A 139,104-nucleotide genomic window follows, 5' to 3' on the forward strand; every position below is an offset into this window, starting at 1 on the left:
ATGAAGATCGATCTTTTACAATGAGCCCATGGAGATTACACTAGAGCAGTGGTTTTCAATGATGTCAACATTTTTCAAATATTTTCAAAAATGTAAAAAAAACAAACTACATAGCAGGTCTATAAGCACACATTATGTTACGTTGCAAGCTATCTTCGCAAATGTCGGCCACCAGCCTACTTGTATGCAATACCCATTGTCATAGCCCCCGTGTTAACCGTCTGTCTGTGTCCCTTTTGTGCCCATATATGGAGATCTCTGTATGTGTCTGTCTGTCTGTGTCTGAAGAGTGCAAACTGACTGGTTAAGTAATGAAATGGCAGGTGTGGGGTTGCCAAGGCAATCCATTGGCTAAGGCAGAGGCTGGGAATTGTACAGGTGAGGGGACTTAGGCTCATTAGGTCCACTGGCAGAGCCTGAGCTTTTTGGGGTGGTTCTGGACAACCGTGTATCCGACCCACTCAAGGCTGGGCACTGCACTCCCTAGTGATGTGTGTCAAATTTGAACGGTTCTCGAGTTACAGTACGTGGATTACAGACGTACACACGTACGTACACACACTTACAGAGACTGGTGCATTTATTGTAAAGATATATATTCTAAGCCATTCCGCAATAGGGTATGGGTATGCATAATGTGAGTGGCAAATCGAGTGGCGAAGTGAGTTTAATGTCGTCAGATAGGACTCAGATAGGACTTTTGGTATGATGATGATGATATCACACGTAGTGGGATCACGCCGGGGGGTGGGGGGGGGGGGTTTGGGGGGTGGGATGTAGTTGTGGGTCCTTGGCATGTCAACGTTTGGGAACCCCTGCTATTGCTAGTACTGACTGAGATTGGGCAGCCAGTGGGTGTGAAGGAAGGAGGTGTTTGTAGGGTGTTTGTAGAAAATGTGCTTGCAAGCCGCATCCGGTAGGCTATACATATGTGTATAGTGTTTGCGTGTGGTACACGTGCATGCATGGATGTCCCTATATGTACGCATGCATGCTTTATGTGTGCGCATGCGGGCCCATAATGACTCTCTGATCATTACAGAGCAATTCTTTCAGACAGAAATCCCTTAAACAGCCTTGGTTTTGGACTGCATGCTACCCCCCCTTCTGTCTCCTCTCTCCTCAACAGCCACCAACCACTGCTGCCGCCAAAAATAACACAGGAGCGCCACTCGAACCCGCGCCTCACCACAGCGCAGCCTGGCCGCAAGAGACGGATCAAAACACACACAAAAAAGGAAACACATCATATTGGGGGAGGGAGGGAAAAGAGCATTCATATAGCTCCATGCTTGAAGATATCTACTGATGATTTTGGCAACGAAGGAACCACACATACTCACACTGAGCCAAGATGGGGAGAAATGGAGGAAGGGAATGAGTGTGTGTGTGTGTGTGTGTGTGTGTGTGTGTGTGTGTGTGTGTGTGTGTGTGTGTGCGTGCGTGCGCGTGTGTGTGTGTGTGGCGCACACGCATGAATGAATCTTCTGCACACACGCATGTGTTCAACATGACTGCACATGCACATTTTGGTAGTAATTTAACACTAGCACAGGGGGGAAAAAAACACAAATGTACATGATCACATTAAAGGTCAATAAATTAGGGCCTTCAGTCTGCACATTACTCTGGCAGACAAAGCAAATTAGTACTGAAGGTTTGAATAATGAGTAGCAGGGGTATGCCCTTGTCACAAATAAATCATGCCCTGGTGATGGGAGGTTTGGGAGTTTGACTTGGGAAATGTAACTTTACTCATTGTCAAGGCCTTTTTACTTTGTGTCAGTGGAAGAAGTACTCTGATGTTATTTACTTACCGTATAAGTAAAAGTACCAATACTCGAGTAAAAGGCCTACATTCACAATTTCACCTCAGTAAAAGTTCTAAAGTACTATCAAAATACAGTAGGCCTACAGTATAAGAGTAAAAGTAATCATTATGCAGAATGTGCCAATGAAATGGCACATGTTTTTAGTCAAAATCTTTTAAAAATAGCAGATATAAACTCACAATACATTGCATTGTGAGCTGGTAGAAATCTTAATTTTTTTTTATTTAAGTTACTTGTAACTAAAATAAACAATATTTGCCTCTGATGTGTAGTTGAGCAGAAGTACAAAGTATTGAGAGATGGAACCCACACTTTTATGTAAGTACACAGTAGGCCTACTTGCGTAAATGTACTTTGCAGTTTCCACCACTGCTTTGTGTTACGTTTGGCCAAAGATGTTAATCCGCACTGACACAGTTTCCAGTGAATGCATGTGTGGCATTTGTTCTAGCTCCGTTTCAACAGTAGCGGTTCATGAACATGAGCAAACAGTCATGAGATTAATTTATCAACCACAGGAGCAAAACATAATAATTATGGAAAGGTTGAAATATAATTATTTTGTACAATTACTGCCACGTTGATTTAAATGAGTACCGGTACATTAAAAAGGGTATAGAGCAGGGGTTCTCAACCTTTTCAGGTCGTGACACCCCAGAATAATCATACTTGAACTGGGGGGCAGTAATGGTCTTTCATTTATTTTTATTCATTTATTTAGGTTATAATCATGATCGCCCATGTCTGTGTACTTGAACGTGAGACACAGTGTACTTGATATGTATTGTGTACTGCCTGAACTGTAGCATACTTTATAGTTATAGGCAAGGTCAGCCTTGCTGCAGTAGGCACGTTATTATGTCTGATATCTTGTTGTCACGTCATTATGATCCAGCACTATACTATAGTGCACTATAGTCTGTGTAATAAACTTTGTGAACCTTTAGCGTGATACTGTCTCGTGTCGCATTATTGTTCTCCCGGGCCCCGCCGCCACAGTCGCCGTACCGAAGGAATCCTTTAACCGGATTATCACACACCACCCAGCCTGCACACACTAGCCTATCTGTCTGTCAAACCAGACGAGGGTCCAGTGGGCCTACTACTAGAGTTTACAACAGGTAGGTTATTAAAAATGCCTTAAAAGTCCTTAAATTGTCACTTCGTCGGGGACACCCCCCAAATCATGTGGGCACAACCCTGGAGGGTCCTGACCCACAGGTTGAGAACCACTGGTCTAGATCAGACAATTATCTTGAGGCCGGAAAGAGTAGCTCCTTTAAAAATATAAGGAATATCATATTAAATAAAAGCCCTTTCAGACTGAATCCGTTTTTTGGAAAAACAGTGTGCCTTTCATTCATGTTTTTTGCATGGATTACGTTTTTTGGACCGGATTCTCAAGGGCTAGTTAGGGCTTAGTTGATTCCAAAGGTCACTAAATATCTTGGCAGAAATCAAAAATATACAAGCTCATAAGTCATAATGCATCGCAGGGAGCAGAGAGATCGGCTAACTCAGGACTCATAATAAGATCCACCTTCCTAAGGTTTTCACGGGGACGACGACGACACATAAACTCTATGAGGCACGACACAAACTCTCTATGAGGCAAAAGAGTCATAATTATATGTCCTTTATCTGTAGTACAATTTATAATTTTAACAGACATTCCTGCAGGGCCGTGCAGAGAGCACTGTGGGGGCATCGGGTGCCCAAACCCAAGAAAAGGGCACATGTGTTTGTGCACAGCTTGCCGATTTTTGGGCTGCTCTTTTTGTGGGGGTCCCTCGTGCCATTTGACATCAGAAATGTCTTCTGCTAATGGAGCAAGATATTCCACAAAACTTGGCCCATGTCATTGTCATGAAAAATAAGCAATACATTTTCATTAGCATATAAACATTAAAATATATAATATTGATCAAAAATGTTGAGCAGGCCATAATTTTTCTTTTTTTGCAATCTTGTCCTGAGCAACTTACAATGGCATGAACCATGTAGTCACCAAACATGGCAAATGGTACTGTAGAGTGCCAAGAAAACTATTAATTGCTACAAAGTAACAAGGATACCAGGTCAACAACAGACCCAGTATCTGTGTACTATGTATAATAATAAAATAGGCGACAAGATTTTGACAGGTGCTTTAGGGCTGAAATAGCATAACCTAATTAAATTAAGTAGCCTAGGCCTGTACATTTGATGTGTTTTCATCGCTTTCACTTTTATGAAAGTACTGATTTAGAGCCTATAATACAATACCTTGGTGACTGGTCATAATTTAATCTCTTCATAATGAATCTCAAATGATGCCCCACCAAAGCATAAAAACACAAGTCTGTCCAAATATTAACCTTTATAACTATAATGGGCAGCTAACAAAATGATTAAGACCATCCTGTTCCTGTAACCATTTCAGTTCCGGCGTAAATCACAAATACCAGGAACCCTTGAGGCCCAAGAGGAACTGAGGCCCCAAAAGAATAAAAGGCCCCTAGAGTAAGTCAATGACTGACTGTCGCCCTCTTGAGGGTCAAATCGATCATAGCATCTGAGCTATAGCATTTGGCTTAAAGGAATATAAAATCATCAAGTACCCAAATTTGTGTGTGAATAATAATAATAATAAAATCAAACATGAATACAAAAGAAAACAATAGGCCTATTATTATAGGGCTGGTAACAAGACAACTCACCCTTTTTCCACCTCCAAGTGAGTTGTCCGCACATCTCACCCCGAATGTCCGGACAACTCACCAGACATCTCACCCCGGTGAGATGTCTTCACTTTCTGGGGTGAGCTGTCTTCACTTTCGGGGTGAGTTGTCTCGGGGTGAGAGTTGAGTGTTTGGCTGTTTGCGCAAAGAGAATGTCTCTATCAGAATGTCTCTATATCAGAATGTCTCTATCATAACTCTCTATCAGAATGTCTCTATCAGAATGTCTCTATATCAGAATGTCTCTATCATAACTCTCTATCAGAATGTCTCTATCAGAATGTCTCTATATCAGAATGTCTCTATCATAACTCTCTATCAGAATGTCTCTATATCAGAATGTCTCTATCATAACTCTCTATCAGAATGTCTCTATCATAACTCTCTATCAGAATAAAGGGATTTACTGCAGCATTAACCACACCCCTACTCTGGAAACATTTGCAGAAATGGCTATCTAAAGCTCCCAATGCGTTGCGTGCTGTAAACTTGTAAATCTGCTATTCATGGCAAAGAGATTCAGTGTAGAAGTAAAAGGAGCAGATCTGGTACAGCTGAAACCCGGGTCGTTTCACTAAGAATATAGTTTAAAACCCATTTTGGGCCGGACCGGAACCCCTTATGTTATTCTTTAGCTATTTTTGAAAAATCGTAAAAAAATGTGGCGCAAATCTTTGAATATATAATCTTTGAATGTTTTTAACTCAGGTCTAAATGGATTAAGTGGTTAAAGCTGAGACCAGTCTAACAACCAGGTCACACTTCTATTGAACGGTCACCCTGTACGCAAAGCATGACAACATGTGCTATATTCCTCTGATCTCCATTTTGTCTGTTAATAGACCAAGGCCCTGTCATTGCAAAAGCCCTGGGCATTGATTGTACAAGCAAATTCTCTACAATGGACAGATGTAAGTAAACCTCTGATAATAAATAAATAAAATTAAAATATGTCAGACAAATTACACATTTTCTAATTCTTATTACACAGTTAAAGAGTTTGATCTGACGACTGCCGGCTGCTACATCTGGGTGTCTCCTGATAAGACCATGGCCAGGAATTCATACCCCATACTCCAACCAGGTGAACCACACCCAGACAGGTTAAGTAGTTTTCATGTGAGGGCTTCGCAATCCTTCACAGGAAGGCACTTCTGGACTCTGGAGGGTGCGTTTTCCCACCTACCCGGCTCATTTTGGGACGCAAAGTGACAACATGAGTTGGTGTGTTGAGATCATAGACTGTAAATAATAGGTTGAGATAGAGGATAAAAGTATTTTGGTAGGCCCTACGGTCTGCAAGAAGTAATTTTAAAACGAAATACCCTCTATACCATGTTTGGAATATATCTAGACTATGAGTCTGGAATCCTGTCTCTGTATGGTATATATTGAAATTCTGCAAACCTCCTGTAGGCCTACTCATTCACCACCAGTTTCAGTAAACTGGTTCTGTTCAGTGTTTAAAGTTAAAAACACACACAGGAGGTACTTAAGAAACTGAGTGCCCTCCAACCCCACAAGGCCACTGGCCATGACAATATTCCCTCCAAATTTCTCAGAGACTCAGCCATTTCCATAGCTCCAGTCATCACCCACATAGTTAACCTCTCCATCAAACAAGGACAGGTCCCCAGAGATTTTAAACTGGCCAAAGTAACCCCCCTGTACAAAAAAGGGAGTAAATTAGAACCCGGCAACTACCGCCCTATTTCTATTCTAAGCTCCATCTCGAAAGTGATGGAAAAAATAGTCTATGAACAGGTTGAAAAGTATCTTGCCACTAATAAATTGTTGTACGAGTTCCAATCTGGTTTCAGAACATCCCACTCCACTGACACATGCCTTCTCTATTTGAGCGACCACATCAAACACGAGGTGGATGCTGGAAAATACTGCGGCATGGTCATGCTGGACCTCCAAAAGGCTTTTGACACTGTGAACCACTCCATACTGGTTAACAAGCTTAAAGCTATTGGTTTTGATAGCACATCAGTGAGCTGGATGCAATCCTACCTGGAGGGGAGAGAACAGATGGTGGAAGTGAACGGAACACTGTCCCCCCCCCTCCCAGTGAGCTGTGGCGTCCCACAAGGAAGCATACTAGGGCCTTTACTGTTCCTAATATATGTAAACGACATGACTTCAGCTTGTGACTGCAACTTGTTCCTGTTCGCAGACGACTCAGCACTGCTGGTCTCGGACAGGAACAAACTGCAGGTTGAAAAGACCCTCAGCTCTGAACTCGGTAGAATCTGCACCTGGCTCGCTGATAACAAACTATCCTTACACCTGGGAAAAACTGAATCCATTCTCTTCGGATCAAATAGTAATCTCAAAAAGGCAGATGGCTTCTTGGTTAGAGTTGGTGATGATATTATCACACGGAAGGATCAAATTACCTACCTAGGTTCCATCCTGGAGGCCAATCTTTCCGGTGATAAGATGGCCACCAACGTAATCAAAAAAGTAAATCAAAGAACAAGATTCCTCTACAGGATCTCCTCACTGGTCGACAAAAACACCTTGAAGACCTTAACAGGAGCCCTCGTACAAGGTTTCTTTGACTATGCATCCACCTCCTGGTACCACAGCACCTCAAAGGCCCTTAAAACAAGGCTCCAGACCTCCCAAAACAAACTGGTCAGGCTCCTACTTGGCCTCACCCCCCGAACCCACCTCACCCCTGCCCACTTTGACAGGCTGGGATGGCTTAGGGTCGACGACAGAGTACAGCATCTTGCAATGGGTCTGGTCCACAAGATTAGATACACCACCAAGATACCCATGTACCTGTCTAAATACTTCCTTAATGTAAACAAAGTCCACACCCACAACACCAGAGGGAGTGCAACAAACCATGTACAACCCAGATTCGGCACAAACAAGGGGCTAAATTCTTTTCGCTCCTATGCGACCAAAATGTGGAACGCCCTACCAACAGTCATTAAGACATGTGAATCCCTTGGCTCCTTCAAAACTGCTCTCAAAGGGCACCTACGGATGGCTGCAATTCGAAACTGGCCTCTGTAAAAGCTGAATTTTTATCTGGATTGTACTATGTTTTTGTATGGACGTGGTGTTGGGTGCCTGCACATATGCACACATGGCATAAACGCATGGTGTTGTGTGCAGGCGCCCTACACTCTGTCTTTGTACTATGGATTGTACTATGTTTTTGTATGGACGTGGTGTTGGGTGCCTGCACATATGCACACATGGCATCAACGCATGGTGTTGTGTGCAGGCGCCCTACACTCTGTCTTTCGTTTTCTTTTATCCCCCTGTTCCCCTCACTGTATATATATTTTTTTCCCTTTTCGCTTCCTATATGATGAATTCCTGTTCTGTTCTTAACTACATAGAAGTGTCTATTTGTTTGTCTCTAAATGTTTTGATGAATTGAACAATGTGGACCCTGTTGTAAACAAGTGTAAGGCTTAATTGGGTCGTCCACTCACAGTTAACAGTCTTTGTATTGAGTTTGTGCTTGAAATGTACTGTAATTCTGCAAACTGTTAATAAAGATTTCAATCAATCAATCAAAAACATGTCCTATTGTCATAGAGGTATTTCAACTTGCTTCAGTCTGACGTTTTAGGTATGCAACATGCACAACTACTGTAAGTAAAACTTCAATTAGAGACCTGTCGCCACCTTTATCACAATATTAGTCTCTCTTCTTCTTTACCACTAGGGTGCACTGTCTCCTTTGTAAATGGCCAGCTATCTAGGCTACAGAAATATTTTTCAAGTCACATTTTGTTTGCAACGGAGTATCCTCTCATTATTTTGTGTTTTGTTGTTTTGCATACAACAGAGGCTTTGTTGATTGTGAGTATATTTTTGAGGGTCGCAGGTTTAATGTTTGTGTTTAGTTTGTTTTAAAAACACCATTGACAATGGACAGAAATTAATGTTAGTTTTTAGTTTAGTTTATGTCCTGCTGTGACAGTCACAGTCGCACAAACATTTATTCAATTGTATAACCACGTTGTACCAACCAAGACTCACATACTGTACCGATAAATTAGGCTACTTACCGGTTTCACTGACTTGTAAATGCTTTCTGTGTCGTCCACAGTAACAGTCTTTGTATTGAGTTGTGCATTCATGTGAAATGTTCCCATTATGCAAACTGTTCTTCAATCAAATCAAAAACACGCACGCACGCGCGCGCACACGCCCACACGGGACTCCCCGCGCTACAAAACTAAGTGACCCAAAGCCCCTGGCGGACCAATGAGCAGCCGAGTTGATAAAGGTTCCGCATTCGTCACATTTCTCCGGTGGGGACGGCGAGAGGAGGGTCTTCTTGTCGCTGTCTCATCATCTTCATCCGTCTTCTGAAAACAAACCTAATGAAAACAAGTGTCTGTTTCTTTTGTCTGGGGGGATTTGCCATCCGAAACAGACTGGCTCTATACCTGTGTGAAATAGGGAATGAACGACGAGACAGCACCGGACTGCAACACAAACTCTGGGTGCTCCAGGTACAGCTGGGATGATGCTGCACAGCACAGCACACACTGCTAGCATTAGCATGTTTGCTAACTCAGTAGTGAATCTCACACCGTTTTTCAATCATGCCCCGGGCCATAACTGTGTGTAAAATGGAACAAAACATGGACCCCATTGGTTCTATTTTGTACACAGAGGTGACCTCACCTGTAAGGGTCCACTTGGAAGTTACTTGGTTGGAAGTGGAACCCCCTCAAGGAATCCAGAGGGTCCCCTGCAGGACCCCACTTGTGAGATGAGAACCTCTGTGGTCTGTGCTAGATAAGTTAGCTAACATTTCAGGCAAATCGTCCATCAATGAATGTGCATTGAGTGACTTTTGTGGTCGTGGCGGGTGCTTATCCACTGGCTTTACTGCTGAGATGAGAACCACTTAAACTCACACACTTCTCTAAAGCCTTCCCAAAATCACATGATAGTAAGACGTCACCTCATACATGGTTAATTGATAGGATATGCGTTGTCCTGTCCTGTGGGGACTCTGGAGTCAGTCATGCAAAGCTTGGCCCTTTTCAATGATGTGTGTGTGTGTGTGTGTGTGTGTGTGTAATAGCACTTAAGTCATTCCAGCTAGGCTAGAGCAACTGTTGTTTTCTTGTCTCTTCGTCTAGTATTGAGCAAATGCTGGCTGTGAATCCCGGCAAGACGCCCATCAGTCTGTTGCAGGAGTATGGAACGCGGATAGGCAAAACCCCAGTGTACGACCTGCTGAAGGCCGAAGGACAGGCCCACCAGCCCAACTTCACGTTCCGTGTCTCCGTCGGAGAGATCAGCTGCACCGGACAAGGGCCCAGCAAGAAGGCCGCCAAGCACAAGGCAGCAGAGGCTGCTCTGAAGATGCTCAAGGGAGTCCTTGGGGGTCCTGTTGGAGTTTGCATTGGAGTAGAGGGTTTCATTGCGGTTGACGTTCCTGTTGATGGAGACGGGTCAGTAGAATGATTCGTGGTATTCTTTTTTTCTCTTTTTGTCCCAACATCTCGTTTAGGTCGCACAAAATGACAGGAACACATTTCCTTTTGACACAGGCCACTATACTTACATGTTTGCATTTCCTCTGTCCTGTCCTAACCTCGTGTAACCAGGCTTTCCACCTCGGAGGAAAGCCTGGTCTGTGTTCCAAAATCGCCGTGTGAACCGGTCTGGAGCGGATGGTAATTTACGTCATGTTGTAGTCTTGTTTTGTAGTCAACAGGTCAGGCAGGAAACCACAAGGCGGAATAAGAAGTACCCATTCATAATACTGATTCCGGCTTGTGCTTTCCTGCCACATGACTACAAATCATTGACTACAACATGACGAAAGTTACCATCCGCATTCCGCTGCCCAGGCTAGTCCTGTCCTGTTATGTTTGGTTGTATACACTAGTACACTATAGTGTCTTCGTATGGTTTGAACTTTAAGGTTCCATCCATATTTAGCAAATCAGCTAATATCTAATGAAGTAACTATGGAGCACTGGCATACATTGTTACAACCTGTTATAATTGGTATATTGCAGATTTTATTAACAACGAATGACCCCCCTAGCTTTCACAGAATAACATTTTCAACTCTTATGGTTACAACATGGGATAAGGCCTGCAGTCCCTGCACACACCAGCATCTCTTGTGATGCAACACGTTGGTTGATTCAGATTGACCAATGATTTTACCATAATAACAATACTAATTACAATTTACAGTCGCAAACACAAACATAGAGAAGACAAGAGTGATAACAATATTCTTCCTCATTACTATCGTCCAAAAATGGAGGCTGAATAAGAGAAAGTGTGCTCGAATGTTGTGCTACTAAATGACATATAGATGTGCACCTCTATTGATACTCTTTCTTCCACAAATTGTACATTAATGTGTTAAATACTAATCTATATTTATGTGGACAGTGGACACGCTCATTAAGAATTCCAGCTTGGGCCTTTAGGATTGCCACCCACTCTCACCGAAGCACTCTCACAAGTCACTACCCATCTGTTGTTTGCCAAATTAAAATTGCGATATTGCATTCTAGGATGTTGTACCCATCTCTACATGGAAATGTATGTTTTAACGCTGACTAGTAGTTACATATTTCTCTGTCTATACTGATCAGTTGACTGTGATGTATTATTTGATTATACAGCCCCCAACCAGAGATGAAGTCCACCACCTCTCAGCAGTCCGAATGTAACCCTGTGGGAGCATTGCAGGTGGGAGCGTAAAAGATGATTGACCATATCTTTTTCATTATTTTATTATGTCTGTAATCGGTGTAATGTGACTAATTGAAAGGGAAAGCCATTCCCTCGATGCCATTGTGTGTTTTTGCATATCCAATGTGTGTTTGCAGCCGTGCCTGTGTTTGTTCATTTGTGTGTGCACACATGCGTTTGTGTTGGGCACTTGCGTCAATGAATGTGTGTGCCTGTGTATTCCTTCAATCCAGGAGCTGGTGGTGCAGAAAGGCTGGCGTTTGCCAGAATACACGGTCACGCAGGAGTCTGGACCGGCACACCGCAAAGAGTTCACCATGACGTGCAGAGTGGAGAGATTTGTGGAAATTGGTAAAGGGCACACTCTTCTGTTTATGGAACTTTTTCTTCTGACATTGAACAAACGGAGATCTCCTTTATGTTGAGGTCTTGAATATTATTCATTTTTTATTCATCTTATTGTATGTCGACTATTGTCCTTATATATTGTCCTCTCCAGGAAGTGGTACGTCCAAGAAGCTTGCCAAGAGGAACGCAGCAGCTAAGATGTTATCCCGCATCCATGATGTCCCGGTAGACCTGAGGAATAACAATGAAGCCGAGGTGGAAGACGATACCTTCAACATGGTGAGAACAGAAGGAGCTTGAGAAAGTTCTTCTACTGGTCTTAATACAGTGCATCCGGAAAGTATTCACACCCCTTCACTTTTACCACATTTTGTTTTGTTACAGCCTCCTTTCAAAATGGATTAAATTCGTTTTTTTCCTCATCAATCTACACACAATACCCCATAATGATGAAGTGAAAAAGGTTTTTTCAAATATTTTGTTAATTTATAAAAAATAAGAAGCTGGAAAAACACATTATTCACACTCTTGATTTAGTACTAAGTTGAGGCTTTAACAAAATATTTGAAAAATGTTTTTTCACTTCATCATTATGGGGTATTGTGTGTCGATTGAAAAAAAAAAAACTAATTTAATCGATTTTGAAATGAGGCTGTAACAAAACAAAATGTGGTAAAAGTGAAGGGGTGTGAATACTTTCCGGATGCACTGTATCCGGATGTTATCAAAGGAGATTTGATAACATCATTGCTCAGTAGGGGAGAGAACTCTCCACGCACATTCAAACTATTCATAACCTTAAAGCAGTGGTTCTCACGTGTTTTAATTTCATGAAACCCCATATAGTGTCCAAATGGACTCGTAAAAGTCTTATTTGGTTTTATTTGTACTCTCAGCAGTTGGACCTGTAACGGTCCATTTGGTTCTTGACTATCAATCAACTTGGAACCCTATCAAGGACCCTTGAGGATCCCCAGACAGACAAATTGTACCGCTGCAATCCTAATTTCTCCAAATAATCTTAAAATCATGAATCATATATCCCCTACAATTATATGGAACATTGCATAATGCTTATATACTAGTGGTCACAAACGCAATCAATGAAATAGGAACACCAGACATTTGTTACAACATTTCATTCCTTCTCTGTGAATTATGAAAGGCATAAAAATTAATTCCAATCGTATGGGAGTTGAGATCCACATGGAAATGGCCACTCAGGCTTTATGTGGATCTCGGGTCATCTATGATGACGTATGTCCAATCAGTGCTCCTTTACTTTGACCATGAATTTGTATTTAAAATAATATATAAAACGCTTCTTAAAAAACAGAGACAATTTGATAAGGTTTCCCCTTTATTTGAGTAGAAGCACCTAATGGACAGGATACCACTGATATGGTTGACTGTCTATCACCATTGCTGATGTTGTTTTCCATGACACTATCTCTCATCATCTTACTACTTTATTCTATGCAATGTCACAGAGCAGTATGGGTGGGAGGGATTGAGGGTTTTCTTTTTTCAGTTTTTCTTTCCTTTTCATAAGAAAACCAAAAAGAATGTATACTGTACCAATTGTATAATAATGTATTACTACTTCTTACAAAATATTTAAAGAGGAAAAAAAAGAATATATATATATATTCTTTTTTTTCTTCTTTTCTTCCTCTTTAAATATTAAATATATCTTTAAATATATATATATATATATATATAACGTGAAAACAGAAAAGGCATGGTTAAGATCCTGCAAAAATAATCACATGTCACACCTGCCCTCCTTGTCACACAGAATATGGGAAACAGAACGGAGACAGGCAAGTGTAAAGGCTTCGGCTGTACATGGGACTCTTTGCGTAACTCTGCAGGGGAGAAGATTTTACAGCTCCGCAGCCACCCTCTGGGCATGCCTTCCGATTCCAACTTCTGCTCCCTGCTCTGTGACCTGTCTGAGGAGCAGCGCTTTGATGTCAGCTACCTGGATCTAGGTGGGTTCATGCACACTATCGCAGAAATGGAATGAAGTCCTCCTCCCATTCTCTGCTGGAGGTGAAGTGAATGACACGCCTTGTGTGTATGGTTAACAGAAGTAGTGAAACAATGAGACAGTGGTAGGACCAAGTGTAAACATTAGGCTTGTGGTTATTATAGCCATTTCACATTCTGTAAGCTATGCAACTGCTATGTTAAGAAGTATGATTTGAAGTGAATGGGGAGAGGAAAAAAGTATTTGAGAAACAAAATGATAGACGGACAGTATACTGCGGTTGTGATGGCGGTGGACGAGGGGAATCATTTCATTGACGGACCAAAGCAGAGCAGTGTTGCCTAGTGACGGGGGCGCTGCTAGACGGTGGATATCGGTTAAACCCCCAAAAAGACGTCAAAGAAGTCATCGACAGTGAGCGCCATTAGGAAAAAGGACGTCAATGGCATGACGGCAGGAAATAAGTTAATGTGGTTGCTCTGTTTCCATTCCAGATGAGCGTAGCCTGAGTGGTCTGTGCCAGTGTCTAGTGGAGCTGTCCACACAGCCAATCACCGTGTGCCATGGCTTTGCTCAGAGCACGGATGCCGCCCGTGCCAACGCAGCCCACAATGCCCTGCAGTACCTCAAAATCATGGCCGGGGGGAAGTGATCTACCCCCCCACCCCCTTGTCGTCACTCTGCCAGGCAGAAACCCACTGCCTTCACCATGCCACGGCAGATACTCCACTTCAGAGGATGGAAGCACTTCATATGGTCATCACCGAAATGGCTCTTCTTACACTTGTGATTTTCTTTTTTTTTGTACACTTGGAATAGCGCTGAATTATTCCAGGTGGGGATGTTAAGACTTCTTTGCATCACAAAATGAGCCCAAGGGTCCCTTTTTTAAGTAGCTCCCACTGATTTTCTTATTTTATTATTGTAGCTGACATGATTGTAGGTGCTCAAGTACGACCCTGCCCCCGTTTTTTGGTAAAGGTTCACTGAGTTGCATCGAGTCCCCCAATAAAAGCATTGTGAACAAATTTAGTAGCACAACAGAAAAGACAGAAGGTGTAGCAGGGTGATGCTATTGAGTGACTGTTGTATCCATGACCCTGGATTCTTCCCCCGAGCTTCGTTCACTTGGACGTCAACAAAGATCAGCATGTGCCATGCTGCCCAAAATGTGTGGAGAGACAAAAGACTCTGCAGAAGATAAATTTGAAAGACTTCCCCTTTTATAGTTGACCCTGGATGTGTTGGTCTAAAGAGGACGACCTCGATTGCGGCTCTAATGGTTGTCAACCCTAAAAACAGCCCATATTCCTTATTGTCATTTTCCTGATGTTGGCCACAAAAGAATGGATTTCGGACTCTTTTTGGCTTCTTAAATGTCTCTTTTAGGAGCTGAGCGCCTTTCATATTTCCCCTTAGGAAATTAAATGAACCTCTTCTATCGCTGTTCCTTTGTTTAATAGATATCATGTCATGATCGGATTGAATTTGTCCCTTGGCCCATAAATGTTCTAGTTCAGCGCAAGACATGTTGGCAAGAAGAACTGTAACTAAAGTTGACACTTTAGAATTCCAGGAATTCATAACTAGATCATGCAGACTGGTTTGAAAATACTTTAGGCATATAGCTGATTATATATATATATATTGGCAATGCATAAGCTTAAAAGACCAAAGAATAGTCTGCATTTTCAAAATTCAAAAACCCATTTTTGCTCACTTTTGAGCATATTCAGGTTGAACTGATGAACAAAAAGCCAATCGGAAAGTTAAGATTCCATCCAAGGGCTCAAAATGTAGATAATTTTACAGTATTTCTCAGCAATACATGGAACCATTCTTTATTCTTTCACCTTCATTTCACCTGTCTTTGATTGAGTGAAGAGCCCACTAATAATACAATATTGTAATATTTGAATAGAAGAGGATATTTGTGTATCTCTAATGGGATAGAAATCTGACTTCTAATGCACTTTTGTTTCTGATCAGTGCTTGATATCAAGTCAATATTAATCATAGTTTCATCTTCATAATCGGTTTGATTGCTGTTGTCATGCTTGGCACATTTTTCAATGAGGTTATTGAATTTCAAACATTTTCACTTGCAAGTCCCTGTTTAGAGGTTTTAGAACGAATGTGCGTATTAACACCACTTCTGCTATTGCACTTGTTGGTCAAATCAAAATCGAAGTGAATCGAGTCGTGAAAGTGTTGAAACCTAGAGTTTGCCCTACCTTAGATGTTGACTACCCTTTAGGCTACACAGTGCTGGCTGAACAAGTTTCTTTAGATCTACCTCTACTGGTATACACTTACAGTACATGTTTTGTGTAACCGTGACCTGTATTTCCGATGTGATCATCCCATATGAGATTGAACCGAACGTTCGTTAAGCATGCTGTTTTAGATTATTTTAAATCCGATGATAAGGAAATAACTAGTCTGTTGATGCTGTCCATTGTGTTTAGGGCCCTATTGTGGCTTTACTGCCTGGCAACAGTGGAATCAGGAGCTCGGATAACAAAGAACTGAGTTGGTCTTGTTCATGTGAAAATGTCACCTAATATTTTAAAAGGAAAAAAAATGAAATATGTGGACTACTCTACCTCTAATGTAAAATTAAATATTGACTTTTCCAATAAAAGTATTTTTTTGTTTTTGACATTTCAGTGGAAACTACTGTGTAATTGAATTGACATTGCGACAATTCCTTTTTGATTGATTTAAATATTTATTTAAATAAATAGGTTAACAATGTTTAATGTACGATATCACAGCATCAAGTATTTATATGCACAATGCAAAAGTTGAAAATTGACATTTTCATGGATCCTTATTATCCATATCTTAACCTTTCAGTCAAATCTTTGATCTGTTCTCTGTCAACTCCCAAGACTGTCTGGGGGACGACTGACTTCTTCGTCTGCATAGCCGCTGCTGTCCGACTGCACACTGTTGCCCCGTACCACCGTACCTACACAAGACAAATGCAGTGTTGATATTGTTAAAACTATGACGATAAATGTTTGTCGACTGCCTTTTTTCACTGAGGAAAACTAAGCAATGATGATTAAAACTAAATTATGACTAGTAAATATACTGAGAATTTAGTAAAATAACTAGACTACAAAGAGTAGAACTAAAGGACAAGTCAGTTTGTTTGGTTGCTCTCGGGTGTTGTGCTCTGAAAGTTGCAGATCTACAAGCTCAACAATTTCCAGCATGCAACCAACTGTAAAATCAGGCATTACGATGCTTTTACTAGTCGACTAAATCAACTGTAGATTTAGTAGACTAAAATCGTATGACTAAGTAAGTAAAACAATTTAGGTGACTAAAACATAACTTAAAAAATGTAAATGTGCCCTCAAAATCAACCTGTCTCAGGCTGTCTTGAGTGTAAAGTCTGAGTTCTAGTTAGTTGCGTGCAGATGTTGCGTATCGAAAATAGTCCATCAGCAAGCTCTGTGAGCTTGTAGATCTGCCATAATGTTCAGCGTAGGACACCTACATGGCAACGAAGTGTAGATACGGTATAAGCTAATGCAAGCTGACCTGAATGTTCACAATTCAACCAATTGCTACTGAGCAGCTGTTAAAGAAAAACAAAGGCGATGGGAACATATTCTCATAATATACGCTCTCTTCACCTTTGCATTCTCGTCTCATGGCCAACAGTAAGGCCTCTGATTGTCCCAAGTCGTCTTCTCCTGCACTGTACACCTATTGAGAAACGTGAATTTAGATTATTAGAGCACTCCTCCATGCAGTAAATATGGGGAACATGGGTGGGAATTGTGTTAGCATTATGGATATTGGAGGAATACATTCCATTATGCAGGGGGAAAAGAATACTCTTCCTCTGAAATCATACCTCGTACAGTATGTCAAATAATTAAACAAGAATAGCCAGTCTACAAGCTCACAATGACGTGCTGTGAGCTTGTAGATCTTCTATTCTTGCCGTACTGTACATTCACCTATTTTTGCATTATGTTTGCTTATTATGACATGCGCAGAATAGGGACACTCGGATTCATGTGATTCTTCCTTACCTCTTCCAGCTCAAAGGAATGTGCGTGTCTGAGGTTGCTGGAAATATGATCCAGGGTTTGATGTTTAAGTGGACTGAGGTACTGTCTTTTGCCCATGGCAGGTGACTGCTCACTGATCTGCTCATGTGGATTTGCTCTAGGGGTGGAGCAACTGTGAATGGAATCGAGTGTGTTTGAGGAACAGGAAGTGACATTATCACTCTCCCGGCCAGTCACCGTGATGTGACACAGGCATTGTCTGCTTTTGGGGTTCAGATGAGGAAGCGATGTGGCAGAGTCCAAATGTCCAGCTTCCCTTGCTAAACTTGAGCAAGAGTCCTCTTCCGCTTTAAATGTGCTAGTTAGGACTTCAGGGGTCTCGCTCCCTAACTGGTCCCCAGAATATGTTCCATCAACACTAATGTCTATTTGGGAGGAGATAGGAGGCTCAGCACTATGCATCTTCTCTTGACAGGAGTAGGCTCTCTGTTGTACACTCTCGGCAATCTGTGGGCTTAATATATCATAGGCAACCTTGGTGACAGCGACGGAGTCATCTGACCTTGTGCTTTCATCACAATCCAATGTCGACATCAGGCCGAGATCCAGCTCTGTCTGACTCAAAGCACACCACTGATCTGTTCTTGTCACTGTTTGCCCTGACAAAGATGATGATTGAGATGTCATTAGGCTGGCACTCCTACCACTTTCAAGGCATGTTGGTTCAGCCTCACTGATATCTGGTTGTTTTCGAAACGCTGTCCCCTTGTGACCCACTGCATCACTATTCTGGAATGTGCTCATGTTCGCTTCAGCCAGCTGCCTTTGCATCTCCTGCGCTGTGCTGCAGGTTTTTTCACTGTCCACCACTTTACCAATATCGACAGGTGCGTTAATCCCATTACTTTCTCCCAAATCCAGTTTCGTGGCGGTCCCTTGGCCTGTTGTCTTGGCAGTTTCCTGAACTATCCCCACAACATCTGCGAGGCTTGACTGCTTGCAGAGTGAGGGCTGTGGAGATGTTGAATCTGATCCCCGAGGAGAGCCCGTGTAGAGACACATCTTGGAGACTGTGTCCTTCAGCCTCTCCACGGGAGAACGCGGCTCACTGCGAACGCTGCTCCTAAAGTCCCCAATCTTCTCAGTGGGAGAGAAGCTGAACACTGGCGCGGACAGTTTCCGAAGAGGGGTCTTGGACACGTGCGAGTAGAGGGAGTAGAATGCATTGGCCATGGCAGTCAGCACTTCCACCTGTCTGAAACGACCTGTGAAGGACCAAAAGGTAGTACAGCTGAAAAGGTTCAGTTGGCACAGGGAAGGGGGTCAAGGGAGTATTTAATGGGGGGAGAGGTAATTACTTTTCTGTATTTGCCCAGTAGATGGCTACTCAGATGGCTCAAATAAGCGCAAATAGGGGAACAACTAGGGGGCCTTGCTCTGTGACACTTCAACATCTAGATTGGGGTCAGTCGAGGGTTGATTTGACAACCTTCCTATTGCCATCCCAGACGGCCTCTCAACCCACTCAGCTACGCTAAGAGTTAACAATTTGGTTCTCAAATTTTCATTTGTCATTTTTAATCACATTCCACATCTAACAATGTGAGTACTCAAAGAACAGTTCTTCACTTGACGAGAACCTCATTATCATAGACATACTTGTATCTCTTTTTTCTTTTTTATCCCACGATTTTGCAACCCATTTTTTCACCCAGTGTCAATTATCGCTACACTTCCTCTACCACACTGGAGGTGCCGTGGACTGACCTCATGCTTCCCTCTATGCATGAGGAATCCAAGCTGCTTCTTTTCACCTGACAGGGGGGAGTTTCCCTGGCCAGACGTAACGTGTGGAAGGAACACCGACCAGTTATTCCGACCAGTTCCTTTCCCCTCCACATATCACCCAGTGATCCAGCACAAAACCTTTTCAAATAGAGGGTCTGTGGTCTAATACATGTATGCATCAATTTGGGGGTTCTGGACCTTAAAATGTTGGATAACCACTTTCTTACTGGCAATACAGAGGTTTGGGTCCTCGTCCCGTATACGCTGTAGCTGGGACTCCAGGAAGAGGCGGAAGTTGATGCCCCGCAGCTGTGAGTCGCAGGTAAAGAAGCGGGTGGGGATACGAGAGGTGACCCGCGGCTCATCACAGCCGAAACCCAGCTGGTACAGTGTCTCCTCAGGATCCTCCGACCACATCTGCATGACCTCTTCCACACTGACGTGGGACAAAGGGAGACTGTTCAGTTGAAAGCAGTCGAGAGGATGTGATGGGAATATTTAGCCGTACCAATAAGTGTTCATAGCAGAGGAAGGGGCGGCCACATGTCATAGATCAATCTGTGTCTTTTATTAGGAACTAATAGTTAGGGGTCACACATCATCCTGCATGCCAGCCAAAGAATCCCCCTGGCTCAAGTCAACACACATCATCAATGAAGATCACGACACTGACCTCATCAAACCCTGGTTTGACATACTAGCTCTGAATATATGGAGCCGGCCAGCAACTCAGAAAGGGCGAGGTCGTTTCTCGCCCTCGGGGCAGCAACACAGAAACATTATCCTACACTTTCTTATGTCGAGGCCTTACTTTGTGGCTGAGGAGGCTGAGGAGAGGTAACTGGAAGCCATGCTGTGGCCCAGGTTCAGTGACAGCAGGCTGGGTTTCTGGTGAGGGGTCCTGCAAAAGACACCTAAAAGTTCTTATACCATGGTATAGAAAAATAGGGCAAATAACCATTCTGATAGGCTTAGAGTAGACATATCACGTGGGGTTGCATTAATTTTACAACACTGCTAACAGACGTGACACAAAAAATCATTATGTACAATGAAGTTCAATGAAGTAGGGGTGCATGATTATGAAATGATGACCGATCTCTGATTATTTGCAGGATCATATCTGCTGACCGATTCCGATATTTTCAGAGGACCACAATGGAAACAAGTCTGTAAGCCCTATAGGGCCTGTTATTCAAGTCAATCAATCAATAAATATACAATTTTTCCTGAATGAGATGAGTACACAAATTAAACGTAGAATGTAGCCAGTGATGGTCACATTGTTATTGCGTCATAACTCATAAATATCAGTGAAACTAATTGCATTGTTTTGAGACCGACCGATACCGATATGGTGGTATTATGGCCGATTCCACTACCGATTATATCAAGCCTTATTTATACAGCACAATTCATACATGTGCAATTCAATGTGCTTCACAGAAGACATTTTAAAGACATTTAAAACACACGACGAAGGGAAAATGATGCATACAAATTATACATGAAAATACTTTTGTTTATTATAGACGCACTAGCCATGGTCATGGATAATGTACTGTACGGTGAGCAATTCCGCACTTCTAGGGAGGTACAGTAAATAGCTTTGTTCTGTTCTGATAACTGACTTGCTCCTGGTGTATATTATCCCTGGCTTGTAAAGCATGTCACATTACCGGCAGGATGGGTGGGCCATGCTGTCCAGAGGAGCTGTGGCCCCAAACAAAACAATTGACTTATTAAATGCCACATTGTAGCTTCCTGAGCTGTGTCTGAGACCACTGGTTCTTAATGTGGGATGCAGGCACCCCCATGGCTCCTTGATGGGGTTCCAGGGGATCCCCAGTTAAATGACGGATACCAGTGGCGAACAAAGTATTTCAATGTACTTGCTTTTAAACACACTCCACTGTAAAATGCAACGTGTTGGGACAGGGTTCAGCAAACATCACTGGGATTTATAGTCAAAGAGACAGTGCCCTCATACCTGGCTGTCAAACTACTGACAGCCACAACACTAGAGGGAGCGACTATGATCTGGTAACACCCAAATTTAAACGAACATGGGAAAACTCTTTCTACTACTCTGCCACCAAAATGTTGAATGCCCCTCTGACACCATCCAAGGATGTTTAACACCGATTTCTTTCCAAAATTTACCTGGAAACACATCTCTCCCTTGTTTCAAGGGGAGGTACTGTAAATGTAGTTTTTCAATCTCTTTTGTATGTATTTGTGACGACAACTCAAGTCCCCATGACATTCTTGTGCTATCCTTTTAGCCTTAATGTCTTACTTACTGACTGTACCATGTGCTGTTTACATTTCTGACTAATGAAGTATTCAATCAATAAATCAAAAAGCTTGTAGATCAGCTATTTTTGCCATTTTTTAAATAGGGGGTTGATTCATTTCCAGAACCTGTGTGACCGTGTAGAGCGGAGATTTGTTTCTCAGTGGATATGTCATCAAATCAGGGGGTTTGTTTGTTTTTTGGCGGTTTCTCACTGACCTGGTCTGGAGCCCGCTGCAGCCATTTCGTAACTTGGCCGGAGGAGGCAGCAGCAGTGGGAGTCTTCATGGTCAAATGCCATAGGCAGAGGGAAGAAACAAAAACACATTGGATCTCAATAATGCATTTAGACCAGTGGTCCCCAAACATTCTTATGGGTCACGAGAACTTGTTTTTTTCCTGTGTTTAAACAATCACAATTTATTTTTAATAAAAAAGGTCAACCATTTTTTTTTAAAGAAAATAGCAGATCTGGTACATGTTGGAAGGTTGTAGATCTGCTAGTTTCACTAGTTTGGCTCATGGAGAGACATAGAAAAGAGTGTGGGAACTGTGGTAGATAGCCTTTAGTTGTATTTACACAATTCAGGAAGTCAGGTTTCTTCAGAGTCTAGAGCTAGAAACATGTCATTATGATGAAGTATGTTCTTTCATTAACATCACTGTGAGATGAGTTTTCTTTTCTGGGTGTTAGTAACCATGATGGTTACTATAACAGGGGTTAACAGGGGTCTCCCAGATACTCCTGTTTGTTTTTCCAGTACTCCAATTTTTACTTCCAATTTCAAAGAAATTAAATATTTATTTTATTTTATTCTGTATCCTGTATGAGTTCTGTCTCCTGATATACTCAAGTATATTAGTCAACATTCTAGCAATGATTACCATTACAATTTAATATTTATACATAATACGTATTTTGATTCCATTTCTATTATTGGTGACGTGTAGCAAAATGATCACAACTTACCTCTCCTCTGGCATAAACTCTTCCACATTGAGTACAGAAGCTGTAAAAACATACATCAGTGTGAGTCTGTTACTAGTTTTATGAATCCGTTTTTTCATCCTTTCATATTACGTACTGTGCGTGTGCGTGCATGTCGTCATTGTCGTGTGTATGTGCGCACGCACAGTCCTTAAGTTGCAGGTTCATGGGTGTTTTGCATGGCTGTGTGCACAGCACGTGCATGTTAATTTAGTGTGCCAAAAATAGCATATTGGGCACTGAGAATAGCCAATCGGATATTTTGGGCTGGAATTGCCCTTACTTTAACATTGACTTCCCTACTTCTTCAATAATAGTTGATCTAGAAGCTCACAAAGGGGATGGACTAGGTTTTTTTAAATACGGTAATCATTTAAAGAAACTGGAGCACATTTCTGAAAACCTTTGAGTGGTCAACAAGACTCAACATCTACGTGCGTGCGTGCGTGCGTGCGTATGTGCGTGTGTGCGTGCACACGCATGCACTTAGTAGTACATAGAGCAGGGATTCCAAAACCTGTCCATGCAAAGGACCCCAACTTAAATTTAATTTAAATTCAATTCAAATGAGCTTTGTCACAGAAGCTTGCCTCCTCTCGAGATACAGATGCCCCAGGCCGAATGATGTCTAAGTTCTTAATACTCACCATCAGCACCAAGACTCAGGTCATCTTCAAAGCTGTTGCTGGCTGAGCCTGTCAGCATAGAAGAAAACATCATATTCAAACTTAACATACTCTGGATATAGTACCACTGTGTTTTATTTATTACATATAGTACATACAGATTCAAACTCCATCCAATTTAGGCTATTTGTTAGTTCATGACCAGGCAAGCATGTTTCACCCATTCATTTTCAGAAATTGCTTGCCTTGTTGCAATGCTCTCTCGAATTTTTTAATTATTCCTTTCTTCAACTATTTTTTTTCCACTTCCAAATGAAAAGTTGTCCGTATTAGAAAGTTCACTTACTTCCCATTCTTAATTATTGATCCTAAGATGTATGTTAAATAATTTTCTGAAATTATTTTAGTTCAGGCTTACCAGCAGTCAGGTGACTATAGTTCTCTGAGCATCTCTCCAACCTATGAGAGATAGGTCAAAATATAAGCTATGTACTATAAGTATTCACACAGTTATTCAAAACAACAAACAACAACACAGTGCGATTCAACAGTAACAAAACGTTTTTGACAATCTCACTCTATAGTCTACTCTATTTCCTAATCAGCAACTTCCTCTTGTGGTGTACTGTATGAGAGCAACTGTCAGCTTTGTCACATATGATCTATTCTAGAGAACAATACTTGTACTACAAAATGTAGAGAAGGTTGTAAATGGTTATCCATAAATGTGCTTTTCTATTTTTTATCTATTTTTCGTTTGTACAGTCAGTGGCAGAAAAGAACATTGATGTTGCTGAAGAAAATTCCTTAAATACCATCTAGACCAGTGTTTCCAGTGAGAGCAGTTATTGGACATACGGGGGGGACTATGAATGGAAAAAGAAATTCAAGGAGCTAAGCCTGGACAGGTTTTGGTTGGCTATTGGCAAACAATATCCAGCCATCACAGACAGCGCAATGGCAGTGCTGCTCCCCTTTTCCACAACCTACCTGTGTGAGCTTAGTTTTTCAAGCCTGACTTGCATAAAAAACAAACGCAGAGAGAGACTGAGAGCAGTTGATGAGGAGCTCCGTGTCAGTTTGTCCAGCGTCTCAGCCAGGATAAAAACTCTTTGTTCATGAAAACAAGCTCAAGGTTCACACTAAGACAGAACTTGCCAAACATATTTTCTTTTCTTTATCAATTTTTTTACGATTTATTTTTTGTACAAAAGTGCTCAAGTTTAAGACCATTGTATTGTGGCAAATATTTTTTCTTAATATAGAGAGTAGAGACCTGGGGGACCCAGGTCAATTAAGTATATATGGTTTAAATGGTTAATAAGCTGTCTAAATTTAAATCTCTGAAACACACATTTGTTTCCTGTAAATTGCCTAAACTTGTTTGTTTTTCCTTCCTGGAGTACACCTGACTTCAGAGTTTCCGTTCTCTAGTCTAGAAGGGGTTGTTTGTCAGGCAACATTCCACCCACTGACACTGACCTTAACCCTGTAGTGTAGAATGTCACAGAGCACAGGACTGAAAATGTTTTTTTGCAAATCTGCACTGATGCCATTAAATGACCCCTATGAAATCCTCAGGACTGAAATCAGTCCCCAGGATTTAGAACTTTAAGCCCTGTTAACAGAGTAATATCTCGAAAATCGTCATCTTAACAAACCAAAAGTGTACACATAGACTCACCCGCAGTGCAAGAGCCAGTTCTCAATCTTTCCTGAACAGCATCCTGTGGAAACCGTATAAAACAGACAGTGAGAAACATGCACAAAATAAGCACACCCACACCCAAACGATATCTATAGAATATAAAGTACCGGTATCTAAATATATTGTAGTATATACGGTATATATAAAAATGTACCATTCTTAGTTTAACACTCGTAGTTAAATTAAATGTTGCAGTGCATCATCTCCGTTCAATCCACTGAATTTGTCTGTATCGACCCCGGCAACAAGTGAGATCGGGGTATGCTTAATCTATGGAAGACCGAAGAAGGGAACTTATTTTCTATATATTCATTATTCTATGGGCCATAAGTATTTAAATCATCCTTGATGAAGGCTTAACCGCCGAAACGTTGGATTCATGATGTCTTAAACGGCTGCGTCCTAAATAAAGTATTGGCACTCTGGCTAGTGGCATGTGCGGCCACTTTCTTGTCTTTTCAAGATTCCCTCTCCCATAAGTATTTAAACCCTGCAAGACTTTTCAAAGGAGGATCATTTGATAATTATTATTAGACACACAGCATTGTATGCAGACATTTAGCAGTAGACACGCTACAATGACTTCAATCACCAGTAGCCCAGGTGTTTAGGCATGTACGTTGTTCAAAATGGTCCAAATCGTGCAAACTTTGAAAAGCAATCTTAGCCAATCGGGATGAATCGGACAGATCCGTGTTGATCACATGACTATAGAGACTGCCTGATGGAGACAATGAACAATTCCCTGCACCTAGAGTACCAGGCATTAGACAGTTACTGATCCAAGATCTCTACAAAATCCTTTGTTTGAACTGACCATCTGCAAAAACATCATCATTAGCAATGAAGGCCTGGGAGGTAGAAGGGAGGTCAGATGGGTCCTCCAGGGTAAGCCGTTGTCTGCTGCTCTGTATCCAGGCTGTACGCCTCACTGTGGAAGAGGGGCTCTCCATCTGCTTGCCTCACAGATAGTTTGCCTACTGACAAGCCGAAGAGAATCGTTTAGTTGAACATAGTCTATAATAGGGCTCAGACTAGATGGATCAGGGTAGAAGACCGGGTTAAGCAAACATCACTGGGATTGGATTGGTATTTAAGGTCAAAGAGACAGTGCCCTCAATACCCTCATACCTGTCAAATTACTTCTCCAAAGTGAGTGACGTCACTCACTTTGGATAAGTAATTTGACAGGTATGAGGGTATTGAGGGCACTTTCTCTTTGACAGTCTCTTTGTACAAAGAGACTGTCGAAGAGAAAGTGCCCTCAATGCCCTCATACCTGTCAAACTACTTATCCAAAGTGAGGGACACACACCCACCACCCACAGCTAGAGGGAGTGACCATGATATCGTATATCACCGAAATTTAGAACAAATAATGAGAAAGTTCTCATTCTGCTGCTCTGCCACGGACATGTGGAATGCCCTGACATGCTGACACCATCCATGAAAGGATGACTTGTGTAACACTGGTTTCTTTCTAAATTGGCCTGAAAAACATCTATCAGGAGACGAAAAAAGGAGGTAAATGTGCACAAGGTAATTGCACATTTGCTAGTTGACACCTAACTGACACTCTTTCATGTCCCACGTGGTATTTGAACCTGACATTTTTACCACTGAGTCAGTTGACAGCCTGCCTGCCTGCTCAGGGGAGAAATTGAACAATGTACAAATTTAATTTAACAATGTACCCCAATTGTGTAAGCCTACTATATACAGACTGGACAAAATAAAAAGATCTTTGCTGAAAGGTGACATAGTGTAATCCCCCACAGAAAAACCCATATAGGTTATATGAATTCCACCACATGCAGTCATGCACCATTGCACCATCTGATGAGAATGTGATAGAAGTAAAACAAATAACAATAAAATAAAAAGGGGGGGTGAAAGTTGGTGTCAGCTTTGCACAGTCAGCCAGCAATATAAATATAATATAAAAATAAACAGATTGTACTACTCAACACTGCAGGCCAAGTGGCCAACCGTTTAATGAAAACTATATGAAAGATTTGAACAGTAGAGAGAAATGTCAGACGACCCTTACCGTAGCCTGCCTACAGGTTTCGATATGTGGTGTTCTTGTCGTTTCCTGTTCTCAGATATAGGCTCAGTAAGTTAAGCAACTCATGTTTGTTCCGAAAATAATGTTCACTGATGAATTAATAAACATAAAGAACACGCATCCATCCATTATCCATTCATTCCACAGTCCCATCGCACTGACCGCAGCCCGTTTGGCGTCTGGGATGAAATAGCGCGCAGACGAGTGATGCTGCTTCGGTTGGTAGAAAGGGTGCCTTGGTTTCCGTTGCGACACATCGTGTGAGTGAGATAACAGAAGCTGACAGGCCTGATGAACCACCTCCCACCTGTTGTGTTCACATTCACACTCACAGTTCATCCTCCGGCACAATGTGTGTGTGTGTGTGTGTGTGTGTGTGTGTGCGTGTGCGTGCGTGCGTGTGCGTGTGTGTGACACACTCTAGGCGGGCCCCCTATCTGGTGTACACGTAGACATATATACATACCACAGTATGTCATAATTTTGTTCCCGAAAATATTTCTGGGCGTTCATCTGTCACCATTGCTAAATGCAATGGAGATAGCCGCTATCTTATATACAAGTGAAAAGGTGTACCCATACTCATTCTTCATGCTCTATCTCCGACCGAACCACACTTTTACCACACATCTCTATATGCAAAATAAATTCGCCACCCTCCCCGAACTGACATAGCCTATTTTTTAGCCGTTCAAGTTTCTTATTTACTCTGCAAATATTACTTTTATGAAAATCACGATCGAGCCAGCAGATAAACGGGTGCCACAACACGCCGAGAAACAAGGAATTTAACCACGCCACTTGCATACACTGCAACTCGCTTACAATTCGCAAACCTGGCAACACTGCCTGCCTCTTACGTCACCAGCTCTGCTCCTCCTGGCCTCCGTAGTCCGTCGCGCTCACAATCTGTCGCAGCCATCTTGCTTTTCTTTTGGATGGGCGAGTGGACATTTAATGCTAATAAATTAATTATAGGTCCAGCAAGCAAATCATGATGGTCTGATTGTGCTCAATAGGTCACAATAACATTCCGAAATTAGGTGTTGTGTTTTGTATGGCATTTTCCCCAGTAGTAGTTGCATATCTATCTCAGCTTTTGCCTGATAGCACACATGCTAACGTCAGCAGCCATAGCAACATACAGTGTGCGCAGACATAACATGAGTTGTTTACAACACAAACACACGGCCTTTTCACCACGCAATACACACAACAGCTCGGGAGTTATTAAACCGAACGTGGACGCTGTTTCAGTGTTACATTTGCTGCGCATATCGGAATAATTGTAACGGCATGCATGATAAATGTAACAACGCTAAAAAACACCATTAAACATATCGTTTTCACCTTAAAGCTATTACATTTCATTGAAGCAACTCCTTAGCATTGTTTTCATACCATGGATGTGATAAGATAATGTATCAAACATAAGGGAAATATTAAATAGGATCGGGTGTACCAGTTTGGCCATTTCTTTTTTTTCAATGGGGCAATACATTGATTAAACAAACGTTTGATTGATTGAGTTGTACAACGTTATACAACCCTAAACTAATTTTAGAATACACTACACAATACAATACAATTTTAGAACATATTTTGCACGTTCCATTTTTTTACTCAGAGATCCCTTTAGCTACACATGTAATATTTCCAGGCAACGGACCTACACATGTCAGCTACCATAAACCACTTCAAGTTATTAGGACGAAATAACTGACAGGAGTGACGGTGCTGTGCTGTGAGTAAACTAATAGGGGAGAGCCGCCAAGGATGTAACATTTTGCACGTTTCATTCTTTTACTCAGAGATCCGTTTAGCTACACATGTAATATTTTCAGGCAACGGACCTACACATGTCAGCTACCATAAACCACTTCAAGTTATTTTTTTGATAAAACAGGTCGGGAGTTATTCAACCGAACGTGGACGCTGTTTCAGTGTTACATTTGCTGCGCATATCGGATCAATTGTAACGGCATGCATGATAAATGTAACAACGCTAAAAAACACCATTAAACATATCGTTCTCAGCTTAAAGCAATTACATTTCATTGAAGCAACTCCTTAGCATTGTTTTTATACCATGGATGTGATAAGAAAATGTATCAAACATAAGGGAAATATTAAATAGTATCGGGTGTACCAGTACCAGTTTGGCCATTTCTTTTTTTTCAATGGGGCAATACATTGATTAAACAAACGTTTGATTGATTGAGTTGTACAACGTTATACAACCCTAAACTAATTTCAGAATACACTACACGATACAATACCATTTCAGAACATATAATATTGGCCAATATGTCAAATATGTAAATATTACATATAATGGCATTGAATGGAAGCGGACCATTTGTAACACATGTTACAAATGACCCGCTTTTGCAAGTTTTCTTTGCAGTTGCTTACAGACCAGAATGAACGTGAATTCCGTCTAAACACGATGCAAACTAATGAAGAACATAAGCATGAACACATCCATGTGGATTTTTATTCACCAACACCAAAGACAAAAATTGTACCACACATATACTCCAGGTGTAAAATTAGACGCATTTTGAAGGTAAACACTTCAAACTTCAAACTCCTGGCCACGTAGAGTACGTTGCTGTACACATACTGACGCGATGGCGTCATGGTGGCGTTGACCAATCAAGATATAACGTCCATGTTACAACCGTGAAGCGTTACAACCTTGGCGGCTCTCCCCTACATTTGTTACTAACATTAGGTTGTGGCGAAGTAGACACGTGGCCAGCAGATACTGTGTTTTGGACAAACAGGCTAGGTATTGGTGTTGATTTGGGTCAACTGGACAAACAGCGTGGTGTTGTTTTGTGTCTGTGTTTGTGTTGGAGCGCCTCAGTGTGGCCGTACAGGTCATGTGCAACCTCTTCCACAGAGAGATGGAGACACTAAATCTCAGCTGGACAAACATGTTTGCATGCATGCATCGCTGCCTTGCATGCTGTGTGCTACTGTTGAGTCTGTCACTTACTTTGACTGATTTATGGCATTGTCTTTCTGTTAAAATCCAACTATGTTAATTTAAGAACTCTGGGCATATAGGTCATTGTTTATTCACTGTGCACACGTGTAGCCTATTGTATGTCAGACTGTATGTCTGTCCCACAGTCACAATCCTTTAGTACTTAGGCTGTGGAAATATTCAGGACAAAACAATGGTACATTTCCAATAACCCATTCGTTACTACATGTGGAGTCAACTCCCGCCATTTATTTCTTCCCATAGTGCGTGGCAAAGTCGCTCTGGGATGAGTGCGCGCGTAGCGCGCACGAAATTCTAGTAGTTTATAACCTAATTTAATATAGGCTTTTGACAGAGCATGAGAATAATTGTAGGCCTATATATTGTTTGTATTTGTGTCAATATGCAATATGTTTCAATTCAATTGAGCTTTATTGGCGTTAAATGTACATTGCCAAAGCAAAAGTGGAACAAAACAATCAAGATAAAACAATAAAATAAACATGTGACATTAACACTACTATCAATTATCTTGTGAAAATACAGATTGTGCATTTTCTGTCAGAGATACTTATGAGATGTTTTATATGCCTACTTTGTTGACAACAGTATTTAAATGTTTTTGCATTCATTTGGATATAAACATTTGCGTGATTTTCAAACTCTCCTCTCCAGTCTCTATGGTCTCCACCCTAGCCTGCGGTCTGCAGGGGTAGTTTACTACCAGTTGGGGTGACATTATAACCTCGCGTCACCAGGCGTAGTGTGACATCTTCTTGTTTACATGACACATGTGCGTTCCATTGACACCCCCTCCACATCTCCATGATAAAACAAAAAACCTCCCACCCACAAACAATCATCTCGTTACTCTCGGTCAGAAACCTAGTATCTCCACATTCCAACTTTTTAATGCTTTCATTTAATAAGTAAATAAATAGGCCTAAATAAACTAGTGGAAGTGAATAAGTCTGTTGTTTTATATAAATAAATATGAAACCAATGACCTTTCTTTTCTTGGCTGAAACAGTTTTGGAGATAAGAGGTTTTTCAACGAGACACTCATCTCCACCCTCATTCCTCCCCCCAGGGCGTTCCCCACTTCCCCCCAGCCCACAAAATGCCACAAGGGAGTGGCCATGCATGGAGTCGCCGCAAGTTTTGAGAATAAATGCCGCTTGCAAAAAAAAGAACAGATATAAGTTAACACGTATCGTCGCGTTGTTAGCTTGTTATATTTTATCTATGTAGGCCTATGTTATATTTTATTAAGGAATGTAAACTCCCAGACTTTTCTCCCACTGTCCACATCACACTAGGTTTAAATATATATATTTATACTTTATGGAACAGCGGACTGTTGATAATTATTATGAGACACACGTGAGTGGGAACAATCGAATGTATTACAAGTTTAATTTATACACACTTTCAAGGCGCTTTTCGGGAGAAAAAGTACAACTTGTCAACGTCATGTCAATCAGACTAAAGAGGGAGGACAACCTAGTTTGCATTCGCTCAATCCAAAGACCCGCCCCACGCTCAAACGACATTGGTTGTCCCGTGTGCTTTGACAACAATAACAATTCCCATTGGACCAACGTAACGTTCGTTTATTGATAGCGTGTCAAAGGGTGCGCGTGTTTTGTTCTCCGCAGTCATGTCACACGGAACTCGCCACAGATAAAGACGCTCACATCCCGGCTTCCGGCTAGCGCAAGTTTGAAGTGATATAATTCTAACGCAACTCGAAACTCACGAGTTTCAACTTGTTTGAGCCCGGAGTGGGTTCGTTTTGATTGGATTGGAATGTAATGTTTTTTATGTGGGACTTTGAACTTGAAGCTCATTTTGAGAATACTACTACTAATAATAAGTGAGGAAAAGGAGAAAAAAAGTGAGGAAAAACACTTTTTTATATACTAAAATAGCATAATGAAAATATATCATCACCATCCGCATTTGTCAGTAGCTGTAGCTGCCACACAGCCTTGTGGGTATTCGTTGCACTTCCACTATACAAATGAAACTAGCAGATCGAGCTTGTAGATCGGGTGTTCTTTTAGAACTAAGTACAAAGTAGAAGGCTACTGACTAACCCTTAACACTTTCTTCGTCCACAAACTAGGTCGTGTCACGAATTACAAAACGAGCGCTCCCGGTTTTGGCCTCCTTCATTAGCAAGTTTGTGTGACGCGCTGGTGGAAAAGTTGTCAAGCAGAAAAGGCTTCTGAGAGAAACTCCTCCCGTCTTGAAATGATGAGCAGTAAGTCAACTTTTTACAACTGTAGTTCTGTTCGCGCACTGAGTGAAGATAACACGTTTGAAAACATTGTTAAACTGAATACGAAGCATAACGTTTTGGGGATCTTATAGGATGTATTGAATATGAGGTTGTAAGTTTTTACGTTCAGTTTTTTCCCATCCATATTTAAAACTAACACCACTTCTTGGTAGCTAACATATCGCTAGCCAACTACGCTAACTGGAACGTAAACTTTTTTTGCTAGGTGGTGTATATTAGGTTTGTATTAATGGCATTTGCTCATAATGTTAATTTGATTGACCTGTGTCTGTGATGTTTTAGACAGTAAGCTACAGTTCGTGGTTCATGTTTGAGTCAGTTCTAATGTTAACAATGTAATCATGTTTACTTGTTGCACTTTAGTGTTAACGTTAGCTTAGCCAAACGGCTAGCTGGCCCGCAGGAGAAGACTTGCGGCTCGATTGCTGAAGTTTACTAGCCCACCAACTGCTCACATGCTGACTAGAACTGTACATTTGTGTCAGCTCGAATCTGCTGTGTATTTTTTATTCCGATAAAATGGGACGATCCTTTGCATTAGTGTTGAGATCAGTGGTATGAATAAAGTCCCCTTCCTTCCTGCAGACCAGCAGCAAGATGAAATGGCCGCTTTGGAGAGCGACGGAGACTACAACCAAAAGCGAAACGCAAACACACAACAAGTATGTTTGATCCGTGATCGATTTGTACTGGATTGTCAGTCAGTGATTTGATCCCCACTCGCGCAGCGAGACCCGTTTAATGCACAATAATCACGTGTTCATGAATCGCAGGGTCTGTGTGATGATGATAATCCGTGACTTTGAAAAGGAAGGCGTTAGTCTTGTGGATGTATGTTGTTGTATTTTTGTCAGGAGCACATGTCACCGGCGGCGGGGTGGGGGAATGGGCAGGTAAAATTCGCCCACATGGGGTGTTCCCATCAAGCCCCGCACTTCATGTGCATCTCGCTCAGCCCATTTGGCTGCCCTTGGAGGGGGTGGCCTCCACACACTGAGTCAGTTTATAGGGCAAAATAAAGTGTGGGAGGGAGATGGGTGGGTTGGGGGAGGGGAAGCCAAGCCCGCCGCTGCTCTCGAAAAAATGTGGTCCCACCCATTCTCCCACTATGTTCTGTCACCCCCCAGCCAGAACAGTCAGTGTAGTAATCCATAATCAAGAAGGTGCAGTAATATATTTTGTTTAAATTCAGAGATAATGTGTTTACTTTTTTATGCTGTTTGTTGTGACTTCTCTATTATGGTCTATCTATGTAAAAGCCACAGATTGACCCAACCTGGCTTCCCTATTTTGAGCATGTCAAAATAGTTATTGTAAAAAATGTTCTAAAATAATGCAAAAGTGGCAGATTTACAAGCTCACAATGTGTTCTGATCTGTGAGCTTGTAGATTGGGTATTTCAATTTTTCGCACAACAAAGTAAATGCTGGTTAATTTACAACTGTTAAAGGCCTTTTCAACATGGCAACATCATTTCTTTGACATCTAACCTGCTTCTGTATTGTCTCCAATTTCCTTCCCCCTTTTCTTTTTAAAATGTGTGTTTGTTTCGCCCCTGCCTTCCCCAGGACTCCCAACAACCATCTCCACTTGCTTTGTTGGCGGCCACCTGTAGTCGGATAGACACCCCGGGAGAGGGCGATTCACCTAACGACCACCATCAACCAAACCAGCATCAACAGTTGGAGCTGACCCAAGGCGTTTTGACTTCCACCGCCAACGGCTGGCAAGTCATCCCTGTCGGCATCCATACTTCCTCAGGCACCAGCACGGTCACTACTGACTCAGCGGTGATGGCAGGAGGCGACTCAGGCAAAAACAGACAGGTGCTGTCACCAACAACATCTATTTCAGTTCAGGGACAGCAGCAGCAGTTTGTGGTGACCCAAGCTCCAACCCTGCAAGGACAGCAGGTGCAAACCATCTTATCGAGCATGATGCCCAACATTCAGTATCAGGTGATTCCCCAGTTCCAAACGGTGGATGGACATCAGCTGCAGTTCGCCCAGGCTCAACAGGACCCCTCTGCTTCCGGTGCAGGGCAGCAATTCCAGATCGTGTCTTCTCCCAATGGCCAGCAGATCATAACAACCACTAACCGAGCAGGCGGTGCGGGAAACATCATAACTATGCCCAGTCTCTTACAGGGAGCCATCCCCATACAGAGTCTAGGCTTAGGTAACGGTGTGTTGCAAAACCAGCACCAGTTTCTGGCTAACATGCCCATGTCCCTGAACGGGAATATCACTTTGTTACCAGTGAGTGCTGGGCAGGGCGGTACAGTGGGAGATGGAAGTGGCGGAGGGGATGCAGGTGTTGGTCAGCTTATACAACATCAGCCAGTGTCTTCCAGCGGGACATGTTACCTCACTGGTGCGACAACAATCACCACTCAGACCCCTACTTCTTATGGAATGAGCCAGACGCAGAACAGCAATGGACTAGTAATGTCAGGGACATTCCAGCAGAACACAGCATCTAATGTGGGTGTTCCCATACAGCCAGACAACAGAGATGGTCAGCAGCAGCAACAGCCACAGCAGATCCTCATCCAGCCCCAGCAGTTACTCCACGGCGGGACCCACCTGCAAACCATCCAGGCCACAGCAGCTGGAGGTCAGGTATTTGCCACACCGACGCTCACCCAGGAAGGGCTCCAAAACCTCCAGATCATGCCAAACACGGGCCCCATCCTCCTCCGCACGGTGGGCCCCAATGGCCAGGTGAGCTGGCAGACCATCCAGCTTCAGAGCCCGGGTGGAGCTCAGATCACCTTGGCCCCTATGCAGTCTCTACCCCAGCTGGGCCAGGGTCAGGGGACAGTGCAGATCCCAGGCCTGCAGACCATCAACATCAACACACTTGCCAACTCAGGACTGCAGATGCACCAGCTGCAAGGGGTCCCCATCACCATCGCCAACACCACAGGTCAGTCAGTATCTCAGTGTTGGAAGAGTCCACAGTATAATTATATGCTACTTTTTGGCTCAGGGGTGTAAACAATTATTTTATTGCGTCAGTCTTAAAGTGGCAATTTAACTTTATTTTGGAATGTTTGAATTCCAGGCATTGTTTGGCCGTATAAAATTACTATTTTCCATGGTCAATTTGTCCCTTTTATTGAATCAAATTGTGGTGTAACAGATTTTTCATTATGTTAAATAATTTACCAAAGAATTGTAATCAAATGATTTAACATTTAGTAGGCTGCTACTACTAGATATTTACTTATTGAATACAATATCCATATTGTGCTGCATTTGTGTCAAGGACATATGTGGCATGGGTCATATTCTGCTTGCAAGGTGTGTACAATTGAATTGCAATGAATTCTGCATCCATTATTTGCTGTTAAATGCAAAGCACTTATCTATGCAACTGATCTCCTATCCACTTAGTGTCTCCACTACAGCTACACTATACTGGTTTAACCAGTTACGCCATTACAATAGCACCAAGTATACAAAAATCCTCCTGTCAAGTAGCGTTGTTGAAGTAGAGTTGTGTGTGACATAAAATGTATTCCTAATTGATTTTCATTAGTATTCGGGAGTTGGCTACAGTATTCCTGTCTTAAGGGGTGTAACCTGACCCTGCCCATCGTTTGACTTATCAAGCCTGAAGCCTTCACCAGTGTAATCACAGGCATGGTACCTGTCTAGTCTGTATAATAACCCAACAATGACCATAGATTAATCAGTAGTATTGTATTACTATTTGTGATTACATATTCGCATTCAAGTCATCTAAAAAACAAACAAAAAAAACATGGTTCAAAGCCAAAAGTTTTTACTTCCTTCAACTCTATTTGAATATCACTCACTCCTTCATCACTGTAGGTGATCAGGGGTTGCATACAGCTGGAGAAAGTTTGGACGACAGCACAGCCATTGATGACGAGAACATCAGCCCACAGCCTCAAGGACGACGCAACCGGAGAGAAGCCTGTACGTGTCCATTCTGCAAGGATGGAGAAGCACGGTACGTTATTTGAATGACTACAGTAGTGGCCATTTTTGTAAGGTCAGTCATATGCATCCGTCCGTCAGACGATGGGTTGTGCCTGGGTAAGGTATAATTGCCTAAAACTATGACCCTGTTCAAGTCGGATTTTAGGAACCCCCAGGCAGTCACACAAGGGCAGTCTGTATTACCTAGCCTCAGTCTAGTGCAAGACAACCAACAGCTAGAAGTGATTTTACTGACATTTAGGGCAGGGTCATACATAAGCTTCAGAAGCATCAGCCGCCCTGTTCACTTTCATTCTATGGAATCATGGGGGTGCAACATTTTGTGGCATTTTGACAGCGCTTCTGAAGCATGGAATTCAACATTGGTGAACTGTGACCAGGCGTCAATATAATAGGAAAGAAAGTGTAAATGGGGCAGTTATGTAGTGACTTTATCCAAAGCAAGTTTACAATGTGCATTGCATTCACCCTTTCACACGTCAATACCGACAGCAAAGGAAACCATGCTAGGCACCAATCTGCTCATTGGGGAAAGTTAAAGGAATATTTCACTTTCAAACATGTTTGCTGTCATTTTTACTCAGGCTTTTGTGAACACCCCAGATAGTTTTTAAGTTGCTTAATTCAGTATTTAGATATTTGATATGCATTTTAGTTGCGCAAACCCTTTCCTATACAAACCCATTAACTTCAAACTCCATTTGAATCATGATAGATTTATTGTAAACACCTGTCATTCTGGTGACTGATATTGTCCTAATGTGTGAGGGGTCTTTTTCCCATACATTTTATGGGGAAATTAAAATAATGTAAAAGCGGCTGCTAAAATGAATATCAAATATCTAAATACTGAAAGAATCACGCAACTTCAAAACTATCTGGGGTGTTCACAAAAGCCAGAGTAGGGGGCACGGTGGCACAGTTGGTAGTGCTGTCGCCTCACAGCTAGAACGTCCTGGGTTCGATTCCCGCTCGGGGTGCTGTGGGTGCTGGCGGCGTGTTTCCTCCTCTGCGTCATCAGTGCCCATACCCTAAGGCGGGGTTGGCGAAAGGGCCTTTCTGTGTGGAGTTTGCATGTTCTCCCCGTGTCCCCTAGGGTAGGTACCCTCACAAAAACATGCAGTAATCCTGGTCTCTAAACTGCCTCCCCCTGGCCAGCCGGGGCACCTGATGGAGGGGAAAGGAACTGGTTGGAATAACGTGTTCCTTCCACGCGCTACGTCCAACCAGGGAAACTCCCCCCTGTCAGGTGTAAAGGAGCAACTTGGACACTCAAGCATGAAGGAAGCATGAGTTAAGTCCGTTGCTCTCCACAGGTTGGCGGAGGGTGTGTAGAGCCCAGGATCACATTAGATGATTGACACAGGGGTGAAAAATGGGTTACAAAATCGTAAAAAAGCCAGAGTAGATGTTAAAATGACACAAACGTGTTTGAAAGTGAAATAGCTTTGTTGTATTTTTAATTTAACTGTATCCTATTATTCTATTGTGGAAAGGATATGAAAATTGGAAAAAATACAGAAGCTCTGTTTTTAGATCATTCTCTATGTAATGGAAAATCTTCGCCAGCCTATGTAAAGGTTTTGCGCAGAAAGCGATCTATTGAGACCTAGAATGCATTGTGAAGCACAATAGGATTTAGGTCACCCTGTAAGACTTAAAACTATGCTTACAAACCTCTAGTAGTAAAACGATGCTCACAAACATCTCTCTTTAGCAGTAAAACTATGCTCACAAACATCTCTCTTTAGCAGTAAAACGATGCTCACAAACATCTCTCTTTAGCAGTAAAACTATGCTCACAAACATCTCTCTTTAGCAGTAAAACTATGCTCACAAACATCTCTCCTTTGCAGTGATCCAAGTAAGAAGAAGCAGCACATTTGTCACATCCCTGGCTGTGGGAAGATCTACGGCAAGACGTCCCACCTCAGGGCCCACCTCCGTTGGCACACAGGAGAGAGACCCTTCGTCTGCGGTTGGTCGTTCTGCGGAAAACGCTTCACTCGCTCGGATGAACTGCAGCGTCATAAGAGGACACACACAGGTGATGTTTCCTTGCCGGGTTTTATGGGGCTTATTAAAGTCTTTAATACAATTAAAGCAATTGTGTGTAGTGGAGGACCATTTACCCACCTTATTTCAGTTATAACATGTACCTCTGCTGGAGCATTTAAGCATGGTGTAACCTCATTCCCTCTTGCACCATATGTTTTGGTAACTCTGGGGTTGTCCTCTTAGTTAAGGACAGGACCGTTTATGGACTGCATTGTGAATATCCTCCAACCCACCACCCACTTTTGATAGGCTTGGAGAAAACAAGTGTTCTCTCCTGTGTTGCTGCCTTCACAAGCCACTTCAAATGCGGTGCTAGTGTTGGCAATCTTAATCCATTTCACTTGTTAAAATAATCAGAAGAACAACAGTTTCAAACCAGCTTGCAAATTTAGCTAAGTCTAAATATATCACAGGAAAACAAGATCACTGTTAATCCTCTGGTAAAATGCACTTTAGTACAATAGTAATTAGGGATGCACCGAAAATTCGGCCACCGAAAATATTCGGCCGAAAATGGCAAAAAAAATATTTTCGGCCTATTCGGTTTCGGCTCAAATAAGCCGAAAAATATCACCGAATAGTAGTAGTGGTCCTAAAGTTGTGAATCGAACTAAACTGCGAGGAAAACACAGATGTACAAGCCCAACGCGCTGTGCATTGCGACGGGTAGATAGCTTGTAGATCTGCTACTTTCAGCGCAGGAAGGGCGCATGCTTATGACGCTCTTTAACTATGCATCATTCAGCAGGCAGCAGGCAGCAGCCAGCGACAGTCGAGCAGCAGTCACGGAAAGTGACGGAATGCACAGGCAGATCCGACACAACTGTATTGCACACATATCTGTGCTTTCATCCACGATTCCATAGCCTTCTAAATCTTATTTCCAATCCACGGGCACAAGCAACGTGATATTAGCAGCTTCCACCCGATCTGTGGTGGTGTTCTGTTGACGAGGGAAGCTAAGAGCTAGCATGGGAGCTAACGTTAGTTTTAACACTATGTACTTTGCATCCGTTCCCCAACCCCTCACACTCTCTGCTGCGTTTACACGGGCAGACACACAAAGACGAATGGGAATGTCATTTGGAGCTTTAACAATGAATGATGGACTGTATCATTGCCTCTGCCCGTGTTTAATGGTCAGGGTTTCACACTGTCCACAGCAGGCAGATCTGTCAAAACAATGCACTTCCCAAAACTCAGAGACATGCCACCCCCTATAAATTCAAACCCACCTCTGGAATATTGCTAAATCATTCCACTTTAATTTATTTATTCCATAGTCTTAGTTTTTCTCTAATAAAGTTGTTTTTATTTGTTTTCTCATGTTCTCCTTGAAAAGTGTCTTTAAGTACTCAGAGAAGCTTTATATAAATAATATTATCACTATTATTATTACTACTTGTTTTTATTGCCTATGCTTATGTAGAAAAAAAGCTCACTGCTCAGGTCAAATAGGCCTATTGATATGCGATTAAAATGTGATTAATTGAGATTAATTAATCAAAAGCCTCCAATTATTTAGATGTTTTTAATGGACCCATAAGTGTTTATTATTTAAGTTAGGTTTTGCCATAATCATGTCTTTTGCCATAATCAGGTAGCTTTACAACAAAGTATGTATTCGGCTATTCGGTATTCGGTTTTCGGCCAACTGTTTCCTATATTCGGTATTCGGTTTCGGCCAAGAATTTCCCTTTCGGTGCATCCCTAATAGTAATATAGAACGAACGAAAATACATCGCATGGATGCTGGGACGTATCCTCAGTGATGTATCCCAAGGTCATCGGGGTTTCGGGTCTCGCAAACATCACACCCCTCACTCGGGTGACCCAGCCGGGGTGATCAAGTCCCGATTTACGTCCCAGTAGCTACCCTCGATCAGACCCACTAGGGAAAGACCAGGGCCACACAAGCTAGTACAAATAGTAATACTGTATACTGTGTTGTTGACCATACTGTGAAAGAGTGGTTGATTATTAAAGTTCTAGAGGGCAGAGGAAGAGATGAGGAGAAAGGAGAGACTGATGGAGACGGTACACAAAGGGCAGCTTATTCAAGATCTACGGAAATGAGGATTAATGGATTCAGAAGCAGAATAGGAGTCGAGTGATGCAGATTGTGAGACAGCCAAGCCAAAAGAATGAAAAAAAGCAGCAAGGATGCAGACGGACAAGGAAAGGAAGGGTAGACAGTCCATTTAGATCACACCAAGATGGACACAAACTTGTGTGACACATGAGTAATATCCAGTAATGTTAAATGATAAACACTTTGGACTTGCTATGCATCAAAAATGTATGACCTGGTCAACAAACGTTTACATATATGCAGTATTTGTCTCCTCTAGCCAATACTTGACTGTTGGCAACCTTGCATTGGCATTGCTGTGAGCCTGTGACTGATGCGGACGGATTGCCAATGACATTTAACAAGGACTCGTTTTGATGTCAAATTAGTCTTAAATTTCCACTCAGTGATATTAAAGAGGTCTGCTGATACTTGCAGATACCCTGACTTCCTGGAGAAGTGTGCATGCATAATAGAATCCATTCTTTTCAAATCAGCGTTGAACTTTGCTAGAACATTTTGGCTGCAGTCTTCATCTCACTGACCCGTATTGGAGTTGCCTCTTTTCAAGCCTCACTCCACACTGGTATGGCTGTTGGAACAGTTTTGGCATTGTAGTTATAGTTCCTCATATGCATGGACATGGGTCCGACTCAGCATGTTTTAGCCAAGCATGTGTGTCATGGTCTAGTAAAGAAAGCCTGAATTATACTTGGTTGCACTGAAAATAGCAGATCTAAAATGGAACGTCTATTTTTGCTGTGCGACACGGCACACAACCTACTATAAAGCAGGCATAGCATTGTATTAAACTATGTTACTCCTTGCCACACCGTTCTAACATTGCTTTTCTTTAAACAAATTTATGTGCAGGTGAGAAGAAGTTCATCTGTCCGGAGTGTCCAAAGCGCTTCATGCGCAGCGACCACCTCTCCAAGCATATCAAGACCCACGTGAACAAAAAGGCAGTGGCTAGCGCCACAGTTTCAGTCGGTGCCACGTCTCCTCCTATGACAGAGGCTGGAACCGGGTTGAACAACGAGCAACCCACCCTTGTCACCATGGAAACCCTGACAGCAGACAGCATAGCACGGTTAGCCAACAGTGGCATCAACGTGATGCAGGTGGACCTTACCCAAATGAACGGCAGCAGCTACTGAAGGCCCACACATACTCCAGTTTTTAGTGATAAGGCGACCACCGGAACGGTGGTCACCTTATCTCAGTAAAAACGCCATCTCTGTAAAAACTGAGATGCGTTCGGTTGAACAGTGAGTCTCTTATCACGACGGTGTGGTGTCATGTATTTTTGGTGGTCACCTTATCACCTAAAACTGGAGTATGACTAGGCCTTGAGAGTTGCAGAGGACATTGGCAGACACTGCATATATGAACATTTAAGGGTTTAAGAAGGGCACGTCTGACTTCAGACTCACAACCCCAAGGGCTACAGACGTGCAGATGTGTTGACGAATTAAAACAGAGTAGGTTTAATTGCTTTCAAGAGCTGAGTCAGGGAGACGGATCTGTCCTGTATTTTTGCCAACTTTGGCATCACCGATCATGGAATCAAACATTCAAATCAACACGAATATCAATTAAAGCATGGCTATTATGAAGGGAAGTGGCACTACCTTGATAATTGTTAACAATACGATGGGACTGCAGGAAAACAGACAGTAAAGACCTGATACTACCTGCACACCCTGGCTCCTCTTGAGCATCCTTGAGTTTGAGAGCTTCCCTTCTGTTTTCCCTACATCTCAGGTGTTTTCTACCCTCTTAGACTGGTCTGTTATATCCGATGGGCCTTAACCAAATGAACCCTACCGTCCCTATTATGGACATGTCCTAATAGGCTAAATTTGCCTGAAAAAAACGGAGGGAGCCCAAGTATAGACTTGTGGGGAACTCAAAGTGTAGAGGGTTTAAGTACTTAAATCCCATATGGGTAACCGGAGTCCCTCAGGGCTCAATAGTCCATACCAGTGTCTCTTCAGTTTTCTGTTGTGGGGAAAGCTTTCGCTGAAAATAGCCGTTTGACAAGCTTACAATGTGAATCTATTTCCCTGCAATAACGATTCTGGGGTTTAAGTGGTTAAATGCCAAATTCCACACACAAAAATAATGTGCTTGATCTTGGGCAGCTGTCATAATTTGGTCTCCCCCACCCTGTTCCCATGTTCAACGGTAGATGAACTGTTGCAGGATTGATGAGTATTAAGTGAATTCAAGGGCGATTTTTCACTTTATAAAGGCCAGGTTGGAAAGGAAGAGGGTTGAATTATATTAGGTCATACCAGTCTGAATCATTCTGGGGAAGTAAATTATATAGGGACACGGAAATGCGAATGTTTCTTCATAGGTACATACATTCAGGCCATGCTGTGATAAGTATCATAGTAAAAACATTGATTAATTTCTTTTATATATGTATATATTTTCTAATGTGTAAAGGCTAAAACAAATCTTACTATAGGAAGGAGCAACTTGCATGGTGTCAAGAGATTGCAGTTGTGTGAGCCTTGCATACAATCAATCTTAAAACTATTGTTATTGCTGATATAAATGTAGGTTATGTTTATAAACTGAGTCTTCTGTTATAGATTTTGTATTCTATGCAGTCAAGTTCTTCCAAGTACTCTTGTTCCTCTTGTGGAATACAGATCAATACTTTGTCTAGCGGTCTTTTGAGTTGAAATTTTCTTCCTCCTGGTTACTTTACATTTTTAGTTCGGTCAAATTGAAAACTTGTTTAGTCTTTACGTCCAGACAGCAAAAAAATATGTAAGTGCAAACCAAAGGTTCAAATTCCATTTAATTTTGTCCGTATAAATAAGTGTTGGCTTTTGTAATGCTGGCATGTGTACTAACTGGAAAGCAAATTGACAAAGCTCAGATGTCCAAATGTAAGTTGCACATTTTTGCAACATTCAGGGGTTTTCTGAAATGTATTAATACATACCATTTATACTTCTGGCTATGTATGAATTTAATATAACTGCTTTAAGTTCATAATCTTTATTTGGGGAAGTGCGTATGTCATCATTGCATTGTTTAAATGTATCTTTCAACCCGTTATCCTTAGTTCATTGGACTACAAGTGCCCTTAAGCATTGTGGGGTTTTTATTTTAAATAAGGGAGTTTGTTTTTATATGTATACAATTACAACCACAAATGCCAACCGCTGGATTAAAGTTATACAATGACATGGTCTCATCTCATGTTCAGAAAAACAATGACAAATTTTATTCAGATATTAGGAACTTGCATAAAGATTCAGACATTAAAAATGGAACTGGCATAAAGAACTTAAAAGCAACATGGACAATTGCACCATCTAGTGGCTTGCATTCATGAATCCTCAACTTCCTCCATTCAGTTTGTTGCGGAGGCTAGACAAGGAAGCATTCATGAATCCTCAGCTTCCTCTCCATTCAGTTTGTTGCGGAGGCTAGACAAGGAGAAGAAAACGAATGAGTTTAGTTGTAAAATGAACAAGACAAACTCCTAAGTGCATTTTGAATCTACTCCAACCCAACCTGCATGTGAACTGATCAAAGATTTCATGGAAGAAACAGAAGAACCTATAGGTTACAACTTCGGTTGCAGTACGTACATATGACAGTGGACCAGTCAGTGTGAACTTACCTGGTGAGGTAGGAGTGGACATCAGAAAAACCGTGGTACTGTGCCAGAGGAAGCAGAATGCCAGTAGGACAGCGTCCCTCACGTGCCCGGCAGAAACTGCAGTTGCAAATACCACGACAAGGAGGGCACTGCCACTCCTGAAAGAGAAATAATGATCAAAGACAATACATTTGTTTTTACACTTCATATCACAGCTAGAAGCTATGGCTATTTGGGGGTGCTTGGTACGGAAAAGTTTGGGTACTCCTGTTTTTTTTGACAGATTGATTTTGAGACAGGCCAGGTTCAGCTGCTGAACAGAACACTGGAGTTAGTATTTACATCTTTCATTCTTACTACAGAATGTAGTCTTATAGCAGTGTTTCCCAAGCTCGAGACCCCAAAAATACATAATCACATTTACTTAAGAATTTAACAGTGAAAACACTGGTTTCTATATTATTTCCGAAGAAGTTGGATTTAAAATTAAAAAAAATGGGGACATGTAGGAAACAAAAATAAGGATTGAGTCATGACCCTTAAAAATGTGTCCTGGCCCAATGTTTGGGAAACAGTGGTGCCTCGTACCTCTGGGCATACAGACCGATAACGAGGCAATAATGGTGCAGAATGAGATAGTTGAGACAAAGATAAGCAACTGTATCAAGAAGAAATGCGGTCTTGGCATCCTCTACAGAGAATGCACAGCTGCAGTGACCATGAACGCAGTACATGATTAGAGTTTTTTTTCTTATTTTGACAAGTTTTCAATTTCCGTTTGAATTGGTTTTTAATGTGGGCTGGCTGGTTTAGTTTTGTAAGGCTTAGTTTTAGATCTACAAGCTCACAACCCGTCGCTGTGAGTACTTTGTTACGGTCCACCACAGAAGCTAACCAACCGGATCGAGAAGTGCGGTCTTGACATCCTCTCCGTATCTGTTCCTCAGGCACGGTCCACAGAACTGGCCTTGAATCCCACGACAATCCTCACTGCGGCAGCACGTCTTTGTGTCAATGGTCTTCTGTCTGCACTGGTGGCAAGTAGAGCCCTTTGAAGAAGAAAAAATGTATTGTTGGAAAATGTATAAAATAAGTCATCAGTGATTGAAATCAGGAAAAGCCATGTCATGATATGCACAATCCCAGATGTTTAGTTTCATATCAAGATATGCACATAATATCAATACACTGCCGACAGTGCCGAGCCAAGTGTGGGGTTGACTCGTTTCATTCTAATTAGGCAAGTTTTTCTCCAACCTTTAGTCTGAAATAAACAGGGATGAATTCCATGAAATGATTTGTTGTCCATAGGGTGTTCCGTCCTACACCTACTGTACGGTATATTCCTAAAATTGCTGGCTAGTGATAATGGCTTGATCTTATGTTACAAGATATTTATTTCCACATTTTCAAGATTTATCCCTGTTGTCATTTCTACATTTAGATTTCTAAATGTTTCGAAAATAGTCGATCGGCCATTTTCAAATATCCTAACTTTAAATAGGGTTGGGCGGGAACCCCTCAAATGCCCCACTTTTGAGAACTACTGGTCCAATGAACTTGTCTGTGAACCAAACTGGAGTTAGGAACGAACCGTGGCACTGCTGTAGACCTTCACAGTGGTCACGTCTGCCACCTGCTGCAGCTCATGCTCCGTTATATCGCTCACTGGACGGATGACGCGAGGTTTGCCCTGATTGGGCCGCGGAGCGCCACGACTCCGTGGGGCGCGGCGTACCTGGAACACAACTCTGGACTGTGAACATTCCATGTAATATTTAATAGATTCACAAGGATGCAACAGTTCTGTTTAAAGAACTATTGTTTAAAATCAGTTATTTAAAAAGAAAAGACTTGGATAATATTTTCAAAAATAGTGGAAATAGCACCTCTACCAGCAGAGAGCTATAAGCTCAGCTTGTAGATCTCTTATTTGTGCAAGTATAAAAAAGGGTGGTTAATCAGATTGAGTTGTTTATAACTCTTCAATTGATAAGAGTAGTAACTGATAGAATAATCAGTTTGAGTTTTCCCTTTTCCTGGAAATGCTCCCACATGGGCTAGCCGTCGGCCAGCTGTGGCCAAGCAGCTTATGAGAAATCAATAGAAAAACGGCTAACCTCACAGAGCTCGTCCTCCAAGCTGAGCTCCAGCTCTGTCTCCTGGGGAGTGTCGGAGTCACACGACCCCATGGAGCGCGTCTGACGCCGAGCCCCACGCTCAGGGTTCTTCCTGGACTCTGCTGCACCGCGCGGGGGACGCTGCAAGCAAGAGAAACCTCCATCTGACTGGCTTCATCAGCTTTACAACAAAAGTCATGTTTTCTTTTCTGTCATTTATTCAAGACACTGTGGGTGATTTGACCGTATACACTATACATTATTGAACCCTAGCTTCCCTATATTCTGCAAAAATGGCTGATCTACAAGCTCGTAGATCTGGGGGTACCGGCGGTAGATGATTATGGTGCGTAGTACCACATAGCATCGGCTCTGATGCTTCACACAGAGTCCCAGGTTTGATTCCCGAGCCCAGCGGCAGATGTTATGCATGTCACTCCCAGACTCCTATGCTGTACTATCAAATAATGGCAAAAACGCCCTAAAAAAAAGTGTGTGCATTGGCTTTTTTGCCCAAGAGATTTGGGCTCCATTTTCACCAGTGTCTTACCCCTCATCCCTGAACTTCTTTACCATTTTGAAAAACATTTTTAAATAGCCGGTCTACAAGCTCACGTGTTGGAAGTAGATCGGCTTTTGGAAGCATTTTTAAATGTTTTTCAAAATAAGCAAAGAAGTTTAGGGATAAGGAGTAAGGCATGGGTGAAAATAGCGCCCTGGGTCAACGCTAGAACCCCGGGAGACCATGGTCAACCAACTGAACCAAGTATTATAGTAGTGTGTGTTTGTTGCAGTGCACAAAACACTCACCACGCTTTTCTGTTTTGGCTGTTTGGCTGCCCGTTTCTTCAGTAACCCTGCACCCCCTGGCATCTTCTGCAGGTCTGCCATCAGCTGAGCCAACTGTTGCAGATGATTCAAAATTGTTAAAGAATCTCAGGCTTGATTTGTACTCAGTGCCATGACAATACTGTATGTTGGAGGCGGTGTAGATGGGCAACAACAGTACAGTATTTCTGCATTGCAAGTTCTCATACCACATTTTCCTAACTCCATCCTTGCTGAAGGCAATATTACAAAATGTACCGAAAACAGAATGAATGATGCCTTCACAAAAAGCTCCTGTTAAAAAGAATAGTCTTTTGTTTGGCCAGGCTTACCATTGCTTTATTTGACTTGATGTTCTGAGCCCTCTTGGCAAGAAAAGATTCATCTTCTGGGTTAGAGTCAGAGTCTTTGGATGGAGATGGACGGGCAGCTGCGCTCTCCTCTTCAAATTTAACATGCTTTCCCCTTTTAGCCTTCTTTGACTTTCTTAATTCATCTTGTAGATTAGATTTGGAGTCTTTGAATGGAGATGGTTGGGCCACTGCAGTCTCCTCCTCTTCAAATTTAACAGGTTTTCCCCTTTTTGACTTTCTTAATTCAGCTTGTAGATTAGATTTGGAGTCTTTGGATGGAGATGGTTGGGCCACTGCAGTCTCCTCCTCTTCAAATTTAACAGGTTTTCCCCTTTTTGCCTTCTTTGACTTTCTTGATTCATCATGTAGATTAGATCCAGAGTCTTTAAATGGAGATGGCTGGGCCACTGCCGCCGTCTCCTCAAATTGGACATGCTTCCTCTTCTTTGACTTTCTCTCATCCTCCACTTCCCTCTCGTCACCACTGTCCTCTTCAGTAGGGCTGAGGCTGTCATGATCATTTTGACATACAAAAATTAACATTTACATTTTTTATACATTGTCATACAAATAATTGTGATTAATTATTTAAGTGTATTGAATATTGTAGTATTTAAGTATAGTAGGCCTACTATTTTGATAAATATGTAATGTTTGTGACAGGCATACTCTTCAGTAGAAGTTTGTGAACGAAGTACGATCCTCAGCTTGAACGTTTGAGTATCTTGTCGTTTAGATGAAGGCCTTTTCTTTTGAAGGTTGGGCTCTGACTTGGTTTCAAATCCATTTTCAGAATCTGTATTCTGAAAGTCAAACACAGCAAACATACCCGAACATTTGGCAAAAATAGCGAACAAAATGCTCAACAACAAGAGAGCTTGTAGATTGGCTATTTTGGGAAACAATGGTTGGTGTACAGGGAATAAAGGACCTATCCCTGAATCATGCGAATTGTGAACTATGGCTAGAGCAGGCCAAGTAGATAGACAATATAGTGCAGTTTAAAAAGCGCCTCAGAATTTAATTCAGCCTTCCCATTGGTTTGTTAAATATAGTCAATGACAGTGGTTCTCAAAGTGGGTTCTGGGGGGGTCCTTGAAATGAAAACGTTTGAACTTGAGAACCACTGGCGAATAATTTTACAAATAAACTACAACTTGATGATGAGTCATAGGCCTATCATATGGCTCATCAGTCATCACCTCAGGATCCTAAATTTACAGTTAGCCTATGTCCCGATATAAGAGATCGAAAATGATTTTTTTCCCCGGTGATTTGATTTTGTCACACAAAACTGAGTGAGTGAATGACAGCCAAGTTTCACAATGGCTTCGAGGCGAACAGCGGCAGCCTACCGTTAGAATAGAATTCAAGCACTCAAAATGGAGCAAAAACAGCTATAATTTCAGTCGAACTTGAGTCAAAGACACATTTCTACACGTAAACAGCATACGCACGTTCAAGTCGACCTTTTCATGGTCAGAAAACCCGTAAAATGCTCCATCGGTTTCAGACTCCTCTGCAAAGACATCAGCCAGCTCTTTGGTGAGGTGCATTCCTAAAACACTCTCCTGAAGGGACATCATTTGAAACAATCAAAGATATTTCACTCAAACGTCTACAAAAAATACAACATAAATTTGAATTCATTCAAAAAGAAGAAGTAGGACAAGTTAGATTACCATATTGATGTTGGTAGCTTCACGAGCTCTTTCCCAAACTGCAGCAAGTTGAGCTGATGTCACGTGATGTATTTAGACCTAGACCCGCCTTCTACCTAGATCATTATTGGATAGGTATAATTATCTAATTTGAAAACTAATGCACCACTGAACTAAACTGCACCCATAGTGGAGTCATACGGAACTGTTGCCATTACCAGAACGTTTGTAAACAAACGTGTTGTAGGTAGGTATTTCTGGTTAGAATGTCCTAACTGCCAGTGCCCACAAAGCTATGTCTAGTAAGTAAACAATTTAATAAGTTTACAAGTTACCAAGATTTTGAAAACTTTTGAAAAGAGCAATACAAAAATGTGTAAATAGACAAAGTGACGTGACAAAGTTTGACATGAAAATGTTTTAGAACCAATTGGTTCTAAGATCTTCTAATCTTAAAATTGTAATGCCAACTTTATATTTGCTTTGAAAGTATGATGAAATAGGGTAGGCCTAGCTCTACAATGGGTGTTGTATAGGGCAAGGTCGCTTCTCGCCCTCAGGGCGTCTTACTGGTGTTTAGGATCTTTATCTGGTATTCCTAAACACCAGTAAGATGCCCTGAGGGCGAGAAGCGACCTTGCCCTATACGGCAGACTGCTGGGAGAGCGCTGGCACTTTGACATGGGGGGTCAGATCATATGGAATGAATTATGTACTGGCCATAATATGGAGTGTGTCTTGAGTGTACAGGGTTTGATGAGGTCAGATCAACATAATCAGAACATGTCAGCTCCATACATGGAGATCTAAGGGTGGTGGCGGGGGCAGTGTCTTGAGTATACAGGGTTTGATGAGGGCCTAGCAAATTTTCGGGCCTGTTGCCTGTTGAACTCTGAAAAAAAATAAAAAAATCACGCGGCTTGACTAATAACTTACTTTAGGGTGGGCCCGTCTAGAGTTTGAATGGACAGGTATCAGTCAAAAGGGAGACATCGAAGAGGAAGGACGGGTGGGGTAGGCTCAACATATGGAATGTCAGAACAGTCTCTATATATGCAATTCTAGGTGATGATCCAGTCTTCTCCATGTATGGTTAAGGTTTGATGAGGTCAGTGTTGTGATCTTCATGGAGATGGTCAGAGAGTGGAGAGGCGGACTGACGACCATATGGCTTGACGTGTCACGACTCAAGAGGCGTGACGGACTGATGGCCATGGTGGCGTGATGGAGTCACTGACAGGTTTTTCAGGTTTTCATAGTAATCTGTCACAATAACCTCAGTAAACGTATTCCTAATCTTATCCTCAGTAAAACATGCAGTGGGCGGAAAAAATGGGGGTGTTTTGGGGTGATTTCCGGTTACTGTGTTTATTGTGGAATAGAGAGTATGCACATGCATGATTTTCCCATCAGGACACGCCCCCCCTCATCTAGACTGAGTGGGAAAACATTGAGCAGCATGGAGTGTTGGAGTTTGGAAGCGCTCGTTGGAAATAATTACTCAACCGTCCTGCGTGCCACCACATTCTAAATGTCACATAATGCAGGAGGCAGCAAAATATTGTGTTATTGAAAACAAGCACTTCCAAACTCTGACACTTTCTTCTTCTTTCTTGACAGAAAGTAGCTCATAACGTTTCTATGGTGGATTTTTATGAAACAAAAACTTTGCAGATAGAAAGAGGATAATTCAAGCTTTTCGTAGAGCTGCAATGTTGGTGAGTTTAACATTGTTTAATGCAATCAGACAGGACTTTTATGTTTGAATGAATGGGCTGTCAAGGCCAGAAGGTAGTTTTTTGCCACTCCGTGGGCGTTCCCACATAACTTCCAGGTACGATGATGTCACGTCTATTCACGTGCATGCCCTCTATTCACATACTGATAACAATAGAGCCCAAAAGAGAAAAGTGAATAGCAATAACATTATATATGTGGAGTGAGAGTGACAGGCTTTAATAGGGGGATAAAAAGGAGGATAGAAGATTGACTGGTTGAAATAAATGATAGAATTGACTGCACAGAAGAATCTCTTCACGCCATTTGAAAGTACATTTCCATTTTCTTGGGATTAAAATGTAACCCCAAAGCAAACTTAAACATACACACATTGGCCCTCATTTATCAACCGTGCGTACGCCAAAATATGGGTGCACGCCGAAATTGCCGACATTTTTGACATTTACCATTTCCGCCAAAGCTTGAAATTGAACGTGACAACGTTGAAAATCCACGGTTGCTCCTCACCTGGCGTACGCATTTTTTTCTGTCTTCGAGCTGCGGAGCAGCATTGTCTGAACTGCTGACACGCTGTCACAGGCATCTAAACATATGTCTTCTCTCCTAAAATGTTAATATAAAACGGTAGCCTATGTGTATGTAAAAAAAAAAAAGGGAGAGATTTCCAACTTTACAAGTAATTAAAATCGCGCAATTAAAAACAATATAACATGTTTACAATGTATTAGTTTGTGCTTAATCAAACAGTGATTTACTGGCCTTGTTATGCAAGCAACTTTTTGGAGCGCATGCGGTGATGCGGCTTATGATTGTGTTAGCTTATTTTATTAAAAAAAGGCATAAATGGACTGCACGCCTTTATTTCCAAGTGACAATGACAAGCATACAGCTGCCTATTTGTAGTAAGTACTAGCAGGCTATAGGCGTAAGGGACTTAATCATTCACCATTTAAATAAGTGCTTAGACAGGTTTTGACAGTTTTGACAGTTCAGATAAAAGCGAGATCATTTTCGGGGCTCGGGAGGACGGGACCGCGCGGCGTGCGTCGCCAACACATACCAGCACACATGCAAGCGGCAAGCCTTCATCCATATGTTTATGATTCGTTCATCAATGATCAAATCAGAAATCACTACATAAACGTTGATTATGACTGCCTTGACGACATGATAGCCTCTCTCATGCTGCATGTATGTCCATGCGGCATACATGCGGATTTGGGCTGTCTGTGCTGGAATATTTCCATGACGTTGGAAAGTAGCCTATAGTGCAATGCAGCTGCGGAGAGTCCCAACATGCATGGGTAGCCTATATACTGTAATCTACAGCAGGCCAACAGCACTTGTCTTTCTGGAGTTACGGTATATGCAATCTCCTCCTCGTTTAATAAACCTGACGTGTCACTGGAATGTCAAATGTGCCGTGCCAGCCCAGCGCAAGTGCATGGGAACCGCATCGGCGATAGGTATAGGCTAACCCAGCCAGTCAGCCCACCACCACCAGTAGGCTACCATATATTTTGGCTGCACATTAATATAATTGACAGTTGACAGTCCTGCAGCCACTGCAGCGACTGCGAGGCAATCGAAATAGACTGTCGAACGTGCATGCAGTTGGTCACGGACGGACCACAGTGATAGAGAGAGACAGACAGACAGGACAGGAGGAGCACCTGCAAAACAGCAGCGTGTCACCGTTCGTGTGTGTGCCTATTTGTTATTTAATTATGGTTCAGGTTCAGGTTTTCGTTCACTAATATATCTTGTTGTATATTAAATTAAAAATACTTTAATAATTTAATATACAACTAACAACACACAGTGAAAGTTGCTTGCAAATTGCGATATGTGCGTGCGTGCGTGGCGTGCGGGGGTGAGGACCGTGAGGCGGGCAGCAATAAGGGAAGCGAGAGGAGAAACAGACAGGGTAGGCCTACAACTTTATTTAATTCATGCAGGTGTTCGTTTTTTATTTATTTAACAACACACCAGTTAGTTGGGCAGCTTGCAAGTTGCGTGTGCGTGCTGTGCGTCTGTGCGTGTGTATGAGAGAGTGAGGCGCAGCAAGGCACGGGAGAAACCTATTTTTTCATGTTGCCATGGTTTCAGTAAACGTATTGCCGTTTTCAGGTCGCAAAAACGAGGGCGAGGCTTGATTTCATAGGGCGTGCCAGATAGATTTCAGCCGTCACATTTATTAACGTGAGAACGAAATTAAGGAAGGATCAGCTGTTTGCGATCACTTTATAAATGCCGTGGCGACGTGGGTGTACTACGAAACCTGCACTCGAATCTGTGGCAGATTTTACACTCGATTGATAAATGAGGGCCATTGACTGTGTGTGCTGGTCCATAAGGCTAACATTGAGCCCGGCCTCATGCAGTCCGTTCAGGAGGTGAGAGTGAGACCCATGCACTTGACTTCTCAAAATGTGGTCTTGAGCAGTGGTTCTAATTAAAACATGTTTTATTTCAAGTACCCCAAGTTTGGTAACTTAACTGTTACATTTGTTCTGTAATGTGTTTGTGTATCATGAAAACACATGCCATGATTTTGCATGTGTAACTCTAATGCACCTATAATATTTTTGTTCTTGTATGCATATCCTTTGTGTGGAGTCATACATAAATGTGTGTGTGTGTGTGTGTGTGTGTGTGTGTGTGTGTGTGTGTGTGTGTGTGTGTGTGTGTGTGTGTGTGTGTGTGTGTGTGTGTGTGTGTGTGTGTGTGTGTGTGTGTGTGTGTGTGTGTGTGTGTGTGTGTGTGTGTGCGTGCGCGCGCGTACGTGTGTGTGTGCAAGTATGGGGGCAAGTGTGTCATAGTGGGAGTGACGTGAGAAAAGTTTAACTCCCCTCTTTCCCATGGCTGATATGGACACTCCCTGGCCAGTGTGCGTTCAGATTGACCATGAACCTGCATCGATGGACGCTGTTCGCAGCCGTCGGTAAGTACAGTAGACTATGTATTTCTCTGTGCCGTTAGACATGACCATAATTTCAATTTTCACATGCTGTGTGGTCTTATTGTTAGTTTTGTACTCAGAATCAGGATCAACTTTATTGTCCCATCACAGGTTTACTGGTGTAAAGAAGTGGGTGAAATAGTTTTTTTGTGCAAGCTCTATCATCTTTGTGGTTTTCAGAAAGAGAAATGAAAGGAAGAACAATCTAACTTTAAAGAAAAACATGTCAAGGAGGGGGGAAAGTCTAATATCTACATCTATACACATAGCAAACACCAGCAGGTACAGCTATTTACATGAGGTTATAGACATAAGGTGCAAAAGTGTATCAATGCATTGTCGGGTTCACATTGAATACTGTAGGCCTATATTATGACTGGAAAACACATGCTATTTAAATGGAAGCTGGGTTAGAGTGAATACTTTGGATTTGTGTGTTTTCTTACAGTAGTCTCCCATAATTATGTGTTTCTGGCCGTGTAATTCCATTTGACAATATGTTCTCCCATGAGATAACAATGGAGAGAGTTGATTATAATTTAGTAGTGAAATTATCAATAATTTTTGACTCCCCTGGAAACCCCTCAAGGACCCTTGGGTGCCCCCGGACCCCACTTTTAGAACTGTGTTTAGAACTGTGTTTCAATGGATCCAATGTAGTTATGATTTGTTCACAAGATCTTATTACTATTATGCTCTTGATACTTTTTCTTGGTTCAATAATTCTAAACACACACACACACACACACACACACACACACACACACACACACACACACAGCCGACATTTTCAATGTCGGCTATTTTCGCTATTTAAACTCTCTGGATGGAAATTTCCATCCATTTAACTCTCAGAGTTACAGTATACAGGAAAAGTAGCCTACACTATGGGCACCTCAGTGTTAAATTGGCTATTGTTTCCGTGAAAGAATTAGTTTTGAAAATGGTCTGAAGTAATGTGAAGATGGAGTTTTGTAGAATGCATGGTAGGCTACATCATTATCAGGCTGGCTAGCCAGTAGCCACAGGTTTTGTAGCAATTTGTAACTATTTTAGAAAATATTTGGCCTTGAATTTCAAACGGTCAAACCATTTTCCAAATTCTTTATATATATATATTTATTAGCACGCGTCATGCTAATAAATAAGTTGATAATGCAGTAAGTTGGTCTCTATTCCCTGTAGTGTGCAGTCCTTTGGAAGGTTTACTTCTCTTTTTGGAAAATAAATAAATAATTATATATATATAATTGTGTGTGTGTGTGTGTGTGTGTGTGTGTGTGTGTGTGTGTGTGTGTGTGTGTGTGTGTGTGTGTGTGTGTGTGTGTGTGTGTGTGTGTGTGTGTATATATATATATATATATACTGTATATGTTTCTTTTTTACTTTTTGTGGGGAAAATTGCCAATTTAACATTGAGGTGCCCACATATGTTTTAGCTGGCAGTTTTGTCTGGTTATGTTTGGCTACAGAGTTAAATAAATTTGACTGTGCAGGAGCATTTTTGTTGTATGGTTGTCTTATGGTCGACCCGGTTGACCCGACTCTCATAGTTAAATATCATCATATAATATAGTCTTATGATGGATCAAATCTCAGAGTTAGTTAATCTCTCTCAGAGTTAAGTTAACACTGAGTAATTTGATTGTGCAGGCTGCATCTTTTGGTGTATGGTAGAGCGTGCTCAGGGGAGACTCTGTGCATTTAAGGTGAACAGGACGACGCCGCACATGGCATCCATCCAGGCTGGCAATGTGAGCGGCGCAGAGCAGACCTGCACACACACAGACTGCTGTGCGGCCTACTACATTCTGGTTGATGACCAGCCTGTACTCGACCTGATGGGTAAGCTGTGGTGGACAAAGTATACTCAACCCTGGCACCAGTGTTGATTTTGACAGCAAAATTTGATTTAGTTTAAAGTTTAGTCATAGTCGTTTGAATACAATTTAATTTAGTTTTAGTCATTTTATTATGTTAGTAATAAAGAATATATATCAATATATCAATATATATATATATATATATATATATGACACGTTGCATGTTGAAATTACCAGATCTACAGATGCGTTGTGAGCTAGTAGATCTGCTATTTTTTAGAGCGCAACAACCGAGTGCAACCAAATATAAAAATGGACGTTACTGGAGCATTTTTGCACTCTCAAATTATATGGAAAAGTCCTTCTGCACACCTACAATGGACAGGTGCGTCGGATAACTGGAGCTGATAAGTAGAGAAAAAGAATCCCGCACACTGTCTTCACTTGAGTTTAGATTTTATTGAGCAACGTTTCGGTCGTCAGACCTTCATCAGGCACTACATTTCAGGTCCAACATTTTTACTTTTACTCCACTACAATTATTTGAAAACGTACCTTGTAGATTTTGATTATTACAAAACACACATTAACAACTTCAGCCCAATACACATTTTGGCCATTTGAAAATAGTCAATCTACAAGCTCACAATGCATCGCAGATCTGCTATTTTCAAAAGATTTTTATACATTTGAAAACTTGAAATGAGACCTTCTGCATGCATATAGTGAGTACGTTCTACTTTTGGTACTTTAAGTATATTTTGATACCAATACTTTTGCACTTTTACTCAAGTAAATTTTGAATTATGAACTTTTACTTGTAACAAAGTAGTTCTATATTGCAGTATTGATAGATACTTTTACTAAGTAAAACATTTGATTACTTTGTCCACCACTGATTATATGGGGCTTAATGAGTAGCTTTCCTTTGTCTGTTACAGCTTGTTCTATAGTTCAGAAGTCTTGTCCAACTGAAACCTGCCAGGGCTCCATTCGCCGTGGTATGGTTGCGTGTGAGTGCAACGCAGACCTCTGTAATGCACAGCTGACATGGAGCCGAGATGACGAAGAGCCTGACAAACAGCTTGATTCATATTCTAAAGGTATTATTAATGTATCCAATTACTCGTTCCAGTTTTTCATTTTTAAATACACGTAACACATAGATAGATCATTGTAATTGTGTATTATCATTCTGTCAAATGTTTTATTTTGGCCTATTAAGAATGTGAGCCACATATATTGTTTTTTTGTTGTTCTTTGATATTCTTGTATGCTGATTTATTTATGTCTCCTCCATATGAGACATTCAGTGTGTCTCTAGCCATTCAGATAAGCGTATGTCCTGCCAAACTAAAAGGGCAAACTAAAAGGGCAGTACCTATGTCGTGTAGGTACCTACACACTCTTGGAACAGCAGTCCGTTGACTCTGTTCCCATTAAGATTTATACTTCGTCATAGCATGTGTTCGACACTGAAAATAGAAGATCTGCAAGCTCAGTGTGATCAGGCTTTATTTGTTTATTTAGTGTTGTCTGTCTTTTTTTTCCTTCTTCTTTTTCTCCTCTCTTTTTCTTTGACAGTTGCTTTCATTGCTATTCCTGTTGGAACCTTTCTGGTCCTGTGCATCGTGGCTGTCATGTGGAGACATCATTGTAGTTTTAAGGGTAACGGTAGGATCCTTTATGGTTTAAACACATTCTGGTATATTATCTTTGCAGTAAATGTTTGTGTATGCCCTTCATAATAACAGTACATGTCTTGAAGCTGCCCAGCACCAACATTGCTACTGTTTTGGCCACAGACGCCCATTTCATATGATTTGTTCTTTTTACTGTTTTGGAGAGACATTGGTGAGCCCTGTTATAACACTATTTTAGCAATACTATCAGTACTATGAGAATATAGAAACGTATTTTAACCAAAAGAAAAGCGTACAATTGATTGGTTGATATCTTTAATGATCATGAAATAATGTCAAATGATGTGACATGATGTAATATACATCTGACCCACCATATTCAAAAGGATAAAGAAAAAAAGCTTAGCTTGTTTCCATTGCGGTTCCATTTGTACACTGAGCTGTAGACCCATAAATGTCCATTTGGTCAGTCCTTTAGCTGGAGACCTCCTGGCACTCCTAAAGGACCCCTGGGGGTCCCTGGACCACATGTTGAGAACCAGTGTCCAAGGCTACCAGTGTGAGATTGCAGCTGATGATTACAAGTGTGGGATGGACTTACACACAGAAGAGTCTGTTGTCTTGATTCTTCAGATTTTGATAGCAACCCACTATACTGTCACTCCCATTGTTTTCTCACCACTGATCTTCTACAGATCAGTGGTGTAAAGCAACTAAGTACATTTACTCAAGTGTTGTACTTAGGTACAATTTTGAGGTATTTTCTTTTACTTTAAGTGAGTATTTACAATTTCCAGTACTTTTACTTTACTCCACTACATCTCAGAGGCAAATATTGTACTTTATGAAAACTTTAGTTACATTGTAGACTTTTACAAAATGTTTTCCACCACTGCTACAGACAAAGCAATTAACGTACCGAATGACTATCTCAACGCAGAATGACTTGGACATACGTTCTTATCAGAAGGGCTGTATGAAATGAATTAGTGAGGAAAGGGGGGATGTTTGCTCAAACACCTTTAAGACATATTTTTTCCCCCCATCTTTAACCTTGGCACATCTTCAGTCGTTTCTCCTGTGAGCTGACCTTGGTACACAATACTCCCTTTATATCCACTTATTTGTTACTTTGAAGTATCACTCCAGTCCGGCAGCCGACAGGCTTCTTTTGTTTAAAGTGGGAAATTGGTATATAGTCTTTTTTATTGGCCTAAAATATTGTCTATATACATACATTCATGAATCCACTTGCTGACCGGCTGTCAGTATTGAGCCATTTTTATAGTGGTTTCTTGTGACCCTACCATTAACATCCTATGGCAGGCAAAATTGTCAAAAATGTCAAACTTTTAAAAGCATCCACCTCGGCTGCCGGACTACTCCAGCACTTTTCTAGTTTCCAACCAGGATTTGCTTAAAATGAATGAATGAATTACATCATCCATAGTTATATTTTCTCTAGCAATGAATTTGCTCACAATCACTTTTATGATCTCAGATCTTCAACATGATCCTATTATATCACTGGAATCGTCAAAGATTGACTGCGGCGACATAGAGCTGCAACAGGTAGGAAAAAGGCTGATTTGAATTCCACGTTCAATAGTCTTCAAGTATAATGTTATAGCAGGATTTTGATGATTCCATCTTTTACAGTAAGACAGTGCTTAGGTTGAACTTTTGCTCTGAAGTATCGGGTTATCTATAAACCTGTTCGGTTCTATTCATATCCTTTTTTAGATCGTGGGTCGTGGCTTCTTTGCAACAGTATGGCAGGGGAAGTATCAGGGAGCTTTGGTGGCAGTGAAGGTGTTCCCTGCAGCTAGAAAACGCGAGTTCACCTCGGAGAAGCTGGTTTATGAACTGCCACTGCTGAATCACACTGGGATTGTCCACTTCCTGGGTGCTGGGAGCGGACTGCAGGGTGGAGAGTGGATGATTGTTCTGGAACTGGCTGCCAAGGTTATTATAAATTCGTTTTGCATTTATTTATTCATTTGATTGTATTTGTATTTTGTTTAAACTTTTTAGTTTCCCATTTCGGTTTCAATTTCACTTTTTAAAGTGGGTTTGCCTTTTCTTTTTTTCTTTTTGAAGATGCTTAATTTTGGTTTAGTTTTTATTAGTTTTAGTGTTAGTTATAGTTAGTGTTAGTTTATTGAAATATGCAGCAGTCAGGGCCATGGGGCGAGATTCAAAAAGTGAAGATAGGCGATCTACAAGCTGAAAATTTGAAAATTGAACTTTTGTTGTAAACTTTTATATTGGCTATTTTCCCTAATTACTAAGAAGAATATCGGATAGGCCTACTGACAAAGACTAAAACCATTGCCATTTTCTCTATTATTCGAGTTTGTTTTAGTTATAGTTTTGTAAACACACAAATTACAATACAGTTTCAATCTATAACAATAGTTATAGATTGTTTTGTAATATAAAGACTAATTTAGACCAATTACAGTTTTAGTCATTCGTTTTATTTAGCTATACTGTAATTATCCTGCTGGCTGCATGTGTGGTGAGCGTTCACATTATCTGTTGGTGTCTTGTTCATGATAGGGTTCCCTCCATTCCTTTCTTTCTATGACGACAAGTGACTGGGTGTCATCACTGAAGTTGTCCCTGTCTCTGTCACAGGGACTGGCCTACCTTCATTCTGACCTTCACCGACAGGGTAATAGACCAGAGAACAACCGTGTTGTGCGTGTGGTGGTAGTAAAAACTCTTAATGACTTTACGGATAGAAAAAATAGCAGATCTAAGCTCACATTGGATTGCAGTGACACTTCATTAACTTGTAACATTTTGAGAATGTGGGAAAAAGATGTGCCAATAATGACGTGCCCAAAATAGGTACGATCATCAGTATATGCATGCATGTGTGTCTGTGTGTGGATATACAGTATATAATTGTATTGTTGTACTCACACGCACACGCACACACACACACACACGCACACACACACACACACACACACACACACACACACACACACACACACACACACACACACACACACACACACACACAACACACACACACCATACTCTGCAGGTGTGCACAAACCTGCAGTGGCCCACAGAGACCTCAGCAGTGTCAATGTGCTTGTGAGAGCAGATGGTTCCTGTGCACTGTGTGACTTTGGCTTTTCCACCGTCATTTGCCCATGCACCGAACATCACAGAGGCCAGTGCCACTTAGACACCACAGAGGTAAGCTCCACATCCACATGCAGCCATTGTTATGTTCTTTTCTGTACTGATGGTATGAGGCAACAATACATCATGGAATGATAAGGGGTTTACCCAGGGGAAATGGATTCTATTCAATTCTATTAAATCTAGTTTTTTTTTAACCTTTATTTAACCAGTAGAATATACATTGAGACTGAAGTGTGAACTGGCCAAGATAAATAATGTAACACAGCTATGCCAGTAACAATAAATACATGGGACAGACATATAAAAAAAATCATAAATACAGTACCCACATCCTAAGAAAAACAGGAAAGTCTAATATATAAAAACTAAGCAATGAGGTTTGCTAATACATAAAAACACTAGAGAAACACTGTTTGCTATACGTCAAAGCAGGAGCAATGACTGGTTAAAACTCACTAGGGGGATTACAAATGGCAGTTTAAGTTTGGTCTGTAGATCATTCTATGACTAGGGTCCAAAACACTCAAGGCTTTTTCCCCCCAGCCTATGCACGACATAGCATTTGATCTGATCATACCAAAATCGCAACAGTTTAAATTTGTAGTTTCATTGGATTGTTGACAATCCTTTAGTTGTTCACTTAATAGTTTCTTAGCTTGTACAGAGTACAGAGACTGTTGCTCCAACCAAGGACATGTATTTTTTAATAATAATAATGTAGACTTTATTTATTGTACATTGTATCTAATACAGAGCTACTATTGTCAATTCTCTATCGATCTCCAGCTTCATCGAGTTGGTACATTGCGTTACATGGCGCCGGAGATGCTGGAGGGCTCTGTGCACCTTGGCCGTGGATGTACACATAGGTACTGTTTCCTGGAGGCGGATATGTATGCTCTGGGTCTGCTGCTCTGGGAGATCTGGATGCGCTGCTCAGACATGTTTGATGGTAAAACATTTTGGCCATATAAACTCTGGTTATAGGCATTAAACTAATCTAATGCCATATTAACATATTTAGCCGGGGAAAGTCCCTGAAAGGACGACCCCACTTTGAGAACCACTGGTCTATACTAAAATACGTCACTGTAGATGAAGGTTTGCAGTTATACCATTATTGTCTCCACCAGGCCGAACGCATGGGGAAAGGGTATGTTGTGTGTGTGTGTGTGTGTGTGTGTGTGTGTGTGTGTGTGTGTGTGTGTGTGTGTGTGTGTGTGTGTGTGTGTGTGACTCATAGCGCCACCAGGAGGCCGACTTTTGAAAAACAAAATTCCAGATTCTGTCCAAAAATCCTGCAAAACGTTACACAATAACTCTATAGTCATGTGTTCAAGACGGATCTGTCCGATATTTCATATTGCTATAACATTGGCTTTCAATGTTTGCAGGATTGGCCCGTTTTGAACAAAAACGCCTCAAATCATGAACGCAGCGTGCAATTTACGTGAAGTCTTTCACAGACTTTCCTACTAGGCAGGAATATATCCCACCGTTTTCACATTGGCCTGTTATAGCGCCACCAACAGATGGATTTTTGCAAAACACATTTTTGGAACAGAATGCCTCAAATCATCCAATTGCCATCCAAGTAGTAAAAAGAAATTAATTACACCCTTTTTTCACATTGGCCTATTATAGCGCCACCAGGAGGCCACAATCTGATGCCCTGGTGGAGACCTGTGCCCAGAGGGGCACTTTATCTATCTAGTCTACACCTGATCTTGCTTGTGTAACTCAGATAGTAGCCTATCCCTTGCCTGCCCCAGGCAGCCATAACCACCCTCTCCAGTGATGGAGAAGTACTTGGGAAGAGCTTTGACTTAGAATTAACACTGATTGAAATAAGAGTATTCTGACTTTGATGCAATCAACAACTGTATATTACGTTTTTGTTTAATGTTTTGTTTTTTGTCTGTGTGGTCAATGCAGTTAACTGTCCATTCCTTTTTGATGAAATGTCTCCATCTGCAGGTAGCCCGGTGCCACAGCATTACATGCCTTATGAAGCTGAGCTTGGAGTTGGAGCCAGTGGAATGCAATTCATCCATTATGTGTCTGAGATGGGAAAGAGGCCCTCCATACCCCCACACTGGAAAGAGAGTCACCAGGTATAATTCCACTAATTTCAATATATATATATATATATATATATATATATATATATATATATAGGCCTATATATATTCATGTTAATTTAGCTCAGAGAGTGTAAAAGTGTACCAAACACTCTCAGAGTTAAATTTACATAACCTTGATAACATAAACAAAATATATATCCTATGTGTAAATGTAGTGGATGTTGAATAAATAAAACCATGTATAGACCTACGTGTGAACTAGAACTAATGTCCAACTGAATGTTATTTTCAGGGATTTGCACTGCAGGAAATAATGACAGACAGTTGGGATCACGAACCACAAGCCCGGCTGCAAGCTCAATGTGTGGTGAACAGATTACTCTCTCTTAATCCTCTGGAGTCGGAGATGTCAGTCCTGAAGAAAAAGGATGGTCATTTGGTATTTTAAAACAAAATACCAGACCCCAGAGATTTAATAAAAGAGTAATAAATTGCACATGGACAGACCTGTGACTCTCTGATTCTCAGATCCAGGCCTCTTTACCTATACCACCCCTTCAGTTCAATTATAGTTACTATTGTATGATATTGTTTTCAAATAGCCACTTTGTAATCTAGGCATGTACTGTAATCAACAAGGTTGAGTTATTCATTGAAGTAAGTTTTGGATAAGAGTTTGCCTTTATATTAAGCTTTCTCACGTACAAATGCTTGCATATATAAGCTATTCAGTAGGCCTATAGCCTAGTATTGGTTTCAAATGCTTAATTTTAAATATTGATCACTGAAAGACAATTGTGTTGCTGACTAGTTTTGTTACTTTGGTATACTTGAAATGACTTGGATCATTCCACTTTGTTAAATCTACAGTTCAGGTGAACACTTTTCAGGAATTAACTCATGAGTTGCAGCAGGATCCCAATTAGTAGGTTTCTATTGTGAGTTACTTTTTGGTTTTACAAGATACATTTGATCTATTAAAATATATATCTTATAATTAATTGTAGCCTATCTTAGTTTTAAATTTGTTATATTGTTGTGGCACAGTATTTTCTGAGGACTTCATATATACTTGCATTTTAATTTGCTACTTGTATAGTTACTTCAATTTGTTTTCATTGTTTGCATTTGTTTCTATTGTACAATAAAAAAAATCCAATCAATCACACACACTGAAATTTGTATTCAGTTTAGTAGAATAGGTAGGCTACATTTCAAGTGGAAGGTACAGGTCAATGCAAAACTATGTCCGTAATCTCCGTATGTGGCAAGACTTGTCCATGCATGATGTCCGTCGCAAATTTTGGATTTTGAGAAAGAAATTATGAAAAATACATGTAGCCTATTTCATTATATGTAGGCTATATAAAAATATTCTCAATCTAATATTTCCTGAATGTGTAGGCTATATGAATTAATAAGTATAGGGATGACACATTACATTCTAGTCATTAAATTACCCTCACCAACATCAAAGCACCTGTTTGTGTTTGTTTGCCCCATACCGTGTGTGTGAGTGTGTGCTGCTCACTGGAGGAAATTGAGAGAATGAAGTGACGTCTGTCTTAATCAACGGAGATATTTTACATTATTTTACATTTTAAATGCACGTTTTCTGCTATTAAATGTCAAGTGGATTTGAAACTAGATCAATTAGCTGATCCCAAGTTAATTATTGGGTAGGCCTACAAGCAAGCTACAGCTACAACTTGTAATGCAGTGACAAAGTCGCAATGACGCCCCTCCGCAGGACCTGCTGTACCTGCTGTACCTGCTGTACATAAATGTAGCCTAATAATAGTAATACCGTATACGCCTATTGACAATAGGCTTATTACTATTATTTGCAACGCGCCCCGTGCGTAATAGACATACGGTAGTCAGCGGCAGTATAGGCTAGGGCTAGGCTGACTATTACGCACGGGGCGCGTCGCAAATTGCGCACTGTGCAATCCCGGGGGGGCGCACTCTAATATAGATCATAAAATGAATATAGTATAGCCTATGAAAATAGATACCCTATTCATTAATATTGTATGCCCTCCCCGAGTCCCCTATATAACCGTCCATTCAGCATTCATTGTCATGGACATGGTGAACATGGTTTTTTCCCCACGGCTATCCGGCTCCTCAACGCTGCTGGTGTCTCCCCTGACCCCCCTTTATCCTCCCTCGAGTCCTTCCACCCCCACTCAGAGTGGAATGGACTGACTTGTGCTCTGAACTGATCACTTGAACTCTCTGCACTTATTTTATTCACTATTCTTTGCACTGTCTTGTCCTGTTTTGCACTAATGTTGTTGTAACTGCACTCTGCTGTCCCACCAAACCAAATTCCTAACATGTTTACATGTCATGGCAATAAAGTCTTCTGGTTCTGATTCTGACACGTCACATCCTAGTCCTACGATTCCAATTCCATTATTAACTTTGAAAATATAGCAAAGAAATTATTTATGGACGGGCGGGGCTTCGTCGTTACTCATTTCCATAACCTGCTTCCTACTCACGCACGCAGTCCTATCTCGTCGTACGAGGGTGTCACGCTGAATTTATCCGATCTACAAGCTCACAACGCGTCACATCGCGACACGTTGTGAGCTTGTAGAGCGATATTCAGCGCCGCGCGACACCATCGTACGTCGAAACACATCGAATCAGCGTCCAAAGCCGGAAGACAAACACACGGAGCAGGAGGGAGCAGCACCAGCACCACCACCACCCACATTCCTGACAAACACAAACTTGACAACAATCAAGAGGTCTCAAGGTAAGCTTGTGAATGACGATTCTTAAAGTCTGATCGCCATAATGGAATACATAATTGAGAATACATGCCTCGAAACACAGACTTTCTGAAATTATAATATAGCCATAATAAATGTAAGAAGAAAACTAGTATTGAGAAAGTACTAACTATCTGCAATGGGAGTTGTCTACTACTACTGTTATGTAATGACATTTGTGCCAATGGATCTCTCTAGGACTCTAGGTTGTCCTACATGAATTGATAAATAAAATATATATTTTTAATAAAATAAATTAAAACTCACAGTAAAGTTCTGTTTCTATCCAGTGATGAAGATGAAAGCCTGTAAATTGAAAGGCTGGGTTATAATATGTCAAGGTTCAATGGCCATATGAATAAATAATTCGTGTAGCCCATTGTCTTATTGCCATACTCATACAATGCTTTGAATAATATATACTGTGTGTGAGAGAGAGTCAGAGAGAGAGAGAGCACGCGCTAGCTAGCTGGTCCAGACCCATGGACCAGAGAGATATGTGCAAATCACTGCCTCCCTTGTTGCTGCTGGGAATGTGCTTATACTTCACTTCTCTCCAGGCCTTCTTCTGAGGACACCTGTCACAGAACACACACATTATCATGTGGCCTAACCAAGGTAAGAAAAACAGTAACGGGTGTGTAATTATCCACTTTCAACCTGGCATCCCTATTTTGAGCATTTTGGCGAAAATATAAAACAATATTTTTGTTGAAAATAAATTGTTTATTTTCACTATGACAAAGTATAAATACGCCTTAAGGTATGTAGGTGACTAGGTGTGTATGTATAATGGACTGTATGTTGTGTGTAATCACAGGTCATCCGGGTGGCCCACCGAACCCCGCCTACCCTCCCGGCTACAACCCTGCATACCCCGGTGCACCCCCGCCAGGATCATTCCCCGGTGCACCCCCGCCAGGATCATTCCCCGGTGCACCCCCTCCAGGATCATTCCCCGGTGCACCCCCTCCAGGATCATTCCCCGGTGCACCCCCTCCAGGATCATTCCCCGGTGCACCCCCTCCAGGATCATTCCCCCATCCTCCGAACCCAGGATTCCCAGCAGCAGGCCAGCAGTATCCATCATACCCTGGTGGGATGAACCCGGCCATGCCTCCGCACATGCCCCCGGGGGTGAACATGCCCTATGCACCTCCAGGTGGTTTACCGGCTGTCCCACCACCAGGCGGTTACCCTGGCCCGTACCCTGGCCCATACCCCCACTCTCCAAAAGGGGGTCACCATCATCATCCAGGGACGATGCCGGGGATGATGCCGGGAATGATGCCGGGAATGGCAGGGATGGGCATGGGCATGGGCGTGGGCGTGGTTGGACATAAGGCCAACAAAAAGATGAAGAAGAAGAAGATGAAGAAGGCACACAAGGGTGACAAGGCGCACAAGCATGGACACCATAAACATGGTGGCAAGGTGAGTTGGAATTTAAGACTACTGTTATTATTTTCTTAGCCGATTATTCTGTTGGTTACTTCTTAGATAGAATAATGGAGAAGTGTGTTTATACTATATATATTTGTGAACATCTTTGAGAGATCTTGAAATAACTATTGGTTTAGAAGTCATTTGTAGAATCAGCACAAGGGGAGAGGCTCTGGGGTCTGGGCATTTGGACTTTGAAAGCAGTAAAGACTCATTCTGCTTGTTCTTATTGGGGGAACACCCAGCCTTTCACCCATATCTGATATTGTCATTTTCTATTATGGAGTGTTTGTTTGTTTTTATTACAGCATGGCTCTGTAGGTGACAGAGCTGTTTAGAAGGGGCTCGGTGTGTGTTTTTTCATGTTTTTCGTGTTTATTTTATTTATTTCAATATTCTATTTGATTTATTTCAATATATTTTTAGATGGGATATAATTTTGGGGGTCGTTGACATACATTTTTCAGAAAACTGTTACGATTTAGAAGGCATGATTTGCAGAATCGGCCTCAGGTCTTAATGGGTTAAGATAACCATCATATATATATCTCTCTCTCTCTCTCTCTCTCTCTCTCTCTATCTCTCTCTCTCTCTCTCTCACTCACTCTCCACAGTCGTCCTCAAGTAGTAGTAGCAGCAGTAGCAGTGACTGAGGCTGCTGGTCGGTCCAATATACAACTCCCAAGTAATGAGAACTGCTGAATGAGCTACATATACCGCTATTAACATTGAACAGTTATCAGACAGTACTGATAACCTCCTAACAAGATGTATATGACAATACAGTATATTATAACACTGTAAGTACAGTATCTGTGCAATGCACTGTGTGTAAGTGAACATTTCCATGCCTTAAGATCCATTAATGCCATTCCTGTGTGTTTTCCTTTTGATTGTTTCCTGTTTGTATACAAACTTTATTTGATACCATTTGCAATAGTAAAAGTGTATGTCCTACTGTAAATGATAATAATTCACAATCACTATGCAAAAATGTATCTTACCTGCTCACTTTGCACTTTGCATTATTGACCAAATTCAAGTGGAAGTTTTAATGTGGGTAAAATATCTTATTAAAATCTATTTCAATATTTTGAGATTGTAATGGGTTATTCATTTGTGGAGATAGTTTGCTAATAATATAATATTAATATACATTTTTGACAAATTGGCCATAAAACAGTCAGTACAAGGTGTGCTAAGAGGATGTATAACCCAAGAAAGCACTATGGCTTAGTTGTTTCCATTGAGGCCCTTCATATTACATTTATTTGAACATTTAATGACATACTGTACAAATATACAGTACTAATGCAAAAACTACATATAAACGGTTAGAAATTATATGTAGGCCTACAGTAAAGGGGGCTTTAACTTTTTACTGTGGCCTGAGTAGGGATTCACATTCCTTCACGACTGTATTTTTGTGGCATAGGAGCTAAATTAATTTAACCCCTTGTTTGAGCCAAATCTGGGTTGAACGTGATTTGTCGAGATCCCTCTGGTGATGTGATAAGTGATTGTGGACGGCGTAGACATTTAAGTAGTTTGACAGGTACATGTTTTTTTTCGTGGTGTAACCGCGTATCTTGTAGACCAGGCCCAATTGCTGTACTCTGTCATCTACTAAGCCATCCTAATATATCAAAATGAGCAGGGGAAAGGTGAGTTGTAGGAGTAAGGCCAAGCAGTTGCCTGACCAGTTTGTTTTGGGATGTCTGGCGCCTTGTTTTTAGGGCCTTTGTGGTGCTATGGTACCATGACGTACAATGGTGCATGCATGCAGGAATGAAGGAAGGAAGGTGCATGCATAGTCGAAGAAACCTTGATAGATTGATTTAATTTTTTATTTCACAGTATGCAGAATGGGTCCATTTCAAAGGAGTCAATACAAAAACTGTTACTTTGGAAGACACGATTAATGATGACATGATTAAGCATTACACAACAGGGGCCACCATTTTCAATTCATAATATAAAGGAAGGGGGGACTCAGACTTTATTTACGGGGGCCAGTTTCAAATTACACTTACTGACCAATATGACCAGTGTACTTTGTGTACTTTACAAAACTCTTTCAAATACATTAGTTGCCATTTTATCACTGGAAAGATTTGCCTCTAAGATGGAACCCAGGTAGGTAATTTCATCTTTTCTTGTAATAGCACCAGTTGAAGCTTCTATAAGCAATAATATGTCAACATTTGAATGACCTTTTCTTTATTTATTTTTTTGTATTTAAGACAGCCAGCGATGGGTAAACTGGGTTGTTTTCGACCAATGACAAAGCTATAGGAAAATCTTTGAATGCAGATTGTGGCCCGATGTGTCACAGTCTCACAGAGACTCTTTTTTTGGGAGCGTTTTACTCATTGCTGGCTGTCTGAATACCAAAACATAATAATAAAAAAATGTAAATAAAATGTTGAGAAATATTGCTTATAGCAGCTTTAATGTTAACAGCGAGCCAGGTGCAGATTCTACCGAGTTCAGAGCTGACTCAGCTGAGGCCTTTTTCAACCTGTAATTTGTCCTTGTACAAGAACAAATTGCAGTCACAGGCTGATGTCATGTCATTTACATATATCTGCTGTCGGGAAGAAACCAAAAATGTTCCAATGAAATGGAAAATATACATGTTTAAGGAAATGAAGAAAACCTTATTTAGAAAAGAAAGCAATACTGCCTCATCAAAGTTGTGGTGTGACTTTATATATTGTCAATTACTTGCATGAGAGGTGATGGAGTTATAATTGCTTTAGCAGACAGTTTGAGGGTCCAATCCAATGGAATTAAGAGGTTTTGTCCAAAGGGTTTTTTACAGACGTAAAGGGTGTTCAATAGCACTGATTTATGCAAAAGATTTGTTAGGTTTCCTCCCGACAGCAATGAATATGTTAGGAACAGTACCTCATCTACACTGATGCGAGCGAACGATGAAATCTCAATAGAATCACATGTTTGTCACTACCCTTTTGGAGGTTCAACATGACCATGCCTCAGTATTTGCCTGCGTCGTGGTCGTTCAATTCAAATAGTTAGTGGAATGGGATGTTCTGGAGCCAGATTGGAATTTGTACATTTTTGTAGAAAGCTTGGATGTGCTTTACACACCAGTATCAACATGTCAAATCAAACATTATACATTTTTATTGTAATATGGCTTTCAACTTAAGGTTGAAATTCAACAAGGCCAGAACATTTCCGATCTACAAGTTCACAACAATCACAACACATCGAATTGTCACACGTGAGTGTGCAGTACTATTTTTGTAGATCTTACTAGTTTTGAAGATTTATTTTAAACAAAGATTGACATGAAAGACACTTTATGATTTTAATTTGTTTTAATTTTAGCTTGTATATAATATTGCACTGGATAGGAGGAGCAACTGAACAGGAGCACACGAGGGGGAGGGATGATGATGGTGATGGGTGAAAGGGGAAAGTTCAGGGGTTCTAATGTTGTTGTCTTTGTGTAAAGGAGTGGAGCTGATCTCTCACATCACTCTTCCCTCTTCCCCGAGTCCTTTCTAAACTCCCCCTGGGTTTCTACCCTCCCAAACCTTTCCCCTCTCTACCCAAACCCCACCCTCCCCCCGGACACATCTCCACGCACACATCAGGTAAGATCCACGCATACTTTTAGCTGATCTTTACTGATCAAAAAGTGAAGCCGAAGATATCGCGCCCAGCAGCTAAATGGTTAGCAACCGTAGCTAACAGGCTTCATGTGAGCTCCGCTAGGCCTTCATGACGATTGACGAGCATGCCAGCAGCAGGCGTGCGCCACAATGTTTTGGTTTATTTATTGTTTACTTTATTTTGACTTTACCGGAGTTTCCCCGACCATGTTGATATAAACATGTGTTGGAAGGCCCAGGCGAAAACTGAGAGAATTATCCCAGCCATGGGGGATTGTACTGGCTAGTCATTCATAGTTAGGCTAGCCTAGGTTGCTAACTAACTAGCAACTCACATGCTCGCCCATTCATTTTTGCGCAGCCAACAAGCCTCATGCTAACCCCGGCTAGCACTAGCACTTTAACAAACGTCCTCAAATCTCAAAATGCCTCTCTAAACCCATTTCATAGTTATTATTCCAACTTGCCTCAGTATGTTATGCTGACATAACTTCGCAGCAACTTTAACTCCTGTTTATATCTTAATGTTTATCTTAATTATCTAACTATAATAACATGAACATAATTTTTCATTTTAGGGGGGATACTAATTGTAAGTGGTACAGTGGTACAATAAAGAGGCACCATATATCCCCATTTCAATTATATCCCCATTTCAATTTATCATAAATTGCTTAATTAAATGTCACGCACGTTCATGTAGTTTGTTGAGTAGTGCATTTTAGTGGTTTGAATAATGTATAGCCATATTTATTGTTTTAAATCAGCAGGCATCCTGTGTCTACTCTGTCCCATTGTGTTTTACTCTCAAGTCACCTTTTAATTTTGTCATACCATCTCCACCCTTCCTTTTCTATATTCGCTCATCAACCTCCCTCCATAGATTCATCTCAGTGACCAAAGACCCCAGTTCTGCTCAGACATCTACGCCCCCATTCAGTGACAGAAATGGACTCCGGTGTGATTGAAGGAGGACTCAATGTCACTCTTACCATCAGGCTGCTCATGCATGGCAAGGTGAGGTTGCCCATAAATCATTGGTTCCCAACCAGTGGTCCTTGAGGGGGTTCCAGCAGGTGATCCCCACCTAAATGATTGGTAACCAAATGGACCCTTATTAGATTTTTAACTCTTGAGAGTGTAAATACATTTTCCAAAATTGGACACAATTTGGAGAATGCAGATTGTTATTTTGATCAATGTTTGCCTATTATCTCTCCTATGGTACCACATCAATACAGCATGCATTTGTGGACAAAATATCCTGTTTTATTCTGCTAGATCTCAGCATATGGTGGTCCGTGGCTCAAACGCTGAATAAATAATTGACCTTGATATGAAAAGGGTTGAAAACCAATGCCATAAATGATCTTCAACTTCATATTTAGGAAATGCAATCACTGAGTGAAAGCCACTTATCAAGGGTAGAGTTTTATATGACGAATGACCATCTTGAGTTGGTGATGGCAAAGATGAACGATCCTGCATGTGGCTGGGTTGATGAGATGGTTAGACAGTGGTGTGTGTGTGTGTGTGTGTGTGTTTTATAATAGGCCTCAGATGTGCCCACTTCCATGAGCCTGATTTATACATTGTCATGGCGGTGTCATGGACCATAAATAGCCGAATGCATCGCATCCGCACTGCGTTGAGCTTATAGATCGGCTATTTTTGGTCTGTGATGCCGTTGTAAGACAGAGCATTGTATAATATTCAGACTAATATATGGTTGTAATTTACATTAGTCACAATCATTTTATTGGGTCACATACCCATTTTTGGCGGGAACCCCTTTTGGTGTTTTAAACATGTTATAATTTAGCTATTGAAAAATAGCAGATCTACAAGCTCATAGTGGCGCGCTACGAGCTTGTAGGTCTGCTATTTTTTTAAACCGTGAAAATATCTATTTCAGAAAACAGGAGGGTTTAGAAGAATTTGTTTAAATTTTGATGTCAGGCCTAAATGGGTTGACTCACCTGGCACCAATTGCATCTTTTGGTGCATACTTTCATATGTTTTTCCACGCTGATGCCTTTTTTAATATGAATTGACCACGGTTCACAACCGTGAACCCCCATCCGCCCCCCCCCATCTGACTTTTAATGAACAATGTGGAGATTTTAGTCTGTTAGACGGGTTTTAATATTCACACTTTTCCATTACTTTATTTCAGGAAGTTGGAAGCATTATCGGCAAGGTGGGTTCTTCCAAATAAGCTAAATGTAATGTCTACAATTATATTCACTGTCAATAAAGCTGAAACTGACTTTATACTCTACTTATAGAAAGGAGAATCTGTGAAGAAGATGAGAGAAGAGGTGAGACTTTATTACTACACTAGTAATATTTGAAGGCAAAAGTGGTTACATTGCATTGTAATTAGTGGGATGTTAATTGTGCTACATGGGTTATCGTAACGTCTTCCGTATGAAAAGCTTGACTGATCATATCCTTCCGGACATGTTCACCACTTTTCAACCTATCTTCATATAATTGGTTCTGATGTTCATGATAAAATTCCTCACAGATAAGATTGTGTGCACATCTCAATGCCTATTATTTAGGCTGGGTGCTGGATGTCACGCATCAAAGCAAACCTCAAAGAAGAGAAAAAAAACATCCAAGCTCCACGAGACTTACTTTATAAATTATTTTATTGCTGGCTTGCAGTTTACATTCATGAAGTATTTATGAAGTTCCCAGTGCCACCATACGCCATCAAGCGAACTGGGCCAAAATGATGATGTTTTTTTTTTCTGCTTTCAGAGTGGCGCTCGTATCAACATCTCTGAGGGAAACTGTCCTGAGAGGATCATCACCCTGGCAGGACCAACCACCGCCATCTTCAAAGCATTCTCCATGATCATTGAAAAGTTGGAAGAGGTAGGGACTACTTACTTCGCCCCATTATGGATAGATTAACCATGGCTCTAGTCTGAAATAAAGAAGGTCTCTTTATGGTTGCTTTGTATCGGACAACAAAGGCAATAAAAAGTAAGGTCACTACTCGTTTGGGAGTGGTGAACAGGTGCACTTGAGCCCACAATTACTCAGTGCACTGCTTTCTCCCAGTTCCATGCAGTCACTAACAAAATCTTCAGTCAGTGCTGAGATTCCTCAGTACTGTGAGCCATGGGTGCGATGTTTGTAATGTGTGAGTGTCCGCAACAGCAATATTTCACTGACAGTGAGCAAGTTTGACTAGTAATGACAGCCAGCCAAAAACGTTGAGAACCCCTGGCATAGACTAGTGCGGAGCCAGGAAAAAAAAATCTTGTGGTGGTTCTTTCTTTTGGCCAACCCATGTTGGCATTAATTAAATCAGCTAAAATTACCCAAAAGTTTAATTCTTTTTGGTCAGATGGTATTACAAATTAGAAAAGGGAAGGGATGAGATCATATTACACAATCCAGCCAACCGTGTAAAGTATGTACTTATCTCTGTCACCATCTTTTCCCCCAGGATATTAGCAGCTCAATGACAAACAGCACAGCTACCAGTAAGCCACCAGTGACGCTGCGCATTGTGGTTCCTGCAAGTCAGTGTGGGTCCCTAATCGGGAAAGGTGGCTGCAAAATCAAGGAAATTCGAGAGGTATACTAAATGTCTAATTAAATTGATGTAGGATGATGCCATTAACCTTACAATATGTACCATGTAAGCCTTATTTTATACTTCATCATATGGTGTCGCAAGCTGAAAATAGCCGATCTACAAGCTCACAAACGATGATACGCTGTGAGCTTGTTGATCAGCTATTTGAAAAGTTATTTTTCCTATAATTATGTGTGCAAAATAGTGATCCCAGGTTGAAAGTAGTTAAAGTGCAGGACAACGTAGAGCATGTAAAAGTATTTGATCAGAGTTTATACTGTACTGGCTGCCTATGGAATTGGGGTGCATAATTACTAGGGTCTTGTAGTGCCCTCACTCACTCGTCTCTTTTTGTGTACTAAAGTCAACAGGTGCTCAGGTACAAGTAGCAGGTGACATGCTTCCTAATTCCACGGAGCGTGCCATCACCATTGCCGGGACTCCTCAGTCCATCATAGAATGCGTGAAGCAAATCTGTGTGGTTATGCTTGAGGTACGTGGACTCCTGACTACAATACTTTCAATGGACTTGCAGTGATGTAAATAGGGCTTTAGTGTAATGGGTCCCTGGGCCCATGGGTGGTCTTTTTAGATGGGTTCCAATCCAGGGACATTTTATGAGTCCCATTTCAACGACGTTACGAGTCATGTATTGCGTTTAACTCCCATTTCATATTGTATCCTATCTGAAAGAAATATACACAGTTCCAAATCTGACAACTTGAATATTTTCAAAGTATTATGCAAACAACAGTGCACATTATAAAATGTATATACTTTGCACTGTTATATATATTTTTAGGCAGCTGGTCATTCCCTGGGGTGTTTGTGTATTCCTCTGACGACAGACTCACAGACGACACACACACACACACACACACAGTCCCCCTTCCATATAGAGAGAAATATTATTTGTCCCGACCAGCTCGTGTGGTTTAACTGGTCTATCATACTTTCTGACCCTTGGGGGGGATTGCAAATTAGGCAACGATGCATGTGCTCTTTTGCATCAATGAGTAACACTGACTGTCTTTTTAACAAGGCATTTGGCTAGTTGGACTTTTAGATCCCCAGTGTGCTGTTAACCTTTTAGCAGTATACTTGACCACGAAATGCAGGAATTGTCCTTATTCTAGTCCTTTTATATACTTAAAATATAAAGTGCGTTTTAAAATGTATTTTTTATAATTGTACAGAAGCTAAAGTCTTATTCCTCGCACTGTGTGTGTGTGTGTGTGTGTGTGTGTGTGTGTGTGTGTGTGTGTGTGTGTGTTCAGTGAAAAGATGGGAGGTCTGCTACTTGCCCGCTTCACTCCTCTATGCTTCGCTCAGCTGTAGCTGTTATACTCAAACAAGTGACCCTAAAGAATTTGGTCAAAATGGCAGCGCCCATGTATTTTATCATTTCGAATTGATCGTGTTTCTAAGACTATTTCTACATGGATTTTATTGTTTTTAATGTAGGATGAAGTCTGATGCGGACATGCAAAATGATTGTGTCCATGGATTTCTTTTTCCGGCGATTGTTTTTAACATTCTGTTACAGTACAGTATTGCATCTAGGGATGCAATTCGCGTATTTGCAACACTGGACTTGGGCTGTTTGGGTGGTGCAGAGGTACATGTCCTGCCCTCCATAATGGAGACTAGGGGCCCTATCTTATGTGCCACCTTACCCCCTTATCTCTAAACTTAGTAGCCAAATTTTACCATTTTGAAATAGTTCAACTAGCCGATCTATATCGACACGTTGTGAGCTTGTATATCAGCTATTTGAAATGTTAAAAAAAATGGCAAAGAAGTTTATGGATAAGGGGTAAGGCGGCATGCAAGATCGGGCTCTAGGGGTTCGAATACTTTGCAGTGCCTCGGGCTTGGCCGGGCATCCATACGAACACATTTGGTCAACGGTGCCTGTCAGCAGGGTGTTGAGCTGTGAGGAATAGGATGTTCTACAATCTACATCACTAAAGTTTCTGAAAATATCGGGAATCAACATTTTACTAAATTGAGGAGATCAAAGGGGAAACGATGTTACTATGTCCTACTCACTAGTTATATCAAGTTATTTCCACTAAGCTTCAAGCATTGCATAACATTAGTTAAATAAATGCCATGTTGAATGCTTTTCCTCGAAGTAACATTTGTGAATGTGAATTTGATGCCTAAAAGGTAGAACCGTCACCTTACTAGTATCGCAGACGGCACTTTGAGGAGACATCTGTTCGTTGTAATGTGACCATGTGCCCATCTGTTCTCCTCTGCCGTGCAGTCGCCCCCTAAGGGGGTCACCATCCCCTACCGACCCAAACCTTCAGGATCTCCTGTCATCTTCGCAGGCGGACAGGTACTTAAACAGCAGTGTGGTGGGCCAAGAGACCTTTGAGAATACTCATGCGTCTGCACAGTAAAATCTTCAGTGTTGATTTATCCCTGAGTGTGTACAAATGACAATTCAGGGGACCCTTATGGGTCTGTTTATTTAACCCATTCTGACCTGAGATCAGATTCAAAAAATGTGTTTGATTTGATTTATTTTTTCAAAGATAGCAGACCTACAAGCTCGTAGCTATGAGCTTGTAGATCTGCTCTTTTTAAATAGCTAATGCATAGCATAACATAAACACCAAAAGGGGTTCCCGCCCAAAATGGGTTAACACTATCAACATGAAAGCATAATACATGTATGAGGGCTGTTTCAGCATGGACTGAACACTTGGATAAGAAACATGTCTGTATTGTCCTTGAATTTGACTGCAAAAGACCTTAATTGTCAGGTGTTGGCTGGGAGCATTCATTTTAGATGCTCCCAGTGCAACTTGTGTAAAAAGAGAACGGTAGATGTAATGGTTCTGTGCAGCAGAGCGCTGTTTTATCTTTGTGTGCATCTCCAGATTTTAGTTATATGTTTCAAGTATTAAGTTCAGAATCTAGGCGACCGACTTCCCAACGTCCATTATTCCCCCAAACTGACATTCCAAAGAGTTGTTTTCTAGTACTGTTTATGATAACACAACTCTGTTATCTTACTAAATCTCCTTTCATTCTACTGGTTTTCCTTGATTTAACGTTGACTTATTTTCTAATAATATGGAGACTTTGGACAAAACCATATTATTCAATGGGTGTTCTGCATTCTCTCACACAAGTTTGGATGGGACGTAAAGCAAAATGTTTCCCTGTAAAACGTCAAGTGACATGAGGTCTATGAACGTTTTTTTTCTTCCATTTGTTTCAGGCGTATGCCGTACAAGGACAGCACGCGATTCCACAGCCAGATGTAAGTGTGGTAGACTTCTCTACATGGGTCTTCCATTTTCAAATGCGTGTGCGAACATACGGTACTCGCGAATGTTTTCTGGCCTTTTCACGTACAGAATATAAACGGGTTTGCCATTCCTTATTGTGTCAAATGAATTAATTTAGGCACCGGTAGATTCCACTCAAGTTGAGGAAGTCTCTAAACAAAGTAGTAGGATGAACCAAAGCTCAATTGCGAGTGTCATGACAAATGGTTTGAATACTGATTTTCTTTTATCATGTGTAGCTTGATTAGGGGACAAAACTAACGAATATACAATGTGGAAAACCTGAGAGGGTCTGAAGACTTGGATGTATCCCTTGTAAATATTTGAACCCTTATGCATCTATAGTGGTACTTATTTTATATTTCCTATGTTCTGGCCAAAAATGTAATGGCTCAAAACTATTTAGTTCCTTGCTTGTTAGACGATTGGAGAATGCATTGGTATTTGATTGTCCAGACTCCACCCTTACACATAACAATCTGTTTCTGTTGCTTAGCCTTTCTCTCCTTTTTTTGTGGGGAGGGGTTCTGTTTGTGTGTCATTAAATATAGAGCGTCGCAGTCCCGCCCCCTTTAACGACGACAGGCCCGGAAAATAATTTCCCATGCATTTTTTCCCATAGACGTTTCAAAAAGTATTTATTTAAAGATCTGTAAGCCTTGGACAAAGTCAAACAAACCATGACAAACGCAATATTTTGGGCGGAACAAATGATTACAAAGAAGAAAAACAACTTCTTTCTAATTATTTGTTCGGCCCCAAAAATTGTGTTTGTCACGATCCGAGTTGGCTTTGTCTGAGGTTTACAGGTCTTTAAATAAATATTTAGTTTGTTGTTCTGAAAGGGGGTGGGACTGCGACACTCTATAGTGCATCTATAAACGCAGCTTTCTGCTTTGCTCTGGTAACTCTTCAGTATTATGATGTTCCCTGTTCTCACCTAATCCTTTTCTCTTTAAATGAGCATTAGAATTTCCTCCATCGGCATTGGAAGTGATAATAGGTGATTAATAGGTTTTTGCACTAGTTACCATTTTCTGTAATAGCATTATCTATAGTCAGTTCTGTGAAAGTAGTCCACTACAGAGGACCCCCCCCCCCTTTTTTGATTTGACAGATTGGCAGTCAAATCAGTCTGACTGCATAACATAAAGATGTTATTCAGTAGAGGATTATTCCATTTGGCCTGTGGGGGTGCTTAATGTCTGATTTAACATTAACTTTCTTGGTTTCTCCCAATAAATCATGATATTTTTTGAGCTTTCCGGGTTTGTCTAACCACAAACATTGGCTTCTAATTGGCTGATCACCCCATAGCAATGATTTGATTTGCTGAGCAAAGTACAGCAAAATTAAAAATAAGAAACATTGACTAATCAACCAAGAGATGGGTATAGTCAACTAAGACTCCCTCTGTCGAGTATTCGACTAATCGAGGTCAGGCCTAATATTGCGACCCAAAATGTTGCTCTATGGCCCATAAGCAGTGGGTGATTTGTTCATGTATCTAGAGGGGTGGTGTTTTCTCTTGTTTTGATGAAATACCCTCCCATCCCCTCCTCAAAACACCCCCTGCTTATGCTTTGTTGACTGCAATAGAGTGATGTTAAAGTGAGACTGACCATTTCAGTTATGTTGTGGACCTTGTATTGATGTTGGGTAGGAGGTCCTCTGCATACCAATCTACGTTGTGCTTTGTGGCTCCGGCCCGAGCCAGAAGACTTCAAGACGGCCTAACGAATGGAAGCAACCTGCACATTCGAGGAATACCTTTCTAGTGGTACCCAACATGGAGAACACGGCAATGTTGCACCTTTCAGATAGGATTGAGAGCACAGAACGTCAAAATCATTTGTGTGATCTGTTTGAAAATCCGTGTCGCGTCTTATACATGGATCTGTACTCACTACAGTTCTTGTTCCCATCTTTCCTCTTCCTTTGTTTTTTCCTCCATTTCTCCTCCTCCCCCGCCCCACCCCCCCTCTCGCTCTCACAGTCTTCCTCTGCTGCTATCTCTCCACAGCTTACCAAGCTCCACCAGCTGGCTATGCAGCAGAGCCCCTTCCCCATTGCAGCCAGCAACCAGGGATTCACTGGTACGCACCAGAGTGGCTGGGCTGCTTAAGCCTAATTGTACTTTGTCGTACACTGAAAGTAGCCAATCTACAAGCTCACACCACATCACATTTGGATTGCAACAGAAGCTTGTAGATCAGCATTATTGTGACATCAATCAAATCAATCATATCCCATACCAATGAATGGGATACTTTAAAATAGTCTCTCATCCTTGAAGACTGATTACATATTATTTAGCCATGTCCTTGCCACCCCTATTTATAGTTTTACAGAATTGAGTGATGCATAAGACTATAATACTGAATCGATAAGATGTCTTTGATGGGTCTGGGTTATTGAGGGCTCATATGTCCTTTTTTTAGTGTTTGTGAGACAAAAGTGAGGATACAAATTGTCATTGGCCAGAATTATATGATGTATGATAAGAGAGCCCCTCACTTCACACGGGTGTGATTATTTTTGAGGCTATGCCCAGCTTTACGGGTTTGTATAAACACAAACATTGAAGACAAAAGTGAGGACGCAAATTGTGATTGGCCAAAATGAGATGATGTATGATGATAAGAGCACACTTCACATTTTTATTTTAAAAGAAAATGGTGTACATTTCTTATCAGGTATGGAAGCCAATGCCCAAACCAGTTCCCATGAGATGACCATTCCAAATGATGTAAGTATTTGCAAAAGTATGGGGGGGAATGGTAGGGTGAAGTTTAATGGCAATACATATTTATATTGGTGGTCAAGCTGAACGTGGCACAAATACATTACAGATTTTGAACCTAAATCCCATTGTTCCCATTGAGGTGATCATATGTCTGTGTATTTACAGCAAAATACAGAAGTTTGTGAATGTGACGTCATAGGCCAAATCATATAGATCAGATCACAAATATCATAGATTGTACTGTACATATATCTGTTATAGGGTTCAGTTGAGCAAACGACTTCCAAGTTCGCAGATATATTCATGAGGTTAATTCATTATTAACATGATGGCTATGTAAATCAGTGCCTTACAATGCTCCTCCCTCCGCTCTAGCTGATTGGCTGCATCATCGGCCGTCAGGGGGCCAAGATCAATGAGATCAGGCAGATGTCGGGCGCCCAGATCAAGATCGCCAATCCGGTGGACGGATCTGCAGACCGCCAGGTCACCATCACTGGCTCTCCTGCCAGCATCAGCCTGGCCGAGTACCTCATCAATGCCAGGTGAGATGTTTGGGAGAGAATTGTCTTACTTACCCAAGGTGCTTTTTGTTCATTTTCAGACTTCACTAGCCCAAACCCACACTTTTCTTTTGGTATTTATTTATTCCCCAAATGTGGCCATTTTCATTTTGCTGGCCTGGGACATGTGTTGCTCTGCTTGGCTGTCACTTCTTCCCCCCTCATCTCTGCCAGACTCTCTACCTCAGCAGACATGCCTTCCTGAGTTTAGAGAAATACAATAAAACAGCTACCTAATTGGTTAACTTAAGACATTTTCATGTCAGGGACACCCAAACTAATATGTACTCATCTGCGGACCCCCATTTGAAAATACTTTGTGCCAAGGAGAGAGGGAGATATATATATATATATTATTATTTATTATTTATTTTTTTATTATTATTTTAAGACCAGATCGAGAAGCTCACAACGCTGTTAGCTATTTTCAAAAAGTTGAAATTATTAGGTTGGCTGAAATGATTTTGACGCCATTAAGTAATTTAGCCAGGGACCCCCTGGAACCACCTCAAGGACCCGGAGTCGGTCCCTGTGGGAGAGTACTGTGGGAGACGGCAGCACGCCTGGAGAATGGACACACATAGCGGCGAGAGTGGCTCTGGTCCACAGCCCTGATGCTAATTCTACCCTAGCATTAGGGCTATGGATCAGAGCTAATCGGCGAGTGGGACTGCTGCTGCAGTCTGCAGAACATGAAGCTTTAATATCAATACCGTGTCCCGACCTGCTGTCCCTTATCGTTAAGTTGGGTAGTGTACACTACTGTTTCTTTTGCATCGAGGAGCCAATAGCCATGTGTGTCTGACTCTGTACGTCGTCTCGGCTAAAAACAAAGGGAAAGCCTGTCTTATGTTTCGCCGTACGACCTGTTGCATCAGCGTGCTAAAAATAGCTGATCTGCAAGCTCACGATGTGTTGCCTCAGCAACACGCTGTGAGCTAGTAGATCGGCTATTTTCAGCACGCGTAAAAATGGAGGATGAGACGTTCAGAAACTTTTGCCTTGACAGTACAAGCAAGCATCAGCTGTCACAAGTTGAAAAGACAAATATGACAAATATGCCTTAAAACACTATACTTGCCCTCAATAACTAAAAATAAAAACACCTTCAATATTTGTATTTCTTTCATAAAATAAGGTTGGGTAGTGTACACTGTTTCTTTCACTCAATAGGAACTGCTCCTGTCGCAAGTTGAGGATGTCATATGACATAATGTCCAGTCCATGTGTGGTCCAGCCCCAGGGACTGCATGGCATGCACATGCTAATAAAAAGTATTTAAATATTGCTTTGATGCTCATATTATTCTTAGGAAATATTAAGTTGTTTTTATTAGCATATGCATTCCATAGGGCTGGACCACACATGGACATATATCAACCTGCGATGGGAGAAGTCCCTATTGATTGAAAGATTATCTATTTATGAGTCCCTATTGATTGAAAGATTATCTATTTATGAAAGAAATAAAATATTTATGTTTTTATTAAGTTTTATTCATAGAGGGCAAGTGTAATGTTTTAATGCATATGTGTCTTGTAGCCAGTGATCCTTAAGTTTTGGACTTTATTCCAATAGGAAAATTCACATTTGTTTGCATTTAAAAAATATATATATATATTTTGAGATAATGTATTTATTTTACTCAAAAATAATCTAAACCGAAATTGAGGTTTCAGAGAAAATAATCTGTTATTTTCTTTTGCAAAATCGTGCAGGCCTACACTGGTGTAAACGTTATGAACCTACGTTAAGTTTACCCATCAAAATGTCTCCTATAAAAATGGTCCATTTACTCCTGCCAATTGACTATGGCTGCCATTTTGGTTTTACTTCATACAGCTATGCTTAGTTATCCTTTCCATGTTATGTCAGACATATTACCTTTCTTTGTTGCTCATCATATTTATTGTTTAGGTAGGTGTCTTTGTTGCCCAGTGCCTGCATGCTGTTGTGGACAGCAACCTTTTGCATTCTGTGTTAACCACTTAAACCCTATATTAGGCAGGTATAGTTATACTTCCATTTGCAAAAATAGACTATCTGAGAATAAGGATAGACGCTAGGGTTCATGTGGCTAAAACACTGGAAGAATGTGGACCATTGGCCTATCAATGAGGTCTCAATATGGTCCGTTTGGACTGTACCATACCCCAAATCCTAACTCCTAATCCGACACCTACTCTAAACCCTTTGAACTGTGCCTAACCTTAATCTAGAACTGCATATTGAGTTGACATGGTCCCCTTTCCATCTGCAAATGGTCTGCCTTCCTTTGGCATCAACATGATACACAAAAGGATGCCTTGCCTTGTGTGTCAGCAATGCTCAGCATGTGAATGCTAAAGATACCTTCCCAATCGCAAGTGGCAAAATTTGATCCATAGAGATGAGAACAAGTCGCCTCTTGACACGTGTTCACACACACAAACACACACACACACACACACACACACACACGCGCTGATCCATCGCTATTGTTTGTTTATTTGGGGCCGTTTTAACTGCCTTGCTCCCAGTTGTAAGTCTTAACTCCTACTAGCCTCCTTATTTTGTGTTCTAATCACATCCTTGAGTGGTTGCGTATTCCTCCTCACCCTCCCCCCGTCTCCCTCCCCCACTCACCAGCCTACCCTGGCCTGTAACCCATCCCGACTGTGTGTCCCTCTCTCCTTGTCTCTCTCTCTCTTTCTACAGTGTAGAGTCCTCTAAACCTCCTCCCTCCTCCTCCTTGAACCCCGAACAGACCAGCCTGTGCCCTCTCTCCACCACCACTACTACCACTACTACTAGCACCACCTCCTCCTCCTCCGCCGCTACACCTTCCTCCTCTTCCTCCTCTTCCTCCTGTGTGGTGCCTCCCTCAGCCTCCATCCCTCTGTCCTTGTTGGCTCCAGGGCCGCCTCCTCCACCTCCTCCCTCCTCCTCCTCTAACTCTTCCTCCACTGACTCCCCGCTCCCCGGCTCCTCTCCCGCCTGTGTCTCCAGTCTGCTCAGTCTCAAGCCCCTCCCCCTCCTGGCCCTCCATGTTGTCGGCACCGGGGCCAGTAACCCTGCCCACTCCCTGGCCCCCGAGCCAAAAATAGTCCCCGAGTTGACGTCCAAGTCTAAAAGACGAAGGCTCTCCCCTTACTAATGTTGGGAAATGTAAAGTCATATACTAAAAGTACTGACAATAGCCCCTTGTTGTCTTGTACCTGCACTTGCTTTTGTATCTGGCTGTGCCATGCTTCATTTATTGCGCGTACACACACACACACACATGGTTGCATCACCACCAGAAATACATGGCTGCTGCCATATTTATTGGGGTAAATAACCTGTCGCTTGGTTTGTCCCGTCTCTTCCTAAAGGACTGCATTATGAGTTAATTGTGTTTTTAAGGGACTACTAATACTTCAATAAGCATGGACACAGGTATAATTTATTTGACTACATTGACTAGTAATTACTATAGCTCTCGTTCTTTGTGTACGTTCGGCTCAGGTAGCGCCTCTCACTTTAAGATGTCAAGCTGTATTCAGTTCATGGAATTGGGATTACACACCTCGCCTCGATAACCAATTTCCTTGTGAATATTGTCAGCTGTTAAAATAATCAGACCTCGGTCTGTTTACACACACGCACACACACACACGTACAGTATATACACAGAAGTTTTGCCCAAGAGAGGATGACTGCATCAGTATTCTGCCCAGTGCCCTCAGGTTTATACCAAATTACCCTTAGATGTTATACCTGCAAAAAGAAAATAAATATATAATTAAATATCGGGACCCCAAAAACAGACCTCTGTTATGCCTGGCTCTTATTTGCGCACGGTGTCCTGCCCCAAAAATAGCTGATCTACATGCTCATAGATCGTCTGTTTTTGGTGTGTGTCACCCGTACACAACTATGTTTAACTCAGGCTTTCATCGTCTCAATCACAAAGTACTCTAAACACCAGGCACTCTTTTAGTTGAGCTGGCACTGTTCCCCACCACCCCTACTAAACCCAAGGTATCAATTTGAGGGCTGCACAACTCTTTAAGTCGACTAAAAGGTTCTCATTGAAAGCAGGGAAACATGTTACTTTCTCTTTATCTGTGAAATGAAATTATTGCTTTCTCTTTATCTGTGAAATGAAATTATTCTAATGTAAAGTTAAAGGGGATAATATTGTCTGATTGCATGGCTTATTCTTTTCCCTGGTTTCTCGATGTGTCTCTCTCCAGGCTTTCCTCTGAGGCGACAGGACTGACGGCCAACTGATAAGACACTGCATCTGCACTAAAGCCTAGTTTATACTTTGTTGTGCGATAGTGTAGTTTGCTGAAAATAACAGATTTTTGGGGATACACTGTCTTACCACAAAGTAAAAATTAGCTCACTTTTTATACCATCGGCTCCCATAAACGGTCAATGCAACTATCCAACATAAGTTTATATAGAAGTGTATATATCTTTATATATATATATATATATATATAAATATATATACACACGACACCGCCTCTTCCTCAGTTGAAACCATGTCAACTGCCAATGATTTGATCTGCTGCATTTATTTATTTTTATTTGGGGTTTTTTTATTTCTAGTTTAAAAAAGAAAGACAACCATTTGGTTTTTAATTCCCTTGAGTCAAGTTGAAAGTTTTTAATCATTTGTTCTTTTCTTTTTGTCGTTGGATGGAACTCTCTTCACTCTGTCTTTCTTTGCTATTATGATGAATAGAGGTGGAAAACTTTAAATAGGCATAAATTATAGGTTCAGTTCTGTACAGTCAGCTTTTTTTTCTTTAAAAAGGAAAAGACAAAAAAATGTAAAATTAAAAAAGTATCAAAAATAAGAATTGACTGCTTTATTGTTATTTAGTCCCCCCATCCCTCTACGTCGTTGTCCCCCCCCCCCCCCCCTCTAATTTATCCCTTCAATAATGAGTCACGCAGACCTTTATTCCACAAACCCCTCCTGTCCAATCACCCCTTCATTTCAGTCAGGTGAGTATCTCACTGATCTTGACATAATTATGATAACGAATGGATCCAACACATATGGAATTCCTTATAAATAATTTAAATGGGGGTACTCCACAGTAAAACTATTAAATCCATAGTATTCATGTAACTAGTTGGAACCAAATGTATCTTTGTGTACAGATGGAACAAATTGTTGCAGTTGTACACACACTACAGTTAAATTAACCACTTGAACCATCTTCTGGGTAGAGCACTCACCAACATCTACAATGAGATTGGCTATTAACTAACAAACTAACAAGTATAGTGTAACTCAGGTCTGTTTTACTAAGTCTAGAGGGTTTAAGTGGTTAAAGGATTTATAACAAATTCCCACTCCATCACTTTGTCATTCCTTATTTTCCACCATCTATTTTTGCCCTGTGATCATTTGTTGACATTTGCAGGGATGGGGGGGATTTGGGGGTTGGTTTTGGCTGAGAAAGCAGAGAGTACTCTGCACCTTTTGTAAAGACTGATATATATACTACTTTAAAAAAAGAAGAAAAAAAAAACAAAATATTGTTTTAAATGGAGGAAATATTTTTTTTTACTACCAAAGGGGAACAACTCCTGAACATCGACTGGTCTGTATAAATGTGTTGATGCTGAGAACTGAATAATTAAGCTCTGAAAGCTAGACAAAGAGAGGGTCATGACTTAAACACTATAGTTTCCTGCTCTTTGCTTTGCTCAAGTCAAGATTTTATTTTTTATTATTTGCAGGAAAACAAAATGCACGTTTTTGAGACTGTAGACCTGGGTGCCACAACATTGTTAAAATCAAAAAATACAGAAATAAAGATGTGAAATACTAAACTACAATTCGTCTGAGAATTCTCTTTTAAGTTGCCAACGAATAAACTGAAAAGCACATTTCTGGATTTTGAAAGATTTTATTTGTTTCATTTTGTTTTAAATTTTCTTAAATATATATATTGTACACAGTTACAATACATAATGCCATATACTGTATATATAAAAAAAAGAATTGTTCAGTTTAAAGGAGGGGTCTCTTAAATCGGCTTAATGGGTAACATACAAGTACCTCCACAGTTTAGACACTAGAGGGCAGTAGTCTTGCTTTTTGGCAACATTTCATAATCTTTCAATTGGGGCTGTGACAAATGCAGACAGCAGGCCTGAATGCTGTTTGAAATTTAAAAATCATCTGAAAATGAACACCAAAGCATTATAAAATACAGAAGCTGCCATTTTTAGCTTATTAAGTTTGACCTGCTGAGTCATTCTATAGAACTCTATAGTTGAGCCTTCTGCGACAAGGAAACCTGTCAAGGGACGTGGACACAATGCAGTATAAGCCCTTAAGAATCAGTTCAAAAGTCACGTGTAATAATGGTAAAAGGACATGAACACCAAAACCTTTCCATCATATTTTGTTGTAAGTGTTCTTCCAATACTTTCCCATTGGATAATTGAACGAGGCCATCATTATACTGTGTTAAGGGTTCGATTTGCTTGGGGTGGTGTGTAAAAACCATGCCTCTGATTTTGATATTTCCCCTCTGCGCATAATTCGGCAGAGATAGGTCTTCTGGTCAGATTGAATTGAATTCATGCATTTCCTTGGGAAATGTAGACTGATATGTTTGTTTGATAATATAAGTAATGGAATTCATTCAATTATTCAACCACGTTAACCCTAGGATCTATTGGGAAAATTCTCAAGATTTGTCAACCTTTGTAACATATTTTATTTAATTCAATAGCAGCTCTACAAGCTCTTGTAGCCTTGCAAGCTTATAAATCCGCTATATTTGCTGGTTTAAGATTTTATTTTCAATGAATTGAACCCTGTCTATATATTGTTGCTGTTGGGCAGAAACCTTATTTCCATATTTTAACATTTTATGTTTCTTGCCGTACATTAATGCCCTACTAACTCTACAAGCTCAAAACATTTTGAGCTTGTAGATGTGCTATTTTTTAATTAGAACTTTGAAAATCAACACTTTTGCATGTGGGTTTTCCAACCGAAAACAACAATATGCAGTTATACCTGCACTAGGTATGACGTTTGTTCTAGACATGTATGTATTTACACCTATATGTTAGCCAAACGTGTGTTCCATGAAAAGACTGGTAAGGATATAGGTGTTATCGTAACTTTGGGAAACCCGAGTTGTTCTGATCTTTTTGGCTGTCTTCCTGTGTTTTCATTCCCTGTCATCCATGTGCCTTCAAGTTTGCAGAAGGAGCTTAACAGCTGACAGAGATATGCCCAAGTTCTAGGCTACTCCGTGTGAGAGACTATAGGCATCTCTTTTGATCTGTAGAATTTGTTCTCGTGTCGTGAATGGCGCTAATATTTCTCTTTGATCTGAGTCACAAACGGTGACAATGACTTGAGTCATTAAGTACGCAACGGACTACTCATACATCTTAATTACAGGCATGCTTCTTTGTGTGATTCTATGTACACCTCCAGATGTACACAGTTGAGGTCAACAAACTGGTGTTGAGTCTCTTCATACAGTAAACACTGCAAACCCAGCAAAAGCAAGTCTGCCCTGTACTAAACCAGACCACTGGATTATACACCGTTAGTAAAACGGAGCATCCATGATAGAGCAGACATATTGCTTTTTCATTGCTCACATTTGTTCCTCATCCCCCCTATATGTTGATGCCTAAACATGAACAGCTGCTAAGTTCTAGTACCATAAGCTCTTTGTGGTCAAATACAGTAGCGCCATCTAGTCGATAACATCAGCACCATAAAATTATAAAGTCTCACATAAAAAAAAAGAAAGTGTTCCTTTTACAATGTCAGGTATTTACACTGATAATAAAACACAGGTTGTAAAAAATGACAACATAATCCCTGATGCAAACATAAATACAATATAAATGTAAACTTTAAACCCAAAAGAAAAATGTAAACTGTGTGTGTGTGTGTGTGTCTGCTTTTGTTTCTAATACTCTAAAATAACTTCATAAATTAATGATAAATAAGAGCCAGTGCATAACATTTTGGTAGGAAATGCTCTATAACACAATAATCACTAAGTGCAAGCAGCAACATCAGGGGCCATCCCAGAAATGCTGACAGGATTTCGTAACACTACTGAAGGAGACATCTTTACACAAATATGTGACGTGGGAAACAAGGAAATTATAAACTTATGTTAAACAAGTGACATGAATGAAGGAAAGGTGAGATCTGATTCAACGGAGGCCTCCTGTCTGTCAGTGAGGTGTGCTGGGGTGATGCATTTTTGCAAAGCTGGGTTTAGGGAAGTGGGGCATAGAATAAGGAGGTCGATCTTGGCCCCTCTGGCTACTAAAGGGGGTTCAGTTTTACATCCCCTTAACGCATTCCTATCCAGGGAAGGGATTTTCCCAGTGTAATTTTCTCAGGGATTCAAGCTTTTGGCCTAAACACTCCCACTCTAACTTCAAATCAAAAATAATCCGGATTTCTTTCCTGTTGATCTTCATTTGGTGCCTCCATTTCACATCACGGTAAAGGGCTTCGATGCCTGTGAAATAGAGAGGTCCATTCAGTGGTCGGAGACTGGGGGTCTGGTAGGTCTGGTTTGGGCCGAGTTTTCACCAGTTGTTGGGAGGACGGCTGGCCTCTACGCTGCCTGAGTGATCCAGCTCAGCACTGTCGCAGTCTGAATCATCATACACGCCCTGTTTCAGAGAAAATAGTATGGTTTGTTTGACGTGGAGCAGTGGCTCTCAAACGTTTTAATTTCAAAGACTCCCATAACTTTGAGTGTGTACAAATGGAACCAAATGGACCCGGTTCCATTTGTACACACTCCCGTAAGGTTCATTTGGAAACCCCTCAAGCAACCCCCGAGGGTCACCCCACTTTGAGAACCACGAGTTAGATAGCATGGAGATTGATTGTGTGTTTCATAGCTCTACAGTACATACACTTTTAAGGTTCTGATTGTTATAAGGCAAGTTACCTAGCAACACAAAGTAACTCAAATCAGCCCACCAACACATTGATTACGTTATAATCCAATATTATTATTGTGATATAGGTCATGAATCCCTTTGAGTATTTTTTATGTAAAATCTGATCCGATCAAATCAATATCACGATTATTTCAAACCCTTGCCTCGTATTTATATTTATACCAAAAATAGTCGATCTACATTGTAGATTCTACAAGCTCAACACACCACAACGCAATGTGTTGTGTCAACTATGTTCACTGATTATAAAAATATCTATTATAGTCTTTTTGTGTCTATTTGTCGATAAGACATTATCAACCTGCGTCTCCATTATTTGCTTAACCTACGTGGCGGACGGTTACTGTCGTCTTCATCGACCACAACTACCTCATAGTTGTTGTGGTCGGTGGTGTTGAGCTGGGTCTTACCTCATAGCTGTTGTGGTCGGTGGTGTTGAGCTGGGTCTTACCTCATAGTTGCTGTGGTCGGTGGTGTTGAGCTGGGTCTTACCTCATAGTTTGTTGTGGTCGGTGGTGTTGAGCTGGGTCTTACCTCATAGTTGTTGTGGTCGGTGGTGTTGAGCGGGGTCTTACCTCATAGTTGTTGTGGTCGGTGGTGTTGAGCTGGGTCTTACCTCATAGTTGTTGTGGTCGGTGGTGTTGAGCGGGGTCTTACCTCATAGTTGTTGTGGTCGGTGGTGTTGAGCTGGGTCTTACCTCATAGTTGTTGTGGTCGGTGGTGTTGAGCTGGGTCTTACCTCATAGCTGTTGTGGTCGGTGGTGTTGAGCGGGGTCTTACCTCATAGTTGTTGTGGTCGGTGGTGTTGAGCTGGGTCTTACCTCATAGTTGTTGTGGTCGGTGGTGTTGAGCTGGGTCTTGACCTGCTGCACGGCCGCCTCCTTCTCGGAGAGGCCATCGGGCTCGGCCGCCAGCCGCGCCGTCTCGGCGGGGTCGGCGGGGATCTCGGAGCCCTGGGAGAGCAGGTCGTCGCTCTTGTCGTCCAGGCGCTCGTCCGTGTTGGTGCTGACCACGTCGGGCGTGCCGCTGTGTGAGTGGTCCGTGGTGTTGCCCTCCTCGCCGTCCGAGACGGACAGGTTCTCTGAGCTGAAGGTGGACAGGGACTGGCACTTTGTCATGCTCACGGGGCGCCTGGTGGACAGGGGGGGGGAGGTGGAACACGAAACAGTCAAAGGAGCTGTGGTATTATTTATGTTAACAAGTTAATAACAGCCCTGTATTCTGAGATGGTAATCGTTACTATATAAACAGTAGTATTTGTTCAATAACAGTGGTCTTCCTGTCTTTCCAATTTCATCCAGTCGGCAGAGAGATCAGTTTGAATTTCACTTTATTATAGTTTATTCTGTAATCTAGAGTTCTCTCTCCTGATGGGGTGAAATTGGTATCCCGTCCTCAAAAGGTATTTTTGGTTTAATAAAGAGCAGGCAGAGTCATTACTGGGAAAAAAATAACAATGATAACTATCAGAATGTAGAGCTATTTAACACTTATTTTCATCAAAAGTATCACTTGTCTTAAACCACCTTTAATGAAAAGACATGTAGATGTAGTTTTAGTCGCCGACCAAAGATAGGCGATGTACAACCTCACAACTCTTTGCGATACGATGCCTTGTGAGGTTGTAGATCATACATTTTCGGCAAAGCGTTAAGAATTGGCATTAACAGAACTATAGAATGTACTACTTGACTATATATGTGACTATTAGAACGTTACCAAGCCTATAGGGTGGGTAAGGAGGAGACGGTAGCATGCTGTGTGTTTATTGAATAACAGGTATACAGCATATATTGGTCATGGAAGTGTGTCAATAGAACTCACCGTCTCCTTGGCAACTCCACTTCGCTGTCCACTTCCCCTTCTTCCTCCTCCGACGATAGGCCGCGTCTCTGCAGAGAACCAACCAATCAGTTTCAACATGCACCCATTAGAATTAGATAGTCCGTGATTACACCCCCTGAAAGCAGTAATCGTTCGTCCTTTCCATTAAATAATAATAATATTCTGATGCTTTGGAGAAACGCTTTCAGAACCATCACTGTGTTTTATCCACAACACTCAGCATACAGACAGGACTCTGCCAGCAAAACAACTGGTGTGTAAGCCAATTGGTACTGACAACTAAATGGCACACTTAAATAGCATTGGATAAGATTGTCTGCCAAATGCCTATATTATAGGCATTTGCCTTATCCAAGCAAAATGTCACTTTGAAGATAATCGTTTGCTCCCGTGTATAAAACCAAGAACTTGAGTTGTTTTGGGGAACCGGGGCTTAAAAGCAGATTAACTGAAATGTCACCTGGCTGCGTGTGACCGCCGCCCTGTAGAGCAGCGCTGCGGGCGTTAGGCGTTGACTTCTGGGCGAGCGCATGATCCCAGTCGCTTCCTCCTTCTCCTCGCCATCCTGGGACACGCGGCGGGTTCCGAGCACCGCCCCCCTCCCCACGGCCGCCCCCCTCCCGCACGGCGAATCGGGGCTGCTGGAGAACGGAATGGACGCCGCGTCTTCGCTGGGCGTGTCACTGCGTGGAGGAGTCTCCGTGAGGTCGTCGGCACACCCGACGCCCACGTCCGTCGCGTCTCTCTCTGTCCCTTGGTCTCCGGCGCCGGAGGCCCCGAGTCCCGCGGACGCGCTCTGGCTGCCTCCCCTCTCCAGCCCTGGCCTGGCCTGTCCCTTCCTGCGGCCCTCTGCCTCCAAGGTGGTGGAGATGAGGTCGGGGCTGGATGAGGACATCTTCTTGAGCAGGAGGTCGTGCTGCAAGCCGCGGAGGGCCGCGCTGGGGTCCAGGTGCTGCTTGTTGCTGGGAGTGGGGACAGAGGAGGTAGTGTTCACCAGAGCTAATGTATTGGAGAGTGTGGCTTTCAGCTGAGCCAAGTCCCCGCTGCTGCCTTTGCCCGCCTTGCGGTAGCGTGGCTTCCCCCTCCGTGAGCGTCCGGGGGACGTGGAGCCCTTGGTGGGGATGGTGACCTGAGTCATGGAAGAGTCCAGCTTGGGAAGGATGACCTCTGACTTCAGTAAGTCTGGCCTGGAATGAGAAGAGATTGGATAGTGATGCAAGAAGGGTGAGTACATATGAGATGCACACCAATTGGGCTTAGCCATTAAAGGGAACTTTTGCAGATTTTCTTACCTGAATCCCATTGTTCTGATCCCATTTTCCCTACACTACATATGATCTCATATCAGAACAATGGGATTTCGGTTCAAAATAGAGCAATAGTCAAGATGACATAACACTATCAAAGGTTCAATCAAAGTTTACTGTGACACCTAAACCTTACAAACAGCAACGAGACATTAAACAACATCAAAAATCACTGATTAATACAATAATTACAATTGAGATAATTCCACGCCCACAATGCAAATTAATTTGTGTCCACGGAGCGCACAACTTTGTGCGCCAGGTCAGGTGACCGAGTCATAGACTGTGACGTTTGCAGAGTGGAAGTGCTGTTCGCCACTAACGCCAGTGTCTTGACACCTGTGTTTTCAACGCAGCTCTTAAGACTACTGGCCAATCACAGTGTGGCTTTCCTAGAACTGTGGTGATGCTCCCTCTCCCTGTACTTTCCCTACCTCTCTCTATCCTTGCTCTCTCTCTCTCTCTCTCTCTCTCTCTCTCGTTTTTTATTTCTAACCATGCACCTTATACTGAAATTGCTCTTATTATATTAGGATACCGTATTTGACATACTTTTATGACCTGTTTTCCTTGTTTACCCCTTTCTTTCTACTTTCAAACCGTAAATAATGAGCAGAGCTGGTACAACAGAGAAGTAGAATTTGTTCACACACTTTTCTTTTTACACATAAACCCTGTGATGTGACAATAAAGTCGAATCTTTCGTCTTTAATCTTGAACTCCTTGTTATCTCACCTCTTACTGTGTGACGGCAGTTTCTGAGGTACGTTGCGTTTCTTCATGAGTTTCTCCATGGAGTTGGACGAGGCTCCCTGTCGGGAGCTGTGGTGCTTATTGAAGCAGCCGGGGTACTTCTTATCCAGAGACTGCTCCCTCCTGAGAGACACACACAACACACCGACAACACTTACTTAACCACCCTCTATTCTAAGTAACTGTGCTTGGATTGATTTGTTTACATCTACAACAAATGCCAAACAAAGAAATGCGTCGGCGCATGGTGGCGCATGCCGACGCAACTGATTTAATTGGTTCAATTAAATGGTTGCTTGCAACTACATGCCTCTACATGGGTCTACTTGCAACCGTTTGGTTGCAAGGAATTGCATGGCGACCCCTTGGTGTGGTTTGGGCTTTATGTTTGTCATTGAAAATACTTTAGGGTCTCAATAGCATCGTGGCATATAAGAACTGTGTTCCAAAAAGAAACAAATGACCACAGTGATTTTACTCATATGAATATGAAGCATCATCACCTGATGATGAAAAAGTACTAGTAATTTATCCAAAGAGTAAGAAAATAAATACATTTTCTCCAAACACAGTTCTTATATGAGTATGACATGGTACGGTATGTTCCCTGACCTCCCTCTCTCGCTTTCACCTTTTCACTCTCAGGTGCTCCAGTGTCAATAAAGTACCTAATTATGACAATAATTGTTGTGGGATTGCTTGATTAAAATAATTGGCTAAAATAAAAAGAGGAAATTTAGTTTGTATGCACTACATACAGTATCTACTATCTGGAACAAAACTGCAGTACTGCCACTCTTATTTCTTTTAAATCACAACGTAAGACCTTTCTGTTTGCTGCTGCCTTTGATTGAGTTATTTTTCCTTTTTCTTTGTCTTCTGCACTGTAATTGTATTTTTTTTTAACTTTTTTGCTTTATGGATCTTAATGTCATTTTATAATTGTGCGTCCTTTGCTTGATGTTTTGTGTAAAGCACTTTGAATTCCCTTTATGTTGAAAATTATACAAACAAAATTGTCTTGCCTTGCCATGCCTGTTTATATGATAGATTCTGATTACGTAATATTGATTTACTTCAAACGACTTCTCTTTAACTTTGGATAAATTAGTTTGAACTTTATTCTTGGGGAAACATGACAGCCCTACTGCAGATATGGGGTTTGCACACGTACACGCATTTTGGTGTCTCACATAATTGTGTGTGTGTGTGTGTGTGTGTGTGTGTGTGTGTGTGTGTGTGTGTGTGTGTGTGTGTGTGTGTGTGTGTGTGTGTGTGTGTGTGTGTGTGTGTGTGTGTGTGTGTGTGTGTGTGTGTGTGTGTGTGTGTGTGTGTGTGTGTGTGTGTGTGTGTGTGTGCGTGCGCGCGCGTGCGTGCGTGCGTGCGTGTCTGTGTGTGTGTGTGTGTGTGTGTGTGTGTGTGTGTGTGTGTGGCAACCCCAATTCTGTAGCAACCCCAATTAATACTCAAGCTCCCCCTCAGCACACCCAATAAAAATCCACTGGCGCCACCACTGCATTACCTCATATTCTCGTATTTAAGGACAGAACTAAGCAGTTTGAAAATTAGTTTGGTGAGATAATTTGGCTGCCATGTCCACATATTTCTACTGACTTCTATTCACATGTTAGTGAGCTGTGGTTTAAACTGACTTCCAGTCTGGAGTGAACGACGGTCTCGCTTGTCGAAAAGAATACTGTACATTTTCAAGTGAATTTATACTGTCGTACGGCAGGGCAGCATGCTGAAATTGGCATATCTACAAGCTCACGAGGTGTCATGAAGTGTCATTCTTTTGCACACTACCTCATTGTGTGCTGAAAATAAGTATAAATCAGGCTTTAGGCTGTAAGTTAAGAAGCATCCATACTTGAACAGTTCTTTCTCTTTGAGTTCCAGCTGAAGCATGACAGCATTCAGTTCCATGTAGAGGTTGTTGGCTCTCTCCAGCTTCCTCTCATAGTGCTCCCGGATGTCCAGCGCATGTCTGCGTGCACAGGACATGTACAGTCAACACACACCCATATACTGTATGTACAGTACTGTCAGTACATGCATTTTTTACGGAGTTGTGTTTTTCAATGATTCTCAAACCTTTTTTCACGGACCCCCAGTTCAATATGCATTAGCCCCATTTGATACAATTTGTTATCTCTGGGACCCCAGTCTACACTGTGAAATCCTCACTGTTAATTAGACCCCTGTTAGTGTACAAAATACAAATGTACGAATGTTGGTTCCATGGACCAACGCGGAGCAACGCTTTGGTCAAGAACACTATTATTTGATAACGTTATGATGAATTAGCTTGCGCAAGTAGACAAAACAGTAGATGGTATTTTATATATTCAGGGTGTTTTTATGATATCAGTGTTATAGAAACAATAACCACAAATCTCAACTTTAAGAAATGGACACAGAACCTATAGTATCTTGACACATAGACACTGAAACTGTAACATAATTAACCTTATAAGATTTGACTGTATATCATGTTTTATTGTGTCCCCTTTATGGGTCCCTGGTTGGATAGTTGTGTTTCCTGACCTGAGTTCTTCTCTGCGTCGTATGATCAGTTCCTCGTCCAGCCTGTGGAGGCACGTCCCATCAGATTTAATCTTCTCAAAATGGATCCTCACCTCTTCTCTCCACTCTGCCTGCATGGTGAAAAAAACACAGCAGAGCAGATATAGCCATCATCAAGACAAAGCTATAGCAAACCAGCAGCACATCATATTCAAAGGTTTCAGGGGGAGATTATTTAAAAAAATATACAAGCGACAATAGCATTTGCTCTGCGTGTTGTTGATGATTATAAATCCTGATTTGTTGTATGTGTGTGTCCCGACTGTATGAAAATAGTTGATCTACAAGCTTACAAGCGCTGTGAGCTTCTAATTTAGATGGTATGCTGTTTTTGGCATGGGACCATTATGCCTGTCTGTGCATGGTCAGTGCATCAACATTATATCCATGTCATTAGACTAGATCTCGTCTGTGATTTGGGATATTGTACTATTGTGATATCATATGGCATAAGTGTTCTTTTCCTATTTTGTCCTCTGTATTGGCAAGTATACACAACAACAGTAATTACTTGTACTTGGCCTGAGAAAATTGGCCAGACTAGCACTTCCATATATTTTCAGATCTCTATAATCGGCCTATGTGTTTTTATCTTTGACGATTTTGTGCACTTTTATTTGTGTTTTTGTTATGTTATGTAAAGCACTTTGGTCAACTCTGTTGTTTTTAAATGTGCTCTATGAATACAGTTGGATTGGATTGGATGTACAGTATGTCGTTATCGAGATATACTGTAAGATGAGCTATATCAGGATATGAGATTTTGGTCATATCGCCCAGCCCTAACGGGACACCGTTGTCCGATGGAGTATATATACATTAGCCATAAGGGTGGTTGGTCTACAATTGGTAGGTTGATACTACAAACTAATATAAATTTTCTATTCTCCTTATAGCAGCACTTCAGAAAAGACAGATGACAGTACAGTACAATACACCTCAGAATGGCCTGGGTAAATGCATCTGCTGTGCAAATGAGGCCTGCGTGTCAATCAGACCAAAGACATCATAGCTTTGGGAAGACAAGCCGAGATACTGCATGGCATGAACTGACACAACACACACAAACACCAAAAACTGCTGTGTGGGCATTTTGTGGAACACAGTGGAGCGTGACAGCCGTTAGCTGTTAGCTGTCAAATCAAAGGATAAAGGGGTTTAGGTGTGTGTGTGTGTGTGTGTGTGTGTGTCTGTGTGCGTGTGCATGCGCGCGCATGTGTGCGTGTGTGTTCTGCTCTTCTTATCAAGCTAATGGACTTTGTGAGCACTCTCCTATCCCCCTCTCTGCCTTCCTCTACCCCTCCTCTCACTCGTTCTCTTTCTGTCTCTCGTTCCTCTGCGCTCCACCATTAAAATAATCAATATACTCCCCTCTCCCCAGAAAATACTTCTCACTAACGTCACAAGAAAAATCCATTATAGGGGGAGCAGGGAATAAAAGTGGTGTGGTGGAGGGCAGGGGGGGGGGGTCGGTTACACGAGGAGAACAGGGATTGGATGGGGTAGAAGGACCGCGCGGCAGACAGGGGGAAGGGAGGAGGAATGATTTGTGTTTTGCGTCATTAGCTATAATCAAGTGAAGGGACAGTGGTTTTGCTGCAAGCAGAGGAAATGCACGAAGCACTGATAGTTTGTAGTAGCACGCGCGTACATGCACGCGGGTGTCTGCAGAATACATGTGAGCGCGTGCGCAAGTTTGCGCATGGTCTGTCTGCGAGCTTGATTATATGTGAATACGTTTGGTGTGTGAGCATGCGCATGTGTCGCCCCTGCATCGCAGTGGGCGTGTGTATGTGTGGTTCTACATGGATGCCTGAGTAATGACATGCGTGTCCTCCACATGTACTGTACATGTACATCTCCGAGGCCCTCGTCCTTCAGCGGTGAGTCTTTTATTAGCCTGATAAATCTTGTAGCGGTAGACAGCAGGCTGATTGGAGAACAGGGGGAGCTATATATATATATACACACCACAACGGGTGTGTTAGTTGTGATTCCCTTTCATTTGAAGAACCCCCAGTTTGATATACATTAGACCAGTGGTTCCCAAACTTTTTCATGTCAAGGACCCCCAAATTGACACTAATTACCCCCGCGGACCCCCCATTTGAAAAGATATGCCAGGGACCCCCATAAGAGAAGAGTTTTACAGCTCTAGCAGAGATTCTCAACCGGTTTAATTTCAAGGACCCCCAGTTTGTCATGCATTAGGCTACAGAACCTCATTGAATGGCATTTCTATCTCTGGGACCCTCAATTTATATTGTAAAATCAATGTTACTTTAACTCTGAGAGTGTGCAAATGGAACCAAATGGACCGGGTCCCTTTGGTTCCATTTGTACACTCTCAGAGTTACAGACCCATAAGGGTCCATTTGGGTTCAAACTATCATTTAGCTATAGGGGACCCCTGGAACTCCATCAAGGACCTCTGGGGGTCCCCAAATGGAGCCAAATATGTACCCGTAACAGCAGTCCCTGTCGGGAGATGTTACTTAACCACTTAAACCCCTATATACTTTGTTGACTGTGGTTATGTTTGGGAATGTTGCCCTATTCTGTTATGATGTGATGTGCAAGAAACGGGAGTCACCAACCTGAGCATTGAAGTAGGTCTCTTGCGGCGTGGACATAATGTCTGCAGCAGCAATGTCCAAATGTAAGAGAATCTGTCGGAATGAGGGTCTGTTTCTGGGTTTGCTGCTCCTGTCGGCAGAAAAGGTGTTTTTTGTTGTTGTCAGTAAGTAACACATGCAGAATGCAGAACAGGGGGAGGGATGTATTTCACTGTGCGCTCTACCCCCAAACTCAAAGTCAAACGTTTCTTTTTTCAAATCAAGGTCAAACTGTTTATAATTCACATGAAAGGAAATAACAAAAATACTAACCAAAGACAAATAATTAATACAAAACGTGTATACAAAATATTTATAAACCGTATGTAATATACAAAACGATAATTATGTATACCGTATCGTATACTTTATAAGACATTCTTGTCTCTCTGTATTGATCCTGTTGTTTTCTCCACAGATCTTGACATTTTCACTCCCTTTTCCCACCAAGTCACCCTTTCTTCTGTCTCCTCCCACTCACCAGCATTGTCGTAGCAAGATCTTGAATCCGTCTGGACAGCTGTCGGGGATAGGCAGGGACAGGCTGTTGTTGCCCACTCCCCAGATGATGGCCGATGAGTCAACATCTTTGTAGGGCACCTCTCCTGTCAACATCTCCCACAGCACCACCCCAAACGACCTGCACAGAGATGTTCCGGGAGGGACCATTAGCCGTTTACAACCAATTGGCCAGACGTGACATTTGATTTTATTTGATTTTATTTAGCACAGTACAGAACAAACAATACAATAAAGCATACAAAAAATTAAAAAAAGGGAAAGTGCCAGGAGGAGGCAAGAAGGAGGGGGCTTATATGAGGCCTCTACCTATATAAGATACAATAAAGACATTAGAATAAGATATAAAGAATTTCCAAGATACATTATTGCCGTATATAAAATCTACAACATGATTCAAAAGTTCAGAGAAATAGGTTGTGAACCAGTAGAATATTTGTCCCAGAGTTTAGTACCTCAGCCTCAGGAATGCAGCCTTTCAACTTTTACTCCTGTTTTTAATGTGGAGAGTTTTGACCTGGTCATGTATGAGGAATCTTTCATGTGAGAGTTGCTGTTTGTCAAACATATGCATACCATGTTAAGCTATAACATTATGCCTTCTTCTTATCTATTTTCCACAGAAAATGTATTTTTGGCGAGCGGGTATTCCATCGTGATGAAACACATTTTCGGCAAGTGAATGCGACACCATCATACTATATATCTGGTAATTGATTGTCATTAGCCTAAGAAAGTAATATTTTTAAGGTTTTCAGGATAGAAGAAAAATGAAAAATGAAAATAATTTGTGGGTCATGGACCAATTTGTATGGGTCACGACTTGAGTAAAAATCCCATTTTCTTTTCCTACACTTGAACAAATATAGGTTTTTTTTAATGAATTTTAAAACAAACATTAATCTAGGAAATTCCATGATGTGTGCTTGTAGATCTGCTATTTTTACTAGTTTGGGTCCCAAGCAAGTCAAACTCTCTCTCAAAACGTTTGGGAACCACTGATCTCTAGGTGACTTAGGCAACCATGAGCAAAAAACTAGTAATGTTTGTCTGCCTTTATTTATTTCTGCCTAACTCTACTGTCCTAACACTGCTGATTCACCCTATGTCCTCATCCTACCAGACTGCTTGCATTCAAAAATAATTTCCACATGTCAAAGAGTTGATTTAAAAGCACTTTCTGAATAAGTCATTTTGGAATGTAACAAGCGTTCTGATAAGATAAGGACCAAGGCAATGACGCACACTGAAGCAGCAGCGTTAAGAGATTAGAGTTAAGCAGAAATGTGAATTTGGCCAAAAATGACTTTAGGCAATTATGCTACTGTATGAGATCTGATTAGTGCCAAGGATATAGGCTGGAAATGCAATAACAAGCCGCATGATATAATGCATAATTCATGGTCACCTAAAGTATCTACCCGACAGAATGAACAATAGAATAGATAGTATCTATCTACAATAGTCGTTTACTCCAAATAAGGTGATTTCCCCTTCCACTTCTTAAGGCCTATTCATACTCCAGTTTTAGGTGAGAAGGTGACCACCGAAAACTAATCTGACGTCACGCCACAGTGGTCACCGCTCACGCAAACACATCTCTCTGTTTTTACTAACCGGTCACCCTATCACCTAAAACTGGAGTATGAATAGGCCATTACAGTAAACAGGCAGTGTCAGGATCCGTGACATGTGTTGGTTTTCATGTTTTCCAGTTATGGTTGGTGTTTTACTTTTCTGTTGTGTTCCTCTGATTTATATTATACTTATATGAAGTATTGTGTTTTTGTTTTCCTAGTTCCTGTTTGAGTTTTGCCTTACTTTGTGTGCTTTTATTTTGTAGAATTGTTCCTAGTGTTTCCTGTCTGCCTTGTTACTGTTTGCCTGCCTTGTCAACCTGTACTGTGATTAGCCTAGTGTTTCCACCTTGTCCTGTTAGTTCCCCAGCCTATCCCAGTGTTGTTCACCGGCTGTGTCCTTGTGTATTTATACCCCCCCTGATCCCAGTGTTTCCTTGTTAGTTCATTGTGGTATGTTGCGTGTGTCTTGTCTTGACACCTTTGTGTTTCCAGTGTTTTTGTTTGTATTCTATAGTTCTTTTGAGTCATTAAGCTTTTTGAAATGACCTGCTCTGCCTCCTCCTGCATTTGGGTCCTGCAAGCTCTCCTGACTTGAACCGTGACAGGCAGTTAACACAACACCATCTACAGTAGGTGTGGTGGCTGAAGATGTCCTGAAATGGCCACTGTTCCACAGCTCTATCTATCACTGTTGGTCTGCATGGGGACCTGTGATGCATTGCAGGCCCATCATGGGACGGTAACTATGGAAGGTTTGTTGATGAATCGCCATGGTGACCCACCTCACGTATACAGTAGGTGCCAACAGCATTGCACACAGTGTGTGTGTGTGTGTGTGTGTGTGTGTGTGTGTGTGTGTGTGTTAACGTGCGTGTTTACGGTTTCTTCATCTCCTTGCTTAGCATTCATAGAGGGGCATAACTTTCCTCTGTGTTTTCATGGGGTCGTGTGGTACGGTACTACATCTATTACAGTATGCAGACGACCTAATGGATGTCAGAAAGATGATGGATGGTTGTTAATGGGTATTATGTTGCACCACCACTGTACAGTAAAGGATCCATCAATAATTTAACTGGTGACTCACTCCGATTGATTTGGTCTTTTCTAACAGTACAGAGACCAATGCATGTAATTTAATTTCGCATCGGTTTGCTGTTGGTTGCATTGGAAATATATGCGCAATGTTCTCAAAGATTTTCATGTCAAGGACCCCCGAATTGGCCACGGACGTCCATCAGAAAGGATTTTGTGCCAGGGAACCCCAGAAGGGATCATTTAGTGTAACTTAAAATGTATACATTATTTCAAATGTTTCATATAAAAAAGAAATAAATTGCTAAACATAAAGTGGTTAAACTGATGCTATTAGCTCATGTTGGAAGCGCTTCAAGGACCCCTGGGGGTCCCCAGACAGCACTGCTCTAATGTGAGAGAAATGGAGTGCATGTGGCTTACAGAATGACAGAGTGAGAGAATGTTCATTGGCGCACGGATCCCATTCTGCTGCCTCAGCTCATTTTGTCCTTCAATTTTTAATCAGGAGAGTTGAGTTATTGGTGCTGAGCTGGGAAATACTATAACGTGGGCACTACTAGCTGGTAGTATATCTTACTGTTGTGTATTGCAGTGGTTCTCAAACTTTTTCATGTCAAGGACCCCCGAACTGATTATTAGGCCACTGAGTTGATGCCCATTTGAAAATAACTTGTCCCAGGGACCCACCGAAGATTTGTGTCGTGTTTTAGTTTTTTACATGTTTCAATGTTTTCATTCTCTTTTTCTCTCTTTTCTTTTTGGTGCCGCTATTCATTTTGCTGGGGAGCCCTTGTAACCCCCACAAGGACCCTTAGGGGTCCCAGGACCCCCACTTTGAGAACTACTAGTCTTTAGAAATGGTTCTTGTTTCCAGACCCTGGGGTCAACTAGAATAGTCAATGTCCCAACTGATGTACTGACCTGACCTGACCCTGGGGTCAACTTTCATTCAACTTTCATTCAATTCATTTAAGAATGAATGATAACTTCCAGTTCGCCAATTCTGCCACCAGAACAGAAAACCGATTAGGAAGTAGGAGGAAGTACGATTCAGTTTATGAGGGTGCGACGGAGCTATAGGCTTTAGTTTTATTTTAGGTTGAATAAAATAAGGTTACATGTAGTCAACTTACAGGATGTATTTAAATCATTGAGTTATGTCATATTGATATAAATTATGGTATACATTAGTTTCCAGGATTATCCAGGACTCTGGTAGAGCTGTCACAGAATGTTAGTACAAAAATTAAATGAACAACATGCAGTACAAAATACCCGACCAGAACCTCTTTCTCCCTCTCTCTGACACTGTACAGTAATGTACATACATTTAAACTAAAATTCTATACACCCTCTCTTATTTTCTTTTCCTACATCAAAAGCTTTTTAATCCTATTTTCACATCTCTGCTAATGCACTGCTGGCCCGTGGCCAAACCCACTGCAGGCTTGGAAGGTTACTCCAGCCTCTCCTGAGCACTGCAGCATCTGGTGAATCAATTATTAAATTAGCCAGCGTGCCTTTTCGAGAGAGAGAGAGAGAGAGAGAGAGAGAGAGAGAGGAGATTAGTGCTAAACTCAGGGCAACCCATCTGATAGGGCAGTGGGCCTATACGATTTCATGTAATGAGATATTGTACATAATACCACATAGATTTTTCTGGTAATAGGATAGCAAACTGTATAGTAAAGTATAACTAATGGGATCCTATGTTGATTTAATGAGAGATTACACTAATCTTGGGGAGAAAATTTGGAGAAGAAAAAAAAAAGCAGTTTTACCATGTAAACCTTTGTCATATAAAATAGCAAATCAATATTTTGACAACAGCAACAGCCAAAAAATATCAGATCTACAAGCCCACGTGTCGCATCATAAATGTTTTGCAGGTTATGATAGGCCCAAAATAGGGACAGCAGGTTGGAAAGTAATTAAAGAAGGGGGGTTGATGCTTACCAAATATCCACCTTCTCTGAGACAGGCTCATTGCGTATGACCTCTGGAGCCATCCAGGCCACCGTACCAGCAAAGGACATCTTGGTGCTTTTGTCACTAAGCTCCTTGGATGTACCGAAATCAGAGATCTTCACTGCGTCATCGTAGGTGATCAGCATGCTGTAAGCAAAGAATTGAAAGAAAAAGGAACATGCATGATATTTAGGCCAGATGTATGATCAAAAGAACAACCTATGGACGGATGGATATATTAACCCATTTTGGACGGGAACCCCTTTTGGTGTTTTAAGCATTATGTTATGTTATGCTATTGACCTACAAGCTCGTAGCGCGGCAAAAAAATCATGAAAATCTTTGAATACATATTCTTCTATTCAGCGAACATTTCAACTCAAATCTTTGCTTCTGTCAGGGTCCCTGTAACAACATATTTTCAAATGGGGGTCGGTGGCCAAATACACATAATTCTGGGGGTCCTTGACATGAAATATTTAGCACCACTGATGTAGAAACACAGGTTATAGACTAAAGGCCTATTCATAGTCTGAATTTTCGTTGGTGAGGTGACCACCGCTCCGGTGGTGAGCTGACCACCGGAGCTGAAATATCGTTGAGCGGTGGTGAGTAAAAACAGAGAGAAGGGCTGGAGCGGTGGCGGTGGTTTGCTCTTCACCGCGGCTCGTGACGTCATGTTATAGTTCGGTGGTAAACTAACCACCGAAAATCCAGACTATGTATGAGCCTTTATTCCACCAGTGCCAATGAGAGACTCACTTGGGTGACTTGAGGTCTCGGTGGATAATCTTGTGAAGGTGCAGGTAGTTCATTCCTCCTGCGATACCCATGGCCCACTCCATCAGGAGGGCAGGGGTGATCTTCCTGCCCGCCCTCAGCACCTCGTACAGTTGACCCTGGGCACAGTATTCCATGATGATACAGTAACAAGGAGCCTGGGTACAGATACCCCTGAAACAGCAGAGCGTTACAGTGGATGTTAGTACAGCAGTAACAAGGAGCCTGGGTACAGATAGCCCTGAAACAGCAGAGCGTTACGGTGGATGTTAGTACAGCAGTTGGCATGCTACAATGCTTATTAGCACAGGGATAAGAGTGGAACAGAATAAAGTACAACAGAGCTACAGAATGCATACACAGCCAAAAACATAGCAAAAACCATCATAGTAAAAGTTGTACAATGAACATGCCAAATGTTTTCTATTTTCTCTCAAATAAATCAATCATTCAATCAGTGCATACAGATATATAAGTTTCATTGGTAGACTCTTACTCTTAAGTAAATACCGTCAGGGGCTCTACAGTGTGAATATTTCACTCGCTTTTGCCCCTAAAAATAGATACGTGCACAAGTGGACAAATCATTTCTGAACAGTGTTGTAAAGATTACAATCTCCCATGTCAATATAAAATCAATGTTTCAAAAAGCTGCTTAATTTCTTTCAAATGTGTCATTAATATTTTTTTTATTTCAAAAGCTTTCTTCCGACATTTCAGTGTGTCAGTGTTTTGAAAGCTCTCTTCAGTGCTATTATTATTATTATTATTAGAAAACACATTTTAATTCTATCCTCGATCAGTGGGTTGATCATCCGATCTGAGAACATGGACATGGTCATTGACATTATGTGAGGAAGCAGATATTTCACTTTCCCCAAATTTAAGCTGTTTATAGTTATATTATAGCTGTTTTTGTGGACTGTCACTGTCAATGTATCTGCCCGTCCTCATCCATTCAAATGGATTTTGGTCCTCAGTGCATTGACCAATGGATCAACTATAGGCTCTGTGCATAGCGGGAGTCCCAGGTTTCAACTATAGGCTCTGTGCATAGCAGGAGTCCCAGGTTTCTACTATAGGCTCTGTTCATAGTGGGAGTCCCAGGTTTCTACTATAGGCTCTGTGCATAGCGGGAGTCCCAGGTTTCAACTATAGGCTCTGTGCATAGTGGGAGTCCCAGGTTTCAACTATAGACTCTGTGCATAGGGGGAGTCCCAGGTTTCAACTATAGGCTCTGTGCATAGTGGGAGTCCCAGGTTTCTACTATAGGCTCTGTGCATAGCGGGAGTCCCAGGTTTCAACTATAGGCTCTGTGCATAGTGGGAGTCCCAGGTTTCAACTATAGACTCTGTTCATAGGGGGAGTCCCAGGTTTCAACTATAGGCTCTGTGCATAGGGGGAGTCCCAGGTTTCAACTATAGGCTCTGTGCATAGTGGGAGTCCCAGGTTTCAACTATAGGCTCTGTGCATAGGGGGAGTCCCAGGTTTCAACTATAGGCTCTGTGCATAGTGGGAGTCCCAGGTTTCAACTATAGGCTCTGTGCATAGCGGGATTCCCAGGTTTCAACTATAGGCTCTGTGCATAGCGGGAGTCCCAGGTTTCCAGAAATTAATTTCCCCATAGCTTCATTTGATTAGTCCAGCAGCAGATTTCATTATCATTATCATTATCATTATTTGTGTTTCCCGTTTAAATCTGCTGCAGAGCCAATCAAACAGATCTATATGGAACACTGGACCAGAACAGCCACCGTCTGGAAACCTGAGAGGGACAACAGTATTGCACAGGCCTAATTAGCATATATCGCCACTGACCAACTATCTCCATGTTTCAAGTTTTGAAGTGTTTCCCTAAATTAACACTAATTATGCCTTGGATGTGTATACACGTCTTTAGAATCAAAACCATGAGGTGCCTTGGACGTGTAGGCGTCTTTAGGTCTTTTTTATTGATATATTTTTGTATTTTTTGGTTGGCCTCTCCTTCTGCAGTGTACTCCTTGCTGTTTCGCGCATGCACACTGCCATTCACTTCCTTGTTTACGGCTCCAAAAGAATGGCTCGTAACTCCTAATCTAGGGAGCTCTCCATGGTTTTGACCAGAAGGACAATGTTAGGTCTTCATTTCTGACTTCAGCATGCCTCTCGTTTGGAATATTAACGCTTCTAGAGAGACCTTAGCGTGACCAGCGTGAGGTAAGAATGGAAAATTATGCCTCCCGCTTTTGGAGGGGAACGGAAGGGAGGGGCTTTTTTATGTTGAAGAATTCCCCGGCAGAAAAAGTGTTTTAATGCACTACTTCATCATACACAAAAGTGCTGCATAAAAGCATTTTTGCACCAGGCTATGGGATCTGTAGTCGTGGGTTGCGGTCCCATAACTCAGTAGGATGGGACGCGCCATATGATTTATTGGTTGTCGGTTGGTTGTCGGGTGACTGTGGTAGGTTTGTGATTTGGCCTCTGCTGTGAGTGGAGACGGGGAAGTGATTCAGGGGAGCAGTGCCAGAGTTAATTGATTGGCAAGTGATTCCAATTTTCAAATCGCTCCTTTTTATAGTAGCATAGTGGACCTGTCCGCGCACGCACGCATGCACGCACGCACACACGCACGGGAGAGAGAGAGAGAGCAAGAGAGATGGCTCAATGGTGCAAAGTTATAAATTACTTTGATTTAAATGCATAGCAAGCAGCAGACTTAGCCAGGCAAGGCTATATAGACTTGGCACACCAATAACTCTGAGTTGTTCACATACATGTCTAGTCAATAAAGGGCAGAAGCGTTAATTACAAATCAAGTCTTTGTGGCGTAACAACCTATAGGCGGACGGGGACACAAAAAGTTAGCATCGATCTCTGACTATCCTGCACTCACTTGAACGTGATGATGTTGGGGTGTTTGAGCTTGCGTAAGTGCTTGATGTCTGTCTCTTTGATGTCTCTGACTTTCTTCACAGCCACCTCCTTGCCGTGCAGCTTGCCCAGGAAGACGGCCCCCTGGGCCCCGCTGCCCACCCACTGCAGGTCTGAGATCTCCTCAAACGGCACCTCCCACAGCTCTGAGATGCGGAGAGAAGACAGGGGTGGTGGAGAGGTTAGTGTGTGTGTGTGCGTGTGCATGTGCGTGTGCGTGTGTGCGTGCAGCATATAGAGAGGAGAGAGAGCTAGCAGGGGGTATAGAATCAGATAGTATGCACATTGCACGTGATATCATCATCATACCCAGAAGTTATGCGGGAACGCCTACTGAGTGGCAAAACATTGTATAAATCTGGCTTTGACAGCCCATACAAGCAGAAAAGTCTGATTCCATTCAACGTTAAACTAACTTTGCCACTCGATTTAGAGAGATGGGTAAACAGCTGGCAAAAAAAGAGATTTTTTAAATTTTCTGAATGATCCTAAAATAGTGTGGCTACCCTGTAAAACTGAGAAGGCTTAAATTCAGACATTTCGCCATTAGCAATTATCTGGATAACTAGAATACCGTTTGTTGTGATATACAACAGTTGTGTACTGAGAAGTGGTACTGGTACGTGAATAGCTACTTGATAGCCTACTACTAAACCACTTGAACCCTAGCATCCCTATTCTGCGCATGTTAGGCTAACATTCGGCAAAAGTACATACGATTTGTGTTGTTATAAAATATTCCACGTTTATTTTCCAAGATTCTTTTCAAAATAACAGTGGAATGAATGGCAGTGAGCTTGACGATTGATGTATTGTATATAGGGTGGCTGAGTGGCTGATTTTGATGCTATATTAAGTCATTTTGCTGGGGACCCCCTATGTGGGTGTGAGACCAAGCAGACCAAGACCAAGCTCTCACAAAATCTGGCAACAGTGGGCTTAAGAAGCATAGGGATAAAGCCTGTTCTAGACAGCCCGGTCCCTTCGGCACAACGCTGTAAAAATACATTACAGTTACAATCCGTAGGTTTTATGTCTCTCCCGACAGAGAGAGCTAATTTCAACGATGTCAGACCTACAATAAAGATGGCGGCGCATCTAGTGTCCAATCCATGCTGTCTGCTTAAAATAACTTTATCATCACTGCCAAGCAGCGGCTGTCTTACCCTAGTGGATCTCAACCTTTCACAATATTCATATTTGAACTGGGGACCTCCCAAAACAATCGTATTTGAACTGGAGACCTCCCAAAACAATCGTATTTGAACTGGAGACCTCCCAAAACAATCGTATTTGAACTGGAGACCTCCCAAAACAATCATATTTTAACTGGGACCCCCCCAAAATAATCATATTTGAACTGGGGACCCCCCAAAACAATCGTATTTGAACTGGGGACCTCCCAAAACAATCATATTTTAACTGGGACCCCCCCCAAAATAATCATATTTGAACTGGGGACCCCCAAAATAATCGTATTTGAACTGGGGACCCCCCAAAACAATCATATTTGAACTGGGGACCCCCAAAATAATCGTATTTGAACTGGGGACCCCCCACAACAATCATATTTGAACTGGGGACCTCCCAAAACAATCATATTTTAACTGGGGACCTCCCAAAACAATCATATTTGAACTGGAGACCTCCCAAAACTATCGTATTTGAACTGGGGCCCTCCCAAAACAATCATATTTGAACTGGTGACCCCCCAAAATAATCATATTTGAACTGGGGGACCGCCCCAAAACAATCGTATTTGAACTGGGGACCGACCCAAAACAATCGTATTTTAACTGGGGACCGCCCGAAACAATCGTATTTTAACTGGGGACCCCACAAAATAAACATATAGGAACTGTGGACCGCCTAAACATAATCTTATTTCTTCCTTTAGTTTTATTTGTTTAGTAAAAACACAAAATATATTAAAAACAATCCAACAAGTAAGAAGCTAATGCTACCCCTTCATAACAGTTTTAACACAAAATCTTATGAGAAATATAATATGTAAGTACAGACCCCTGAGGGACCCCGGTCACCGAAGAATATAGGATTCTAGTGGTTAAATTAATGTTTTATACATTAAAACAAGTCTAGTAGGCAGATAGATTTACAAACAAGCTTCATGAACAGCTTTGAACCAGTTCTTGGTTTGTGCTTGACATTTTAGACTGACTGTCTGATAGTGGCTTAGTTGTGTGTGGTCATAGCTAAAAACAGTGCAGTACAGTAAAGCAATTACAGGATGAACTGTAACACACACACACACACACACACACACACACACACACACACACACACACACACACACACACACACACACACACACACACACACACACACACACACACACACACACACACACACACACACACCCCTGTTCTGTACTTGAACCCTAGCTGCACCTCAACCTGAGACGTGTGTGTGTGTGTGTGTGTGTGTGTGTGTGTGTGTGTGTGTGTGTGTGTGTGTGTGTGTGTGTGTGTGTGTGTGTGTGTGTGTGTGTGTGTGTGTGTGTGTGTGTGTGTGTGTGTGTGTGTGTGTGTGTGTGCGCGCGTGTAGACAGACAGGGAGCTCTAATCTGCAGTGGATAATACTCGCTCAGTCCCCTAAATCCTGCTTAGCACCATTGTGGGGCTGCCACAAAACATGATTCCAACACTCAGCAGGGGGGCGGAAGGACTGAGGTGGGAGAAGGGATTTGAGAGCCCAACGTTAGGTGTATATGGAATAAATTGTACTTTGTAGACTAGAGCAGTGGTTCTCAACCTGTGGTCCGACCGGGGCCCACTGGTGGGCCGGGAGGGTATCGTAAGCGGCCCCCAAATAATTGTCAAAACACTACGATTTTATCATAATGTAACATTTGAATATTAAAACGTGACACCAAGGAATAAGAAGGACAGACAGGCAGGCAGGCAGACAGACAGACAGACAGACAGACAGACAGACAGACAGACAGACAGGCAGGTCAGACGCACCACTGCTGTCCTGCACCGCGGGAGGTGGAGATGGAAATGCATCCATCATATTAATCAGGGCGATATGAATGATTAATGATCTCTGGCGATTGATTGTGTTTTGTGCCTCTAATGAGCCCATAAGGCGTTCCATCAGGCTACATCAGATATGTAAAGCCCTTAGCATCCTCCCCACGTCTGTCGTCTTTGATCTGATAAACGGGAATCATTTTAAGACATTTAAGACATTTAACAGAAACAGAGCTCCTGCGTTTTCTTTTTTTAGAATCAATAATGAAAAGCGAACGGAGCAGCTGAATCCTGCTCCGGTCTACACACAGTACAATCCTTTTGTATATATTCCTCATTATCCACTGTGGAATGACTATTTACCCACACGCATGGGAGATAGATTGTTTATGTACACCATGGCTGTATGTATACCTCTGAATGCTACTGTTCATAGTCATACTATACTTGATATATAATTGATATATTGTTCGTGCATTTTAACTACTTTTGAATGTATACAACAGTGAACACATAGCCTACAACAGCCAAATCCCAGGCAGTCCAAGTGTGATAGGCCAACAAGACCCAAAATCTCCTTCTGTTTTCTTTATTCCTGTGCGTGTACTACTAGTGCTACTCTTTCTATTGTCATTATACTTTTGTATATCTTTTTCTGTAATTGTCTGGTATTTCATAACTGTGTGATCCTGTCACGATGACAGCTGGTCTATCTCTCCTCCGTGTTAATTAAGGTATAGTTACGGTCTCCACTGGTGTGGGAGACCGTCAGAGACTGTACTACTGTAACCAAATGGATTTGGTTACCGTCTCTGCGTTACAAAATGGATAAAGTACTGTAACACAGAGGAGGGTTTTACTGTGTACATGTTCCATTAAAAGCCCCGTATTTGTTTACACTCTATTATACTATAATGCCATGCCCATGCTAATAGTGGGACTGTCTGAGAGACAGCAACGGGTGCAGATGGGCTCGGAGCGATAATGGGAAGGGATGAAAGGCACGGGAAAGACGACAAGGAGATATAGATGGAGCAGGGGGAGGGGAGGGGAGGGGGGGTGAGGGGGGTTGCTGCTGGAGTCAATTGGGTGATAAAACGTCAGAGGAATAGCAGCCGAGAGAGAGAGAGAGGTATGAAACAGCCACCACCCTCCTCGACGTGATGCTCTGTGTGTGTGTGTGTGTCTGTGTGCACACGCGTGCGTGCGTGCTAGTGCACATCTATGTGGTTGCGTACAATGCTCGTTAGTGCCACGGTCGCATACGTGCGTGTCCTCAGCTCTCTGTGTGTGCGTGTGCATGCATGCATGCGTGTGAGTGTGTGTGCGCGTGCGTGCGCACGCGCATGTGCCAGGTTTGTGTTAATAGAGATGAGAGGTGCGCAGGTCAGCGCGTGGCCATACATTATGCATGAAGCAGATTTGGCAGAGGGGTCCCGGGGGAGCTCTGCACCATTGTAGTGACTGCAGACATAAACAACACAGCGTCACGGGCAAGCTGGTTTCACTAGGGAGAGTGTGGGGGCAGGGAAGAGGATGGGAGCAAAATAATAGTAGGTGTTCTCTCTCTCTCTCTCTGTGTGCGTGTGTGCGTGCGTGCGTGTACGCGTGTGTGCGTGTGTGTGTGTGTGTGTGTGTGTGTGTGTGTGTGTGTGTGTGTGTGTCTCTCCTGTCAGAGAGAGTGCTTGTTTACAACATGGCTTTTGTGGGAGTAATTTCTCTACCAACTGGTTAATGTAATTAAATTGGAGGATAGAATCACGTAATTACCATATCAAAGCTTCAGCCTGGAATTAAAGGCAAGCTGGTGGTTGCTTTTCTTGGTGTGCTAATATAGGCTAAAGTAAAAGCAATCATTAGTTCCACTGTGTGTGTGCGTACACACACACACACACACACACACACACACACAATGGTGGAAGTGGTGCCTGTCTGTCTGTGGGCGTTCGTCGGTGTGTCGACTCGTCTCCTTACCCTCCAGGTTGTGCTTGTGCTCGGTGGAGTAGGCCTTTCCAATCATAGTCCAGACGGGCCTCAGACACCCAAACAGTCCCTCCAGGAAGCCTCCTCCCCCTCCGGTGGACTGGCACTGTAGCCTGGCGTCGCCCGCCTGGCTCCTGACCGCGCTGCACTCCCCGCCGCCGCCGTTCCCCTCCCCCTCTGTCCTCCCCGAGCCGCCGCCGTCATTCTCGTGGAGCTTCAGCACGGTGTTGTTGAACTGCTCCTGCTGCTCCTCGCTCGGCGTGGGGCTGTGTCCACAGGTGTGCCCTCCTCCACCTCCTCCTCCTCCTCCACCTCCTCCTCCTCCGTCTCCACCCTCCGGCTCCACCACCGCTATAGAGAGGATGTTGCGTATGACACACTGGGTGGGGGTCAGGTCCATTTCCGGGGTGCAGGGCGTCTCGGCCCGTCTAAAGGCGGGCGGCTCGGAGAGTGGCGAGTTGAAGCCGGAGAGGGAGGGAGAGGGGGCGCGGGATTCGTGGATGATCAGTGCCATGACGGGGGGCTGCAGTCATTGGGACCGAGCCAGGAACTATAAGAGCCTTGACATGGCCAAGCAGAGAAAGAGAGAGAGAGAGAGAGAGAGAGCATTATGAGAGCCATATAAAAGATGACAATCTTAATTATCACCATGTGAAAGCTCACTAATCACTATATCATGTGATGTAGTGAGCTTTCGCGTGGTAATAATTAATTTCACAGTGGAACATTTTCAACTATACAATTGATGCAGTTGGTTAGAGTGTGCCACCTTACATTTTCTGGACATGTATTTGGAATTGTTGTCAGCTGCATATTAATATTTTCCTGCTAATCAGATGTCAGGTTGGTTTGGTAGTTGGTTTTGTCTTCTGGCCTCTGTGGAGAGGGGCACTATTTAATAGAAATATCAAAAGGAAACCTAGTTCATTACAAGTTGCACATTCAGTCTGTTTTTTAATCTCCTAAGAGACATTTATAATTTGTGTCTCACCCAGCTACATATTTTGAAAATGCCGTTAAGGCAAAGTAGTGCTTTGTTTTTTAATATAGTTTAATACAAGGTAGGTAATTATTATTTGGCACTATCATGTATGAGTATTAGTGTTTATTAATGTTATTGCTTTGTGGTCAGTTCACAAATTATGCCATGTGCCAATGACAAGTAGATGGCATTCTACATACTATGTGTATAGCCTCTACTCGGCAACTGAGTTTTGGAGATAAGGTAATAAATCTTTGTGTGGCTGGAGATACCAAACCAAAGCTACTGCCCAGAGTGTATATAGAATGAGAGTATAGGGTTACAAATACATTATGAGAAGACCTCGGTTTACATATTAACTCCATCAAATCAACCCAACTGTCTCCGTGGGCAGCACAACATCACAGTGAATGAATCAAATTATCCCTCACAATATTCTGCTTTGCAGAACATTCCAGACATAACATCACAAAACCACTGGGACATTCCACTTGGCACAAATGATGCCACATTCCTTTATCTCCTATCCAATATCTGTGATAGAATAACGCTGCTATGTTAATGGAGGATGAGATGAAGAGTTGGTGTTAAAATAATGAGGGAGAGCTGCAAAGCCTCTTCAAAGACTGACATTTCTCCAAGGATCAGAAAAGGAATATTCATGTGTCTCTCCTGGTATAGACTCCAGTGACATGTTCCACCCGCACCTTCACTATATCTCTATGATAATAACGACCTATAGGGTGAAGTGTTTACTTAATATGTAGAATAAGTATCATCATCATCATGGTATACAATTCCAAAGTGATGATATCCAGTCACAGTAACCACGCACAAGCATGCACCCCCCCCCCCACACACGCGCGCGCACACACACATGTACACACATACGCATGCATGCACGGCATTGCACGCACCACGCACACACACACACACACACACACACACACACACACACACACACACACAATGGTACTAACTACATACTGTATCTTATTCTTTTATCATCTTGAATGTCAACTTAGACATATAGGTCCTGAGCACTGTTGGACCCACGTATTACAACTTATATGCCTATACTGCTGGATACAACAGAAAAACCTTGTGACACTGCAAAATAGTCCGAATTGATTTAACTTTATATAGCCCCTAGCAAAATGCATATTCTCCATTGTGGACAATGGACATTTTACAGTCTGAGCAGAGATATACGATACTAGTCTAAATTTCAAAGGATGTTTGTGGTCATTCACAAACATCCAAAGCTTAATGTCTGGATCCAAGAGCGATGCTAATTATATAAAAAAAAGATCTTCACAGCTGAGCAGAGAGACACATCTGTTTGTCTGTAGTCAGGAATAAATAAGCATATATCATCCACATGCGACTGATTTTGACTCATAATAATCTTGTCAACCCCTCACTTTAGTAAAAGGGGCATCAGCTGCCGAAATGCAGGCAGGCTGCGGTGGTCCGTCACAGGCCAGTGCATTGTGAATGTACGATGGACGGGTTGGATGGATGGATGGATATGGATGGATGGGGGGGCTTTAAACGTGCGTAACGGTGGCTCTCATCGAACCTCCGTGTGGTGCAGTATTATTCGCCGTCAACATTAGCTCGTACAACCGCAAATGTTTCCGCTAAGTCGTTATAATTTAGAATAAGACATGGGTTAGGGTTAAACATGTTATGGTCAAGTTGTGATCAGATCGGCTGCCGTCACTTGCCCCTGTTCGTTGTGATTTTGACAGCATATATAACCTGCTCATCATCAGTGAAGCGCTATAGCTGTTAAAAAAAACGCCTACCTTTTAACACTGTCGAAAGCTGATATCCATCGTTGCTAATCGCGTATGCTTTACTCCACAGTATAGTTTGTTTCCAAGCACGTGATCTATATAATTTAATGTAATCTATTTTAAATTACAACAGATGTACAGCAATGAAATTATTCTGCCTTTTCTTGGTTAAACACATCCAGTCAATGATGCGTTTGTTTTAAAATGACACCGCTCTCCTCTGTGGTGTCCCTCTCTCATTCGGTTGATATGTTGCTGATCTGCTGCTTGCTGTCGTCTTGCTACTGCTTGTTTCTCCTTCTACTGTGAAAGTATAAGCATCTCTCCAGTCCGTTGGTTTTATACGCTGCAGGAGGCTACCTCACCTATGCTGATGAGGAGGAGAGAGAGGAGGAGAGAGGAGGAGGCGCTGTGACGGAGATCCACTGCACGATACGGAGCAAACATGCAGAGTCTGCATCCCATAGCTTGAAGGGACTTTCACGCTGCGATTGGCTAGTTGGTTGTCAAGCAACCGGAGATGGATGATGCTGTCCAAAATTGTTGTGGACACAGACACAGCCTGCTGCCTGCAGCCTGACAGACAGGTAACATCTCTATTTGAATGGGCCTGGCCTGGTGGTTTGTTGACAAGATTTGAATTCCTTTATGAGATAATTGAACACCCCCCCACACTATCTTCGCTCAAACTCCAGCATTTCATAGGCCTATGCTATGCTATATGGCTAATAAAACACTATTTGGCCTAGGCTACTTTAACACATAATATTATAAACCTATCAATTGATGAATGCTAATCTTCGCCACTGGTGGACACTGGACAGTAATAGTGTATGGCATATTTTCTTTTCTTTTCAAAATCATGACATTCTGACGACACTACATTTCTAGGAAGGAAGGGGAAAATATAATATTACCTCACCTGCACTTAAACTCTATTTAAAATATTGTGAAAATTGTAGATCTACAACCTCACAAAGCATCAAAGCTATTTTCACTATTTAAGAAAAAATGTCACACTCATGTGAGTTGAGGGGCGCTCTTCATCATCTTACATCACTATAATGTCACACACAAACACACAAAGCTGTGCATAGGAGGGGCGAGCTCCCCTCAAAAGTATTTTTAATTTTGGTGGCAATGTTCTAAATTTCAATTCAGCAATGTGTTGATATTAACAAGAAAGCATACTTCGTAAGTTGTAGTTTTGCGTATTTACTTAGTCCACCACTGCTAATTACAGCCTTGGCAGTCCCTCCTGGGCTATGGGATGTAGCCTACCTAGAAGGGGGGGGGGTGCAGGTTATAGTGATGTCTGATAGGAGTAACTAACAAGCAAGTGACCGCCACCATCAGCAGGTAATGGGTGTATGCAGGGATCTGTGTGTGTGTGTGTGTGTGTGTGTGTGTGTGTGTGTGTGTGTGTGTGTGTGTGTGTGTGTGTGTGTGTGTGTGTGTGTGTGTGTGTGTGTGTGTGTGTGCGTGCGTGCGTGCGTGCGTGCGTGCGTGCGTGTGAGTTTGCGTGTGTGTGCGCGTGGTTTTGAACATGATGTCATCTCCAAAGCATGCAGCATTTGACTGGACACAGTGAAGTAAATCCCTTCAAGACCCTATTAACACACTCTGGGGCGATCGTAATTGGTGCATAATCTGAGATCCCCCGTCTGCCACACACACAGGACACGAAGAAAGAACAGCAGTTTTTTTTTTTTCATGGCTTTCCGAAATTACGCCATATAGGCCAGCCAAGTCTTTGGACTTTTAATGTTTGTTCTAGGGTAGTTATGATGTCATCTTTGGCCAGCCAAGTCTAAATGTTTGTTTAGGGCAGTAAATGTCAACTCATTCTCAATCTTAATCTTTTCACTAACGTAAGAACATCGACATGCCCCCAAAGATCTGGGCGCCCTCCACTTCACACGAGTGTAGTATTATCACCCATTCTTCACTCAGATCTCAACTGACCCACTTCACTCTGATAGGGAGAGTGGGGACAGGACCTCATTCCAAATATTATTGTTCCGGCCTCCGGCATAGTTGTGTCCCTTGGAGAGATTCATTAACCTGCCAATTAAATGGAGAGGAAAAAATACAATAAATTTAATAATTATATATTATATATATTCCAGTTTAATTTTAAGCAAACTTCTATTGTATTGTAACTTGACATGTGTTGCCATGTTGTAGGCTATGTCTGCCACTCCAGAGACAATGTGAGCTGTAAGTATAATGTAACTGCCATTGCAAGTCAAGTTTAGCACAGTCAAACATCATGGATGAGTCACCATTATTACATAATCATCTATAATAATTAATAATTTGAGATGGTCACAATTCTTTTGCATAATCATCATGATTGTCATAATCGTTTTCATGTTGATAATGATTCATACACTTTTCCATTAGATCGCCTACTTTGGCTATATCATATTATGCCACAAACGCATTTCAACTGTTAATCACAATTATGTGTATTATATATAAGAATGAATGGGCAAGTAAAATGTCATGATCTTGACAGCCCTATTCATGGAATCCCTAAAAAGTACATGCAGCATCTTTCTAACAGTCAAACTATATATATGTGGCTGACGGAGAGTGCAAGAATAAGATGTAAGTAATGTAACATTTGGTGATCCCACATCTGAGCTTTCTAGTACTTGTAACGTCTGTCTGGTTAATGTGTGTGACCTTTATTAGTGGTAAATCCAAATCCAGCCCTTATCTGCCAGATTAAACCCACGTTGGGCTTAAACCGTGACAATGACATCACCCTAGCAAACATGGGGAAACCCCCAGTATAATGCGCTTCCTCCCTCCATGGCCATCACGCACGCACACATGCACGCACGCACCCACGCACACACGCATGCACGCATGCACGCACGCACAAACTCTCATAGACTCACTCACAGTCGCACACGCACGCCAACTTGAGTATGGGATATACGCTCATAGAGGCTTCTCTATGCACGTATATCCCATACTCAAGTTTGCGTGCGTGTGCGCCACACTCTCTCATAGTCTACTCTAAACTAACAACCATTCATCTTGATGGACAAGTGTAAACAATGACAGGACAAAATATTCATGTCTGTCTGCTGTTGAATTTCGAAACAGTATCTTTTAGCCTATGGTAAATGAGACATCGAAACATTGTCCCTCTATACTAGGGAATATATATATTTTATAGAGATATTCCACAAAATGAAGAAATACATTGTTTATGCATACTGCGTATAGCTTGTAATGCAATAGCTGCAGCAGTTCCCAAATGAACATTTATTCATCCATTTTGGCCATTTTCTTTTCACTTCTGAAACGGAGCTCCTTACTCTGTAGTGGACTGAATAGAACAGCACAGTACATTATACAGTTTGTTCTATTTTCATCTTTCTCTGCATGGGCACTTTCGCCATTACTTATTCATTGCTGCTTCGTTGCAGGGTAGTTCCTCATCAGGGATGTGGAATCCACACATCAGAGTTGCCGCTGGTGCCCATCAATGTGGACACTCCTAGTGGGGAATTGGGGCCACTTTTATCAACAAAATGCATAGACATGGTGATGATATACTAGCTTGTACCTATCTGTCAAAAGTATAAAACACAACCAAGCTTGATAGCTTATTTCCATTGTGGTCCTTTGAGTGCAAATGTGTGTGTAAACCACTGTGACATGTTGGGACGGAGTATTACGTAGGACTTAACTGGTTAATTTACCACCACTTACGGTTATAAGTTATACATTGAATTAAGGTTTGAGCACTGCAGGATATCCATGTGTTCATATAAAAGCGTGGTATCTTCAAAGTATCAGCTTTTTTCTGAATCACAGCCTTATTATCAGGATTACTGCATAGTGGATTCTGCATCGGCTTTTCAGACCCCATGGTGACATAAGTTAGAACACAAAGGGCCATTCCAGTTTTCAATTTTATACCAAAATTTGAGTTACAACAAGGCTTCAATCGCACCCAGTGGAGCTATGGGGAAGCTGCCTGCTTCTAAAGGCATGACTGACTGTACAATCAACAACACCACAGGATATCCATCCAAATGGCTGGTGTAAAACGTAGCAATGTTTGGCAACATGCCTTGTAATTTGTTGGAGGGAATTAGTTTATGTGTTTTTTATTGTATTGTAAATCCAGTGTTAGTGGCAGAGGCATCCAAAGGAGGGCCATGTGTGCATGTTTATGCATGTTTGGATGTAGCCTACGTATAGCATCCCATGCCAATCGGCCACAGATTGTCCATCTCATTCCAGTTAAGGAGGGGGTGGGGTGGCGGTAGCTCTGGGTATAGGGGATGCTGTGAGTGTGAAGGGCCAGCCCCCACTTCCAATAGCCAGCTGCCTCCCTAGAGAGCCTATTTACAGTATGGGACCTTGTCAAGAGCCCCTCATGTCACCCATTCTCACTTCCACTCACGTGGCATGTAATGGGGCGCAATTAACAAGCAAGCCCACTCAGCTGTGTTTTAAAAATGGAACACACAACAATGGACGCAAAGGAAGCCCAAGTGGCACTCAGATTCACCATCATACTGAGAAATTAGATGGAGAAATAACAAATACATTACTTGCTATTTGCGGTTGAAAGGGAACAGTTTGGCGTGTTCATGCACACAGCAATAGCCGTACATAAGTGTGTGTGCGTGCGATGTGAATGATGTACTCTCTTTCTGGCTTCCAGAGGAAGTTGACATGGCATATAATGTCATCAATCAGCCTGCTACTACGCCTCATCGTGTCTATATTGTCTCGTTGGAGGTCATTAAGAATGGCGCCATCCAGGAAGGGGGGATTCTCCATTTCAACGGGGGATGACCTCACCTCCTGTCTATACAACTACGAGACATACAGTAGGAAGGGCTCCATTCATAAAGTTCGTTCATTCACAAACGAGCACGCGTGCGTGCAAACACACGTATGTTATAAGCACATATTATGTTACACGCATTTTACACACGCATTTTACATTGCTCGAACGCGCACACGCACACACACACACACACACACACACACACACACACACACACACACACACACACACACACACACACACACACACACACACACACACACACACACACACACCAAACCAAACCAAACCAAAATGTCTCCCCATGGGAGGAAGAAGAGACCAGTTTAGTGTATGAGGCAATGGCCAGGTGACATCACTACTAGGCTGAAAGTTCATCTTCCATTCCATAACCATAAGACTGAGTGCTTGGATCCTCTCATTAATTCATAACATCAGTTCAAGTGGAGAAAGTACAGAAATTATCATTTACCCTAAAAATAGTTTTTTAGGGTAAGTTGCTGGACCCTGTATAACACTGATATGTGTGTATATTTCCAAATGACCAAATCTTTCTGTAAAGTAGCTAGTAATTAGTATTTAGAAATGTATTAGTTAGTTAGTTAGTTAGTTATAGTTAGTAATTCTAGTAACATAATTGTCTGTTGTTGAGAACAAGAAGTAGTCTATCTGTCGAGTGTCGACAAGAGAACTGGAGTGAGTCACTGCTAAATCTTTTAAAATATGCTAATCCAACATTTCGATGGAGCGATGCTTTGATGTTTCACAGAGATGCTGGAGCTAGATGCCTCTGAGTTCTCTTTGAAACCGTGGGAGACTCAGCCTGACAGCCTATAGGACGCCCGTGGCACAAAGCCTGGCGGATAAAGGGTTAACAACAATAAAGGGAGGTTGGAGAAGGCTTCCTGAAAGTCACATGGTCCGTGCCGGGAAGAGGGAGGAGGGAGGAAGCGAGGGAAAGGAGGAGGGATGGAGGGAGGGAGGGAAAGGAGGAGGGATGGAGGAGGGATGGAGGCAGGGAGGGAGCGAGTGAGGGAAAGGAGGAGGGAGAAGGATGGAGGGGAATGAGAGGGGGTGGGTCCTGAAGCACGTTGCCGTAGAAACAGAATCCTCAGTTGGCCAGTGTGAAGTCAGAGGCGCAATATTAGGCACTGACTGCAGCTAGCTGCTGCTGCTGTGTAGGGGGGTGTGTGAGTCACACCGGAGCACATACTCTGCATTCTAATGAGGTTCTTAAAGAGAAGGGGTCCTTGTGCGGGCTCCAGGGGGTCCCCAGCAAAATGAGGAATGTTTTATTTAAACACTTAAGTCCTGTTTTCGTTTTTGACAATTTAAAAGAAATCCCCACAAATCTTGACAAATCATCTCATATGGGGGTCCGTGGCACTTGAAAAGAAGATGTTTGAGAAACACCATAATAACGGACAGACTTCACATAAACGCAAGTGCACACAATATCTTGGCTATATTTCACTATTCCAGCAGTCTACTTGGGCTCACATGTATGAGTGTACAATGTAGGCTACTATATGTACTCAACATATGTACAGCAGAATACATAATCAAAGCAGACTGACCATTATCAATTAATTTGCACACATTGATAGGGGGCATCCATTAGAGGAGAAACAAATGCTGAAACAGACTGGAAAACCATTGCCATGTAATTGGTGACATTACCACTACACAGTGCACAGCAATTAAAGAGATAAGATGTGTAAACTGTGCTCCAGATTATGATTGGATTAACTACACTTCCCAAATGCCCTTGAGTTTACCCACCTACCAGCTGTTACGGCGTAAGTGTGAATGATTATGGTAATGACTCCAGTGCTTTTGTTTTGGGGGTCCTTGTTTTGTCAGTAGGGCCTCCTTTAATCTACGCAGTGCAGATTCTGTATTGTACTGTCTCAAATCTCAAAACCGTAGCATCCACAAATGTTGAAAAGCAATAGGCTGCTGAAGTGGGGACTATAGTGCAATGAATGTTGAGGTGATAGATTAAAACAATGCTTTTTGTTAAAAGCAATTTGTTATATAATTGTAACCGACCCGTATCCCCAGATGGGCATACGGTTTTTAAAGGGAAACGGTGTGCCTAGGCAATGCTCCACATGCACACATCTGCATTGTTAGGCAACGGTTTCTGTTCTGTCTGACGTCAGGGAATGTTACGTTTGTGACGTCCACTGTCCACCGTCACCCTGATGTCGAAGATGGCATTAATGAGGGATACAGCTTCATTATTCTTCATGAATTTTGGGTGGACAAGTGTTACCTTGTGTAATCTATATGTCCTATTTCAGTTTGTAATAGAAAGTTTAGCTTCAAACTAAAGAGAATAATTGACTTGGGACTGCAGTCCGTTACATCTAGTTCAACTGTAAAATAATGGAACCGGTCCGTGACAAAGCCCAGCACGACTTTATCATAATAAAGATACATATATTATCTTGTGATTTAAAGGGCTCATGTTAATGTAATTTAAAAGTAAAATTTCAGACTCAGGGGGAACATTTGTTCCACTTACAGTAGTCATTTGTCACTAATATGACATCATAGATGTTTCTTGCCTCTCTAACTATGGGCGAGGCTAGCCTGCAACTTTCCAAGGTAATAATAATATAGGCCCTAGAAAACTAGGACATTATCGGGACCCACATAGAACTTCATCTGGCCAGTCTGTGATATTCATTCATGTACAGTGTTTCTCAAACTTTGTCATGCTGTATCAAGGACCTCCAAATGAATGTGTATTTGGTCACGGACCCCCCCCCCCATCTGAACATATTCTGTGCCAGGGAGTCAGGGACACAAGATTTGTGTTTGTGTTGTTCAAATGTTTCAAGAATATTCAAACGATTCCATTTCCAAGATCCCATTTATTTTTAAATAGCAGATCTACAAGCTCACAACGCGTTCCTGCATCACAGTGTGTTGTGAGCTTGTAGATTGGCTATTTTCAAATTGCCGATTATATAGCGATTAAGTGGTCAAATGCAATATTAACTAATTTTGCTGGTGACACCCTCTCAAACCCCCTCAAGGACCTCTGGGGTTCCCCCGACCCCACTTTGAGAACCACTGATCTGTGACGGATGACTCAAAATCTGGGCAAGTTTTCAGCTTCGGACACACAAAGAGACCCTGTCACAGACGGCTAGCCTCTCGCCGAGCCATGAAGGTAATAATTAAGACAATTTATCAACATCATCATCAGTTTCATCTGGTAATGAGAAATTAATGTACTCCTCAAGAAATCCTAATCACATGCTTTCATAAAGATGTGCTTGGAGCCTTCTGTTCTGGCATTAAACATACACTTTACAGACATGCTTTTGTTGTTCTGATTAGCCATTACACTTGAGTTATTTGAAAAATCAAATCCAATGACAGAAACTGCCCTCATTGATCAGTGCAGCCACTGCAGTATTACACCACCAGAGCATGTGACGTACACTTGCCCCACAGCAAGTAATGACTTCGTGATAGAAAGCTTCTCCCTCCCTCTCCCCTCCTTCCTTTTAAGGCAGGCTAGGGCAGGTGACTTCCCGTCACTGCTGTGTGTAAAGCTGGAAGCAGCATAGGCACTGTGAAATTTACAGTCTCCTCCTCCTACTGTAGTGAGGGAGGGAATGAGGTGTTCTGATATTTAACCACTTTCATCCCATGGTGTCCCTATTTTGGAAATGTTAGTTGAAAAAGAGTTTAGAAATTGCGGGAAAATAGCAGATCTCGAAGCTCACAATATAAAATAGTAGGTCATGGGTATAGTAGTTGGTTATTTTTTCAGTGGTGAGTTAAGTTTTTTATTTACTTAAGTACTGTACTTACTGTAAGTACTGTAGTAACTTTAGTTGCTAGTTACTTAGATTTGGATTATTATTATTATAAAACATAGTACACTAACAATTTCAGCTCTATACATTTCAGCCATTTGAAAATAGATGATCTACAAGCTCACAATCTATTACAATGCGACACATTGTGCACTTCTGCTATTTTCAAAAGACTTTTTTTACATTTTGAAAATTCGAAATGGGACATTTTTGATGCCAATGCTTTTGTACTTTTACTCAAGTACATTTTGAATTCCGGACTTTCACTTGTAACAGAGTATACTTCTATACTGATACTTTTTTACTGATGAAAATGTTAGTACTTTTTCCACCACTGACTATGACTCATTCTGTTTTTGGGGAAAAGCAGCCTGACCTGGCACGCCAAAGACAACTCCTTTACTGCGTGCGTGTCTCCTGGGAGTCCTGGCTGCTTGCAATACCCTGCCCACTGCAATGCCTGACAGGATATCGTCATTGGTCCTGCCTGTGTGTGTGTGTGTGTGTGTGTGTGTGTGTGTGTGTGTGTGTGTGTGTGTGTGTGTGTGTGTGTGTGTGTGTGTGTGTGTGCGTGTGCGTGTGTGTGTTAGTGATTATCATTTGAGAACGGATGGGCATATTTTCATGAAACTTGGACGGTATGATCAGTATAGGCTCCCACATAGAGGTTGATACACTTTTGGCTCAACAATGTCAATGGTCAAGGTCGAAATGTGAAGGTCAAAATAGAGAATGGATGGATGGATTTCCATGACACTTGGTGGGAATGATCAGTTGGCAGCCCCAAAGAGTGAGTTGAAAAGATCAAAGGTCAAGGTCATGACTAAGTATATAGGCAACATCAACATGAAACCTTCCAGGCATGTCATAAACAACTGAATATTCTGGAAAACAAAGGTGAACATTTGCTGAAAATAACAGATCAAATCATCCTGCAATGTGATGTTGTGAGCTTGCTATTTGCGATTGGCAAAGAGATGTACAGTTCAAGGAAGTATATGGGGTTTAAGTATTTCATTTAATTTTTCAGCTGTTTCTTGCTCTGTCTCCATGTCTCTCTCCACCTCCCTCGAGACCTTCTCGCTAATTATTCCGTTTCCATTTATCCATTTTGTGTCTATCATTAGACAGTAAAAAAAAATCCAGAGAGGTATTTTAACTCTCAATGTTATTAAGACACACTGTATTTTGCGTGTCTTAAGTACCAGGTCTTATTACCTAACTTGAGTAAACTAAAGACCTGGAGGCGTGATCAATGCTCTTTGGCCACTCAGAATAGCCAAATGGCATTGATCACGCCTCCAGGTCTTAAGACACTCAAAATACAGCCCAGAATCTTGCTGTCTATATATTCCAATAGATCTAATATTTTCAGCATCATGGCAGATTGTGACATGATCATCATACGAGTTTTGGAAGGTTAGCAACCAATTATACAGTTATGCTAATTACCTACTTGATTGGTTCACATATTAAGGATGTCAAGAGCCATTAATTCAGCTGAAGAGACTAATTTATTATTCGTGACAACACTGTTTTGGTGAGGGTAGGAGGTAACAAAATATGGAAAGGATTTTAGAAAATAATGTAGATAATTGGAAATCAATGCCTTAATTCAAATCTGTAGGCCTACCACTATGATCTAGCTGGCCAACAGCTGGCTCAGGATCGAGCGGCTGTCTGGGAAACCGGAAAGTCCCTAGAAAGGCCATGGTGACGCGCGGTTAGCAAGTGCCTGGTTAGATAACAGTGAGTTCATTGAGGGTTGAGGGACCTTTATTGTAACTGTGAGAGTAGGCCTATCCAAATGAAACCAAGACAGTTTCAGTTTCTGTTGTGCAAAATGTCTTCGCTGTCCATGGTGCTGAACACAATGGTGTAACTACCCCCCCCCCCCCCCCAATCTGTCTTGAGAGATCAGATCACTACTAGGCCCCGTCACTATAGGCCCAGTTAAACCTGCGTAGGCCTACCCTACTGTTATTAGGCTAAGGCTACCAAATACCAATGACCATCTCCCGCCAACTTCACTTAAAACAAAAATGTGTAAAGTCTAAGTTGATGAAAGTGTATATCGAGGTGTCAAATGATTTATAGACAACAGCAATGGCCGTAAGCGCTGCCCTTTGAGAAGCTTAAGGATTTTCGAGAGAAACCTATAGAGCCTATCTACTCAAGAAAATGGAAGCCCTCAATCAATAATTATCGATTTCATTACACTAAAAGAGGGTCCTGTCAGCGGTGATCGGGTGATACGATCCAAATCCATATCAAGCACCTGAATATATAAATACTACAGCGCCACCTGGCCGTGGGAAACCCGCTGTGCAGGAAGAAAATTAGCTGTCATACACGGTCAAACTCAGAAGTCAAATTGTGCTAAATCTAAATCTAAACATCCCACAATTATAAGCACACATTATGACTGCCTCTGGTGACATCACATCCAGCAAATAATTAAATCCGCACAAGGTCAACAAACAGCCTTCATCTATGTCCCTGTGTAGCCAATTCAAGAAATCATGTTTTAAGAAAATACTGCGTAAATGGTTCTTGTCGAGCAATGTCGACACACGAATGGGTATAGGGCTACACACACACATATAGCCTATGAAGGAGACATGCATGATGCAGTTACCAGCTTAAATTCAAAGGGTTTGACTTTGAACTATATTGTGGACAGACACACAACGATCGGACACGACCCGAAATTAATCTATAGCTTTATCACGTTAAATCAAACCCGGAATAGACATTGTGTGAGAGCCATGTCCTCATTCAGAGTGAAAACCTACCGTCTGCTCGAGGTTGGATGTCTGGATGTCCACTCGTGCCTTGGCTCGTAAAAAAGACCGAAAAGCTAGACCTTTTCTTCAACTCGGAAAGCCTCGGTGCAGTTGTGTTTGCGTGATGGGTCCCATCTGGCTTATTAGCTTATTATCAACAACCCCCAGAGCTCGTAGTATACGGGAGGGGGTGGGAGCTGTCCTCTTCCCTGGTGCTGAAATCGTGAATAGAGTAGATCCCATAGCACGAAGGGACGACGATCCTCCTTATAGTTGCCAGGCAACCGCGACTTGACTCACTCAAGTTTAACCACTTTCCAAAGGTCGGAAAAAGACCTACACCATTTGATTCGTGCTCCGAATAGTGGGGAGGAGGGGTAAAAAATACATACTGCTGTAGGCTATGTCGTTTCCCATGGTTTTCGATGATCGAAAATGGCTTCAACACGCTGGGACCATTTCATTTCGGTGGGGCGTGGCCTCTCGGGAATAGCAGCAATGGACTCTCCACCCCTCAAATGGTAAAAAAAATATATAATAATCACACCCGTGTGAACTGAGCGGTGTAGTGTGTGTGTGTGTGTGTGTGTGTGTGTTCTCGTATAACTTACCTTCTTAGGACCAAAAGTCCTAAAAGGAGCTTCCATATTAGGACCGTTGGACAAGTTAGGACCAAAATCATGGTCCTTATAAGGATTACCACTGCAACAGATACAGGGTGCCATTTTAGCATGCCTGGTGTTGAAATTGGGATGGTCCTAAAAAGTTGTCATTTTTACATTTGAGATCGCCCCCCTCTGACCAACCCATGTAATTACAGGTGTGTGTGTGTGTGTGTGTGTTTGTGTTCTCGTATTTGCTACCTACTTAGGACCTTTATGAGTAAAAAGAGCTTAGGCACTCAGGGAGGCACTGGGGAGGCACTGGGGAGACACTGGGGAGGCACTGGGGAGAAACTGCAGCCATTGGGGAGACACTGGGGAGACACTGGGGAGGCACTCAGGGGGAAACTGGGGAGGAACTCAGGGGGACACTGGGAGGCACTGGGGAGGCACTCAGGGGACACTCAGGGGGACACTGGGGAGACACTAGGGAGGCACTGGGCAGACACTGGGGAGAAACTGCAGCCACTGGGGAGACATTGGGGAGGCACTGGGGAGACACTGGGAGGAACTCAGGGGGACACTGGGGAGGCACTCAGGGGGACACTGGGGAGCCACTGGGCAGACACTGCAGGGCAGACACTGGGGTGGCACTTGGGGAGGCACTGGGGAGGTACTGGACATTTCATATCACCCTTTTTTGGCAGCTTGGCATGGCATATATGATATGGGCATACAAGGTTTCTGCCCGACAGCAGCAATATGTTACACTCCGTTTAAATGTTTTTTTACTGCTCAGCAGAACAGATGACTTCAAATGGACGACGCTTAAAAGGCAAAATGTACACAAAATACAAACACATTGTTTTTATACAAATACAGTATGCTGCTGCCCTATATGCTCCTACATGAATAAGTCATGCACAAATAGTACATATACAGACTTATTGGATTCCATGTCAAATTGGTTTGTGTTGCTTTGATGCATTCTGGATCTGTTCATAGCCTCTGCAAATGGGATACCCAGGTCATCACTTCCTGTGTTCAAAAGTGTTCGAGAGAGTGAATTTGTCCTACTGAAAATGGCTCTAGATAACCTCCTAGATATTCACCCCCAACTTACTGAACAATATAAATATCAGATCCTACTAGAGACCATCTTCAACACTCAAATTGGCCAGATTCAGCATGCAAGACCATATTCCACTGCTTGTGACCAACTTTTTATTTAATTTGTCTTTTAAAAGCTTTTCAGGGGAGGAGACATTACATTATTTATCTGAGCATGTACATACGAAATCACAATAACTTACAGGAGTAAATGTTTTTTTATTTTTAGAACACAAATTGTCCTTATGTGATTGTTTATGTACCCGCATGGTTTGCCTACTGGCAACATTTTTTGTCTCTTCCTCCGATAGTGGCGGTTATGTGGTTGCTAAGCAACCCAGTCCGCTTCTTAACCCCCCCACCTTACCCCCAGGATCGCACAGACTTTTTTGGAAAAGGGAAAAGGGAGACACATGATGTACATATGCATATTACACACTTATTTTTATCCATATTCCACTGCTCTCTGAGCACTTCAAGAACGATATGGCCTGCCAAGGCTGCTATTTCAGAGTGAAATTGTCACATTATTGAATTCCCCTATTATTCGCATTAGTAATGTTAAGGCCTTGGATGATTTTTTCCCTTATCCATGTTCTGGTGGGAATGTTGCTGTGCTTAGAGGGCCCTAATGGCAAAAACATGTTGTAATGAGGATATCCTTAACTCTGTCCATAGTTCTTATGTTGATAATTGCCTTTAAAATTCCCCTTCATCTCACAAAGCCAAGTCCCTAATTGACAAAAATGAGACCCCTACTTGCTGATGGTGGGTTTGACATCAGATAATGAGCTAGCAATGACACAGCTGCAATAAACCATCTCTCACCAGATCCTAAAAGTGAACCGTGGCTATCAGAGAATGGAGGAGACCCCAAGGAGCTAACATTAGGCCTCGAACGGAACTGCTCTACTGACATACTGAGTTATAAGAACAAGTACATTATTTACCATCAGCCTACAATGAGGAACATTTAAAAAAAATAGTGTCAAGCCATTATGATCCTCTGGGCTGTATGACTCCTTTCACATCTCGTGCAAAAATCATAGTGCAGGATCTATGGAACCAGGAAAGAGGATGGGATAACTTCATTAAAACGTATAGCTTTAACTTTAAAACCTCACACTGCATATGTAACTCAGAGTGCACAAATAGGCCCTCCTCATTCCTACAATAGCAACATATAACAAATGCAGGTAAATGCAAGGTTATCAATTCTCCTGTATAATATACTGTATAGGTACATGACACTCAGACTGGTGTCCTGTGATCTGTCACAGGCCCCTGTTGCTAAATAATTAGCACTGTTTGGCTGGAGCCAAGTAGCTTCCAAAAATCACATTCCTACCTTTTGATACGTTCTTTCAGGGGTAGCATATAATGTGATCCTTTATAGTCAACCATAATAACGTCGTTGTGTTGAGGAATGCAGACTTGTTTATTTATTTTACTCACTCATTGACACAGAGAAATGTGTTTCCTGCCACTAAATGAATGAAGTGGAACCTTACTGTCTTAGTGTATCACTCCGCCAGCTTTTTTTATTTAATTTTTTTTATTCGATGCAATTGTGAACAATAGCCAAGTAATACATAGTAAGATACATATCCATTGGCCAATCAAATGGTTCACTGCAGCTCAACAGTCAGTGTGAGGGGTGGTGATTGTTTACCCACAGGGCCGAGTCCCTGAGGGTGGCCTGGTCGCAACGAGATTCCCCCTGTCCGAAACGGACCAGAGACGGCTGAGATACGCTGGGGACCCCCGCGGACCCCCGCGGACCCCCACCCGGGCACGAGACCCACTGGGCCGAGTCCCCGAGGGCGGCCCGGTCGCAACGAGATGCCCCCTGTCCAAAACGGACCAGAGACGGCTGAGATACGCTGGGGACCCCCGCGGACCCCCGCGGACCCCCGCCCGGGCACGAGACCCACGGGGCAGAGTCCCCGAGGGCGGCCCGGTCGCAACGAGATGCCCCCCGTCAAAAACGGACCAGAGACGGCCGAGATATCCATTATTTATGGAGCGCCAATAACCATTTGAAAATATATTTAAATTTCAATAGCTGTCTCAGTAGAAATTTGTAAATGGCTTTTGGGAGGAACTGGTTGCTGGTCCTAAGAAGACCCATGGGGGAGGGTAACACATCACACACACACACTCGGTCCTAAGAAGAACCATGGGATTTTTTATTTTTTTATTTTTTTTAAGGGGGCTAGTGAATCATGGGGTGTGTGTGATATGAAATGTCCAGTACCTCCCCAGTGCCTCCCCAAGTGCCACCCCAGTGTCTGCCCTGCAGTGTCTGCCCAGTGCCTCCCCAGTGTCTGCCCAGTGCCTCCCCAGTGTCTCCCCAATGTCTCCCCAATGTCTCCCCAGTGCCTCCCCAGTGCCTCCCCAGTGTCTGCCCAGTGTCCCCCCGAGTGCCTCCCCAGTATCCCCCTGAGTGCCTCCCCAGTGTCTCCCCAGTGCCTCCTAGTGTCCCCCCAGTGCCTCCCTGAGTGCCTCCCCAGTGTCTCCCCAGTGCCTCCTAGTGTCCCCCCAGTGCCTCCCTGAGTGCCTCCCCAGTGCCTCCCCAGTGTCCCCTCAGTGCCTTCCCAGTGCCTCCCCAGTGTCCCCCCAGGGACTCCCCAGTGCCTCCCCAGTGCCTCCCCAGTGTCTCCCCAGTGCCTCCCCAGTTTCCCCTCAGTGCCTTCCCAGTGCCTCCCCAGTGTCCCCTCAGTGCCTTCCCAGTGCCTCCCCGGTGTCCCCCCAGTGACTCCCCAGTGCCTCCCCAGTGCCTCCCCAGTGTCTCCCCAGTGCCTCCCCAGTGTCCCCACAGTGCCTTCCCAGTGCCTCCCCAGTGTCCCCCCAGTTCCTCACCAGTGTCCCCCTGAGGGCCTCCCCAGTGTCTCCCCAGTGCCTCCCCAGTGTCTCCCCAGTGTGCCCCTGAGTGCCTCCCCAGTGTCTCCCCAGTGCCTCCCCAGTGTGCCCCTGAGTGCCTCCCCAGTGCCTGCCCAGCGACTCCCCAGTGCCTGCCCAGTGTCCCCCCAGTGTCTCCAATAGCAATACAAGAGCAATAATACAAATTAATCTTAATTTATTAATGTTATTTAATGAATTAATCAAATTAATTAATGAATCAAAAGTTGATTGAAGTTATTATATACTTAAAGCAGCATTAGTATGTAACTTTCCTCTTCTACCCTGGATTTGAACCCGCTTTCCTGCGTGCTGAAAACTTTAGCATTGAGCTAATCGAGCCGAACTGCTTGCTCGGGGGATACATTTAATCTTGACAATAAGGTCCAAATTCGAGTCAGATCCTGTGTCTAGGTGAGACATGACCTTTGACACGATCTAAATGTCTCAACAGAAGAGCAGGGAGACAAAATACAACCAGCCCAATTGTATAAGTTATATTGTATTAACATACTCTACCATACAGATTGGACAAAATGTAATTGTATTCATTAAAAAAAGAGTTACATTTTCCACCACTGCAAAACTACTGCCATTTGAGGCATTGATTTCTCATTTCTGCATTAATGGTTTTACTCCTAGGTTTAGTTTAGTTTATTTAGGATCCCCATTAGCTGTTACACCTGGCAACAGCTATTCTTCCTGGGGTCCTCACAGAATAATATACATACACAAATTTAAATAAAAACAACATTACAGATATCATAAAAGAAATACATTAAAGCATAACAACCACGGTTAGTGCATTCACTCTAGATTACATTAACTGGTATATTGACAGGGTAAAATGCCTTTTACCCTTAATTTCTGTGATGCATACTGGTAGAGAGTTCCAGAAAGTCATTGCCCTGTACATGACTGTATTCTTCATTGCATCAGTTCTTGGCTTAGGCACTGTAAATCGACCCATTGCAACATGTCTGGTATTACAGTATGTACATGTCTATCACTGGTATAATGAATATTTTTATATAAGCATTTTGTTTTTTTATTTGAACAAATGTTCCTAAAAAATCCAGCCAGACTGGCAGCTAATCTCTGCTCCATTTAACAGTGTACTAGATCTAGTATTGCAGTTCAGGGCAAGGCGAGCTGCCTTATTCTGGGCTATTTGTAATGTACGCAGGTCCTTTTTAGGACCACACAACTGGACAATAGTCAAGGTGGGATATCACTAGTGCCTGGATGACCTGGACAGCAGATGTTGGAGTTAAAAACTCATCTCCTAATCATGGACAAACCCCCTCCCATTTCTTAGTTATGTTTTGAATACGAGTAGACCATGTTAGATGACTGTCTAATATAACCCCAATAAGTTTTGTTTCATCTACCTGCTCAACTGCTAGATTGCTCAGATTCAGATTCAATTTGGGTTTTGACTTGAGCATATGCTGTGATCCAAATACAATGGATTTAGTCTTTGAGATGTCCAGGACCATCCTATTGTTCACCACCCACTCTGATATGTTCTGTAGTTCCTTGTTAAGAGCTACAGACAGATCTTCCACATTAGTGGCAGACATATACAAAGTAGTGTCGTCAGAATACATGGCTATATTGGCCCCGACCAGTGGCATGTCATTTGTAAATATAGTGAACAACAAAGGACCTAAGCAACTTCCTTGTGGAATTCCACAGTGAATATGTTTAGTATCTGAGAGACTCCCATTATAGTATACTCTCTGTGATCTGCTGGATGAATAGCTTTTTATCCACCTTAGTGCAGATAAGGTAAAACCATAACATGAAAGTTTGTCAAGCAATAGATTGTGATCAATAATGTCAAACGCGGCACTAAAATCTAACAGTACAGACCCCACTAGTCTCTTAGAATCCACATTCATTAGACAGTCATCTATTAACTGTGTCAGTGCTGTACATGTAGAAAGCCCATCTCTATAGGCGTGTTGAAAGTCAGTATTCAATACATTCTCAGAGAAATATGATTGAATTTGGTTAAATACATATTTTTCCATTAATTTAGCAAGAACTGGCAGAATGCTAATAGGGCGGCTGTTAACTCCTGTGATGTTTGTTTTAGAATCTTTTGGTATTGGAATAACTTTAGCTTCCTTCCATATTTGTGGATTTTTGCCTTTCTCGTAAAAGCTACTATGTTGTGGTCAGTGCATCCAAATTCAACAGAAATCACCTTTGAGCATAGATCAGCTGCATTTGTAAAGATATGATCAATACAGGTGGAGGAGATGCCATTTATTATTTGTGTTCTTGTTGGCTTGTTTGCTAACTGTGTTAAATTGTATGTATCTGCAATAGCATGGAGGGTTTTCTTAAGTGAGCATGTTGGAGAGAACCAGTTAATATTCATATCTGCAGGTATATACAATTCCCTATTACTGTCTGATGCTCTGTCCACCATCAATTTACAATTTACAATTTAGGCATTTAGCAGACGCTCTTAATCCAGAGCGATTTACATTAAGCAAGAACAAAAGCACCATCTCACATACACTGCTGACTACTACTGAGAATTGGAATCCGGTAGTCTGTAACAGCAACACAGCAATATAGGTTTAATATTAGGCAAGTGGACTTGTAGCCATAGAGCTTCAATGTCACTAATTATAAGGTCATCTCTCCTCTTTACTGGAATATCATTTAAAATATAAAAAGCCACACCCCCACCATGAATATTTCTGTCTCTCCTGTAGATATTATACCCATGTACCATAAATTCCTTATCACATGTTTCATCTAAATGTGTCAGATATGGCAAGTATTCTATATCAGGGGTGCCCAAACTTTTTTCACTGAGGGCCACATACAGAAAAATATAGGAAGGGCTGGGCCACTCACTAGAGATGAGATATATCACCTCACCTGTCGTGTATTAAAGCAGGGTTTACTGCACAATGTTGTTGGCATGGCGCTGCGCCATGCTTGAAATAAATCGTGCCATGCCAAGCTGCCCAAAAAAAAGGAAGAAAAAAAAAGAAAAAAGGGGGGCTATTGAATCATGGTGTGTGTGTGATATGAAATGTCCAGTACCTCCCCCAGTGCCACCCCAGTGTCTGCCCAGTGGCTCCCCAGTACCTCCCCAGTACCTCCCCAGTGTCCCCTGAGTGTCTCCCCAGTGTCCCCTGAGTGTCTCCCCAGTGTCCCCTGAGTACCTCCCCAGTGTCCCCTGAGTACCTCCCCAGTGTCCCCCTGAGTACCTCCCCAGTGTCCCCTGAGTGCCTCCCCAGTGTGCCCCTGAGTGCCTCCCCAGTGTCCCCTGAGTACCTCCCCAGTGTCCCCCTGAGTACCTCCCCAGTGTCCCCTGAGTGCCTCCCCAGTGTGCCCCTGAGTGCCTCCCCAGTGGCTGCAGTTTCTCCCCAGTGTTTCCCCAGTGCCTCCCCAGTGTGCCCCCAGTGCCTCCCCATTGTCTCCCCAGTGCCTCCCCAGAGGCTCCCCAGTGCCCCCCCAGTGTGCCCCTGAGTGCCTCCCCAGTGCATATAGATGATTAAACTCATAAGAGCCAATGCAGTGAAGTTACTGACCAAAAGGTTTTAGCTTTCTTTTGTTTGGAGACGGTCCTAACAAGTAGGGTAAAAATGTGGTAATTTATAGTTTGCCCTTCTTTAAATCTGATGTGATTGTATTAAAATAGATTTTTTTCCACATTCAGGAGTGTAGTTTATATGTTTCTACTATGTCTAGAAAGTGTGGTCCTAACGAGGTAAGCAATAACCTGAAAAAAAAGTGTGGTCCTAAGTAGGTAAGTTATACGAGTATGTGTGTGTGTGTGTGTGTGTGTGTGTGTGTGTGTGTGTGTGTGTGTGTGTGTGTGTGTGTGTGTGCGTGCGTGCGTGTGACCCCCAATGCGATCTCATTTAGGTGACTGCTTAGTGTGAATGAACAGCGTGTGTCCTGATGACCCCAATCATCTGCAGGGGTCAATAGGTCGTACTCTAACCAGACAGACATATAGGGACATTTATTTTTCAAAAATTCAAAAAACGATGGGCTATAACCCATCGTTTTTTACATTTTTTTTATTTTTTTTTCAAATCCTCAAAAATGATGAAAAACGGCGTGCTATAGTATGCCGTACGATATGGGCTATAGCCCATGGTCCAAAATGATGAGAAACGAGGATAACTCTAATTGTCGTAGTGGTTAAGATGTTGGCTTTCCACGTGGGAGACCAGGGTTCGATTCCCGGCTGTTACACTATCATACAAAAGAAGACCTCAACAGCGCTAAGAAAGATCTGATTAATATGATGCTGTGTTATTTAAACTTTACTAACTGAAGGCTAATGAACAAAAGATCACTTCAAAATTACCAGGAGACTTTGCCTGAGAGTGTCTGACTGATGGTGCAGTGGTCTAATCATGAGGGTTTCACTACAGACATTCCATGTTCAAGGCCTGTTCCTCCTACAGCTCAATGCTGCAGTAATTTGTACTTTTCAAGGCTTGAATAAAAAATACAAACTCAAAAGCACCAGGAGACATCTGCTGAATGCTCAAAGGTGCCTTGGCTCAATGGTGTGTAGCGCTTGACCCGTTGCCTCTGCTAATCCCGGCTTTCGCCAGTTGAAATGAGGTACAGCAAACCCTATGACTCTTAGGCTGATCTCCCTGGGTGAAAAACTTTATGAGTTTTTTTAAGAAGTAACAAGTAACAGTCAATGTAAAAAATAAATGCTGGATTTGACACTTGCAAGCCTAAATAGCTCAGTTGGGAGAGCGTTAGACTGAAGATCTAAAGGTCCCTGGTTCAATCCTAGGTTTTGGCAGTTGAAATGAGGTACAGACAACCTTATGACATTGTCTCCTCCAATCAAATGGTCGCAGACCCGGACCACTTCCTTGTTTACAACTGGATGAAATACTCTGACCTGTTTTAGATTTCTCATTCTAGATCACTGCTAGATCCGTAACAATCTTCTCTTATGGGGTTCGGGTTAGGGTTAGGGTTAGGGTTAGGTTCAGGTTCCACGGGCTAATACAGTGTAAATTTGGGGGTCCTTGACTAGAAAAGGTTTGGGAACCACTGTTGTAGAGGGACTATAGAATAGATAGATGTTGATAGTATTAAGTTAGTTACTTTGACAGTGTACAAATGGAACCGGTTTTCAGCACATCAAATGAGGTACAGAAAACCGTATGACTCCCAGGCTGATCTCACTGGGGGAAAACTTTATGCGTTTACAGAAGAACAAAAGAAACAAAAAATAAGTGTGAATTGTCTGGAGCCAGTGGCTCAGTGTGTTAGAACCCTGCCACATCATCGGGAGATGGTGAGTTCAAACCCCACTCAAATTTTTACTTTCAAGACCAATTTCAGAAGAACAAAAGAAACAAAAAATAAGTGTGAATTGTCTGGAGCCAGTGGCTCAGTCTGTTAGAATGCTGCCACATGATCATTAGGAGTGACATATTGGGTAAGACTAAGATAACGGTTGTAAAAAGCCCCTTGCTGGGCTTGAACCTAGAACCTTCTGTTTGCGAAGCCTGTGTCTTAACCGCTGCTACAACTTTGCTTATACATTAGAGACAAACCTACAAAGGTACAACCTTGCAAAGATGCAAAATGAAAAAAGAATAACTAAAGGCCCTGCTCTTTGTAATACACATACAAACTTGGAAAAACATCCTTGATGTAAGAGTGAGCTAAATATTGTATAAATGTCCGTACTAGTAGGCCTACTTGTGTGCAACAAGCAAGTAGGCACTCGATAGGGTGCAGTTCTAGTTTATTTTGCCATAACACCCACATTTTACTGTGTCGAAAGTGTGCATTGTTTTTTAACCTCCTAAAGAACCTCTATATTCTGAAAGGTGGGTTAAGTCAGACATTCTCAACTGCATCAAGTTCGAACCTGCTGAAGATTTAAAGGTCGGTCCCTGTTTCAATCCTGGATTTAGGCAGTTCAAATGAGGTACAGAAAACCCTTCGACTATTTGGCTGATCTCACGGAGTGAAAAACTTTATGAGTTTACAGAAGAACAAAAGAAACAAAAAATTAGTGTGAATTGTCTGGAGCCAGTGGCTCAGTGTGTTAGAATGCTGCCACATGATCGGGAGATGGTGGGTTCAAAGCCCACTCAGGTTCAAACAAAAAAATAAAGGGGCCAATCCCACCCCATTCTTTACTGACACTTTGCATTCCACACTAACATCAACTAGCACAGAAAAGCTGTGTTGTAGTAACCAGCAGTTAGCTCAGTGTGATGAGTGGCAGTGCTTGTGATCCACAGGTCCAGGGTTCAAATCCTGGTCAAAACTGTGACACTTTGCTTTACACACTGATTTCCAGAAGGACAACTTTAAAGCAGCCCAGAAATTCACCATGTTTGTGTGCCTCAATGGCCCAGTGGATAAGTCAAATGTATACCAAAAGTATACCTAGTAGAAGTGTGCCGGTTCGAACCTGACTCATATCTTTACGTTCAAGACCGATTTCAGAAGAAGAAAACAAACAAAAAAGCTTTGTATTAGTATCCAGCAGTTAGCTCACTGTGATGAGAGGCTGTCATTGAGAGCCACAGGTCCAGGGTTCAAATCCTGGTCAAAACTGTGACACTTTGCTTTACACACTGATTTCCAGAAGGACAACTTTAAAGCAGCCCAGAAATTCACCATGTTTGTGTGCCTCAATGGCCCAGTGGATAAGTCAAATGTATACCAAAAGTATACCTAGTAGAAGTGTGCCGGTTCGAACCTGACTCATATCTTTACGTTCAAGACCGATTTCAGAAGAAGAAAACAAACAAAAAAGCTTTGTATTAGTATCCAGCAGTTAGCTCACTGTGATGAGAGGCTGTCATTGAGAGCCACAGGTCCAGGGTTCAAATCCTGGTCAAAACTGTGACACTTTGCTTTACACACTGATTTCCAGAAGGACAACTTTAAAGCAGCCCAGAAATTCACCATGTTTGTGTGCCTCAATGGCCCAGTGGATAAGTCAAATGTATACCAAAAGTATACCTAGTAGAAGTGTGCCGGTTCGAACCTGACTCATATCTTTACGTTCAAGACCGATTTCAGAAGAAGAAAACAAACAAAAAAGCTTTGTATTAGTATCCAGCAGTTAGCTCACTGTGATGAGAGGCTGTCATTGAGAGCCACAGGTCCAGGGTTCAAATCCTGGTCAAAACTGTGACACTTTGCTTTACACACTGATTTCCAGAAGGACAACTTTAAAGCAGCCCAGAAATTCACCATGTTTGTGTGCCTCAATGGCCCAATGGATAAGTCAAATGTATACCAAAAGTATACCTAGTAGAAGTGTGCCGGTTCGAACCCGACTCACTCCTAGTAGGCGGTGATGGTTCAAATCACTGACACCTAGAGTTGGAGTGGCCCAGTGGATAAATCAGATGATATCCATAGAATACCTAGTACAAGTATGCTGGTTCAAATCACCAACACCTAGAGTAGGAGGAGAGTAGGGGTCAGGTAGGAGGAGAGTAGGGTTCCGTTAGGAGGAGAGCAGGGTGGTCAGGTAGGAGGAGAGTAGAGGTCAGGCAGGAGGAGAGTATGGGTGAGGTAGGAGGAGAGTAAGGTTCAGGTAGGAGGAGAGCAGGGTGGTCAGGTAGGAGGAGAGTAGGAAGACAGTAGGGGTCAGGTAGGAAGAGAGTAGGGGTCAGGTAGGAAGGGGAGGGGCCAGGCAGGGAGAGAGTAGGAAGGAGAGGGGTCAGGCAGGAGTAGAGTCGGAAGGGGAGGGGTCAGGCAGGAGGATAGTAGGAAGGGGAGGGGCCAGGCAGGAGGAGAGTATGAAGGGGAGGGGCC

At 42.1% G+C, this 139,104-nt stretch overlaps 8 protein-coding genes across 13 annotated transcripts; 5 read left to right on the forward strand and 3 right to left on the reverse strand.

Annotated features, from left to right (window-relative positions):
* Window positions 1–8,854: 8,854 nt before the first annotated feature.
* On the forward strand, window positions 8,855–16,271 carry tarbp2 (TAR (HIV) RNA binding protein 2). Its single transcript, XM_080777350.1, has 7 exons — window positions 8,855–9,045; window positions 9,685–9,999; window positions 11,197–11,263; window positions 11,500–11,617; window positions 11,766–11,893; window positions 13,413–13,608; window positions 14,102–16,271. The coding sequence occupies exons 1-7, from the start codon at window positions 8,996–8,998 to the stop codon at window positions 14,257–14,259; spliced, it is 1,032 nt and encodes a 343-aa protein (XP_080633476.1). The 5' UTR covers window positions 8,855–8,995; the 3' UTR covers window positions 14,260–16,271.
* Window positions 16,272–16,397: 126 nt separating this feature from the next.
* tespa1 (thymocyte expressed, positive selection associated 1) lies at window positions 16,398–27,342 on the reverse strand. 2 transcript variants are annotated; one of them, XM_080777334.1, is made up of 12 exons: window positions 27,098–27,342; window positions 25,865–26,027; window positions 25,024–25,066; window positions 23,758–23,798; window positions 23,361–23,408; window positions 22,696–22,735; window positions 21,945–22,007; window positions 20,241–20,330; window positions 19,657–19,865; window positions 17,663–18,906; window positions 17,258–17,330; window positions 16,398–16,581 (listed from the first exon to the last, which is right to left on the reverse strand). In XM_080777334.1, the coding sequence occupies exons 2-12, from the start codon at window positions 25,998–26,000 to the stop codon at window positions 16,490–16,492; spliced, it is 2,079 nt and encodes a 692-aa protein (XP_080633460.1). In that variant the 5' UTR covers window positions 26,001–26,027; window positions 27,098–27,342; the 3' UTR covers window positions 16,398–16,489. The 2 variants fall into 2 exon arrangements, with proteins under 2 accessions (XP_080633460.1, XP_080633461.1); XM_080777335.1 differs by lacking the exon at window positions 27,098–27,342 and having other exon boundaries at window positions 23,361–23,402; window positions 25,865–26,030.
* Window positions 27,343–32,298: 4,956 nt separating this feature from the next.
* Window positions 32,299–43,725, forward strand: sp1 (sp1 transcription factor). Of its 4 annotated transcripts, none has more exons than XM_080782801.1 (6): window positions 32,299–32,376; window positions 33,001–33,077; window positions 33,984–35,343; window positions 36,255–36,396; window positions 38,243–38,433; window positions 41,389–43,725. In XM_080782801.1, the coding sequence occupies exons 1-6, from the start codon at window positions 32,367–32,369 to the stop codon at window positions 41,673–41,675; spliced, it is 2,067 nt and encodes a 688-aa protein (XP_080638927.1). In that variant the 5' UTR covers window positions 32,299–32,366; the 3' UTR covers window positions 41,676–43,725. The 4 variants fall into 4 exon arrangements, with proteins under 4 accessions (XP_080638927.1, XP_080638929.1, XP_080638928.1 ...); XM_080782803.1 differs by having other exon boundaries at window positions 32,365–32,503; XM_080782802.1 differs by lacking the exon at window positions 32,299–32,376 and adding an exon at window positions 32,381–32,506.
* A 202-nt stretch (window positions 43,726–43,927) lies between these two features.
* On the reverse strand, window positions 43,928–49,003 carry LOC308334183 (cell division cycle-associated protein 7-like; the record flags this gene model as incomplete). The annotated part of the gene is made up of 8 exons (XM_080790810.1): window positions 43,928–43,970; window positions 44,168–44,304; window positions 45,046–45,195; window positions 45,741–45,884; window positions 46,267–46,407; window positions 47,077–47,169; window positions 47,427–47,955; window positions 48,894–49,003. 8 exons carry the CDS (start codon window positions 49,001–49,003, stop codon window positions 43,928–43,930), a joined length of 1,347 nt encoding a protein of 448 aa, XP_080646936.1.
* A 4,752-nt stretch (window positions 49,004–53,755) lies between these two features.
* On the forward strand, window positions 53,756–62,561 carry LOC308334190 (anti-Muellerian hormone type-2 receptor-like; the record flags this gene model as incomplete). Its single annotated transcript, XM_080790820.1, has 7 exons — window positions 53,756–53,792; window positions 58,778–58,848; window positions 59,020–59,241; window positions 59,839–59,953; window positions 60,335–60,492; window positions 61,228–61,393; window positions 62,419–62,561. The coding sequence occupies 7 exons, from the start codon at window positions 53,756–53,758 to the stop codon at window positions 62,559–62,561; spliced, it is 912 nt and encodes a 303-aa protein (XP_080646946.1).
* A 2,626-nt stretch (window positions 62,562–65,187) lies between these two features.
* Window positions 65,188–67,851, forward strand: prr13 (proline rich 13). Its single transcript, XM_080776122.1, has 4 exons — window positions 65,188–65,295; window positions 65,872–65,929; window positions 66,132–66,745; window positions 67,369–67,851. The coding sequence occupies exons 2-4, from the start codon at window positions 65,914–65,916 to the stop codon at window positions 67,405–67,407; spliced, it is 669 nt and encodes a 222-aa protein (XP_080632248.1). The 5' UTR covers window positions 65,188–65,295; window positions 65,872–65,913; the 3' UTR covers window positions 67,408–67,851.
* Window positions 67,852–70,224: 2,373 nt separating this feature from the next.
* LOC308331117 (poly(rC)-binding protein 2-like) lies at window positions 70,225–86,439 on the forward strand. Of its 2 annotated transcripts, none has more exons than XM_080786293.1 (13): window positions 70,225–70,380; window positions 71,282–71,415; window positions 72,575–72,598; window positions 72,687–72,719; window positions 73,168–73,284; window positions 73,865–73,996; window positions 74,361–74,489; window positions 76,269–76,343; window positions 77,235–77,276; window positions 79,301–79,400; window positions 80,001–80,053; window positions 80,426–80,595; window positions 84,831–86,439. In XM_080786293.1, the coding sequence occupies exons 2-13, from the start codon at window positions 71,347–71,349 to the stop codon at window positions 84,865–84,867; spliced, it is 981 nt and encodes a 326-aa protein (XP_080642419.1). In that variant the 5' UTR covers window positions 70,225–70,380; window positions 71,282–71,346; the 3' UTR covers window positions 84,868–86,439. The 2 variants fall into 2 exon arrangements, with proteins under 2 accessions (XP_080642419.1, XP_080642420.1); XM_080786294.1 differs by having other exon boundaries at window positions 79,328–79,400.
* A 2,748-nt stretch (window positions 86,440–89,187) lies between these two features.
* On the reverse strand, window positions 89,188–112,968 carry LOC308322791 (mitogen-activated protein kinase kinase kinase 12-like; the record flags this gene model as incomplete). The annotated part of the gene is made up of 13 exons (XM_080774244.1): window positions 89,188–89,274; window positions 90,393–90,702; window positions 91,396–91,463; window positions 91,877–92,603; window positions 93,459–93,599; window positions 95,347–95,463; window positions 96,024–96,133; window positions 98,660–98,768; window positions 99,159–99,317; window positions 103,771–103,929; window positions 104,545–104,736; window positions 107,441–107,624; window positions 112,446–112,968. 13 exons carry the CDS (start codon window positions 112,966–112,968, stop codon window positions 89,188–89,190), a joined length of 2,886 nt encoding a protein of 961 aa, XP_080630370.1.
* Between the last annotated feature and the right edge of the window lie 26,136 nt (window positions 112,969–139,104).

This window comes from Protomyctophum bolini (assembly GCF_963924005.1).
Source record: "Protomyctophum bolini genome assembly, chromosome: 2".
NCBI lineage: Eukaryota > Metazoa > Chordata > Actinopteri > Myctophiformes > Myctophidae > Protomyctophum > Protomyctophum bolini.

What these genes read in the sequence shown, in the direction of transcription:
- tespa1 (XM_080777334.1), bottom strand. Translation starts at nt 26,000, where the DNA reads ATGGAGAGCCCCTCTTCCACAGTGAGGCGTACAGCCTGGATACAGAGC. An exon ending in GAGTTTATGCCAGAGGAGAG is followed by an intron (nt 22,008 to 22,695) that starts GTAAGTTGTGAT and finishes TTGACCATGAAG; the next exon opens with ACTCCCACTGCTGCTGCCTC. An exon ending in ATTCCTTTGAGCTGGAAGAG is followed by an intron (nt 17,331 to 17,662) that starts GTAAGGAAGAAT and finishes GTTTCTCAATAG; the next exon opens with GTGTACAGTGCAGGAGAAGA.
- sp1 (XM_080782801.1), top strand. An exon ending in GAAACGCAAACACACAACAA is followed by an intron (nt 33,078 to 33,983) that starts GTATGTTTGATC and finishes TGCCTTCCCCAG; the next exon opens with GACTCCCAACAACCATCTCC. An exon ending in CACCATCGCCAACACCACAG is followed by an intron (nt 35,344 to 36,254) that starts GTCAGTCAGTAT and finishes TCATCACTGTAG; the next exon opens with GTGATCAGGGGTTGCATACA.
- LOC308331117 (XM_080786293.1), top strand. Translation starts at nt 71,347, where the DNA reads ATGGACTCCGGTGTGATTGAAGGAGGACTCAATGTCACTCTTACCATC. An exon ending in AAATCAAGGAAATTCGAGAG is followed by an intron (nt 73,997 to 74,360) that starts GTATACTAAATG and finishes TGTGTACTAAAG; the next exon opens with TCAACAGGTGCTCAGGTACA. An exon ending in GAGTACCTCATCAATGCCAG is followed by an intron (nt 80,596 to 84,830) that starts GTGAGATGTTTG and finishes GTCTCTCTCCAG; the next exon opens with GCTTTCCTCTGAGGCGACAG.
- tarbp2 (XM_080777350.1), top strand. Translation starts at nt 8,996, where the DNA reads ATGAACGACGAGACAGCACCGGACTGCAACACAAACTCTGGGTGCTCC. An exon ending in GGAGAGATTTGTGGAAATTG is followed by an intron (nt 11,618 to 11,765) that starts GTAAAGGGCACA and finishes TGTCCTCTCCAG; the next exon opens with GAAGTGGTACGTCCAAGAAG. An exon ending in AAGACGATACCTTCAACATG is followed by an intron (nt 11,894 to 13,412) that starts GTGAGAACAGAA and finishes CTTGTCACACAG; the next exon opens with AATATGGGAAACAGAACGGA.
- prr13 (XM_080776122.1), top strand. An exon ending in ACCATAAACATGGTGGCAAG is followed by an intron (nt 66,746 to 67,368) that starts GTGAGTTGGAAT and finishes CACTCTCCACAG; the next exon opens with TCGTCCTCAAGTAGTAGTAG.